Genomic DNA, 115510 nt, shown 5'->3' on the forward strand with positions numbered 1-115510 from the left:
TTGTTGGTACAACCCCCTCCACTCTACACGGCCTGCCATCTAGCGTGCCCACAGAGAAGCAAATCGGCAACGTAGTTGGGTGCACTGCCAATAGGTGTCGCTAGTTTCGCCCGTGACGTATTAAGACCACAAATTTTAACATTGAATTAAAAAGTCTCTCCTACTAGTTTGTCTATGGGCCCACCCCCATTAATAAGGCAGCCGAGTCTGCTTAAACGCACGTGTCAGCAGTGAGAATAAGCGTCAAATTTGCTGCTGCCACGTAATTCGTCTGCTAAGAGGATGTTTCTAATCTTAAGCACAGATTGAGACGAGAGGAATGCAAGTTTATGATTAGTGGGAATGAATGTGCAGGTAATTTAAAACATTTTTCTTTAGAATGCATTTAGCGATATTATGTTAATGCTAACAGAACCTAACCTAGCTACGAGAGCATTTAGGTTTATATTAGAAGAATGCTAAGGGACATAATCTTAAAACATATTTTGTGAAAGTAATCGCTACAACTTCACAGTATGTGTTACAGACGTAATTGCATACATAGCATGATGAAATCACGATAAGACAAAGACCGAATCTGATGCCACGCGCATCTTTTTTGAGGTTCCAGCAGAAAAAGAACGTGACAGCAGACACTATGGAAGTAGAGGACATTTTGTAAATCACTCAATCAGGCTAGCAAGAGGGGATGTGTGTATATTTCCTGTACCATACCAAACACAAAACACAGATTACATAAAAGGCTTTATATCGCTGAAGGAACGAGGAATACATTTGTTTTGTGAGTTGATTCAAATAACGACTGAATCATAAACAGAGGTCTTCTGTACTGTATGTTGGATGATATTTGCTAGTTATATGGTGAGTTTTGTCGAGTTTATATTGGTACGCTTTATGCACAGAAGGGCTAATCGTGGTAATGGTTCCGATTGTTTTTAATTCTCCTATAGTCGTTTTCACGTTCAGAAGACACAATGGGCTCTTATGGGCAATGCTTTTCTTATGGGAAATACGAGCGCGCTGTTGTCAAATTTCTGGATTTACAAATTTAGCTTAAGTAAAATCGGTACCTGCAGTTTTGCAGGAAATTTTGTAGAGAATACGATGGTGAACACAAAAAACTGGTAACTTGCTTACATAATTTTAGATAAATTAAAAACGCAAATTTTCTGTGATAACACAATTTTTACATTGTTTTCATTCCTAACGTTGAAACATGCCGTAAAATTGAAGCATTCATTATTAAAAAAATTGACACTGTTTTTTAATTGTCATAGGTGACGGTGGTACTCAGAATTTATCAATACTTTAAAGCATATTTGCATTAAAAAATATTCAAATAAAGTATGTGGAGATTTTTTATATTCGTGCAGTAGAAAATGTCGTCGCTGGCCATTTTTTGTTCTGTAATTCCAAGTAAAAACTTCCAGCGACAAAGTTGTGGAGAAAATAATGAAATTATTTTTTATAACCACTCAAAGGTTCCCAGAAATATTACTTCCATGCATTTGAAGTTTCTTTTTAACCCGAACCGCGCGCGAAGTAAGGAGACGTTGTCTGGCCATCTTGAGCTGACTCACCGCATCATTCCGGCTAATCACCACCAAGTTTTCCAGTTCTTATTTTATTTCCATTCAGTAAAAATATTAACTTCATGCAGTTTGTTATAATAGAATTGAAATTACTTAAATTTAATAATTGACAATTATTTCTAATGCTGCTGTTGTGAGCAACATTAGTGCTGTCGCAAATACACGTTGTTTTCGTTTACATTACTGTCGACATTAATGCTGAATTGAAGATCACCTTTCACATAAATTAATAGACACCATATTAACCTTTGAAAGGCTTTCCAACACGTGACAAAATATGGGGCTTCAAGATAGAAATATGACATGCCTTGCTTGAGTCATTCACGTCATCAGTTCACGTGGGCCATAACTCATTTGTTTGTTTGGATTGCAACTTGAATCTAACCCATGTGCCAGGGTCCCCTTACTTGAGTGAGAGATCTGCTTTGGTCTGTTTAGACTTTTTCCCTCTCCCGAAAAAGTGTTTTCAGTTGTGTGAGCTCTCAGTGATTTTTACTTTTTTAAGTGATTTCTGAAGTGTCATATTCGTGCATTACACTCGCGTGTGTAGTGATCGCAATGGATCATAGTAAAAAGGGTAACTAACGTTCACAGTATAATATTAATGTTAATAATTACATATAATTATCATTATATATACAAAATATGTAACACCTTCATTGTGAAGGAAGGTCATCATTTCCCGGCGACATGAGCTAGCGCTGTATTGGCAACACTGTGCGGTTTCTCCATAAGCCCCGTTGTCTCTTCTGAACGTGAAAACGACTCTAGCAGGAAGACTAATTGTTGTAGAATTTTGGCAATCATTGTCACACGAAATTTGAACCTTCCTTAAAGTAATGAGCACTGTTTGGATTCCGAAAAAAAGTTACTTATATTTGAAAAGAAAAAACAATAACTTGCAAATTTCAGCCGTTTGTCCGATACGAGAAATTTACCGGGCTAACCGTAAATGGTTCGTGGGGCTATTTATGAATGGTTCGTGGGGCTATCCGTCAATAGTTCGTGAGGGTTAACCGTGAATGGTTCATGGGGCTATCCGTGAATGTTTCGTGGGGCTATCCGTAAATGGTTCGTGGGGCTATCCGTGAATTGTTTGTGGGGCTATCCGTAAATGGTTCGTGGGGCTATCCATCAATAGTTCGTGGGGCTATCCGTGAATGGTTCATGGGGCTATTTATGAATGGTTCGTGGGGCTATCCTTGAATGGTTTGTGGGGCTATTTATGAATGGTTCGTGGGGCTATTCATGCATGGTTCGTGGGGTTTTCGAACCCGAAAAAAAATTCTAATTTTGAAAAACAAATTTAAGTATGTTTGCCTAACCTAACAAAACCTAACCTAACCTTGCTGAGCATGGTTCGTGGGGCTATTTATGAATAGTTCATGGGGCTATCCGTGAATGCTTCGTGGGGCTATTTATGAATGGTTCGTGGGGCTATCCGTGAATGTTTCGTGGGGCTATCTGTGAATGGTTCGTGGGGTTATCCGTGAATGTTTCGTGGGGCTATCCATTAATGGTTCGTGGGGCTATTTATGAATGGTTCATGGGGTTTTCTTTCCCGAAATTTTTTTTTCTAATTTTAAAAAACAAATTTAACTATGTTTGCCTAACCTAACCTTGCCGTGCATGGTTCGTGGGGATATTTTTCAATCGTTCGTGGGGTTATCCGTGCATGGTTCGTGCGTTTTTCGAATCTGGAAAGAAATACAAAATCAGTAACACCAAAGTAGGTATTTTTCTATGAAGAAGGTTACAACACTGCATAACCACTATCATGGACAATGCTAGTCAAGATTTCTCCGCCATATCGCATGTAATGCAAGCGAAAGCGAACAATATAAAAATACTCGATATTTCTAAAATTGACATTATTTGCGTGGAAAAAAACGAAACGCGAACTTGAAGAATCCTTAGGAATGCAGAATACGTATCTATCCATGTGAAAAATATGAAAATAAGGGAATTAGAGACGTTTGGTGGTTACTGAAATTTTAATTTATTTTAATGCTAGGAGAGCCAAACTTAACCTACGTAACCTAACTTTGAAAGCATATATTGAACATGATCGTAAGTAATCGTTAAGGCCAGCCACACACCGGTTTGGACATGACGCGACGCAACAGGATGGAACTGAAAGTTACGCGACTGGACAAGTTACTTTGCTTCTGACAGTGCTTTTTTCTGGAAAGAAAGTTTTCAGTACTCTACAAGTTAGTTTATTGATATTGGTAACAGTTAGATATAGCGAAAACACATTTCTTCAAATCTACAGGAGAAATGACGGGAAAGTACTTACGGAATTGAGTTCCTGTGGACTTTTGGAAGCTGGGAATAGTGTTTTTTCCATTCGTTCAACTTATTCGGCCGGTAAATAATGTAATTTTCGACATTCATGTATCTCCGTTGCTCGATAGGTGGTACCACCATTACCGTCGATCAAGTGAATCAAGTGTTCCGTGTGTTCGATTATGTAACCCCTGTCAGTGTAGCAACCACGCCGTAGCTTTACAAGATGACGTGTGAGTGTTTTTTTTTTTCTAATTTAATTTTCTATGTTTGCCTAACCTAACCTTCCGTGACTGGTTTGTGGATAAATTTTCGCTTAAAAACCTTTTGTGAATAGTTCGTGCGGCATTTATCGGTTCATAAGTTTGGTAACACTGCATATCAGCTGACGACACTGCATATCAGCAGACGGTACTGCATATCAGCTGACGATAGACAACGTGCGTCAAGATTCCGCCGCCAATTAGCAATGACCAATAAATACTTATAATGTTAAAAATAACACTTTTTTTTATTTAAAAAGAAGTAATCCCAAGTTGAAAAATGTTCCGCTATGCATATGATATAAGTACAAATGAAATTAATTTGAAAATAAAACGAGGTAAATGTGTTTTCGCTATATCTAAGTACTACCTTGATATTATTTGTTATTGTGTTCATCATAAGAACTGCTCTAAATATTGTGGTATATAAATGGTCGGTAAAAATGTCATATGTGGGAAATGGATTTCTTCAAATTTACAGGAGAAAGTACTTACGAAATTGAGTTTCTGTGTTTTCTTGCTTGCATTTCCATCCATCTTCTTGAACCCGATGTTGCGAGCATCTGATGACCTAATCCCCGGCAAGTGTTTCCAAACGCACAGTTTTTTCACTATATTGCCCAACCTAAAGCAACCTAACCTAACCTTACCGTGATGTTGTGTGGGGTTGTGGGTCTAATCGTGGATGATTATACGATCCAGAATGGTTTTTGGAGCTATGCGTGAGTGGTTTTTGGCTATGCGGGAATGGTTTTTGGGGCTATACGTGGATGGTCATACTATCCCGAATTGTTTTTGGGGCTATGCGGGAATGGTTTTCGGGGCTATGCGGGAATTTTTCTGTTAAGAAGGTTGAAACACAGCTCCACCGTTTGAAAATCAAAGCTAGTCAAGAATTGCCTGCCCGTTTGCTTGTTCAGGAAGCGAGAAAGGAACAAACAATAGTTATTCGATATGTCAACAATAGATACAAATTTTGCTAAAAAAAAGCAAAATCTCTTGTTAAACAATGTTTTGCAATGCAGAATAAGTAAGTACGAATGTAAAAAAATTAGAGAATGAACGAGTTAGAGCGATTTCCCGTATATGATAGTTTTGCCAAATGATCATGTACACATGCATGCGCACACACACACACATACTTGTTTCGTTAAAATAAAATTCTTTAGTTTCATTCTCACATATAAAAGGTTACCAGTATGTTGTGCTCTTGCGTACCACCTGAAAAAAAACACAGATATTTATTATTATTGAATCCAAAGTAAATGTATAAACACAAGATCTATCACATCTGTCATTTGCAGGAAATTACGTAGGTTCTCATTTGCATCTTAAACGAATGGCACTCACTGCAATATATTATTTTCTTTTTACATTTCTGGTTGGTCAACTGAAAGGAGACAAATTTAGTAAAATAACTTTCTATTATCCCTTTCATCTATTCTTTACAAGTATTAATGTAACAAAAAATGGACTCTTTTGTATGGAGCATTAAATAAATAAAATGGATGCCCAATGTCGCAGCAGGAAGCGAGTTTTGCCAGAGTGAAGCTCTGCTGCATTCCAGCTCACTTTAAGGTGCTGACCCCTCCAGAGAAGGAAAAAGTTTAATTCGCATACTGCAACCACATAGTTATTCGAGCAATAAATATCAAACGGGCCTGAAGATTGTTTCTCTTGTACAATTTACAATATGTTTTGTACATTACAAGATAATTTTTATTAAGCCTATTTTTTTAACGTAATGTAATTCATCTCCTGCGCAACTTCATTCAATAGCACATCAATTTTGTTCTTATTGGGGCTTAGTCCATGAATATTTGTACGGCAGAGGCCTCGCTTGAACAAGAACGATTAGCTGCTCTGGATCAAGCTCTATTTTTAATCTTGACTGTGCTGTTAAACAATACGGTGATGAGTCACATGCAGATGGTGCGCTGAGAAGAAAGGATTTGCACACGTGCAGGGCATTTTGTTGCTTCGCGCTTCTTCGAGACCAAATTCCCAGGACCTTCACTGTTTTGTCGCAAACTGTCACATCGTGACTCAAGGTGACTTGAGTCAAATGTTTCATCTGGTGTTCGGCAGCTCATAAGAGCCCCATGCTAAACGTTCCCCCTAGTCAGTTTGCAACAAAAATGACTCGTCGTGGCAGATCCGGTGTGCGGCTGGCCTAAAACTCCATAGTATGTGTTAACACGTAAATCAACACAAGCATGTTTGCATTCGTAGCATGATGAAATTACAATAAAAGAAAAGTAACTTGGGCCGTACAATTTCTGTTCATGTCTAATCACATAGTTTGGAGTTTTAGCGATTAATGCATGTTTGCTTTAGAATAGTTTTTCCTTCCATACACTACTATATGATTAGTTTTTTGTTTTTTTTGTTGTTTTTTTTGTTATGGACTGTTGCTGCCATCTGGGTCACTTGTGTGTAGAGTGAAGGGATTTCATAGGTTAGGTGGGTCTGGTTTTTCACTTTTTACATTCAAATAGTGTCCCTATATGTTCTGATAGTTACATTAAGCTTGTCAGATTTGGCTCTTTTGAGACTTGTATCAATATTTTTTTTTCGCCAGGCACTATAATTGTGCCAGGCAGTCTCATAACTTCTCACTAATGGACAGAGAAAGGACACACATGTGAAGTAAGTATTTTTTACTTTAAAGTTATCTTGATCTAACAATGATTTTCCCACTGCTTCCTGCAACAAATTCTAAAGCAAAGGATACTTTAAAGTATTGGCCTAAAGTGTAAATCACCAACCCTGAGACCTTCTGTAATCAAACCATCTCACCGATTCGATGTGTCACTCTGCGTCAGCCGATTCATGACCGCCGACTACCGCAGTCTTCTGCTGTTTGCCACACCTATTCATTTTATATAAGAGCCAAAATGGATGTCTAAGAGAAATGTTCTTGAAATAAATATTTTTAAATCTTATTTTCTACTGTTTTATAATAACCTGTCCCATGTGTATATTTACTAACAAAAACATAGTATGCTAAATTTTCCTTTCTTACCAGTGACAAAGCAAAGACAATCGTAAGCATATTTAAACTATACTTTAGTTGAGTATTTCACTCACACCAAAAGATTTCTCAATATTGTTGACGTGCAGAGTATTGTATTCTGGTGGCAGAACGAAAAGATCGCTACTTTTTCAATCAGACTCAAATCAAAGGGAAGCCAAGAAAAATGAAATGTTGATTCTTCCTCTTCACTTTACATTTCGTAAGTCACGACAATACCCAAAGTGTTGAGACAGGGGGAAAATGTGTATTTTTAATTCAATGGAAGGGGTTCACTTACTGCCAAATCTTCGTCACAGCTGTCTTCGGATTCACTTTCCCTGTCGCTGACTTGGATAACAAATCTTTCAAAAGTTCTCAGTTAAATTGTCCACATCCCACAGTTTTCTCTCTTCTTTTTCAATAACGTGTCAAACTGCATCTACCCAGTTGATAGCTGAAATTTGACCAATGCCACTTTCAGTCAGTCTCTTTACTTCTTCAAGCTTGAATGTTTTGTTGTTCCTGGCAATGTACCCTTTGACTTGAGCCCATATCAGTTCAATGGGATTGAGGTTACAGTGGTAAGGAGGCAAGCGCAACACACTGTGCTCCGCTATTCTTGCCATTTCATGTATCACGTAACTATCGTAGCTTGGCTTCAAGTGGGAAACGTGATCCAAAAGTTTTCAACTTTAATGAATCAGCTGAAAGTATGACACCTTTACCACGTAGCCATTCTAAAATATAACCTTTCCTCCAAGCAGTGATCAGTAATTTTTCTCATTTCATGCTATGGTAGGGAGCATTGTCGAGCACAATAACACTGTCCACATTAAGTTAGGAAGGACAGACGAAAACCACTCTTTAAAAACATAACCGTTCATGTCTTCATGGTAATCGCCAGTCGTCTTGGACACAGAAATAAGTTCCGTACCTTCAACAAAGCCATTTTCACTTCCAATGTGAGTGATAATGAGGCTTTTGCCTTTTCCTGATGGTTGTTTAAGTCCAGTTGATAGTCCTTCGAGGAAAGCTTGCTTCTTTGAGGTTATAGAGCTATCATGCCACACCTTGGTTACAGTGTGCCTGCATTCACCCACGTTTCATCCAAGTAATAGATTTTCTTAACCTTGGTTTCGTAGTTCCCTAATGGATCGGAGGTATTTTCGCCACCAAACATGAAACAACAATATCATCCCTATGAATGAGTGCTGCTTGTCGGTTGCTCTTTCCAAAAACAAACCCAACATCCAGCAAGAGGCGGTTTAATGTAGACACACTGAAACTTGGAAGATCTTCATCATTATTAACTTCTGTTAATACCTTTTTCAAAGTAGGCAGTTCTTGGTTTAAAAATAAAGAATGCACTTTGCCCCTTATTGCACTTACAACCTTAGTGACAATGAAGTTCGACCAGTCACAAATATAGGAGTGCGTTGTGAAAGAAGGAGAACACATGCATATGCTGAACATATTTTATTCAGCAGGCTACATGGAACAAAGGAAATCATAAATTTACGCTGCAACGCAGCAATGTATGGTGTCCACAAAAAATAAAACATTTTCGTCCATCTACACGTGACATTGAAGTTCGACCACTGTTAGAGGGGATCCTGTTTACCATGGTGTGATGCCGCCCCGTCGGCGAATAACTGTGGCAATGCGTCGGGGCATGCTGCGGACGAGTCATTCAAGGTATTCCACATCGATGCGGTGCCATTCCTCCTGCAGGCAGGCAATAAGAGCAGCCACTGTCGTCGGTCCCATCTGTTGCACACGTCGCTTAAGAACACACCACACATTCTCAATGGGCGAGAGGTTCGGACTCGATGGTGGCCATGGCAGAGTTCGCACGTGATGGCGAGTCAACCATTCTCTTGTCAGCCACGCTGTATGAGGCCTGGCATTGTCATGTTGAAAGATGAGACGCCGCCTGTGGAACAGGTGCCTTCGCACTGTGGGAAGATGCCGCTCCAGTATGTGTGTATAGGCGTGTGCATTCACAATGCCCTCACAGACGTGTAGTGGGCCAACCCCAAATGTCGTCATGCATCCCCATACCATCACTGACGCAGGTTTCTGTACCCGACGTGCATAACATTTTGCTTCATTCTGTTCCTCCTTCCGACAAATGACTGTTTTCCGTATTTTCCCGTACACAACATTGATAATGGATTCGTCCGTCCACAAAACCCTGTTCCACTGCCGAAATGTCCATCCCCGGTACATTCGTGCCCACCGTAGTCGATTGCGTTTGTTCAACATGGAAAGGAAGGGTTTACGTTTCGCCTTGTACACTCGGTAACCGCATCGCTGTAGGTAACGGCGAATGGTTCTGGTTGACACTTCAATGTAAAAGCGTTCTCGAGTCCACAGTCGTAATTCGGCCACAGAAACATGATTGTTGGTCTTTATATAGCACCTAAATATCCGTAGGTCACGCACGCTCAGCAGGCGTTTTCGACCAGGGGCCTTACCTGGCTCTGTAGTACCCGTATTTTGGTGGTGTTTGATGATGCAGTGGACGGTTGACTTGGGTAAGTTCAGTTGGCGCCCCATTTCCCGTTCACTGAGTCCATCCCGTTGCAACTCCACCACTCTTCTCCTCACGGTGTTGTCAATAGGTTTGCCCCTGGCCATGGTGATGATGCACTGCGGTTTCTCTGTGCACAGCACGCGCTTATATACGGCGGACTCCCATATCATGTCCGTGACGTCATGCTTCCGTCGAATGCGCCACTATCTGGAATTTACCGTATGGGTCTGGTGCCTGGTCGAAGTTCAATGTCACGCGTATTGTTCCCCGTTTTCGTTCCTTACGTGACCTTGATTGCAACATGCTGGGATCACGATTCTTGCCTGCTCACACGCCTCCTCTTACACACATGCGTCACTTCTGTGGGTCACCCATTCCACCACCTATGCCTCTGTGCATTTAATCACGTATTCCTTTCTGGTCGAACTTCATTGTCACCAAGGTTGTATTTCGAAATTGTCATACTTATTAGCACGAGACACAGTTTTTTTTTGTTTTTTTTTTATCGAGAGACAACTTTCCTGGTCATTTTTCTCTCTTTCATAACCCTTAAAAGTGCAGACACTGACACACCACTGCACTAGGATACCAACTTAACCACTTCTTTTACTGGTTTCTCAGGATACCACTGACAAAACATTACCTAAATATTGAGTAGAATCTGTTTCTTGCCCCTTTTCAAAGACTGTCCTTCTGGTGCTTTGAAAACAAACTTGGAGAACACGGAGACCTTCCCGCATGCATAGAACTCGCCATGTTGAAAGTGGCACTACTTCCTTCCTGTTCACATGATTATTTTTAGAAAATAATCAATGTTATAAAATATCATTATGTACACAAATCTCTAAGCTCATTGAAAGTTACAATGCATATTCCTACAAAATGTTCACCCTTATCTTGCCTTGCCATGTCACCCAAGTTATTTTCGAAGTGCACTATATTTGGCGGAACAAAAATCGTTATTAGGATGCTTGTCAAAGTTTCCAACTGCAATAAATTTACAAACTTTCTTTGTCTTGTTTCGATCATCATCATCAATATATTTATTGGACTTACAGCATTGCATATGGCTGTTTATGCCCATTGTATATTTTATTTACATAAGATACAATTTACATAAAATCTACAAACAAATTTCAAATACACTCCGATCTATATCAAACCTTAGAAATATAGGCAAATTTCTCGTATCGGACAAACGGATTTCTTCAAATTTACAGGAGAAGTTACTTACCGAATGCAGTTTCTTGATACTTGTGAAAGTTCGGGGAAGTGTTTTCTCACATCGTTCATTGAATTTTTGCGGTAAATCATCTATTTTTCGATATAAATGTGTCACCAATGTATGAAAGCTCTTGCATCCATTTACTTCCAGGTGGATGTAGCCTGTGTGTGATGATGTAATCCCAGTCAGTGTTTCCAGACAAGTGTTTTTGTAACTGAAGAATGTACGTTTCCGCAAGTGGTTTGTGGGGCTATGTGTCAATGGTTTGTGGGGCTATGTGTCAATGGTTCATGGGGCTATGCGAGAATGATGTGTGGGGCTACGCATATTTTTTCTAAATCAATTTTTAACTATTGTAACCTAAACGTGACCCTATCTAACCTAACCTTACCGGAAATGGTTCGTGGGGCTATGTGTCAATGGTTTGTGGGGCTACATAGGTATTTTTGGGTGCAGTGGGGTGGAAACACTGCATGCCGAGTACAGTAGTGAAACTGTGACCGTCATTTTGCGTGTTACAGAAGGCAAAAAAGAATGAAGAAAACTTACTCGATATGTCGCAAATAGAGCTTCTTTCCGTGAAATAAGTGAAATGCCACCTTCAGCAATGTTTCTCAATGCAGAATATGTAAGTACGAATATTCAAATTAAATGAACTAGCGAATTTCAGCCGTTTGTCCGATATGAGAAATTTACCGAAATATACATTATCATGTTATATCATTTTGTTTAAAAAAATGCAAGTAAAATATATTCAATTCGCATGCAAGAAAGAAGCCAAATTTATGGGAAATGATTACTGGTGAAAAGAGTTAATCATAAAGGTGAAGCAATAAGTACAAAAGAAAGAGCATTGGGTTCATTTGCGGCAGCGTATCCCATACTACATATTGGATGTTGTTTTGCCTTACATAATGAATCCTGTAACAACGCTGGATTTTCGTGTGTATGAGTTTGCAATGCTTTCTGCGTGCATGTGGTTTTGTTTACAGAATGTCTCAGGTTTGGTGATTTGAACTGTAGCATCAATTTTTTGGAACCAGGGTGTCTATTTTTCCTTAGAATTTCTAATCTTATTCATTTCTGTGTATTTAGGGGTTAAATAGCCAGCTCCAGACTTCTGCAATTTTTCGGCATTCTGGATCACTGCAATGGTCTGAACATTAACACCTCAGAAATGTATAATTTATAATACATTGATGGTATCAGTAAAGTTGAAATAAACTGTAAAATTTCAGATTTAGGGGCCATAGGTTCAAGTGAGGGACATGTAAGATTATAACCGGACAGTGAACACAGAGGACATGTAATTGGAAACTGGACATGTGTCCAAATCAATCATATGCATTGTAGCACGATACAGAAAGATTATACACAGAATACAGGGTGTCCTTAAAGGTAAATACTTTACAACTTTGATGTCAAACATGAAAACTTGTAATCAACATAAAGAAACATACACTATGTTGCCATTCGTCACCAGACACCCCACGAAAAGTGCTCGGAATCGTCTGTAAACATCATACAACCTATAAAAGGCATTGCCGGTTGAGAATACACTCATACCAGCTACAGCAGTCAATATGGACAAACAACATGAACTGAGTGAGACCGAAAGAGGGATTATCACTGGAGCCCACACATTTGGACATTCGACCCGTGATATTTCTATCAAATTTCAGATACCCTGGTCGATAGTGAGTGATGTTATCGTGAAGTGGAAGCAAGAGGGGGTCATGACATGCTGACCCAGACCCAGTAAACTGAAGATATTAATAGATCGTGACTGTTGATGCTTGAAACGTGTGGTGATGTCAAACCAGAAGGCGTCGTTACAGATGGTGGCACAGGAGTTTCGATCGGCTTCCAGTAGTGCTGCAAGTGATCGTACTGTCTACCGGGAGATCGTTGCACTTGGTTTTCATGGTTCATGGTTTCAGCAGTTCACAAGCTGCATATCACAGCCCGCAATGCGACCCGTCGGTTACAGTGGTGCAAAGAACGCCGCCATTGGACTCTCGAACAATGGAAATCCGTTCTATGGAGTGATGAATTGCGCTACCAGATGTGGTGGTTTGATGGATGTGTGTGAGTGTGGCGTATGCCCAGTGAACACTGTTTACAGGACTGTATCTTACTCACAGTGAATTTCGGCGGAGGTGGCATCATGGTGTGGTCCTGCTTTTCGTGGTATGGTCTTGGTCCTCTTGTTTTAGTTCGGGGATACATGAATGCCGATGCATACCAAAACGTTCTGGACAATTCTGCGCTATAAACATGGTGGGAACAATTCGGTATTGGCCCATACCTGTTTCAGCATGACAATGCTCCATGTCATACGGAATGCATTATCAACAAGTGGTTCGATGACATGGGTGTGCAAAAACTTGATTGGCCAGCCCAAAGTAAAGATATCAACCCCACTGAACACCTTTGGGACGAGTTGGAGCACCGCTTGAGAGCCAGGCCATGCTGCCCAAAAAACACCACTGAGCTGTTTGCTAATTTTGCAGGAGGAATGGGGTAAGATTCCCGTCGACACGTATCACAAATTGGTGGAAAGTCTTCCTCGAAGGGTTGCGGACGTCATTGCAATGAAAGTTGGCCCTACACAATACTGATGTGGTGCTGCGACTGGATTAACGTACTGGTATGGGGTGTCCGGTGACGAATGGCAACATAGTGTAGAGTAGTTCCGGAAAATCCACCAGATGGCATATCGGAAAATTTTAATCGAAAATCGTGCTGATAGAGAAAAGGACCCATTCCAAACTGTCGCCACAGTGTGGGTAACATGCTAATGTACAAAATGTCCTTATAAACACCACTGTCCCTGTTGCCATTGATTAAACCTGGCAAAACAGCCCCTGACCATGACACTACCGCCACGTTCACTTGGGTGTCCGGTGACGTTTGGCTATGTAGTGTACCATGTCCCATTTGATTTACTACCAACACATGAAGTTTTATTGTGCATTAGTCTACTTCAACATATGCACTTCTTGTGGGGGGTACAACATCTAATTGAAATGTTAACTTTATCCATGCCTTCTGTAGCATTCCTGTCTACTGTGGCAATGGCAGCTCTCATGCTGGCCTTCAAATCATCAAGATCAATGACAGGAGTCCTGTACACTCTGCCTTTGGCATAGCCTCACAAAAAGAAGTCCAGGTGCGTAATGTCAGGGGATCTAAGAGACCAGGCAATTGGATCATCTCTTCCAATCCAACATGCTGGAAATGTCCTGTCGAGGGCGTATCTCACCTCTAAGGCCCAGTGTGGTGGTGCACGATCTAATTCAATACCCGACAAGAAAACGTCAGGCATTGGTCAATCACCTACAACAAAGTATATTCCTCTGTGTCAATTACAAGTTGTGCTGCATGACTTTGAAGTTGTAAAGTACCTTTTGGGACACGGTGTATATCTATTTATGTTTTTTCTTCTTCTAGGCATGAAAGCAAAACTTGCACCAATACCTTGATCGAGGCCCGTAGCCAGGATTTTATTTTGGGAGGGACTCATCCCTTATCTGCAGCTGCTATCTAAAAGTGAAAAAGGAAAGGCTTAAAAGCCCTGATGATGAATTTCTGAGTATATTACAAATTATTATACAAAATGTTTATTACTGATAATGAAGTAAAATTAATTATCACTGCACATTATTTAAATTAGATATTTGTAGGAGGGAATTCAGTCTCCTTAGCTCTCCCCCTCGCTACATGCCTGCCTGGACTATATCAAAGGAGTCCTTAGTTTTTTACCTATTGACTTTCAAGAAAAAAGAAAGTTGAAATCTTTGGGAGATATAAATTATTTACCTAGAGATCTCAGATTTGTGTCATTCTCTTCTGTTTCTAATGAGCTTTAATTTGAAATGCAGGGTGGCACAGGGAAACAAGATGATTTAAAGAATGATGTAACACAGTAAGTAAAAAGAGTTCATCTTGATTTATGTGCTAGCCTTACAGCCATATGTATACCATTATTATTGTAAAAATAATAATAAATATGATTTACACCAACATTAAGTATTGAAAATAACATATTTCAATAATGAAAGCATGACTTCATGATGTCTGAAGTGGCAGCTAGTGAGGAGTGGAATTCCCATCACCTTCCTCCCAGGACCCCACCATGTGATGGAAAACAAGAACAAAACAACAAAAGCAGATTTTTTTCTTACCCAGAAAAGATAATTTTAGCGACAGACTCCAGCAGTGTGTTGACCAAAATTGCAACATGAGATGTTATTTTCTGCACTTAATGTTGGTGTAAATCATATTTATTATTTTTGAAATACAATTGAATGCCAATGGTTTCCTATGGAAAATCATTTTTATATATTATTTGTGAAATTGCCTAAATTTGTTGACTTTATAAGTTGAGTGGTTGATATTAAAATCTCTTATTACAGAGTGATTCAAAAGTCCACAAACTCTGATTTCAAAAATTCTTTTTCATGGAAATAGTGAAGGACAGCTTAAATATTTTTATAGTGTGATCCATAACTTTCAAATTCGTGCTTACATATAACAAGACAATATTTACAGAAGTTGCTGGAAATGTCCTCCATTTTCTCGAATACACAAATTTATGTGACAACACATGTTGGATGCAACTATTTTCAATGTTTTGCTTGGGATGTCCCTCACGCTCCTGATTATATTGTTCTGCAGATCTTGCAGCATATCCCTACAAATACAAATCTGGAGGACTGAAATCTCGTGAGCAAGGTAGCCACAATTTTTTTCGAAATCAGACGACCTGGGTGGCAGGTTGCACCATCTTGGCAGAATCAACTATAATGTTGCTCTTCTTCAAGCATTGTATGGAATTATGGATGTCTGCATACACAGCTGAATTAACAGTTGTTTAATAATAATTGGTCCCACAATTCGCTGCCTAGAAATTGCACACCACACTCCAACTTTTTGAGAGTGTAGTGGAACTTCATGTAATGCATGTGGATTTTCTGAGCCCAAATGCAAGTGTTCTGACTGTTAACAAACTCGTCCATATGAAACCAGGCTTCATCACTGAAGAAAGTATTGTTAAGCTGCTTAATCACATTGTTGCTCTTCATTCTCTTGAACCATTGGAAGTAGTCATCTCACTTTGCAAATTCCAAAGGACATAGCTCTTGCACTACATGAACCCTGTATGCACATAACTTCAGATGCTTAGTAGCCCTCAGACAGGAGGAAGATGATGTTCTGACCTGCTGTAACAACTGCCAAAATAATTTCCGAGGAGGCTGCTGTAGCTTAAGCTAAACTTCGTCCATGAAAGCAGGCATCATGATGCAGGGTTGGCTGCTTCTAGGCTTACCTTGAGCACTACCTGTATTGCGAAACTGCTTCACTAGATCATAAACTGTTGCTTTTCGTGGTACAGGAATATCAGGGAACCTCAGAAGAAAGATCTGGATGGAACTTTCGTAAGATTTACAGATAAATAAGCTTCCAACATAGCAACTCTCTCCTTGCACGAGACTTATGGTGCATGTGATTTTACTTCTTCCCAATTTTTGGTGCCATAATATACGAGGGCCACTATTTATATTTTGAGCCTTGGCAACACTGATTGAAGTTAGGCACGATTTGACGTTTGCACGGAATCGTCTGGCATTATTGACCATAACGTGAATGCTTTGCTTTATACTGAAGGAGACTGTGTCACTTGCCATCTGTGACTTCAGTCTGAAAGCTCCTTCAGTGGGACACATTGTGTCGAGGCGAGGTCTTGTTTGCGCATGTGTGTTGGATGCATGCTTACAGACTGAAGGGCCCAAGTCACTTGGCACTTCATTCAATGTAACACCCCCTACTGTCATGTGTTGCTTCAGACTGAATGTTCTCTATACTTAACAAGATTGTTAGTTACTTCATCAGAGATTAAGATTTAATTTAGCCTGTAAATTACAGAAAACAAATTGCAAGTACTGTCTGAAAAAATCCTGGCGTTTTGATAGAAGGTTCCGTTCTTAATCATGAATGGTCCTGTGGAGTGGCATAAAGTAATGCTGTTGACTTGTAATAAGAAGGGGTCTGAGGTTCAATCCTAAGTGGAGGCCCAGTCCAGATTTTTTAAATATATTTATTTTTGCCATTTGCGGCCAGTCTTATATGCTTCTGCTTCAGTTTTAGTGTCAGTGTTTTTCAACAGCCACTCTGCAAAAGGTCCATTGCACCCAGGGGTTCACTACTAATTTTAATCTAATTTTATATTTGACAGCAAGTCTATACATAATTGAACTATGATTATACCATATTTGATATATTAATAGTAATTAAGGATGGATATTAATTTCCATGTAAACTTTAAAGATCAGAAATGTATTTATGAGTGAAATTGTTGGGATCAGAGCGTTGATTAGTAAGATATAAATTTACTGGGCTGTGGTCTCTCAAAAGGTTGAGAACCACTGCAACAAACACCCAAAATACATCAGTAGTTGGTCCGTGGCCAGGTTTAGCGGCCATTTAACCAAATTATACATGATATACTGGAAAGCCAGAATACAAATATATTTTACTAAACACAAAATTTAATGTAAAGAGATTTGATACTGGAGCAGTATTTTTTTTATGTGTTAGTATAACAAATTCAAACATTGAAAATCATATCATATACTATTCCGTTCTATTAAAAACACATACAAAACTACTCTAGTTATGTGAATATGTTTATACTACATAGATATATTTAATAAGCCTACCGAAATATGAATATAACACTCAGAAAGAACCTCCCATTCAAAAAAAACAAAAAGAAACAAAACACTTTTTATGTCTAGCTACGAATTTCATATTGTAAATTGTATTTTATATTTAGAAATTAGTGTCTATTTTACAGTAGAGAGATAAACGAAAACCATGGAACTGGAAAAATACTGTCAACTCAACTCAACTGTATTTTCATTGATTTGAAACACTTTTGTAAAAAAATGTCCAAAAAAACCGTGGAAAAAAACTGTTTTTTTTTTGCCTAAAAAGCTGGGGTTTTCCCCGACCACTTCCAACTCTAGTATCATAGCATAATAGTACTAGACACTATAATTTTAGTTACACTTTCTCTTACAAATAGTGAGAAACATTTGATCATAATCTTTACATTTCTAGAGTAACCCATGGGCCCAGGAAGACGAGTAACAATATTTTGAGAGCAGGTTCTCACATTCAGAGGTTGGGGAGGGTATTTCTTTCACTTGTAGCCATTACACACTTAGTAATATTGCCTGGCTTGTCCTTAGAAAAATACATATCTGCTAAAAGAATGTCATCTTCATCAGATGAATATGCGCCTCATTCTGTTCTTCATGTTGATCACTTGCAGGTCCTGTGCTATCAACCACTTCCACTGTATCTACTAATTGCAGTTCCTCTTCCACAATGCCTTCCTCACCATCATCACTGCCCTTTTCCTGAAAATCATCTTCATCCGAATTATTACACTCTAGCAATTCTACGCAAACAGCATTTTGAACCACTCATAACGAGTTGACTCATGCGGTCTACAGCTGTAGCCCAACAAAATTTGAAACGAAAATGTGCAGTCACCCTTTCCTTGCGAGTGCAAACACACACTCACTAAGTAAAAGTGCAACTGATTTGAAGGTACTCAAACTCAGCCCACTGCCACTACACAGGTGGTGGCACTATTAAGCAAATAATGACATATGGGCTACAACTGTAGCCTGTGCGTGTACACGAGGGTTAACCAGCACGTCACCGCAGACAACCTTACCTGCCAACATCACCCTCCAGTGCCACCAAATGACAGAAATCAAGACAACTAACAACTGAGAGTGCAGCAGGCAACTCAATACATAAAAAACTAAATACATTTTCTGTCCATAATGTATGCAACCCCCACACTACTGAAAATTTTGTCTACCGTTTTCAGTAGATCAATGGGTGTTTTGAAACATCTACTGTTTTCAGTAGCTTGCTACTGTCTTCTACTGTTTTTAGTAGCCCAGCTGTGTGTAATGTTTTCAGTAGCTGAAATGTATTGCTAATGTTTTACACTGTTTTTGGTAGTCCAACTGTTTCTCCTATCTTAAGTAGTTGAACTGTACTCTTAATGTTTTCAGTAATATAATTGTACATCTAACATATTTTATTGGGTTCAGTATATTGCTGGCTGAAAACAGCACTCTTGTCAATAATGAAAATTTTCCTATACAACTGAAAATTCAATGGAAAAATTGTATAATCAACTAAAATACGAGGGCGATTCAATAATTATTGTCCCCGGCATACTTAAATTATATGAATTGCAATGAATGATGGGGATATTGTAGCCTAATGTCTTAGATGCCTATATGCAAAATTTCAGAACCGTAGGTGCTATAGTAAATTTGTTTGAAAAATGGAGAAAACCGAACAACGAGCTGTCATCAAGTACCTCCAGAAAAAGGGGCTAAGCCCAAAGGAGATTCATGAGGACATGGTCAGTGTGTTGGGTGATGGGGCTCCTACCTACCAGGTGGTAAAAAACTGGTGCCGCGATTTCCGTTGCAGCAGGGAAAGCTGTCAACAGGCCCCTGGTGCTGGTCCTCTAACAACAACATCCACCCCAGAAAACATTGATGCTGTGCATGACATGATTATGGCTGACAGAAGAATCACGGTGCAACAGTTAGCAGACATCATGCACATCTCTGTAGGCTCAGTGGAAACCATTGTGCATGAACACTTGGGATTCAGAAAGGTGTCAGCGCGATGGGTCCCCAAAATGTTATCCCGTGAACAACAGAAAGACAGAGTTCAATGTTCAAGGGCTGGTTTGGAGCTGATGGGGGCAGACCTGAAGCAGTTCTGTGATAGATTTGTGACAGTGGATGAGACATAGCTCGACCACTATGATCCCGAGTCCAAACGACAGAGTATGGAGTGGCGGCACAGCAATTCACCTCCCCCCCGCAAACTCAGGGTGCAAGCATCAGCACGCAAGGTTATGGCCACAATTTTTTGGGATGCGAAGGGTGTGGTCCTTATTGACTACCTGGTGGGACACAGTGTTACTGGGGACTATTATGCAGCCCTAATCCCTAAGTTACGCGAAGCAATCAAGGAGAAACGGCGTGGGATGTTGCGGCGAAAAGTGCTGTTTCACCACGATAATGCTCCAGCACACAGAAGCCATGTTACTGGTGCCGCAATCCATGCTGCTGGTTTCCATGTGTTGGAACACCCTCCCTATTCACCCGACCTCGCCCCTAGTGACTTTCATTTGTTCCCGAAGTTGAAGGAGCACCTCAAGGGGACGCATTTTCCTTCAAATGCTGCTGTTATGGACGCTGCGGAAGAATGGCTCACGGCTCAGCCACAGACATTCTTTGAAACTGGCATAGTGGCTTTACAGCATAGGTGGAAGAAGTGCATTACTGTGAAGGGGGACTTTGTGGAAAAATAATACTGCTTATATGTCAGGGACAATAATTATTGAACCACCCTCGTAAATGTATGATAAATCATGTGTAACTTTGCTACTTAGGAGTGCATTTCAGACAACAAAGAAATCAAATATAGTGAACACGTTTTTAAGTGTGTAGCTTCATTGTGGTTAACACACTTGTAGAAAATTGGAAAACATACATAAATTATTCATAAATCAGGGTGGCGACAGACCTGGAAAGTCAGGGAATTTGAGAGTTCAAGAAAAGTCAGGGAATTTGAGAGTTCAAGAAAAGTCAGGGAATTTTGTCTTGATTGATTTTTTTTTCGATTGAATGAATTTGCCATGAATTTTCTTTGAAAGATGTTATGAAGCACTGCATGGGAGCAGTAAAGCTTGTTGCTAAATCCTGGTGGCTACTTTTAGGCCCCTTTTCTGTGCAATACAAACACAATGCTAGTAACCAGTGATAAGGGGGGGGGGGGGGGGGAGAAATTTCTGGAGGAGAATAAACATTTGATAAGCCTCTAAATAGTAAATGGGAAATGCTATGAATTATCATTTTTTCGTGTCTGTATGGGAGTAGTAAGGGGACAGAGCTGTCATCAGATGAGGGGAAGGGGTGCACCACTATCCGATAGTTGTTGGAAGTTGTAGTACGACATTTTGTTGGGCATTCTGAAGAAACATGGAAGCAAATAAGGATGCTATGCAACTCTATAATTTGTTGAATGTCGTGGTACAGCACTTGTTGAACAAAAATTTAGGCTTTATTGGTGCATGTGATTTTTGTCCTACATTATCTTTCGACTAATGTCAAACTGTGACAAAATGTCTCGCTAGACGATGCAACAAAAATTGCATGCATGGCACTCTTATGGAATTATTTTTTGTTGCATGTCTACAGACTGCGACATCTGACAAAAATCACATGCATAAACAGAGCCTTGTACAGTCAGAGAGTTCTGTGTAGTAACGATTCCATTGAAATTCAATGGGATAGTTACATCCTTGAAGTGTTCACGACTGTTCATCAGAGTTACTCGGGTGTGGTACCACAGTTCATTTTATGCATGCGATTTTTGTCGGAGATAGCAGTTCGGTATTTGTTCCCTGTTCCACAGACTACCCAGCCAATTCCATAATTTAACAAACCAAATAGACATCTTTTGAAAATCAGGCACGTTTTAGAATGCTGTTGAGTAAAAATATGTAAGTTACTTTATCACATGTAATATTATATACTTTGTTATTATTTTTCTTTGTTATTTTCTGTTGTTAGTTCCTTCCAGTGTAAAATGGCTAATGCTGTATTTGGAATTTTCTGTTAAATGAATAAATAAATTTGTCATCTGCAACATCCGACAAAAATTGCATGTTATACTCTCTTATTAATTTGATGTCCCAGTATGACCTCTTTTTTTTGTCATCTTTGTTTACGTTTGTCGGATGCAACATCTAACAAAAGTCACATTCATAAATGGAATGTTAGACTACTGCAAATATGCCACTAGAATTTTATTACTCTTGTGGCTCACTTAACCTTATTTAATGTAGCAAAGCATGTAAATGTTTTCTTTCATCCCCCGGCATAATACTGGTTTTGCAGAGATTAACATACATTTACAGTGACATTAAACTGTTATTCGATGTTATAAAGAATCCAACAAATCCGGATATATCTATTAAATAATACCACAACAAAGTGAAACATTCTGTATTTGTAAACATTATAAAAAATTGACAAGTGCAGCCTTATCCAAACCTCCCAATCTCAGTTTTCTGCTACATTCACATTGCAATTCCCCCCTCCCCTCTTGGCCCTCTGCCCTGTTCATTTAAATCTATGAGAGATGATTGTTAATCTACAACTGAGTAAAGTTAATGTCCAGTGCTTTGAAATAAAATAATAATAGGTAAATATTTTAATATAATTATTACTTGAAACATTCAATCCTAAAAGTGTATCACTTTCTTCAGTAACAGACATTTCTCTGCCAGCCCAGCTAATTGTTGACGTTTCTTCTATTGATTTATACCAAGGGAGTCCAGAAGGTAAGTTCCGATTAATTGGGAACTTTGTTTTTTAGCAAACGTGATAGCACTGAAAAATGTTAATTGCTGCAAAGTAGTGTCTGTGAATCTGCAGTAATATCTGGACACGTTTTTCACCCATCCGAAATAGCGATATAATGCGAGTTTGGCATAAAATATTTATTGTTGCATTTTCCACAAATTAAAAAAAATGTTCTTGAACATTCTTGTTTTTTTTTTTGCTTAAAAAACAAAATATGCCATATTTGTGCATGTAGAATGTACAGGTTTTCCAACATTTTAACCAAGAGAAAACTATAATACATGTTATACATGGAATAATTCTGACTGCTACATGAAACCCTGTGCTTCCCACGATTTTTCAACTTCTGTCCGAATCATTTGCATCACAGATTAAATTGGTGAGGTTCTGACAGGAGATCGAGTGCTCATCTACTGCCACACTGGAGCCATAACATCAGTATTTGTCCACTGGGAAATAATGGAAAATTATTTCCTCAAATGTTGGTACCAACATATCAAACTCTCATGAACAGGTGTAGGCCATGTGACATACAATTTAGAACACTAGTTTCAAAAGATCATGAAGGTATAATTTTAGGTATATTTGTCAGAAAATGCACTAAAATGAGAATGCAAACTCTAAGAAAAATAACACCTAATAGTAAAATAAGAATAACACCAATTTGAAACAAAAAATACTAAAGGCCCTAAATTTTGTATGACCATGGCATATGTGTCTGACACGAAAGACTGGAACAGATTAACTGTCAAAACGTTCTCATGCCATCAACCTCGTCAGCTGAGTATCGAGATGAAAGTCTGTACTTGCAAGATCGAGAGTGTATAGATAGTTGTCCGAGATCTCACTTGAAGTGATGCAATAGTGTTGTAATGCACTCAGCTGTGTGGGGTAGTGCACATTGGATCGGCCTTCTGTGAATTGTCTGCACCATCGTATGAGCATATTGTTGCTCATGATTTCCGGTCTATACACTACACCTCAGTCGATTGCTGGTGCCTCTACGCCGGCTTCTGAGCATGCAAAAATCTGATTACCGTACGTACCTCGCAGTTGGTGGAGACTATGAGAGCTGCCATCTTCCTCCTAGCACTGTCCTAAAGCAACTCTACCAGATTACAGCCACATGCCTCCTCTTCCTGCCTGCATGTGAGTGTCACTCTCTGACCGCTAGCGCTGCATACAGAGGCCATCGGAACTTATTTTCTTGACGCCCCTTGTATATAAACTTTCAGAAGCAGTTATCAACAGTGTGTTCTTGTTTTAATATTTGATTAGCTAAATCAGGGACCTGTACAATACAGTGGATTCCCTCTATAAATTTCTTGTCTTAAAATTTTAATACGTAATATATACACTTTTTGTCAGCAATAATGGCACAGGACTTGAATATACTGTAAATATTTGTACTGAAGGAGAAGCTTCATTAATAATGTAAGGGAATATGACACTTTGTTTTGTATAATTCCATTGTGTCACTTTCATAACATTTGCTACTGAGAATCAGGTTTAAGAGATTTTAGGGGTATTGGTGCCAAGCAGACGCTATGTGTTACCATGGGTGCATCGAATAAGCTGTGAATTGCTTGTGATTTGTAATAATTTTCCAAATTTAATATTTTGTAGTTGGAATTCAAATCATAGAAAAATGAAGTCAATTCCTCTGAAGATATAGTACTTACCACAATCCATGGATTTAGTTTATGATTGTTAGGGAAAAATATAAATTTTGTCCTAGAAAAGTTGGAGAATTTAATTTCTGCTTGTCTGTAGCCACCCTGATAAATTTACACATTGTTCTTCCTATATTCACACGAAAACAGCAAAAAATTAGTTTTAACTAAGACCTGACCCTCAATGTTTGAAAAACCAAAACAAACAAACACTGTTGACTACGTTGATCAAAGATGGCTCCTTTCTGCAATTACATTACACAGATATAATAATAACCATGGAAATTCCATGCAGATATAAAAATCAACTGATATGATCATGTATTCAAACTACTAGCTGCTGTATTTCCAGTGGAAATAATAAATGTCATTTGTCATTTTGTTGCATGCATTCTGGTTTGAAAATACCATTGTATGAGAATTCGTAGCATCCAAACAAACAAAAAACACCAAAATTGTTTTTTAAGTGCACTTTATGCTCGGAAAGACTAATCGGGATTTAAATCTGTACATTTGTGATTCCACTGGGTATCACACCTGGGACCCTTTGAGGCAAAAAGGTTACCACTACGACAATGAGGTGGCCCAAAATGAGCTAAACGTCATTGAGCAAAATTGTTCATCTTCATGTTCCATACACCCTCTGAAAGTTTTGTGCATGTGGTGACATTGCATCTGAAGAAACAAAACAAAAAAGACAAAACTTGTTATTTAAGTCCACTTTATGCTTAGATAGGCTAATCGAGGCTGGGTTATTCTGTGTCAAATTGACCAATAAAAATATTTTTATTCAGATCTATAATATTTTTTTTTATTCATTGTACCTATCAAATGGACAAAAATTACAAAACTTCAGATTTTTTGGGCTATTAGTTTTTTAGCTTTTGACTTACCAAAAAGCAAAATTTGCAAAAAGTTTGCAATGTTTTGTAATATTTTAAGTATTTGACCTAGAGACCTTAAATTGGTGTCATTCTCTTCTGTTTTAATGAACTTAATTTGAAATGTGGTATTTTAATTCTGTAATTTTTCAAAAAATTGATTTTTTTTCCAAGATTCAAAACAGGTCATTAATTTTTTTTAATTACTTGTTTTGACAATTTGAGTACCAAGTGACATAGAAAATTTTCTAAATTTGTTGACTTCCACATTACAACCATAACCATAAGATGAATGGTTGATGTTGGAATTTTCAAAGAATAATATCCTGGATGCATAGTTTAGTTTGATTTTTTTCCTGTCCTGATCTGAAATCTGAAGATAAAATTATATTGAATGTAGATGATTAAGCCATATCAATTCATGAATGTGGTGCATCATTCTACAACTGAAAGTTGGATTATTCTTAATGCTACAATGACACAAACAACATAAACTTGTACTTCATTGAAATATCATCTGTTTCTTTGCCAATTGATGTACAGGGTGTCCATAAATTATCTTTACAACTTTAGACTTTAATAACATGAAAACTATACTAGATAATGACAAACTGTTTTCAAAATGTGACAAGAAAACTCATAAAGGTTTTTTTTATTTTCCAGGTGACGCAGATTTGACGAAAAATGTGGATGCCACAGGAAAAAGCTTAGTGTGTAGCCTGGTTTATAGAGACGAAGTCCGATACCCAAGTGCCTGAAGCAGCTGCACCTTGTAGGCATACAGACATAACCTCTTATGCAAGACTTTGTGCACTGTTTCTCGTGCCATTGCCAACTCTCTGGCCGCTGTATGCACTGATTTTGTCGGACTCCTTGCAACGCCTGCCACATCCTGTCCATGTTGGCATCTGACACAGATGGCCGACCCGCCCCCCTGTTTATGGAGAACACTACCCGTTTCCATGAATGCCGTATGCCAAGTCCGAATGGTCGGTCGGGATGGTGGTTCCTTCCATACTGTGTCCGAAAGTTTTGTTGCACTTGGGTATCGGACTTCGTCTCTATAAATAAGGCTATACACTGAGCATTTTTCTGTGGCATCTACATGTTTCATCAAATCTCCGTCACCTGGAAAATAAAAGAAAACTTTATGAGTTTTCTTGCCACATGTTGAAAACCGTTTGTCATTATCTAGTATAGTTTTCAAGTTATTCAAGTCTAAAGTTGTAAAGCTAAGTTATGGACACCCTATTATCTTTGAAATACAAGTACAATTAAACTTGAGTTTTTAGTATGGCAATGTTTAGAGAAAATTGTATGTATAACTTTGAACTACTTACAAATTAGATTCAGATACCATATCATTATTAAAATACTGTAATTGCATTTATTTTGAAGAACAAGATATATGTAATACAGGCTATTTCTGTCATAAAGTGGTAAATTAACAGACCTAAAGGTTCAATTCTGAAGTTTTATGTGGATTAGCACCCACTTTGCGTATAATTTTTACATTCTGATCAAGCATGTAGCTTTTTCTCTGTCTGTTCTCCTTGGCCGACCAGTAGCAACTGAAAACATTCACTGAAGGAACCTCTGTTTTTATTATTATGGTATCTATTGTCATCTTTTTGCCATGTTTCCATATTGCAATTACATACAAGAGAAAATGCATCTCATGCTCTGAACAACTGTGGCAAGTCTTTCTCCTCTTAATTTCATGCTGCCTCTCTGACACTGCCCTGCCACACTCATCTTCCTTGCAACTCGAGACTGACAGCTGCCATGCCCGCCTATCATATTTCGTATTTCAAAGTCGCCTTGTATTTTTGTAATGACAAGAAATGTATATTTGTGTGACATTGTTGTAGCATATAAGTGCATTACGTATAGGGCTAAGCCGATACCACTTTGAACCAATACTGATACCCACCGATAACAATACTTCAAAATTGCAATGTGTAAAAGGTGTTGAAAATATTGATAAATAATAGTGTGTAAAATGTTCTTATTTTCTTTAGCATATTCAAAACTTACATCAGAATATGAAAATATGTGATGTGATCATAAAATCTCATTTTCATTCAAAATTGCTTCAAAATATAAAAAAGAAAGTTTGAATGTTGCATAATTTCCACACTAATTAGACTCCGAAAAGTGTTGAGTTGCATTTTTCTGGACCCCATGAAAGACCAATATGCAGGAAAAATATCGGCTGTTATCAGTAAATGAATTCCAACCAATGCTTTCTGATACCACTAATATCAGCTGATACCAATACATCGGCAAATGTTACATACACATAAGGTTTACGTATGAAACAGAATGAATTACGCAGAACTGAGTTACGGATAAAGCAGTCTCAACTTTATATATATTTTCTAATTTTCTATCAATTTCAGCACAATCTGAAGTTCATGTGTAAAATGTATTTGCAGATTTCAAGTGCCTGACCCTCATCAACACAGATGGAGTTTGATGAGCACCCTTCGTTCCCTCAAGTGAAGGTAGAGCCTGGCATCATGAGTTCCTCAGAGGATAGTGAACCTAAACCTCTTTCTTATCACGAAGAGTCAGTTGAAAAAACTTTGGAGCCAACATCATTATCATCATCAGTCGTTAAATCCGAGTCCAAGGAGGGAAAAGTGAAAACGGAACAGCAAGAGGATGTTAGTGGCAGCACCATTCACATATACTTGAACTCTTGTCCTGGGACGAATGAGTTTTTAGAGGAGGATAGTAAATATTTGGATACAAGTGATAACATTGCACACTCCAGTGCTGTTGAATTAAAAAATACTGAGATTGACAGTGTTAAAGTAGAACCTGAAGATGTGAAAAAGAGTGAAGTAAGAATTGAAGATGAAGGCTCAGCTTCAGCCACAGAAAGGTGAGTGCATGAAGTATTTTCAAATGAATGAAAATGAGAACCCAGGGTGGCTACTCACCAGGAATTCCTTGAATTTTGTGTGAATTATTGGCTGCGGGAATTGTGCATGAATTTTTTTCCATAGACGTTGCAGCTTTTAGTATTCCAAATCCCATTAAATTTATACATATTTATAAATGCTCTGGGGCAAGTTTTTCATAGTTTAGCTTTTATTTTTGTCAAGGAAGGAAATGAAAGGTGTGCGAAAAATGAAACAGAATTCAATCTAATTAGCTGTTTCGAGCAAACAGAAATTCTGTCTTAAACAGAAACAATCCATTTACTTTGTTACTATTCTTTGCAAGACAATCTATCTGACAGATGGAAGATTATTGCAAGATAAGATATCTTGAAGTTGATTTTGTAAATTTGAGTTTGAAATTCTTGTAGAATGATCATTTTTTTCGTAGATTAGTGTATCCCGTAATATATGTGACTTTTCTTCATACATATGTAAATGTAAACTCCACACCTTATTAAATTAAATGTTAGGATACCATTTAATTCAATTGAATTTGGATTTTTGGACATTTTGAATCACATACCCTTTATATTGTTAATATGTCTGTATGTGTGGTGACTTGCAGTAATAGGTAAGGTTGAAAGAAAGGAAGCATATGCTTGTGCCTTGAGTTTTTGGGAAGTTCGCCTTGAAACTTGGGAATTATACTTGAATTTTATGATAATCCTAGAGTAGCCACCTGGTACCACTTACTGGATGGCCACAATTAAAGTTTTTCAGTGAAATATTTCGATCTGGTGGTGAAAATTTGAAGTTTTTTTTTTCTTCTCAACAGTATTCGCTTTCCCATGGACTCCATCGCCTCTATACCAAGTTTCAGTGCAATCCGTTGCCTCAAATGGGCTCCAGAGGGCTCTTGAGTAGAGCATGTTTAATTGTGGCCATCCACTGCTATGACTATATTTTCTGAACTTGAATATTTAGTTGTATTCAAAATGCTTCTTACATATGAGTAGATGCATTGATTTTCTTAAGTCACAATCAAGTGTGGATTTCAAGCCCCCTCTCCCCTTCTCCTCCCACCTTTAGGAAAAAAGTCATGGAAGTTTTGCATTAAGTGGCTGGTGACCATCCACAAGAAAGTGAAAACTGTTGCAAGGTTAGGCAAAATGTTTAGAAATTAAGCAGAGAATTGAGCAACTATTGGCATTAAACTTCCACTGTAATCAGTCAGGTCTTGATTCTTACAAGCGAGGACCAAAAAGAAACCAGAGTCGTTCTCTGGTGTAATATATCCTTCCTCTGCTATACTGCCGCAAAATTAGTTTGGTATTGACGCTTGGGAAGCACATGTTGAAATCGGGTCTACGTCACTGCAGGAGTGTGGGTTGCTGGCATGCGAGCCAATCAAAATCTTCCCAGTGCTTCACCCAAGCCCTGATTACCTAGCAACAGAAAACGTTTATCTCGGTGTTGCCGCTTATCGAGCGATTCTTCCTGCGATCAGTTTTCATGTTGTTGGGAGAGGACGTGTTGTTTGTTTGTTGCGTTGCGTTGCTGTGATATTTTAACCGGTCCGTTTGTTTAGTGTTTATTGAATTTAGAGTATTCTTTGTTGTATATAGCGTGTTGTTTTAGTGTGTTATTTTTTGTACATAATTTTCTGTGTTCTGCTTGAGTGTGTTGTGAGCTTGTGTGAAGAATGTCAAGCACAGGAGGCAATACTCGAGATGACAATGTACCAAAGAGGCCGTGCACTAAAAGAAAAAGGAATTCTTCTCAAAGGACAAACGCGGGAGATGGTTTGTTCTGAGCGCAAATAATTTGAGCAAGAGAAAAACAATGGGGGTCCAACCATTTCTGTAAATAAAGTTCTGGACAGGACTGCTGCTGTAGTCGGCGTGTCTAAGAACACCATAGGGAAAGAAAAATATAATGTGGTAGAAATAAATAAATAAATAAATAAATGTGAGGCTTCAAAATTGGAAACCCCAGGAAATACGAGGAATATCAGTAAACGCGTGACAAATTTAGATACATTTCAACAAGATGCTATTCGTTGCCATATTTACTCTTATTATAGGAGGAAAGATCATCCCACTGTTGGCAAACTGCGCGTTTCGTTGAAAGATTCGGCATTTTTTCAAGGTGGGGAAACATCTTTAAGGACAGTCATAAAATATCTGGGATTCTCATACAAAAAAAAAAATAATGGATGCAAAATAAAGTAAAGTATGGAGGCATATGGGGATGTGGAGGTAGAGCTCCACACATTCTCGACCTCGACCTACGCCATATTATGGAGGTGATGCGGTGATGTGCTTCACCAACCGCCTTTACCGCAGGTTTGCCCCAGGTACTCACTTGTGTTGAGTCGACTCCGGAGCCGCTCGGGATATTTGGAAAAGTTCCACAAACCACCGCGGGTCTCACGTGTGAAAGTCAGACGCCCCACCAACTGGACTTTGTGCAATTCAGTTGCAGTATAATTGAAAGACGGGCAGACTTCAACGGTAACTTCGGAAAGAAATTATTATTGAAAAGGTAACCTGTAAACAATGCTCGTTTCGTTAATTCGTTCATGTTGTAAGGGAAATGGAAATTAAGAAAGGAAACAATTCATCATTGTTATTCCGTTTTCCTTGATAAACAATAACACATGTCATCATTGTTGTTCCTTTTCATAACACGTTTTCCTCGACACAGCATCAGACGGCTGCACTGCGTACCGTACCGCATGATATGGCAACACCGTGACGCGTGTTCCTTCAGCTGTCAATACCAAACTAATTTTGCAGCAGGTATAGATGCCTCTTGAATCACTGTGCTGACAGGTGTCATTGAGTGAAGTAAATTTTTTTGTTAGCGTCTCTTGCTTCTTATGTTGATGTTTGTGATGGCTGAAAAGTTGGAATAATGTGCTGCTGTGAAATTCTGTTTACTGTTAGGAAAAATGGCATGGGAAACAGTTGTAATGATTGAAACAGCTTACAAGGAAACTGCTTTTGGGAAAACATAAGTTCACGAATGCTGAATTGTCACTTGAAGACCAACCTCGCTCAGGGTGACATGTCAGGACAGTGCTGATTTTTTTTTGATGCAAATGGCATTGTTCACTCAGGATTAGTTCTTAATTGCCAAACTGTTAACCAGGCATTTTACCCACAAGTTCTGAAACGTTTGTGTGACACAGTGAGATAAAAACGCTACGAATTGTGGCAAAGTGGAAAGTGGTGGCATCACCACAACAGTATACCAGTGCTCAAAGCCTTGAATGTGAAACAATTTTTAATCCAAAACCGCATGACCCAGTTTATCCACTCACTATATTCACCGGATCTCACTCTGTGCAACTTCTTTTTATTCGCCCAAATGAAAAAAGTCTTCAAAGGAAAATGTTTTGTGGACATGAAAGAGGTGAAGAAAAAACAAACGATGGAGGCATTATAAGGCATCAGTTTGCAAGAGTATCCGGACTGTTTGGAAAAGTGGAAAACATTTAGTCCAGTGTGTTGCATCAAACGGAAAGGACCAACACCAACTGACCCAAGCACTAGTAGCTTGCAGTTATTTTCAGTGAGACAAATCTAGTGGTCAAGTTGCAAACTATGCTGAAGAGAAATTGCCATGTTCATTTTTAATCAGTAATGATATGTGCATTTTAACTAACAATTTTTTGCTGACCAGTAATATTCACACACACACACACACACACACAAACATCATACACTATACCACAAAACCATTAAACATTTTGTTCCTTAGAATCGTAACTCCTATTTTCGTTTATGGTATCCACTAATTGTGGTCCCATTCCTTATGGGTAATTACAATTGGGGACACTGGAGTTACATAGCTGTGTGTACTTCAGGTTTTTCTACAAAATTGTATCCTACAATTTTATATTGAGTAAGGCATGAATGCCCATGCAATATTTTGATATAAAAACTGGGCATATTTCAGTATCAAGAACTGTATATAAAGTGACATTTGGGTGTTAAAATGGTGAAAAGAAACCTATATTTGGTTCAGAAACTACTAATTACTAGGGCTGAGTCGGTACCAATACCGATGCTCTCACTCATACCCACCAATACCAATGCCAATACCAATACTTGTAAAATTCTTGTTTGAAATAACAAAGTTTAGTTAGTGAGTCGTACTAGCTCATCCCACCACATTCTTTTAATGGGTAATTCTATGTCAAATCAACTAAGAAAAAATAAATTTTGGAATTTGATGTCATGGATTTGACTAATTTTTGGTATACACGTTTGTTGTCATCTGAAATGCAGAAAATATTTTATTTTGATTTTTCATATTGCCGATTTTTGAGTTATTGAATTTTGAAAATTGACAAAATTGTCCAAAAACCACTCACCACTGAAACTTTTAAATACAATTTGAAAGACCTGTTTCAACTTCAGGGCTGGGCATGGTCTCATTTTAAAGCTTAGGGCTTTCATTTGATATACAACATGCTTTGTTTTTTTGCAAAAAAAAAAAAAAATGTTGAAAGTTTTTTCAAAATTTTATTTTACAATTTCACAAAAAACAGATGTTTCAAAAAATTTGCACATATTGGTACACATCTACTGAAGTTTCAGTCAAAAATTCAAGGTGGTATGTCTCTTGGTATCATATGAAAAGTGAATTCCTTTCAAGACCATGTGATGATTTAAGTTAACATATTTTACATACTTAACCTTCTACCAGTGGCTGTTCCAGGGTCCACTTTGCAAAGGACTGAGTGTCTTGGGATTTTAAGAACATCTGGTTGCCTTGGATAACTAAATGACTGTGCTGGACCACAAGGATGCAAGAGAGACACCTGCACTTCATGTTCTACATCATCTTTCGAAAGGACACATCCCACCCACCCACTAATTGGCATCCTACACACATGCTACAAAACCTGTGATGTGTTCAAAGGGTACAGTTTCAACATCTGCATTAACTTTAAAACAATGTACCAAAGTTTCTTCAGATGCAGAAAACACTTTAGTTTCCACTTTTTCTGTGCTTACTAGTATGAATGCATGAAACCTCTGAGTCCCTGTTACAGCAACAGCTTCATCAAACCCTGTGTGTAAAAGTCTCTCTTCTTCCAAATATTCATCATTTGTCACATAAAAGAAAGTAATTGATGCAATGTTCTCCTTTCCCCATTCAAATAGCTGGAGTGGTTCATGATTTGGTTCGAAAGAGAATTCTGGAGACGCTTTGGTTGCCAGCCTCTTTACTGTTCCTCCAACAACACCACACACTCCGTTACCATGTGCTGTTGCATAAAAATGCCACTCAGCTGCAATGCTATCGAAATCTCTATGATGGTTGCACAAGTTTGCAAAGTTTTTGCGGTTCTTATATTGCGCTGCTGAAGCATCAGAGAAGTAATATACTTTCTGTAAGTTTGGCAGACAATCAATTTTCAATATATCTGAAAGCTTTCTTTGGAAAGCATGGACAAGAACTGTGTTGTGAATCAAGCAGTCTGAAATGAAGACATAACACTTTTGTTTTAGAATGTTGAACAAACTCCTCTGTGGATTTAGTAATTGTCTCAAAAGAACAGCGATATACTGATATCCACTGCTTGTAGGTTATATTTTCAACCATCTCTTCCTCACGGCTTGTTAGCAAGGCTTCCTTGAAATCAATTACGCTGGGACAGAAATCACACTACTCTAGAAAACACTTCTGTTGTGGTACCCTACACATTATATTTGAAATACAATCTTGGTATGTTTTTAATGGGTTTTCTTGTGGTGGGAGAGTCATCTTATTTAAGTGAGCTCCAGCTATCATTAGTTTAACATTTTGATACCCATACAGTGTGAGTATCACTGGCTCCTGCTATTATGCAACTCTTTGGTCTTAATTCTACAAATTTTGAAAACCCAATCTTAAGTAGCAGGTATTTAGATTTAAAAAGTTTTGAATATTTCTCTCAGATTTGCCAGGACCAATATTTTTAGAATGTGGATACGTTTACCATCTGTGACCCTCATGGAAACATAGTCTTTCTTGCCAGACATTTGCCGGCTAACTTCATCACTGCAGTAAAAATCTTTAATTCATGAGGCTGTTTCTTCTGGTAAAGTTTTCCAGGTCTGGTGTCAGGTGAGGACAAAATTCTCTTCTCTTCGACGAGTTTTTTTTTGCTTTCTTTGCTATGTAATTACTAACACCAAACTCCTTTTTAATTTTTCCACATGACCAACTTTTGGGCAAAATAGACAAAATCATGAACCTTTCACTTTTATTTGCAGTTTTAAATCTGTCTTTAAGTTGCTCAAAAATTTCTGATTCTGCATGAAAAAGGGATTGGGTATAAGTATTTCTTATTTTCTTTATCTTTTCTCTGCAATACCTTTTCGAACTCTTCAGTTTCTTCTTACTCACTGGAGACACCAAGAGAGATCAAAGAGGCACCACGCCATGGAGGCATATAGGGGTTGTGGGGGTAACGCCCCACACTTTCTTGATCTGGTCGTGAGTGGGGGTGATGTGATCAGCATCACATCCCTGACTGCCTTTACCCCTCAGGGTTTCCCCCAGGTACCCATGGATCGAACCCAGGACCTATAGCATGGTAGTCAGACGCGTTACCGACTGACCCACCGTGGCCACTGAGTTCAGTGACTTCTATTTATTAGGATCTAGAAGTTGATTTTGAATGGGATTTTATTAGATAGTAAAATTAATCTCGAGTTATAATGACAGTCGTGATCGCATTCTAAGAATCTAAAATGCAATCTTCATTAGTATACACCTTTATGACGTTCCTTCATTTCAGAAATCATTGGAATACCAAAGTTAATGAAAACCCACTGGTTTTTAAAATGTTTTTTTTTTTTCAAGTGAGGCCCAATCCGAAAAACCCAGGTTGTGCTCACCTTGGTGAACCCTGGATGACTCTCCCTTGAACTTTCTCTCTCTCACTCACGATACCAAAGAGATACCACCTTGAAATTTTGACTGAACCTTCAGTAGGTGTGTACCAATATGTGTAAGATTTTTGAAATTTTTGGAAAATTTCGTTTTTTGAAAATTATAAAATAAAATTTTGAAAAACTTTCCATTTTTTTGTTGCGAAAAACCAAGCATGTTGTATATCAAATGAAAGCCCTCTTCATAAGCTATAAAATGAGACCATGCCCAGCCCTGTAGTTGAAACAGGTCTCTTTCAAATTGTAGCTATTTAAAGTTTCAGCGATGAGCAGTTTTTTGGCAATTTTGTCAATTTTCAAAATTCAGTAACTCAAAAACCAGCAACATGAAAAATCAAAGAAAAATACTTTTTCTATATTTCAGATACCAAGATACCATGTACGAGGGGCGATCAGGTTGCTCTGACCCTAACATAGAAAAAGTGGCTATAGGGTTTCAATTTTTTAATTATTTTTCAACATACTCCCCTGCAACTCCAATGCACTTTACCCATCGGTGCTCCAACGCCTGGATAGCTTGCAAAAAAAAATCTTCCGGCTGGTCCTCCAACCACGAGTCCACAGCCCTTATCACCTCAGAATCATCAGAAAATTTTTGCCCATGAATGTCATTCTTCAAATGTTTGAACAAATGGAAATCACTGGGGGTCAAATCTGGGGAATACGATGGGTGGGGCAACAATTCGAACGATGCATCTGCGATATTGGACCTCGCAATGCATGAGGTGTGGACAGATGCATTGTCCTGGTGAAGGTGCACTCCATGAGTCAACATCCCGCGCCTCTTTTTCTTGATGGAATCACGTAATTTCTTGATTAGGTCACTGTAGTATGTGCCAGTGATGGTTTGGCCTCTTTGTAGATAGTCCACAAGAAGGACACCCTTGCAGTCCCAGAAAATTGAGTCTATCACCTTCTTGGCTGACGTGTGCACCTTGAACTTCTTCTTTGGTGGAGAATGTGGGTGTTTCCTCTCCATACTTTGTGATTTTGTTTCTGGGTCGAAGTGATGGACCCATGTTTCATCCATAGTTACAAATCGGGCAAGGAAATCGTCTATATCAGCACGAAACTTGTCAAGACGTTCTTGACTGATGAGCACTCGGGTGCACTTCTGATCTGGGGTCAGGTTTCGAGGACCCATCTTGCAGCAATTTTTTTCATTTACAATTCCCGGGTAATTATGTTTTGCACAGTGCCATATGACAGGCCACACATCTCAGCAACATGACGGATAGTGACTCTACGATCCTTCAGCACGATATCGTGGACTTTGTTAATGTTTTCGGTCGTCATGACAGTTTTTGGTGCTCCACCTGCATGTTCATCCTCACACGACTCTCTCCCACAATTAAACTCACGACACCATCTCTTCACCATACTGTATGAAGGAGCAGTGTCCCGTAGTGTATCCACCAAGTCCTCATGAATTTTGGATACCGTCCACTTCTTCTTCACAAAATATGTAATCACCGCTCTCACCTCAGTTTTCTCCATTCTGGCACATTGACACAACTTCACTCAGTTAAACCTCTGTAAAAAGAAAACTGTAAGCTACTCAGACTTGCAATTCAGAATGAAAGCATATAAAGGATCACTAAACAATAACAAAATAAAAAATCAATCATAACGTCATTCCTTCTACGTTAGGGTCGGAGCAACCTGATCGCCCCTCGTATACATGTATACCAAAATTTAGCCAAATCCATGACATCAAAGGTTTATGCACTGGTTGATTTGACCCTACAGCCTTGCAAATCTTTGTTTTGTCCATATTATCATATGCCTTTTTCTATACTAATGTCCAAAATTAAAGCAACAAACGGAAATTCTTTCCCGTGTGTCCATTTGACCACATAATACGATTAGGTGATAGTAATATTTATGATGTCATAGACAACTGGTTTAAGATAGAAAATAAACTAACCTTAATGTGCCAGGATTCAGGGGTGCCCATCCCCCCCAAGGCCAATGCCGCATCCCCTCCAAAATCATGTCATGCGTTTCCCCCAAATCATATCATTCGCACCCTTAAACCATATCGTAATCCTCACAAAATATTTAATTATGACAGCGTGTCTACCGAAAGTAACTTTTTTCTTAGCTTTACTGAACATTATAATTGATCTGCTCCTCCTCCCTAAACAGGGGTGCCATCACTCAAGACCACCCCTAAAATCGTTCATCATAATGGAGAATATCGCGTGGATCCCACTTTAAACTGTAAGTTCAGTCCCGATTAGCCTTAGAGTGCATAAAGTGGACTTAAAAGAACCAAATCAATCAATCGAGAATATCGCTTGCCTTGTAATGCAGCTTTAGTATAAAAACTTCATATTCATCTCATTAAAGCGCCAAACACACATCGTAGCAACAAATTATTGCGAGCAAGAAAATTTTTACATTCATTTTGCAGACTTTGAAGAGTATTAATTTAATGGGGTGTCAAAACTTTCTTAAAATCCCGAGATATTTAGTCTTTTCCTTTTCCTGCTTTTCCTTTGGCACATTCGGGGTCGAAAACGTGTGGATGTCTTATCGCTAAATACAGTCTCCAAAATGTAATGTTCGAACTCTCTCTCCACTACAGAAATCGCTTGACAATCTAAGATTTAACACTTTATCAAGAGCTTTCTATCTCCCCCTTTAAATTTCATACTCAATCCTACCACCAAAATTTCCATGCCAATTTTAGACTTACTGTTAATATTGAAGAGTAGATATTGCCTCTTCCAAAAAATTAATTCTCAGTCTCCACACCAGAATTTCCGCAACAGTCAAAAATACAGCACCTTGAATAACGTAGTGTGGAAAACGACCCAAGAAACTGGTTCCCCGAGACGATGACAAGTAGATGGCAGTGCGATCGACCCAGGTGCTAATTTTGTTATGAAAGTAATGCGGCTTATTTAGTTTTTGGAATATATTGTGTAGATTTGTTTCTCTAGAAAGGCGGTAAGTGAATTGATGGAAACAGTTATATTTGTGGAGTGATTTGCAGTCACGAAATGGCATTAATTTAAAAAGAAAAGTAAAATAAAATTAATAAATAAATAGCATGCGTAACACAAGAAGAAACATCGCAATCTGATTCCGGACGTCAGGTCTTGGACTGTGTATTAGAGTTTATTTTTCTATGTTATTAGAATATAAAGAGTGTCCTGAGAGATATTTCATACCGAGGCGACAAACCACAATTGTCGCTTGAAAGCGAGCAGTCGGAAATCAATGCAGCCTTTCGAACCGTAGGGACACAAGCTCTGACTGCACCGTTTCCTCAAGGAAAATTTACACCAAAGCGACACGCGACAAACGATACGAGGATTTCACACCAAAGCGACACGGGTCCTTCGGTCCAAGGCAACTTTCACACCGAAGCGGCATGATGGGAAGCACAGGCCAGCGTTCGGTTGGTGAAATCCTTAAGCGATAAGTGTCGCATGCCGCTTGTCGCTTTGGTGCACAATCTCACTAAAGCAAGACACTCATTGCATCGCGCATGTGCGAACAACAAACCACGGCAACATGTTGCAAGCTATTGAGGAAATGGCCCAGTTTGAGCGACGCAGAAGCGACAAAGCGACACGTGTTGCTTATCGTGTCGCCTAGATCTGTAGTTGTAATGTGCGGTTTATCGTGTCGCCTATCTGTTGTTCGCAAGCAACACTTGCTAATAGACTGAAGGCACCATGTCGCTTGTCACTTAGTTGGGAACTCTCACTGTAGCGCGTCGCTTTGGTCTCAGCACCCTTCCTTTAAGGAGCTTTCCGACCGAAGTAACAAGTAGCACGCGAATACGCCATATGAACGTGTCGTTTGCTGTTTGGACCCTCATGTGCAATGAATGCTATTTTACAGTCTGGAAGTGTGTGTCACTAGTGTGACAGTGTGAACATCCCGTGTCGCTTGTCCCATTGGTTTGAAAGTTGCCTTACAATCATGTTGATGGCACTAAGAAAGTTTTGTGGGGTTCCCCTTGTCGTTTCATGCAATCATCATTATCATCATCGCTGCGATTAGTTTAAATCGGAAGAAAAGAGAAGTAAATATCCAAAATAAAAATGCTTCAGTGTGTATATCTTTAAAAGAAATGATGATGATAATAATAACGAACCTAATTCATACACAAAAATTTAGTTGCCAAGAGCATTTCACGCGTATTTTTTCTCCCGTATTATTAACGAAAGTATGACAATAACAGGACGTGGTCGACTGTCTAGAATGTTCGTTAATATCTTCGCGACCACATTACCAAATATAGCAATTATCACATTCATAGAAATGCTTCATGTAAAAGAATCAGACGTTGCAGCGAAAACTCCATTTACTTCCATTATAAGCAGTTGAACACCAAGCACCGGGGTCAACACCAGCACCTCTAGCGGATCATTTTCGAGTGGAACCATCCAGAGAGCGCAGAAGCATGCCGTTTTCCACACTACGTTATTCTAGGCTCTGTAGTCTAAAACAATAGTAATACACAAGAATTGGATATCCCCTTCAATTTAATGCTCAATCCCCCTCTAACTAAAGTACTCGCCATAATCTAAGACCTAGAGTTGGATACTGTCCCCCCCAAAGTTTAATTCAGAATCCCCCTCAGAACCCACGTGTCAGTTAAGGCCTAATATATAGGAGTTTGATACACCCCCCCCCCCCTTTCGATAATGCCCTAAATACTTTATTTTCTTCATCTAATGGATTAAATGTGATGCATTTAAGGTGTAAAATTTTTACATATATTTTGTAAAAGATATAAATGTTGAATTTTATATTATTTGTAGGGAAAAATCCCCCCCAAAAAATCTCGAAGGCGCAACCTGCACCATAAAACCTTTCTGTGGGCACCCCTTCCAGAATTTATCAACAAAAAAATCACGATAGCAACAGGTTAAACTTGGCAAATTTATCACCAAAAAATCACACTAGGAAAGGATTTCTGTTTGTTGCTTTAATTTTGGACACTAGTGTATATTTAGGAATGCCATAATCAAATCATTTCTTGTAATGCAGGGGCGGCACGTGCCTTTTCAGGCAGGCAGGGCACATTTTTCTTTTGGGTGGGGAGGGGCAGTTAACCTCTATATTCCTCTTTAAGGTTTTTGAGAGGAGTTCCTTGACATGGAGTAAGTAAATTGTTCGAACAATGGGTCACTAGCATTAAATACTCACTACATAGGAATATGAAAAAGCAGCAACATATGGAACAAATTACATGAATAAAAAAAACTCTAATACTGACGTTGTAACCCTATGCGCTTGCAGTAAATAAACTTTGGGTAGATACTGGAATGGAAAATGTTGCACTGTTAACTCTGCTATAAAGGGCATGAGAAAGAAAGCAATAATGCCAAAAGTACTTTCAACAACGGCGGTAAAATCTGTGATATGGTTAGCACCCCTCACTGCTGATCAATAACAAAATATAATGAAGAAGTGAAGATACTAATGACAGAAATAAGAGAAAATAAAATACCTTTCTTTCCATTTATAATGATGGAAGAGCTTCTCCAGTTTCTGCGATGAATATTTTCCTTCGTATGATGAACTGTGATGACAATGATGGTGACTGAAGCCTATATGCATGATCTGTCTCCAAGCGAGCGGCTGATCCTCATCTTTTAATAGAGCGAAGGGGCATGGACTTCGATTCCACACAAAGTTATATAGTGCAGAGTAGTTGATTCACTATAATATGTCAAAATTTCACACATTCACACTTTTAACACTGCAGGGAGGGGATCTTGCTCCTCATCCTTTCTGCACCTCACCATGCCAATAATGTAAACTAATATTAATGTGTTATGTCTTTGTATAAGAAGTCCATTCTGCGGTTCTTCAAACATGCAAACTTCTCCATTAGTCTTTTGTTGAAGTCAGGAATTTCACAAACAAATTCTTTTTTCAATAGATAGCATGACCAATGCATTTAATCTCTTCTCTTTCATGGTGTTGCGCATAAAAGTTTTAATGAGCTTTAGCGTAGAGAAGCACCTTTCTGAGTCCACAGTGTTCATGGGAGTGGTTACAATAACACGTAACAGCTTCACAATTTCAGCGGATACCCCTTCTAAGTTGTTATGAAGGTTATGAAGGAAAAACTGAAGGAGGGAGGTTGCTCCACCACTGATTCTGAAATCTTTTGTCGTGTACAACGTAGTTGTTCAGTTTTCAGCCGTGGCTTATTTAGAAAGGGGTATGCATCAACAGCAGCGTTTACCTCACATTCAGGAAATTTTAGAGCATATGTCTCAAACTTATTTGAGCTAAAAAGTGTTGAAGCCACAAGATGCCCTGTGAATGAGAAACGCTCACGGGCTTGCGTTGTTATGGTATCGCAAACTTCTAGAGATGCAGATAGCTTCCCTGTTGCCGAGTTCGATTCACGCTGTCGTTTTGGATCACTTCCTTCCTTGGATGAACGTTCTCTTCCGAATATGATTTCTCACGTCCGTGACTGCATTTTCGAATTTGTTTATAGCAGCATGCACTTGTACTGGGTCCGCGTTCGTTTTCTGAACTTCGGCGTACAAGTGGTCAACATGCGGCATGATTTTATGAAAGAGTGATAGCCAATACATAAAAGTGTTGTTTTTCAATTGATAACATAAACCAGCTGCCTCTCGAATTGTCACACCATCGAATTCGTCACTCTGTTATATTTTTTCAAGACATTCAATAATTTCCGTCCTGTATTCAAATACTGTGTTCACCAGTCTGCTATTGAAATTCCACTGTGTAGGAATTGCTCTGGGCAATCACTTTGATGCAACTGATTTTAAAACACTAAATCTCTGAGGTGACCTCGAAAAGAATAATGTAGAGCCAGCTAGATGCATGAAGAATGTCCTGACCCCACTTATATGCAGAGTAGCCTGTTGCATGGTGAGATTTAATTGATGGGCATAGCAATGAATAAAATATGCATATTCATAATGCTTCCTAATAAGTGTTTGAACACCTGCATGTTGCCCACTCATTACAGCTGCCCCATCGAAGCACTGAGCAATTAATTTATATGGCTTATCTTTTAAGAACTGACCTATTTCGGATAACAATATTTCTGCTATATCGTTTGCTCTGGCACGAGCAGGATTAAAAAATCCCCAGAATCATTCGTAAACTTTTCCAGATCTCTCATAGCAGAAAATGAAAAAAAGTTGTAGCTGTGAAGAAGGATCTGTAGTTTCATCAGCCTGAATTGCAACAAAATGAGCATTTTCTATCTGAATGCTTATTTCTTCTGTGCATACTTCCAAAATGCAGTCCAAAATTTCATTTTGAACCGTGCTTGAGGTTCCCTTAAATACACTAGCAGACTCAAGATGTTCTTTCAATGATGAATCAAGTTCTGCCACAAAATTTACAAGGGCAAGAATTATTCCTCTGTTAAGTGAATCTGCAGATTCAACATGACCTCTCAATGCACACTCAAATACACCACAAAATTTAATGCAGTCTATAATAGTTGATAGAATTTTCCTCTTCTTGTTAACCATATCATTGTGCCATTTCACTGCTATTCGATAAGAGGGGTCCAGTTGTTTAGCAATACTTACACGACCCAGTAATGCAAGATCCGTACATGCAATTTGGAAGATTCGTGGCTTTTTATCTTTTCGGACAAATGTTTCATGTCCTTAATATCTGTACGTGTCCAAGCAAAGTCGCCCCCAAACAAAATACAAGGAAAGCAAAATAAAGCGCTGCATTTATCGCAATCACAAAGCCACACTTTTCGTTGATACCAGGCCATGTTAAAATTCCGATTTACTTGCTTTCCCTAACATGTTGAATGCTGAATTGAAATATTTGGTCGATGTGGTCCTAGTCGCTTTATGTGCAATTTCTCTTCCATTGTCAATGAATTGAAAGGCGTAGATATTAAAGTTTCTACATGATTCAATGTCATTTTAGCATGGACTAGTGTCGCAAAATGTCTTCCAAAATAATGAAAAGAAATATTCTATATTCACCAAGTATCCACTAATATCAATGACTAACTAGGAAGACGATGCACCGTTAAGTTCAGTTACAACACTTTACATTAGGCATGTACCCCCAAAAAGTTTGTTTATACTTATGAAGATATTTTGCATGTCAAGTTGCTGGAACACAGACACAATCACACAAATAAATAAACACGTACAGTAACTATAAACTTGAGAAAAAACTAATTATTTCATAAGCGACCAATACGCACAGACGGAACACAACGCAAACTCACACACTAACTCAAATCCAAATCCGTATTACAATGGGAAGAAAGTAGGATCTTTTTGAAAATACAAGGGACTAGTTTGTGCAATAAAAAGTGTTGTCAACTTTTCAAGCCGCCGGAACAAGCGTGAAGAAAAGCATTCGAGGATTTTTTTTCTATCTTATTGCTGCAGGCTGGAAGAACGAATGAACTGCCTGCCAAGCGTTGGAAACACTAACGGTGAACGAGGCAAACATGAATGGGAAGGGCACCTCGTTCACTGCCCAAAGACTGCTACAAATTTTGCGCTTTTCCATTGTGAGGGGATACCGTCCCTTTCCTATGCTGTAAATGTTTGATCAGTCAGTGACGTCACGTCTCAAGGGAGAGCTGAGATTGGACTCTCTCCAACAGGATGGAGAAATATATTAGCGTCCCACAGGGTGCACACCCTATAAGTCTGGTTGCAGCAACGTAGGAGTTGAGGGAAAACAAAAATTTTAGTTATATACCGATCGTCTTTTCAGATGAACTTTTTATGTTAAAATTGTTGTGGGTCAGTGCCCTAGTTGCCCTTTATGTAGCATCGCCACTGTTGTAATGTGTTTCCTGTAATTGCCTTATGGTGAATATCAGCTCTACTGTTGATCTGCCTCTTCTAAATCTATACTGTTCCTCTCTCATGTTCAGCTCTGTTACTTCTATTATTCTTTTCTCTAATATTTTCTCATACACCTTTGTTGAGGGGCACATTAGTGTTATTCGTTTGTAGGTTTTACTTTCCTTTCTGTCACCCTTCTTGAATATGAGAACGATTAGTCCCTTTGTCCAATCTCTTGGCACTTCTCTCTCTTGCCACATATATGTGAAAACCAAAGGTTCGTTCGTATATTACTTTTTTTGCCCAGGCACTAAATCTGTCATTTATGTCCAGTTTTTTTTCTACTTCCACTATCATTTAGCTCTATTATCCCACTTGCAAAGGAAACCTGTATTTAGCACGTTTAAGTCACAACAAATGTTCCATACTTGACTTTGTAGCAGAAGGGGAGGGGCTGTGTGTCTAAAATCGCAATATTTTTTTTCAACATCACAGAAGGAAAAGGTTATTTTACCGAATAAAATAACCTGAAAATCCCAATAATAGGGATTTCGCAGAAGGGAGAAAAAATACACTGGCCTGATTTCTGCCAAAATAAGAATGAGATAAATGTTCACTGGGAGACATATACCAATGACTTGTGTTTGTTGTAAACTCACTACCTTAGAGTACATGACAAACACATAATGGTGACTCACTGTTCATTGTGTATTCATATTTTTGTAATTTATTGCTTCTTTACTGCAACCTTTAGATTATGAAAACAGTGAGCATGAATTATTATTAGATGAAATAGAAAAATTGCCACACAAGGAACACCCATGCACTGACTATGACTAGATTTGATTGATTGAATTGTTGTTTTAAGTCCTCCTTATGCACAGTATGGCTAATTGGGACAGAAGTGGGATCCAAACCACTATGTGCCTCCACCGGGTATCAAACCCGGGACCCCTTGATTACAAGGCAACAACGCTACCACTGCACCATCGGGGAGGCCGACTATGACTAGACTAGAGAGCAACTGGGAAGGCGGTCGTCTGCTACCTTCGCGCAGAGCGTTGCCACATCCGCGGCCGAGTGGATATGCGATGTATTTCGCACGCACCGCAATGAAACGATGAACAAGATCTTTGAGCCAAAATTAAAAAAAAAGAAATTTCGTTTGACATTAAGCGAACAAATCGAAGCATTTTTGTCTCCATAGATACTACAATTATAAACATACAAATGAAATCGCAAAACAGAAATGAATAGGATATGAATGCGGCAACTGAACATACATACCTGCAATTTTACTCAGATTCAGAAGATTCATTTTCACCCTCAGTGTCTTCGGAGTCGGAGTCCTGGAGGTTGATAACGAAGGGCTCCATGATGCTGTCTCGAGAGATTTCACGGTGATAATCCTCTTCTTGCAGACGTTCTGCATGTTGCACACATTTATCCCAAGCAGAAACCGACACGTTCGCTACAGCCTCGTGCGTCAACTTTTCGACATCAGCCATTTTAAAAGTGCTGTTCTTTTCTGCAACGTAAGATTTCACTTGCGCCCAGATTAATTCGATGGGGTTGTATTGGCAATGGTACGGGGGCAGACGCACAACTTGGTGGCCGAATCCTCTGGCAAGTGTATCCACTTCGTATGATTTCGACGTCGGCTTGTGATTCCTGACCAAAAGTAACAGCTCTGCTCTGGTTTGCGAAGATGCGTGGGGAATATTGTGTTTTTCCAGCCACGATATTATTTCTGCTTTCCTGGTATTTGTTGTTGGGGCCTTATTTAACTCTACAGAGTGTACGCTGGCATTATCCATAACTATAGTGGAATTTGGAGGAAGGTTCGGAATTAATTTTTCTTCAAACCACTGCTTAAAAACAGCACCAGTCATTTCGTTGTGGTAATCTGTAGATGTGCTTTTCGATTTTGCTCTGAAAATCAATTTGCAATCGGGAAGGAAGCCGGTGTTTGCAGAGCCAACGTGGCAAACAATCAGACGCCCCCCCCCCCCTTTCCTACAGGAACTTTTAGGCCACCCGTACCATCGTTCATTTGCCAACATGTTTTTCGTGTGTGGTTCTGGTTAACCCACGTTTCATCGAGGTAGAAAACAGGTGATTTTCCTTCTTGTTTGATGCAATGAATCTTTCGCAAGAATGCAGCTCTCGCAGCTACGATGTCCGTCCTTTCCATTAACATCTTCCGTCCATCATTGCATTTTCTATATTTAAACCCCATGCTCTTTAGAATACGCAGCATAGACCATCGGCTGCCAACAAATTTACATTCCACCTTCATTTTCTTTGCAAGTTTCAATGATGTAGGAAATTCACCATTTCTGTACATGTTCAAAACTTCCCTGCGTAATATGCTCTTATCGAAATCATCAATATCGGTAACAGGCTTTTCGCGGCGAGGATTTTTGCCTGGTGATCGAAATACAGCACTCCCACTTGCACGAACAGATTTTTTCCCCTCGCTCACAATTCTCTGCACTGAACGCAAACTTACCCCGCACGCCGCGGCAGTCCTTTCTTGAGGTCTGGCAACATGGCACTCAGCTTCGCCCTCCACAATCGTTTTCTGCTCGGCCTCGATTTTAAAGTAATTGTACACGTTGTACACGATCTCACGTGCTTGCTTGTGTAAAACACAACGCTTCCTATTCTCAGCTTCCATTGTGCACACGGATATACCAAATATTGCTACTCCAATAGCCACAACCAAAACAGTAAATCACAGCGTTCAAAACTCCGCGCGCGGAAAGACAGTTGCAGATTCGACCGTACTGGCTCCAAGTCAGCGTTGCCAGCCTCGCACGGGAAACAAACGCTTCTCACTGAATTTATTCTGTAGGCTACTGGAAAGGGTAGTAGAATTTCACGCTTATCAGACATTTTATTATTTGCGTTTGTAATAATAATAATAATAACAAAATAAGGAATAATAACACCAAACACTTATTTCGCTGTTATGGTTCTGTTTACCAGAAAATATTTAGGTCGAAATGAATTCTTGGACTGTTACACGTATATTATTTTCTAGTAAGTGCTGTAACTTTCCAGTTCTTCGTTGTACGGTTGTACTTTCCATTTTTAATTCAGTACATTACAGAATTACTGGGAACGATTTCTTTGGTTAGCGTTCTTATTACGCGTATGGATGACTATGGCAATAGGTATGGCAATAACACTAATATAATACAGATACATTGTTATTGTTACCCGTATTGATATAGCAATTTTACATATATAATAATACGTACAACAATAACTCAAACATAACTGTATGACATGATGGTTGCCGTTATAAAACATTGCATAAGATCGTGGTGGCTTGAACCCAATCTATTCAGTATCAACTTTAAATATTTTGTTTTTTGATTTTATGTTTTCAGTCCACTTTATGCACAGTAAGGCTAATCGGGACTGGACCTACAGTTTAAAGTGGGTTCCGAACCACTGTGTCATGAACCTCAACCGGGTATCGAACCCGGGACCACTTGATTGCAAGGCAACGACGCTACCACTCCGCCATGGGCGAGGCCCTTTAGATATTGTGTTTGCCTCACGGACCAGATAAAAGGCAAAACGTTCTCTGCAATTATCTCTGCAGGTTTTCACGCGTTTTACTCTCCGTTCCAATTACCCACACCTTTTCCTATTTCGATACAAACAGCTGTCCCTTGCCTCACCGACAATGAAGACTTTGAATTTGCACTATTTATTTGTTTGTAATGAGTTGCAAGGGAATAGGTACATAATGCTTGGAATGCTGTCCCTAGTTGTGGTGGTTACATTTTACGGATGGTTTCAGTACTTATAGCTAGGGTTGGCAACGCTGCCTTTTCTTGCTACTGTGCACCCACTTTCCACCCGCCTTCCAAGATGCTCTCAAGTCTAGAACCCTTGACATTCTGTGGAAGATCAAAGTCACTTGCTTAGCGCTCTCAGTCACCATTCACTACCATGTTTTCCACCGAAGTAAGCTCAATAATGCTTTTTTGTAAACATGCAACATTTCTTCGTTATTTATGCAGCACGTAATTACCATGCATGTGCCAAATAAATAAGAACTATTCACAAACCAACATGGGTCAGATGCAGCTTTGAAAAAGAGAAACCCTCCACCATTTGACTTGAGAGAAAACCCTGAATAATTATTCCACGTTAAATTATGTCAGAAAAGTTTAGTTTAAATTATTGACTTGTTATTAAGAACACTGGAAACTTTCACTTGGTTTAATTCTGATTTTTGAAAAGCCATATCCCATTGAAGCAAAACAAAGACTGGGGCCTCCCCGATGGTGCAGTGGTAGCGTCGTCACCGTGCAATCAAGGGTTCGATACCTGGTGAAGACACTTAGTGGTTCGAATCAGGGGCGTTTCCAGAAATAAAATTGGGGGGGGGTCCAGCTAGGGGTGCCCATTCCCCAATGCATGTCATAAGCCCCATAAAGTTTTAAATTATGACAGTCTTATAACAGTGATATATTAATAATACTATCTTATTAAATATTAATAATAATAATAATTACTAGACATGCACACACTGACAAATATATTTTTTTTATTGCCTGCTACATAATGCAATATATTGTTTCTAGTATTTCACCACTGTATGTATTATTCTGACAAAAAAGAACTTTACTTATTGTACCAAAACAGTTTCTCATGACATGGCTGAAGGTAGTGCTACATTTACCGTTAGACTGGCAGAGTGCGTACACATTCCTTTTGGGTATTGTTGATTTATTCGTGATTGCACACCATTAAATCTGCCACTCACATCATAACCTTGACTCATGAATTTTTTCATGTCAAGACCAAGTTTGTGACTTTGTTGAAGAAGAACTCATGTCAGATTTTTAGCTGAAATATCACTACCCAGTGTGATACACAGGGGTGCCCATCAACCCCCCCCCCCCAAAGGCCAATGGCACATCCCCCCAAAAATCATGTAATGAGTCCTGTCCCCCCAAATCATATAATTTGCACCCTCAAACTATATCGTAATCCCTACGAAGTATTTAATTAAGGCAGTGTGACTGCCGTAAGTAACTTTTTTCTTAGCTTTGTGTTCCAAATGATGCACCTCCTTTAAATTAAGCAGTATACCAACATAAGCATTATATTTCAAGAAGTCATATTATTAATTAATATCAAGAATATCACTTATGTCTTGTAATGCAGCTAGAGTATAAAACTTCACATTCACCTCAGTAAAGCACCAAACACGCATTCTCGCAACACAACATTGCGAGCAAGAAATTTTTTTCATCCATTTCTTTGCAGGCTTTCAATACTTTCTTAGAATCCCGAGATATTTAGTCTTTTCCAGCTTCTCTTTTGGCATATTGAGGGTTGAAAACATGTGGATACCATATCGCTAAGTAGAGTCTCCAAAATTTAATGGTGGAACTCTCTCTCTTCACTACAGAAATCCCTTGACAATCTAAGATTTAACACTTTATCAAGAGCTTCATATCTCTCCATTTAAATTTAATACTCAATCCTACCACCAAAATTTCCATGCCATAATCTAAGACCTAGAGTTGGATACTGTACCCCCCCCCCAACTGTTAATTCACCATCCCCTCCAGAACCCACATATCAATTAAGGCGTAATATGTAAGAGTTGGATATTTCTCCCCCCTTCCCCTTCGATAGTGCCCTTAAACACTTTCTTTTCTTTATCTAATGGATTAAATATGGTGCATTTAAGGTATAAAATTTTTACATATATTTTTGAAAAGTATATAAATGTTGAATTTTACATTATTTGAAGGGAAAAAATCCCCCCCCCCCAAATCTTGATGGCGCAGCCCTACACCATAATCATTTCCTGTGGGCACCCCTGGTGATACATAAGAACTCTAAGTGGGTATTATTTTCAGAATCCACAAACCATACACAGAAAGAATTGGTATTATGAATCAAAAATAGTATTTTCAAAATTTTTGGGGGGTCCGGACCCCCTGGACCCAACCTCTGGATACGCCCTTGGTTTGGATCCCACTTTAAACTGTAGGTCCAGTCCTGATTAGCCTTACTGTGAATAAAGTGAACTTATAACACCAAATCAATCAATCAAAATAAATAACAGGTAGGGAATCAGAAAATACAAACAGTTTTCAGTCAGCAAGAGCCATGTATGCAGGATCCGTGTATCCGTGATTATCCATGTATCCGGATAATCTAAATACCACCCTGTTATTTTCATGTCCACTGTCCTGATCAGAACAAAAAGTTAAAGATATTATTAATAAAATATTAACATTGGCTTCAACTGAAGGAACATGTTCCTTTTGGAAAATATAGCAGATTATTAATTAGTATATCTCAATACATGAAATTATTTTGTGTTTGACAGATAGCATTTTTATTTTAGAATTATTGTTGATAGGTCTTTATTGTGTCATAGTTGGTATTAGGCAATATTTATTGAGAAAACAATGGAATGTTATGTATATCAGGGAATGTTACGCAAATCTGAGTGATAGTACTGTATCTTTTCTGAAACATCCTGTTGATAAATTGCCTTTAATTACTTTTATCTTTTTCTAGGTTATCACTGCATTACACATTGATTAGAGGTGACTTTCAACATGAATACACACATAGTGATATGCATTCAGAAAAGTATTTTGTTTGTTCATCTTGTAACAAATCATTTGCTCGGAAAGATGCTCTTAGAAGACATTTAATAATTCATACTGAAGAAAGGCCTTATACATGTTCGAAGTGTAAGAAATCATATGCAGAGCACAAATATCTTAGAAATCATTTGAGAATTCATACTGGAGAGAAGCCATATGTGTGTGCAACTTGCAACAAATCATTTACTTGGCAAGAAGCTCTTAGAAGACATTTAAGAATTCATACAGGAGAAAAGCCCTATTCATGTTCGAAGTGTAACAAATCATATGCAGAGAACAAAGATCTTAGAAAACATTTCAGAATTCATACTGTAGAGAAGCCATATGTGTGTGCAAAGTGTAACAAAGCATTTCCACAGAAGCGTAATCTCACAATACATACAAGAACTCATATTGGTGAGAAGCCATATGTGTGTTCAACGTGTAACAAATCATTTACATGCAAGAAACTTCTCATAAGACATTTAAGAAATCATACTGGAGAGAAACCATATGTGTGTGCAACTTGCAACAAATCATTTATATGCAAGGCAGGTCTTAGAACTCATGTAAAAATTCATTCTGGAGAGAAACCCTTTCTGTGTCCAACATGCGGCAAGTCTTTTGGGCAGTTGGGAAGGCTTAAAAGACATAATTTAAGTATTCATAGTGTTGAGAAACGGCCTTTTAAGTGTGCAATATGTAACAAATCATGTGTACAGAAGTGTGATCTGGACAGACATTTAAGGATTCATACTGGGGAGAAGCCCTATGTGTGTTCAAAGTGTAACAAATCATTTGCAGAGAAGTCTCATCTCACAGAACATTTAAGAATTCATACTGGGGAGAAGCCCCATTTATGTTTAACATGTAACAAATCATTTGCACATCGAGGATCTCTTGTAGTACATATAAGAACTCACACTGGAGAGAAGCCCTATGTGTGTTCAAAGTGTAACAAATCATTTGCACGCAAGTGTCATCTCACAGAACATTTAAAAATTCGTACTGGTAAGAAGCCATATGTGTGTTCAACTTGAAACCTATCATTACATGCAAGGAACTTCTCATAAGACATTCAAGAATTCATAGTGGAGAGAGACCTTTTCTGAGCCCAATATGCAGCTAGTCATTTCATGAGTTGAGATATCTTAAAGAACATTCAAAAATTCACAGTGTTGAGGGAAAGCCTTTTGTGTGTTCAATGTGTAAGAAATCTTTTACACAGAAGTATGCCCTTAGAAGACATTCAAGAATTCTTAGTGAAGAGACCGTTTGTGTGTTCAACGTGATCAAAATATGTACATAGTTTCTGAACATTCAACAGTTCATAGTTTTTGAAAAAGCCTTTTGTGTGTTTTTAATGTGTAACAATCATCTTCACAGGAGGTAGTTATTAGAGAGGATTTAAGAAGTAACCCCTATGGTGTTCAAGATGTAACAAAAATTTTACATGCAAGATGTTCTCCAAGGATATTCAAGAATTTTCGGTGCAGAGAAACCTTTTCTGTGTCCAACATGAAACAGATCATGTAGAGATATGTTACAGTGTTTCCAGCTACCTGGAGAACCTGGACAACCGTTAAAAGTGAGGGAATTTAGTTGATGTTAGGCATATTGAGTTATGAGCACCTGGTGGGTTTATTTTGAATTGTATAATAATTTGCTGAACCCTGTTTTAAGAATTCTCACAATCTGGATTTATGGTTGTGATGAATGTTGGCTGAAAGTCAGAGAAATACACTGAGAGTGGGGAGAAATCTTGAGGTGATAATAGAAAAGGTACATCAGATGTCAGTCATATAATGAGAGACATCTTGCACCTGGAGCAGGTGGTTGCTGAATTCCATATTAAAATCGTTTCTGTGTCCCCAACAAGTAGATTTTTTAAAATTGCTTTATAGTCTTTTAACAATTTTTAGATACTAGTTTGTTTTAAAGCTTATAATAGGTTTCGTTTTCTTTGCATTTTGCATTGATAATTTTAGAATCATATGCACAAATCCATAACAAATGCAAATTGCTACAATGCCAGGGGTCCCGGGTTCAAATCCTGGCCTGGGCATGGATATTTGTGAGTGTACATTCATCAATTTCATCATATCAATACTCATCCCCATCTTTGCAAATTAACCAAATGTAGCATAAGAAGCGAAGTAAAATAAAGCAAGTCAACAACAGGTCAAGTTTGCAGCAACTTTTCACACATATATACCCTTACTCATTAGGTTACAACTGCTGTGCTTTTCAGATAGATCACTTCAAAAGAAACTGATGTAATCATCACCCAGTGTTTCAAACAGAAACACTTTCCATGTGACATACATTTTTCTTTTCACTAAATGTCAGCTTGGAGTGCGATGCACAGAAATGCACATTACAATGCACACACGTGAATTCTTGAACTTCAGAATAGGCCATTCTCACAGGATGTGTTGAGACAGGTTTTATCTGGAATTTCAGTTCCCATATTTTTCTTTCTATGCCAAGTTAAAAATAAAAAATAATTTGAAAAAATATTTGTTTAAATTCTTCAAAATTGGAAATTTCACAGCTAACCACTGAGTCTCATGATCTTATTGAGACCATACAACACTCTTGAGGAAGCCCCCAAACCCAGCAACGTCACAAAATACCCCTCCTACCCACATCATTTTCCCAAAAATATCCAACATTCAAAATTCACTTTCCAACAGTATTTTGCGGGTCCCAGTCGGTAACGCTAGGAATGGCAAAGTGTCCAAAAATAACTTTCCAACTGCTGATAGATCTTTATCTGCAAACTTGCGAACTACTTAAATGAAGTAAATTAGTTGATTTGTAACGATTAAGTAACTCAGTGATTTTGTGAGCACCCTGTATGAATACTAGATACAGTGAGAGATAAGCTGTCAGAGCCTTCCCACTTTAGGCGATGTCGATATTCATTGTCAACTTAAGGCAAAACAATTCCAGAAATTTGCTACTAGATTTGCCCCTTGGTAGCGTATTTATGCCAACAGAGCAACACCCAATTTTGATCATAAAGACATCAACCCAAACAAAATAACATCATTACCATCTAATGAACTTTATGGAAACTACGCCGGACCCTGTGGCTGAGACGCCAAGGGTGGTTGCTGAATTCCACATTAAAATCCTTTCTGTGTCCCACGGCAAGGGTCCCGGGTTCGAATCCTGCTCGGGCTTGGTTGTTTGTGAATGTTCACTCATCCCCATCTTCGGAAATTAGCCAAAAGGCACAAAATGCAAAGTAAAATAAAATAAATCAAATCAAATTAAATCACCGTGTATGTGATGTGGCTGTGGTGGCTCAGTCGGTAACGCATCTGACTACCATGCTAAAGGTCCCAGGTTCGATCCCCGGCCGGTTCAAATCAAATCCGGGAACTTTTCTAACATTGGAAGCGGCCCCCGTGCCCACCCAGCTTCGAATAACATGGGTACCTGGGGGAAACCCTGGGAGGTAAAGGCGGTCAGGGGCGTGATGCTGATCACATCACCCCCACTCACGACCGGATCAAGAAAGTGTGGGGCATTACCCCCGCACCCCCTATACGCCTTCATGGCATGGTGCTAAGCACAGGGGAGCACTTTATTTTTTTTACAAATCAAATCAAATTTATGGCAACCTCAGAATTCATTTTTCCGGTTAGGTGCGACTTACTCACTTGATAAACAATAAATAAAATATTGGGATTCCATTACAGCTGACCTGTTCTATTACTAAAAAAAACACTATATAAAATTTCCCCCTATTAAAATCTATTAAAACCCCACTGTTACACTTATTAAAAGAGAATCCCTCCGGCCATTTGGCGCTCACATGTTAACAGTCAATGTCTTCCTTGCGAATGTTAAGATTTTAATAGGGGGAAATTTTTTATAGTGTTTTTTTAAAAATAGAACCTAATCCTTGCCATTGTTATTGACGAAGCTTCATGGGCAACCATGAAGCCGATAAACCGGCCTGAAGAAGGGGACAGTGGTCCCTGAAACGGTATCAATTACTCAACATATACTCACTGAACATAAGTAAAAATAAATATTTTATTTTATTTATTGTCTCCAACAGAACTGATGACAAACTTTATTTATTAATTTTGCCCTCAAATGTCAGTAATATACCTAGTGTGCACACGAAAATCCCTCCTGAAAGAGAATTTTACAGTTAGTGCACAAATAGACAATAGTGACACTGTGAGTGATGTAATCAAAGTAATGGTTAATTATGAACACGAGTGTACAACCAATTTAGAAGTTTATTTTATACTACTCATATCCAACAAAAAAAAGATAACAGCTTTACTCACGTAGAATGATTGTTTCGAAAGTTACAAAGATCAACCTTTAACTACAAAATAAATTTCGTAATATACTAAAATTTTCTTGTATGAAACCATGCGATCTCTGATCATGAATTTATATCAAAAGGCCACATACGTACCGGTCAAAATGTAACAACATTTGACACATTCAGTACCAGCAACATTAAAAGTTACATAAAGATATTTACAGTTTTTTTTATTTCGTAAATCTTTTAAGAAAAATGTATGTACTCGAGGGTACAAACATTCAATCTTGCATTGATATAATTTTACAGAAAGGCCACCAATATATCGACCTACACACACAACCTTTTGACAAGATTTGTGTTGTTAGTGGTATTCAAGCATTCATTTGAATACAATTACAATGTTTATAATTATTTGCTTACTTTTGACAATGTTATGAAATATGCAAATTGAAAGAAGTAGTTCGTAATGCACCCTTATTTCACTTGTGTAACTTCGTAAGTTTATGCAAGCATCGTAGATGTGCCATAGCATACAAACAGTACTGTGAACGACGTTACAATTTGTGTATGTTGATGCGATGAAAACTCTTCAGTAATACAGAAATTATTTTTCATGAATGGGCGTAATATATACGTATGAATTCACCTTCGCCATGTTGACATTCACAACCATAACCAAACTCAATGCAAAATATACTTTCCGCAAGATGACGTCACTTAGCCATTGTGAGAATCCAAGCAAGCAGGTATCCCACACAGGTATAAGTTTTTTCCTCACGAAAATATTAAAACATTTCCACTTGAATTTCTCTTGCAGATGTTCAAATTACAATCCGATTCACGGATGTGCATTCAGTGTTATGTTTCCTCGTCACAAAATAGGTAGGATAATATTTCTTACCTCCAGATACTGGGATACAGCAAACATGAAGTCACCTTGTGGTCGACATCTTTCTTCCCAATAACGTGGTGTCTATGACCTACCTTGGTGGAATTTATCATAAGTGCTTTCTTTATACTCCCAATTGTCGGGGTGTACTTGTGTATTCCAACCAAACACACTAGTAATTGTCAGGAAACCAAACAAAGGGAGCTGCCATGAATTCACAGATCTTGCTCATCCATCAACAATGATCATTTTCTTCTTCTTCTTCCTGCCTTTTCTCCAGGTCCGATGAAATGTCCCCGAACGTAGGTTGATTTCACTCGAACTTCACTCGATTTTGGGAAGCCATAAATTGTGATTTACATAACCAACAATGCGTTAGTACAAGGACAAAAGTACAGCGCCTTGAATAACGTAGTGTGGAAAACGACCCAAGGAACTGGTTCACCAGACGGATGAGAAATAGATGGCAGTGCGATCAATGTCGGTGCTAATTTTCTTATAAAAGTAATGCGGCTTTGCTAGTTTTTGGAATATATTATGTAGATTTGTTTGTCTTGAAAGGCGGTATGTGAATTGATGGAAACAGTTATATTTGTGGAGTGATTTGCAGTCACGAAATGACATTAATTTGGAAAGATAAGTAAAATAAAATTAATAAATAAATAGCATGCGTAACACAAGAAGAAACATCGCAAAGTGATTACTGATGTCAGGTACTGGATTGTGTACTAGAGTTTTATTTTTCTATGTTATTAGAATATAAATAGTATCCTGAGAGATATTTCATACCGAGGCGACAAACCACAAGTGTTGCTTGGAAGCGAGCAGTCCGTAATCAATGCAGCCTTTCGAAACGTAGAAACATAAGCTCTGACTGCACCGTTTCCTCAAGGAGATTCATACACAAAAATTTAGTTGCCAAGAACATTCCACGCGTGTTTTTTCTCCCGTATTATTAACGAAAGTATGACGATAAAAGGACGTGGTCGACTGTCTAGAATGTTCGTTAATATTTTCGCGACCACTGTCCCAAATATTATAGCAATTATCACATTCATAGAAATGCTTCATGTAAAAGAATCAGACGTTGCAGCGAAAACTCCATTTACTTCCATTATAAGCAGACGAATACGAAGCACCGGGTTCAACACCAGCGCCTCTAGCGGATCATTTTCGAGTGGAACCAGCCAGAGCTCGCAGAACTGTGCCGTTTTCCACACTACGTTATTCAAGGTGCTGTAAGAAAAGTATGTTACATTGTCTGATTCAAAATTCATTCACATAACATTTATTAAAATTAAGAATTCCGAAAATCTAGCTGTAACTAGAGACACCTAGCAGGATTTTTAACAATTAGGTGAGATTGAAGCTCGGGCAGTACACTGTAACTATATCCCATCTAGCGACATTATTTAACACTAATAGGACTTTACATACGTCATAGTGTATTATGCTCTCTCACCACACAAGTGAGAAAAATCCATGTGACCGGAAATTCATGAATACATGTGTCAAAGGGAGGTAATGCGAGATTTTCCACCTAAGGAGCCTTCTTTTTCCATAACATAACACCTCCTTTTACATGTAGTACCATAAAAATTTGCATTGTGGGTCCCCATCTAGTTTTCCTTGTTGACTGATCACACTCGCAACACCTTCCCTGTCTCTTGTAAGTAGTACCTAATATTGCAATACAAAAGTGATATTCATGCACATCATTTTCCACATATTATAGATTTGCTGTTCTCATGTTATTAACATAATGCTGTTCAATCTACAAAAAACAGTTACAATGGTAATTTGAATACTGTAATGCCCCATTCTCCTCCCCGAAAGCACAGTGGTAACATTGTTGCCTTGTGATCAAAGGGTCCCAGGTTCGATACCCAGTGGAGTCACATGACACAGTGGATCGGATTCCACACTAGAGTGTAAGTCCAGTCCAGATTGGCTTTTCTATGTATAAAGTGGATTTAGAACACCAATTGAATCCAATCTAATGCCCCTTTCTAAAATATCCTCCATGGGACGAGCTAGTTATAGTCCCGAGACCCAATCAACTAAAATTTGTTAATTGCTGGATGATTAGCAATTGTTAAAGAACACCACTGAATATATCATATTTTGGTCATTTTCTACCTTATAATCGTGAAAATGACTTTGATTTTTTAGTTCCATGTCCACTTTTATGCACCGACTGACTAGCCAGGATTGGACGTAGAGTTTAAAAGTTGAATGTGAACGTGTCGAACACTAGACTCCTTGATTACAAGATGACGACATTACCACTTCACCATCAGGGAGACCTCAGGCGAAAGATGAATAGATGAAATAGATGAAGGAAGGTGCATAATGAAACATGAATGTCTAATGCATAATTTAAAATTCAAGATTATTTGCTTCGTAGGTGCATTAATTAATTACACTAACTGCTCTATCAAGTATGGTGGTGGTTATGTCAAATGTGTATGTGGAGTATGGAAACAAAACTACAACAGAAAGTGATGATTCTCCTTCTGGAAATAGCAATGGGAAATAATGCTCTCATAAGAGCTACATGTTACATGTTATACAATTTACAACCAAATAGTTATAAAAATGAGACAAAAAGATATGAAAAATTGCTGTTGGAATATACTTCATAATCATTTGATATCTTCAGGAATTAAAATATTTACCTAGTAAAGTATGTACAATATGGAAGTTTTTATGCACTACAACTCTTATTGCAATACAGACAGTGGCGAGCTCAAAGGGGTGGCGATCATACCCCCCCCCCCCCCCCCCCCGTTGGCCCTGTAAAAAGAATGTCAAAGGCAGGGAAAGATAGCAAGAAGATGTCTGGCTACTTATAAAATTTAAGGTAAAATTTAAGGTCCTTGGTACGCCACTGTACATAGAGCTTGGTAGAGCTTTTTTGTTTGTAAGCCCATTTTATGCACATGAAGGCTAATTGGGACTGGGGACTTGCAGTTTAAAGTGGGATCCAAACAACTTGTATCTCAACCTTGTATCAATCCCAGGACCCCTTGATTACAAGGGGATGACGTTACTACTATGCTTTCGATGAAAGAGAGAAAAATGAAAACTGTCCCACAACTTGTCAAGATCTGGACTATTCCATTTGGAACATAGAAAGGGAGGAGAAAGGGCTGTTCCACTTTCTGATAGAGGAGGAAGTGTGTTATTTTGCAATGACATTTCCTAACATTTTAATTTATTTTTTTTTCTCGGAAATTAGGCTAGGCCCCGAAGTTTTTTCATTCCCATGTGTTAGAACATGCTATTTTCAGCTACAAGGTGGCATACTTGGTTTATTTTTTTGCTTGATGCTGTTTTGAGGTAAGCCTAATTCTGAAATTGCATCTTTTGCAATTTCTTAGTATTGAAAGGGTTATATCTGCTAAGAGCTTCAATATCCAAGTAACGTGCTATAGCAGGTAGCTTGTCCTAATTGTGAGCTTCAATGCGCAGTAATGTTGCTTAATAGTCCGGGTGCCAAATGCCAAAAAATTGGCATAACCTTGATTTGACGTATGTGAATGGACGGTTTTTTCCCCATAAAAATTTTGGCTTTTTACCAATTAGAGCTAACCTATTTCACTTGAAGTTACTGTTATGAGTTTACAGGTTTGTAGTTACATATTTTACAACTAGCTAAAATAAATTTACATGATGTAGCAGCCAAAAGACAGATATTGGCCAATCCCAGTAGACACATAATGCATAACTGTTCAGATACAATTTTAACCCTAGCTTACTGAGAGGGAAGGGAGAGGGGCTTGCAGGCCCACCACCTCTATTTTTTTAGATTTTTCAACAGTTTGAAAATAAATTACATTGTTTCCTAGGATGTTCCCAATATTTCATTATTACTTTTGTTCATAGAAACAAATTTAATGTAATTAGGAGGCAAAATGCACTTGGTGTGCATACCAGGTGCCATCTTTGAATGTGTCTCATTTGAGACGCTTGTGACAGTGTACAATTGGTTGGTAATGATGGTAACTATTGTAATTATTATATTTAATAAACAACTACACTTATACAAACTAAAGAGCATTAATAACAAAATATTATGAATTTTGTGAGTTTTTGTGAATGATAAAATATATGTGAGGCACTCATGCAATAATTGGTTATTATTTTTTATTAATGATAGTAATCCTTTTAATTATTATAATTAATAAATAACTGCACATATACAGGGTATACACAAATGAATGGTGGGGTTATAAATGTCAATAAAAATTTTATTTTTCAACTTACGTTGCAGCAAAACACTGTTAGAGGCGGAAACTGTCAGAGTTTTTGATATGTGAGTTAAAATTACAATCTCTTTGATACGCTGATTCGAAATATGACCTCATCATGTAAGGACTTTCCACAAAAAAATCACATTCTCCCTTGCCCTTTCGTTTCCTGGATCTTAGGCTGTGAGATTTCTTTCTATTTAGGTTTATTAAAGACAGGGTTTTTGCACAACCAATGCCAACTTCCATCCAGCAATTTCGTGATCGGATAATGCATGCAGGGCAGGACATTACAGTGGACATGTTACACCGTGTCTGGATATAGAGTTTGATTACCACATTGTGTGTAGTGTGACCAGAAGAGCCCACATTGAAGGATTGTAATTTTAACTCGCATATCAAATACTGGGATAGTTTCCGCCTCTAACTGTTTTCTGCAACCACCTAACTTGAAAAAACAATTTTTTTATTGTCATTTATAACTGCACCATTAATTTGTGTATACCCTGTATAATCAACAAATGAAGCAGTGATTCAATAATAAAAAGTTTTCTTGAATTTTAGTGATAAAATTATGTGTGGGCTTGTGAGCCGCATTCCGGTACGTAAGTTTCTCGTATGAAGAATGCATAACAAATCCAATTGGTATTATAAGATATTTTACTTTTTTTTTATCTTGTGGACAGATTGCCTCATTACCTTACAGTGAAAATAACATACTCTTAAGCCCAACTACAGGTAAAGTTTGCAGCAACCTTTCACGTATATAGTCCCAAATGTAAGAGCAGAATACAGTTCAACTACGTTACTGCTAATCAGCCTGTAATAGAAACACCTTGGCACTTGAGCTAAGACTGGCACGGGAGATGCTGAGCGCCAGTCTCACGTTGATTAACACATATAGGTAATATCTGCTGAAAACTTACTCTGTTGCGTGGTTTAGTAGAAAAATGGTACCGAACAGAGATTTGATCTACATGTAGCAGTAGTATAAAGAACCCATAAGTGTGTAATTATCACACCATATTTAATTGAGGATATCACATAATTGAAGCTTGTGATTCTTTTGAATAATTCAGAGGCAAATGTGCATTGTGACTTGACTGGGGACATACTGATTACAAGGTGTATAACAAAACTTTGAAGAACACTTGCAAATAATATTTGAAAACCATGATGATCGCTTATTGTGTGGTTCTAGTCGCCAGAGCCTCGTTAGGTCAGAACTGCTGTGGTTTTCAGATGGATCACCACAAGCAGAACTGATGTAGTCGTCACCCATTGAACCGACACGGAAGTTCAAACAGAAGCAAATTTTTGATATTCTTCGACATTTGGTGTAGAAGATACAAGGCTGTAAAGTTTTTCAAAACACTTATCTGACATAAAATTGGAATCATGCATCCATTATTTCAATACCTCATTACTACTATATGATCGGAATTTTTGAAAATTTTCATGTGTCTTAAGAAATAAGTGAACTTGCTTGGCAAACAAAATTTTAAGAAATTTCGATTCCTCAAGTTTGTTTTAGGGCTAAAGACATTTCCACAAATTTAGGTCTTGGTTTGAAACTAGATTTTCACCATGAGCCCCACTTTTAAAGTGGATAAGTTTTCATAACTATTGATGAAGTGTCACATCACACTATATACACAGATAGGCTAATCGGGACTGGACCTACAGTTTAAAGTCGAACCCAATTCACTATGTGCCCCTACTGACACCGGACCCAAAGACATCACATGTTTTACAATTCATTATCTGCTGCACACTATTTTTTTTTTTAAAAGTTCATTTGATTGCCTCAGAATTTTGTACAATAATGAAAACATTGTCTTGCCAATAAAAAAATGTGCAATAACTAAGGTTATATATTTGCATATCTGAGGATGGTGAAGGCCAGATAATAATTTTAGAAAATGAAATCCCACTTTTAGCATGAGAATTTATTGATATGATGTACGAGGTTTGTTCAAAAAGTATCAAACTTTTACAAGGGTTGGATAAAAAGTAATGGCAACACTGGTATAATTGGTACTTGACTGTATTGGCAGAGGAGCATGTGTTACATTCCTTCAAAGTAATCGCCCCTCATCTCTACGACCTTCTGTCACACGTATGGAAGGCATCGTACACCGTCAGCGCGTCCATCTCTGTCGATGTCCCGCAGTGACCGCCCTATAGCACGTATGATGGCTTCGCGTGTGTCGTAGTGCTTCCCGCCCAGTGGTTCCTTCATTTTGACAAAACGGTCGTAATCACACGGTCTCATACCGGTATACCGGTGAATACGGCAGATGTTCCAGTACCTCCCACTACCAGTTATGCAGGAGCGCCGTCACATTGTCCGCAGTATAATGGAACCACATGCAAAAGAACCTGCGCAGACTCACAACTCGTGCCTCATACTAATGTGTGAAGGGGAGGTGTAAGAGTGAAGTAGGCTTCCTTATGGCCTGTGGAAAATTGAAGCATATTGGATTGAAAACCACATATTTCTAACAACTTTCCCCTCTCTTCATTTTTATTGCCTGTACTAATAATAGAGTTGTCCTGTGGTGTTGAACTTTTTGACTCATCCTAGATATTTGTTTTAATTTGTGTTCAACGAAATCATTTATTCTATTTATAAAAGGATACTTTTTGAACAAACCTCGTAAATAAAGACAGCAGTAAATGTTCAATATTTGCTCATTTGGTTGTTATTTTGGCCAATGAAAGCAGTAGTTTTGACCATATGACTAGTTTCCATGCCTGCTAAAGTGACATCAAATTTTGTGTTTTAACAGTTTACTCCTTTTATGTACAAATTTACACATAGGCGCCGACTCCATGGGGCTTAGGGGGGCTCGAACCCCCCCAATGTTAATGATGTGGGGGCAGAGCCCCCCAAATAATTTTGCTTAAGAGGATCTAATGTATTATTTTTCTTCTCTTGTAAAGTTTACTCTGAACTGTGCCACATGAACTTAACTTTAAATACACATTTGAAATGTTCTAGACCATCAAATTTGGGGGCTGACACCGCTAAACCATCAACTTTGGGGAGGGGCCAGCAAAACAGCAAAACACATGACTTATTCCTATATACTAAGTATATAATTATTATTTACTATTATACATATATTAATCAGATACATAATGAATTTAACCGATGACTTGTTAAAGACTGTTTGGGAATCTCCTAAAAGAATGCAAATATTTAGGAATATTATTGATGTGAATGAAAAGGCTGGCCATACTGGACTGCGACCACTTTGCTCTCGTCTGTGGACGTTGAGAGCCTCCAGTATGCAAAAGATCTTAAGGAACTATGAAAACCTTCTCAATTATCTTGAGAAATTTTCTGAAGAAGATTCTACTGACTCCGCATCAAAATGTGCTGGATACCTGAAGACAATGCTTCACTTCAAGACATTTTTCTTTCTCTCCCTCTACTACCATGTGATGGGTCCAATAGAAGAGGTAAACTGTAAGATTCAGTCTCCACGCATTGGTGCTACAGAAGTGGAATCAAAACTAAAATACTTGACTGACATCTTTCAAGAAAAGCGAATGTGTTTTGAGCAGTTCTGGCTGAAATGCACAGAGGGCAAACCGAGCCTCGTTGATGAGCCAGAATTGCCCCAACAACGTCACGTCCCTAAGAGACTTGAAAATCCTGATGCTGCCAAACATCACAAGTTATGTACTCCAAAATAGTATTATAAATCAATATGCACTGACGTGTGTGACACAGCAAAATCATGTGTTAAACAAGGACATGAATCTACAGGACTACAAAAAGTAACAGCCGTAGAGAAACAGTGCATCTCAGCTGTGAACAGTTGCACAACAAACTTTCAGCAAACTCGAGAATTCTTTCACCAAGATTTGGATGCTGATAGGCTCTCCTTACACATGTCCATGCTTGGTGATATCGCAAACAGAAGAAAGTGATTCTAACTACCATTCGTGACATAAGGAAGTTTCTTTTGGAACACAGCACCCTCCAGGAGCCAAATTCATGATGGTCCTCCACACTGTGCCAGTGACGACAGCCACAGCCGAAAGGTCATTCAGTGCTATTAGCCAACTAAAGACATATTTGAGATCTACAATGAGGCAGAAGAGACTAAGCAGCTTGGCGGTACTCCACATACATCAAACTGTGCTTGATAATTTGGACCTGAGACCGCTCGTTAATGAGTTCATAAAAAAATAACCCACTGCGTAGAGCAAATTTCGCTTTATTTTTAAATCATGTTCATATGTTTTTGTTGTGTATGTCACTTTATATCTTAGTGTACATGCTATTTTTTTTATTATTGCAAAATTAAATTTAAAAAGTAAAATATTGTAGCAAGAACAAGAAAGTAAAACTATTTTCCTGCAACTTGTGTTAGCATTTATGTAAATAATTAAATAAAACTGTTAAATATTGTAAATATTCGTTATTTTATGGGTTATTTGCAACCCATAACATGTCTGTTGCGGACATTAAAACACACCCATGCCCTCGCTGGGACTCGAACCTGAGACCCCTGGATCAAAGCAAGTTGAGTCGACCACCCAACACGCTCGGCTACAGAGGCCGGCATAAAACTGTTAGGTTGGTCTCTTAATGTAAATACATACTTTTTAATAAAAATGTTAATTGTTATCTAAAAAAAAATGAGCAGACACAAAAGACATAAAGAGACTTTGAAACTTTTTCTAAACGTTTTTCATGTTACATTTCATTTGCATGAGGAATATAATAGCTGCTTAAAAACTGCTATACGAAGACGTAATTTTTATTTTTAAAAAGGGAGGGAGTTCATTCATTTATTTCAGTGATCAGAGCCCCCCAAATAATTTTGACAAGTCGGCGCCCCTGAATGTACATAACAATATCATCGTCTTCCTCTTGTCAAGGAAGATCTTCACCATCCGGCTTTGGTATTAAATGTGCATTTTAAAATATCAACAAATGTGTTGAAACCAAATCCAGTCGAAATATTAGATTTTAAGAGGGCAAACTTTTTAACGAAATGTTACGAGACATAAACTGGGCTCTCATTAATAGCATGGGTGAAGTGGAAGAGACTGTAAACTATTTTTATGAAAATGTGAACTCTGTATTTCATAACACTGTACCTAAGAAGAAGGTTCACAGAAAATACAAATACCCTCAGTGGTTTACTGGAGAAATTATTAAAACTTTAGAAAGAAATCCATGTGCATAAGCTGTGGTTAATTTTTAACTACTACATATGGTGCAAATATATATGAACAGAACTAGTACTAGCAGAGACGATTCCATACATGTAAAACAGCAGCAGCGAAAAATCAAGCGAAAATGGTAGCTCAGTAGTAGAGAAATGGCACGGTATGCCAGAGACCCGGGTTTTAGTCCTGGTCAAGCCTGCATTCTTCACTGAAAATTTCTACGTAGTACATCTCCTGTGTGTGGCTAATCTTCAGATAATTATCATCTCTATGCTGGGAGCAACCAGGCAACGTCAAAGTCTACAGTGTTTCAAAGGCAACAGATTCTGTTGCGGTACCACTAGCAGAGATGATTCCATACAGGTAAAACAGCGGCAGCGAAAAATCAGGCGAAGCCAGGCTGGCTTGGTACCTCAGAAGTAGAGCAATGGCATAGTATGTCAGAGACTCAGGTTCGAGTCCTGGTCGAGCCTGCAATTATCGCTGAAAATTTCTATGTAGTTCATTCCCTGTTTGTGCCTAATCTTCAAAGAATAAAAAATGTGTGAGTTTATAACTTTTTCCGAAACCCTGAGAGTGGTTGGATGGGAGAGAATTGGCTTCTCTTCTCTTCTGAATGTGATGTGGATGTGTTCACATGTGGTGTTTAGATTCGGAGTAGATGTTCGTGTGTAACTGTTTCCTCTTTTAAGCTGTGATTGACAGTTTAACACCAGGTGAACATTTATTTAAATAATGTCGAAATGTGCCGTGAACTGCTACTGAAGGAAACGAGATAGGTAAAAATGAGTGTGAACATCTTCCCGTATTTGAAGTGGAAGGCAACTTTAACTTAAGTCTAATCAAATGGACATTTTGACACTCCAAACCACAAATGAAATTTTTAGCCTGTTCTGTTTATGTACATATGTTTTCCTTCACCATCAGAAGTTTATTATTCCTAAAAGAACAAATAAAATAATAATCTCTTAAGTGTAATGCTTTGTAATGTAATGTAATGTAATGTTATGTTTTCTCCCCTGCTATGAAATTCCAGCAGACAGACCTCTCTTTTCCCAGCTTGCCATGAGGGAAGGTCAGTGGTGGATGAGCAGTTTTGGGTTTCACAGCTGGCTGGATGTGGAAACTGTCCCTCGTAGCCTTAAGTCCTTTGTTATCCCAATTGACGAGAGGGGCACATGCCTTCCACAAAAGCAATAACAAAACCTGAAAGGGGTAATTTCGTGAATGTACAAGGAACAAAAAAGTTCGAGTAACATAATATAAAAATACTTCGATAATATCCTTTTCGCACCTGGCAAAGAATAAAAAATAATAATAATAACATAATAAGCAAATTGCTACTGGATCTATTTGAAATTCTGAACATCTTGATTGCTCTTTTCTCTAAAACAAATCATTTGTCCCTTTGTCTCTGTTGTGCTCATGGCTGTGAAATCAAAACAAGCCATTTCTTGATGCATTTCTTGCACATTTTAGCACAAGACGAGGCTACATTAGTCATTATTGTTTAAGTACAACTGTAAATTAACAGTTGATATCTTACTCTTGACGTAGAAAAGTGATGGAACTTACTTTTTCCTCGATTATTTTTTTTTTTTTAAAAAAAAAAACATGCTTTAACTCAAATTTCACATATATTCTGGCTGCAACTGAGAACCACGAATAACAAATCGTGCATTCTCTCTGAATTACAGTATGATTGGCATCTCACCTGAAATTGCTCTAAACACATTGTGTGTGTTTGTATTAGCATTTATTCAGAAAACAACTTCTCCCATTCAAACAACATCCCATCTGAATCCTGTTTTCCATCAGATGGAAACCAAAAGGGAAAATTCTCCCTTGTCTCACTTCAAATACTACCCCAATAATAATGATGCAACTAGCCATCAAAATATTTTATGTAAAGACTAGAGGACAGTTGCTCAGGAAGTCGCTCATGTAACTTTTATTCATTAGAAAATAAGTTTAGTAATTATCTTTAAGTCCAGAAATATGGTTTATCAACTTTGTCACCTAAGGAGCAGCCGCTGCTGGTTAATTAGAACGTGATAAAAGGTATTCTTTGCATCATGCATGGAGGGAAGAAACTGCTGTCATTCTTTTCTCACACTGTAGTATGAAAGTTCCTTATTGATGAAGACTTTTTTTTTTGCTTTGAATTCAAATAAACAATTCCTTTTAATTTTCTTCTGTTCTGTAACAGTTCTTCCCCTTTTTGCAAAGAAATCGACTTACTATTGGGACTGGTTCTTCTTGAGATCCTTGTTCTTTTCTGTGCCATCATTGGATATCATCTTGTAAACGGATTGCCAATTTTATTTCAATCAGATCTCAACTTTTTCTCTGTTGATCTCCAGTTCTCTCTCGTGTCCTCCTGGATGATTCCAATAAATGCTTCTGTTATCTTGATCATCCACGCAATTCAACTACTTGCAGTTACCTTTGAGTTCTGTAACATCAGTAACAGGATTATCAGTGTACTTCTCGATGTGAAAGACTTTTGTCAACCAGTTAACTCAGCACTCTACAATTCCAGAGGTCCCAGGTTCAAATCCCAATCACCAGTCGTGATTAGCCTTACTGTGCATAAAGTGGACTTAAACACCAAATCAATCAAATCCCAATCTGGACATGGGTGTGCTTTCATCACATGGTCACTCATCTTCATAGTTGCAATTAGCCAAGTATGGGAGAACACGACACTTAATAACATATCAATTTGAAGCAAATATACAGATGAAAGTAATAGTTATTAGCGTTTTCTAAAAGGTCCCTGAAAAAAATTCTAGGAAAGTGTTTTGAACATTATGCACATTTTTTATCTCATGTGAAAGTATGATGTATCTTCTCCACCATACTCTGATATTAATGTTATGCTAAAGCACATTTTTCTTCTCTAGTCGCAATCGCTGTCTGGAAAATGTGTGGTTGTCCTCATCAATATCTAAGAGGAGAAGATGCCATTATAAGGGATGTACATTCTCTGAAGATCTAGATCAAGGAGTGAAATTCTTCACCTTTCCTGCAACGAACAAACAAAGGTTAGTACAAAGTGGTCATTTAGTTGAGTAATAAAGGCCTCAGGCCATATTATTTATTTTTCTTAGTGGCACAAGGAGTTAAAAGGAATATGAAAATATTAAACATATTTTGTCACAGTTTGTGTGGTAACTAGACAAGTTTCACTCCATTGTTTTAAGGCAGAATCACACGGAACTGGATTTCCAGTAGGAATGCCGTAGCTGGCTCTGGACTAGCTGCCAAGCTGGCTGCTGGACTTGTTGACAACTAGACCATCTTCTAATTGCAGCTGACTTTCTCTGCTAGATTCTAGAACAGCCAATCAGAGTGAATGTTTGGTCATGTGGAGGATAATCTGTGAACTTGGATTTTTTTTCCGTGATCCGTTATTGTGCTGCGAATAAGGGGAAACCCAAATAAGCAGTACCGGAGAACAAGGCTCTCAGTGTGTGGAGGGTGTCCAGTGGAATCGACATATCCAGCAAATACCACAGATACCCACTGACAGCCTTGTGCCATGGGAAATAAACACTGCCATAAAAGTGTTTGCCCCCAATGCCTTGTGGGCCTGGAGGTATCCAGAAAAGCTAAGGGAGTTGAAACCCTGACAGAAAACAAGGGAGTACCTGAGAAACCACAGGTGGCAGCACCACCACCCAGGTGAAGGCTGTGACAGGCCCAATTAGTTGACAGCGGTGGAAATGTCCATTACACTATTATTTATTTATAATACAGCGATCTTTTTTTACATGCCTTGTGCTGCCATCTCTGTTTCAACTTAGCAACTATTTACAAGTATTAGGCCTATTGAGTACGTAACACCACTTCTGAATAATCCAACCACACATCAACTGCCCTCTTCAGTCCCTGCCCAGTACAGTTTATAGTCTTTCTTCAATTTCATTTCTCCTCTTCCTTTCCATTTCATTTTGCTCATTCCAAAGATGTTGATCCCTCTTCTCGCATGTTTCTATCTGCTTCCAGTCCTGAAAAAAAGAATAGGTGTTATAACTTGTATGCACCTCGTATATGGAATCCACCTCTATATGCATAAGCTTTCTTAAAATCGAAGGTATTGACAATTTGATTTTTGTATATAGATAATATTTAAGGTTGGATAGATTTCTTATAGTTCTTATTTCCTCCACTCGCTTACACTAGCGTTGCCGAACCTTTGTAAACACGAGAGCTTGGCTAGCAACTCAGTACGACTCTGCCTATGGGCAAGAGAAAGACACTCCACATTAGAGTGAGAGAAACCTACTCCACTTTCAGGTGAGAGAATTTCAGATAAACCCCGTCTCTTGAATGCCAGGAGATTATGGTGAAACCCCATCCCACGTGGAACCCCATTGCTCTGATGTTGGAAAAGACCACATTTCCATGGTTACACCAAACTTTCTCTTTTGGTGACTTTATCCTAAATATATGTGATTGCCATCTAAAAGTAGAGATTTATTTCCAACTGGGGATATTAAGTATCATATAGTAAAAGGTTATTTTTCTTTGTAGGTCATATATTGCACATACAAATACTGTTCTCGAACTGTCTTGGTATTTAGGTAACTGTATCCTGAAAGTTAAAGTCTGTAGTTCAAGGACCGAAGGTTAAAAAGTTTGTAAACTGTGGAGACTTCCATACATGTAACCGTAAACACATTGTTTTAGTGTATCATCCTACTGTAATGGGTTCAAGCTTTGTTCTTGTCTTAATTTTGTGTTGAATAAACTTTATATGTAAAAGTCCTTCTTAGAGTTTTTACAGTATCTTGCTGACAAGAATTTCTTTGGTCTTTAGTGCGTGCACTTAACACCCGAACCCTGAGTGTAACAGATTCTCATGCCGCCGCTGGAGCAAAGGCTAGCATTATGGGTAAACTATGCAAGTAGGTATCTCCGCGGTTGAGGCTCGGCGTGTCCAGCTCGGCAAGATGTACAGAATGTTGAAACTTTCGCCGCTCAACCTTTTGGTTCCCGAGGATGTTGCATACGTTGTTGGCACTTGGTACCCCAATACATTGCAAGCAATAATGAAAGGTTCTTGGATATATTTTAGACTACGAATTTTCAAGAGACTAGAACTATAGAACCAGGATCCTTAGGCCACAAGAACTGCAGCATGTACCTAAATTCAATGGAAACATATCTGATAAATGTCCTAGAACATTCATAAGGGAACTAACATCAAACTCATGAGAATTATCCTGAATGTTATAGAAACATGTTTCAAGCAGTCTGCAGCCGGATGGTGTCAACTGATTCAGCACAATTTCAGAAATTACAAAGAATTTAGCAGAAAATTCCTGAATTATTACTGCAGTGAGGACATAAAAGAAAGGCAGTTTGAAACTCTAAAAGGAAATATTCAATTCAGTTTTCCTTTATTAAAGGGCAAGGTTCAGCCTGCAGCTGTTCTACCACCTAACCCCGATGGATACATATACATACTAAATACATTCTACCTACTAAATGTTTGTACAATAACAAACAAAGAAGAAAGAGAGAAATATAAAGAAGACACAGAAAGAACAAATACAAAATTGAGAACAAAGGCTCGTCTACACACTAATAATAATAATAAAAAAAAGATTGAAAACAAATACACAAGGATACACAAATTAATTGACACAATTGTGCTTGGTGTGATATGGTTGAGAATAATACAAATTAATATTAATGTTATGTGTAAAAACATATAAATGTTCTTGATATGCGAGAAAGGACAAAATATCGTAAAGGGTTGGCAACATGTAAGGGGAAAAGTAAACAAGCAAAATGAAGATGAAAATACTTGTTATTAGGAAGTTGGTTCAGAAATGAGAGCTATTATTCGTGAGTGCTGGAACACAGATATTGTTCATTTAAGAATAGAGTTTTTAGTTTGTCTTTGAAGTTGTTGCGATTAGTGAGGGACGTCATGGAAGGAGAAAGTTTATTCCACGCTCTTGCAGCTGAATACGTAAATGATGATTCGAAAAGCACTGGTGTGTGCTTTGGAAGTTCAAGTTTCGATTTTCCCCTTGTTTTGTAATCATGTATTTCCCTTCTGAATTTTAATTTCTGGAATAGGTTTCTAGGTGTTTTGGTTTGTAAAAGATTATGAATGAAACAACACAGATGTAATTTTCGGCGTCTGGTCATGTTCAACATTTTGTTTGCTTTTAGGGTTGGGAGGATATGATCGTATTTTCTTATATAGTACACGAAACGGAAACATGAATTTTGGACTTTCTGGATTTTGGTTTTGTTTCGAACGGATAGATTTGGTCGGAAAATTACGTCACAGGAGTCCTGTAAAATAAAGATTAGTCTAATTTTAATCTCTGTTTTTAGGCATTCTTTAAAGCTGTACAGCGATCTTAGCACGGCGTAAGCTTTTTTAAATTGTTCTTGCACATGAATATCCCAGTTAAGGTGTTCATCGAAAATGACGCCTAGATTTTTCACATTTGTTGAATAAGGGATTATAGATGTGTCTAGTTTGATGCATATCTCGTTAGGATTTATCATAGAGAGATTATTTCGGGAACCAATAAGAGAGAAAGTTGATTTTTGTGGGTTTATTTTTAGACCGTTACTTTTACACGTTTACACTATTTATGTTGGATAAATCATCATTGAGCAAAGCTAAGGCTGCATCTGGCGATTTCGGTGGAAAAGGAATTTGTAGTTGAGTGTCATCTGCATAAAAATTAACTTTACTGTGATTGATTACAGTAGGTATGTCGGCTGTAAAAATGGTATAAAGGAGAGGGGCTAGAATGGATCCCTATGGGACACCGGTTTCCAATGGCAGGGTGCGAGAGAGAGGGGGCGTGGCAGCGTTTATGAATACTCTCTGTTGTCTGTTTTTTAGATACGATCTAAACCATCGGAGAGCAGGAGGTGAAAAATCGTAGTATTTTAATTTGCTCAAGAGCAGGTCATGATGGACACTGTCAAAAGCTTTAGTCAGATCCAGTAATACTAATGCTACTGCCATTCTCTTGTCGATTGATCGTAATAAATCATCAGTTACATTAAGTAAAGCCGTTGCCGTGCTGTATGAGGGACGGAAACCGGATTGACATTTTGAAACAGATCTAGGTCATTAACGTGTTTGCGAGTTTGCTTGTAAACAATTTTTTCAGTGATTTTGGAAAATATAGGTAAGAGACTTATTGGTCGAAGGTCATTCAGGGACGATATTACTTTTTTCTTTGGTATCGGAACAACACGTGCTGTCTTCCAGCTAGGCGGGGATTGTCCAGTCTGGAACGAGAAATTTTGGATGTGCGTCAGGGGACGTAAGATGTGCAGTTGTAACAGTTTAATCATTTTTATAGATATTCCATCATTACCAGATGCATTGGATGATATTTCGTTTATAGCTTTCATTGTTTCGGCTTCGTTTATTTCTTGCAGGTGGAAAGTTTGAGTGCTTTCGTTAAAAGTGTTGACATCAAAGAACTCTCGAGTTTTGTTAACATCATCTTCTGAGACATTCGCTTTGCTGCATACGCTAGAAAAATGTCGGTTAATTGAATCTATGTTTCTCAGGTCGGAAGGTATCTCGTTGTTCATATTTTTACTATATACACCCCACGTTTTTATTTTTCTCCACAACTCTTTGCTGTTATTGTTGCAGCGGAGGTGATGATTAAAATAGGCTTTCTTTTCCTGCCGTTGGACCGAGGTGGTGAAGTTTCTCAGTTCTTTGTACTAGTCCCAGTTTGCCTGGGATTTTGTGCACTTATATTTTATTAGGGCATTGTCACGGAGTTTCATGAGCAGTTTTGTATTTTCGGATATCCACGGAGAGTTTTTTGATTTTATTTAGTTTCAAGGGGTGCATGCTTGTCGAAGAGATTTATTACGTTTTGAGTAGCAAAGTGTACTTTATCATCGATGTTGTCGAAGCTATCAATTTGCATCCATTCAATTGTTGCAGCATCCCTATCGAATATCTCTTTGTCGAGGGTAGAGAAGTTTCGAGATTTGATAAACTGTTTAATTAATTTTGGTTTTTCGATGGCAAGTGTCGCGTTTACTAGACAGTGCTCGGACGTTCCGACAGGAGCGGTTATGTTAAATGAGTGTACAAGATCCGGGTCATCCATTATTACCACATCGAGGAGTGATTGGCTGGTTGCCGTTATGTAGATTTGTCCAAAGTTGTTAGCCTAGAAGAACATACATGGAAGATGTTAAGAAGTTTAAAATCTGAAGGAAGGTTGCAGCAAAGAAGAATTAATTAAACAAGTTGTCCAAGCATTGCCTTTGAGTATTCAGAGAGCTATAGCAGTGGTTAAAATAAAAGTAGTAGATGATTTGATTAAGTATTTAAGAACAGACGACGTACTAAGTAAAACTCAAAATTCATGGAACGATGAGGAAGGAAGATTCTATGGAAAGAGGCAACATTCAGAGGAAGAGAGCCATTCAAAACCAAAGTTCTGGAGATAGGAATTCGATGTAAGAATAATAGACATAAGAAACCAGAGGACAGATGTAGAAAGATGAGATGCAGGAAGAGATATTGGAAGATATGAGAGAAATAGGGACTTTGCGAAGAAGGGAGATAAATTACGGTAGATACCGAGAAGCTTGGAGAAATTATAGAGATCGAAATAATTCCTGAAGATATGGAAGAGGAGGAAATCAGCGATGGAGAAATACATATACTGTGGAATTATGCCCAATGAAGAGATAGAAAGAAGAAATGCTCCTCCCAATGTAGAAAGAGATGAAGCAATAGAATTAGCCAGAAATCACTGCAACATCGTAAGGAGATTCTAAGAGGGAATGAGAAGAAATGAAGGTCCAAGAAATGTAGAAGAGAATAGAGGATCAAACATATAATGCTCTTGCAGCATCTCCCAGGTGTGAGAGCGAAACCAGAAGAGACAAGGCAGGGAGAGATTGTAAATAGTGAAAGAGAAAGTCTAGAATTATATTTAATAGAAGAGCCCAATCTCGAGGAACTAAAACCAGGGAGAACTTTTTATGTAAAGGCCAAAATTATACATTTAGAAGTAAAGTGTCTTGTAGATGGTGGTAGTGTGGTAGAAGTAATGAGCTACGAATGCTGGAAGAGGATAAAAGGGAGATATCCACAAGCTCGTCTAGATGCATAAGAAAAGGATAAAAGAAGATTGGTCATGGCAGTAGGAAAAGAAGAATATAGAATACAAGGAACAGTTGATGTAATGATGAACCTCCAAGGGTTGACTTTTCCTATTAGATTCCTCATAGTGAAGGGCTTAAGAAGCAATATGATACTAGGAATACCATGTTTGTAAAAATGTGATGGTCATATTTATATTAAAGATAGAAGATTGAATCTAGAGTCATTGTAAGAAGAGATACTAGATGTTCCTATGGAAACTGTAAGCAGTGAAATGGAGAGAGAAAAATGCATTGGCAACCTAAGTTTAATATGCGGACAGGTGAAAGCGGTGTAAAATGATATTTGTAAAGAAATTAAAAGTGAAATGAAGAAAGAAGATGATAAATATACCACATCTGTTGAAGATGTAAAGAGTAAGGCTGATGAATGTGAAGATATCTCCAAAGAAGAGAGAAAAGAATAGAGAGAAGTTTTATTAAAACAGAGGAATCTATTTAGTCAAAAACCAGAACTCTCAAGAGTGTATTCCTACGAAATAGAGGTAGATACTGAAAGACCCATAGTATCGAAACAGTATCCGATACCTATCGCTAAAAGAAAAGCTATGAACAACTCGTGGAGAATTCTCTGACACCTTACGAGAAAATTGGATGAGAATTCAACATTCATAGTTGTGTTTTGCTGTTAGTGATTTTTACTATTCAAGGGATCTATTCCAGTAAGGAAAAGATAATTTCTTCTGCACAATAGAAGAACATTCTTGCCGATAATTCACTAATCATATATTTCAAGCCCGCCCACAAGATTTTTCCTCATGTGGGGGGGGGGGGGGGAGGAGCCTTGGGGGTAGCAGTGGTATGGCTGAATGTAGAGCACATTGTGGAGCAATGCGACTTATACAGGAGTGATGCTTACCCCCAGGTAAGTGAATTCTCATAAAGCATCCAAGCACTAGAATAAATTGCATAGACACTTACCAGGTGTGCCGGTTAATAATTCTTAATTGTATCTGGGGAGAAAGGTAACAAATGTTTTATTCAAAGTATGCACCATCGCTAGCTATACATTGTGTCCATTTGTCCATCAAATTGTGGATGCCCTTCCAGAAAAATCATTCACATTTTGAGGTGATCCAGTCAGCAAGCCATTGTTCGACATCTTCGTAATTGTTGAAGTGTTGCTGGGAAAGTGAGTGAGTCATCGATGAAAACAAGTGTTAGTCCGAAGGGGCTAAGTGTAGTGAGTATGGCGGGTAAGGCAAGAATTCCCAGCCAAGTGCAGAAATGGTGTGTCTGACTCCTTTCGCTGTGTGTAATGAGGCATTGTCGTGCTGCAAAATCACTTTTCCTGTGTCTTGTAGCCCAATCTTGGCAGTTTTTGATCAATGCATGGTTCAAATTGATGAGTTGTTGACTGTAGCGAATGGCATTCAATGTTTCACCTGGTTTCAGAAGCTCATGGTACACCACACCCTTCTGATCCCACCAAATGCACAGCATTGTCTTCCTTCCGAAGCGATTCGGTTTTGCGGTCGATGTTGAAGGTTGTCCTGGTTCAACCCATGACTTTTTACATTTTGGGTTCTCAAAGTAGATCCATCTTTTGTCCCCAGTCACTATCCGATGCAAGGAAGACTTTCTTTCATTCCGAGAAAGCAACACTTCACACACCGTTTTTCGCTTTTCCATTTGTCTGTCGTTCAGATGATGTGGTACCTATTTTCCTGAATTCTGGATCTTTTCCATGGCATGAAGACGATCAGATATGGTTTGGCAACCAACATTTAACTTCTCTGCCAGTTGTTGTTGCGTTTGCGTATCGTCTTCGTCCAACAGTGCTTGTAATTTGGCATCTTGGAATTTTTTTCAGCTGGCCCGGGCGATCTTAGTCTTTCAAGTCAAATCACCACTTTTGAATCGTCGAAACCAACGCACACACTCGTCTTGCGTTAGGACATTATCACTGTACGTTTCCACAAGGATACGATGGCTTTCACTCGTGTTTTTCTTTTGATTGAAGAAGAAAAGCAGGACGTGCCACACATGCTCCTTATTTGGTTTGAAGGTCAACATGTTTCCCACTCAAACCCAATATCACGCTCACTTGCACTTGGTTGCACATCCACGACGTTTTGACAGGTACTGTCCTGGCAACCCACTGACGTAACAGTTGAGACTGTGCACCAACCCTTGCTTCCAGCGCCATCCAGCGACAAAATTAAGAATTATTAACCGACACACCTGGTAATCTGTTGCCTTTCACAGCACCTTTGGGCCATATTTTCATACTATAATTTCAGTATTTGAGTTGTATTAAGCCTTCTCAGATATCTCTAGGTCTAGGGGAAAAAGTAAATGCCCGCTTGCCCCTCTGCAGGTGCTCTTGATATATTTATTAAGTTGTGCTCACATTGCTTGTGATTAATTGTTATGTAACATAAATTCTACCTATCTTGAAAATAATTGCAAATGCATTGCTTATAGGTGATATAGATTATGCCATAACTTTAAATTGAGAAGTAAGACACATCTACTTTTCTTTCTGTAACAGAAAAATGTGAAAATTTGTAGAACAGTGTATGTAGGAATTTATCCAAAGCAATGAGATTAGTACACGACAGATGTGATTAACCTATAATGAAAACCTAATTATTACGATTGTATTAAATAATTAACATTTACTTCAAGAAAATATTCTTTATGTATGAATGCTGTGAATCTCATGTATGAATATCATATCTGAGTTAACTAAAAAGCTTGTTGAGTATACCTTGATTACCATATTTTCTTTTGAGCCAATTTTTAGCCTATGCTTTTCTTTTAAATAATTTTAAATAATGGCATCAGTATCTATTCTCCTATGACTTTCTTTTAAGCCTGTCTGTTCTGCACAATGCCTTGTGGGAACAGAAGTATACCAACAACTACCGTAACGAGTATCAGTTGAAGCAAAAACTAGCAGGTGAGCAAGTGCTACACAACTAGTCCAAATCTAACTGGAAAATCCAGAAGGAAATGTAGCATCGTGTGATTCAGGCATGATAGTGCGGTAGATAATAGGATAACATTTCTTTGTAAATTTGATTTGATTTTTGTATATTATTCTGACTGTTAAGACTATGCTTCTAACAAGAGATTCACAACTCCATTGATTGGACTGTATAGTTTGTTTGAGAGGAAAATAGTGACAAAATTGTTTCTAAAAAGATATACATATTTTTATCTCATTTCAGATGCAGGGAGTGGTGTTTAAGAAGTGGGAGAGATGATTTCCTGGAACTTTCGGAGAAGCAGTTGCGAAATAGAAGAATCTGTGCTAAACACTTTGACAATTCAGCATTCATGAATACATTGCAAAATTCTTTGATGCACACAGCAGTGCCAATGGATCACACTAACTGCAATGTGCCACAGCCACTGCCTGAAAACCAACATAACTGTATTCTGGAAGCGGAACGAGAAACTTCGTTGGTAGAAGAAAACTCTGCTGTTGTGGGTTGTACAACAGTCGATGAAGCTATAGATAATATTGAGTACACAGTGGGAAGAGAGCCGCAAGATGAACACGTAGAGACTGAAGATTGCAATTTACATATTGAAAAAGTGCACAGCATGCATGCATGTGACACAAGCAATATTGACATAAACATCCCATCTGCAGTACCAGTACTACAAACATACACGGAGACTCTGGTAGATTTAAATGACTGCTATGGAATAGAAACACTCAAAAGAAAAATAAGAATGAAGAATATTCTGTTGTCAAGAAAGACAGCTGAAATTTCACGGCTTAAGAAGAGGCTGAAAAACCATAAACACTCAAAATTTTACCTTTTGACAGAATTGTCAAAGTACATTGAAGGTGCACCTTTTACGTTTCTAAGAATGCAGCTCATGCATAAAGAATGCGGTCCTTGGAGAGAAGATGAGAAAGAACTGTCTCTGGCAATGTATTTCAGGGCTCCAAAACTGTATAGTTTCCTAATTAAGAAAGGATTTAAGCTACCCAAAGTCTGTACAATTAGGAAGTGGGTGAGTAAAATAGAATTAAATGTTGGTGTGAAATACATTTCATAAAATACAAAGGTTAATACAATGACAGAAAGCGAGAGAAAATGTACAATCCTACTAGATGAAATGAAATGAAGCAAGTGGGTGGAATATGATAGGAAGAGTGACTTAGTGGAAGGATTTGAAGCTCCCAAGTCTTCAGATGCATGGGGCATAGCAGGAAGATTGCAACATATGCTTTGGTATTCATGGCATGTGGGTATTTGCTAAGCAGAATGTTCCTGTATGATATTCCCTGTCTTACAGTTCAGTGAATGCACAAAACCTTGACCTTGCCTTGCCATGGCGAAGGGGCTTACTAGGGAGGTTTCTCATAATTTCATTTCATTCATCTCCATCTCCATTGACTTCCCTGTAACTAAGGGTCCTACTAGAGGAGACAATCTCCATAAAAAAACTATCCCATGGTATTACTTTCACTTGCTGATTGGACATTGTTGGCTGCAGTGGTAGTTGCAGTCGCGAATGTGGTCAGATTCTAGAGAATTCCGTGAGATGTCGGAGTTAACAATTGAGATGATATGCCAGTGGTAAGGTCACCCCCAAACCCACAAGTGTCATAAGAAACCCCAACCATTAACATCATTGTCCTAAAATTTCCTTAATTACTAAACCTTCCTATTTAGCGGTTCCTTATGTGTCTCACCTGGTAATGCCAGTAGTGATGGCTGGAGGGTTACAGGATAACAAAACACTTGATAAATAAATTCAACAACAAAATATGTATAACCAGCTCCTATTTACAAAGTTCAACTTCAACTCGAACACTCAAGCGACAATCTTTTCGAATCAATTCACCGACATTTGCAATGATTGACTCAGTTTTTGACATACAAGGCTGTCCAGGACACAAGTTGTCCACGATCACTTCTCGTCCCTCTTTGAACCTTTGAAACCACTGAAACACTTGCGTGCATGATAAAACATTCATCTCCGTATACTTCCTTCAACAAACCATAAGTTTCTGTGGCGGATTTTCTGAGTGTCATAAGAAACTTCAAATTAATATGCTGTTCCACTTTCACACTTAACATTTTTCCAACGGAGGACAGATGTATGGTTCACTTCGTCCACAAGCTACAGTGGAACTGATCACCATGCAATGCACCCTGGGAAATTACACAGTCGATAGGCAGGATATCACATTATACATTCATTCACTGCTTGACCTTGACGTGCTTGCCATTTGTCGACAGCAACATCAATCCGTTTTTTTTCTAGCCACACCTCGTATGTCGGCCCTTGTATCATAAGCAATGAAGGGCATCGACGAGTAGACAATGTAGACTCTGTACATGGAATAAATTCAACGTGGCGTTCAAATCTTGTCTAAAGGGGGTGTTTTAGAAGGGTAATGACATTGTCTCTCGTTACAACTTGTTGAATAGGTATAGATATTTTTTTTTTATTGGTAGATAAAGTCATCTTGGAAAGTATGACACATAACATTTGAAATATTATTGTCATTACTGGAAGCAGACGTTTGTCATATGAAGTGGTATCAGCTCAGCCCTAGAAATTAACATTGTTTGTCTATGTTAAACAATCACTTTTTCAACGTTACATAATTATAGAATCCCTAACACTCAACGAAAACTAGTGGTATTGGCAGTACAAGCATGGACTAATTGAACTGAGATTATCATTGCCCACCCTGGGAATGCACACCACCCAGCATGATTCTCGCAAACTACTTTGACAAATTAGTTCATGAACAAATGTTGAGTTTTTAAAACTATTAATAGCATCGAAATTCTTGCTTTGTAATGGATATCACGGTAAACGTATAATAATGTTCCATTTCTTGAACATTTTCATGAATTACAGACAAACCTTATGGCATAATCACAAGTATGTCATACAATCCTGAACTATGGTGCTCCCACATACTTCAGCCCATCTTCTGGGACATATTCTACACTGGACCTGTCGTTTTGCAGTCCCAGTCTAGCTCCAACTCTTTTCTGGAGCATCCATAGAATCTTTGTGGGAGTGATCATTTTTCTTTACATATCGTTTTTGACCGTCTTAAGAGATCAACAGAACACTTTCCTCACCGGCATCTCAGTCAAGCTGACTGGGGTGTTTTCGAGCGAGCAGTGCAAGTTGATATCAATCTTGTGTCGACTTTTCCACCTATCGATGGCCTGGACCACTGTTTCCTGTGTCCTTGATGCTGCATATACTTAGATTCCACATCCCAATGAACCTGCGAGGCATTGCCCAGTCCCCTGGTGGTCTGCGGAGATCAGTGTAACCATCAAGGCCCGCAATCAGGCTCTTAATCGATTCAACAGACACCACACTGCCATGAACCCAGATGATCAGTTCCGCCTCAAGTGTGCCCATTCCTGTCAGCTCATTTGACAAGTAAAAAGGCATGTTGGATCTAATATGTATCTTCTCTGATGATGCAGGCTTCGTCGAAGGCTGTTTGGATGACTACTCCACTGAGTGCACTACAATATGATGGCACGATAGTTACGGATTGAGGAGACATCGCAAATATTTTGGCCACAGAGTTCTCCAATGTGTCCAGCTCTGATAATTACCAGCCACATTTTCACCATGGGAAGGAATGACGAATGATTTAAACTTGTTTTCTGAAGCACTAACAACGAGTGCTACAATTCTTCATTCATCGAATGGGAGTTCGATAACACACTTCGGAATTCAAAGAATTCAGCTCCTCGGGTGGAGAGGATCCATTATGAGAGGCTTCGTCATATGCCTAAGGCAACTTCATTCTCATTCAACAGGTTTTGGTTGGAGGATTATTTTCCCTCATCCTGGAAAGAGGCTATTATTGTTTCCATCCTGATGCCAGGTAAAGATTGCACCACAGTTACAGGCCCATTGCCTTAACAAGGTGTGTGTGCAAGTTGATGGATCACATGGTCAACAAGCGCCTCACCTGGTTCTTGGAGGAGAACTCCTTGATTAGTAATTTTCAATGTGGGTTTCGCTCCAACCGCTCCACGCTGGATTACCTGGTTCTGTTGGAAACAGATATTCAGGATACATTCCTCAACAAGGAAAATTTAGTTGCTGTTTTCTTCAACCTCCAGAAGACCTATGACACAACATGGCGATTTACTATCCAAAAGCAGCTCCACTCTTGGAATGTCGATGGCCATATGGCATTCTTGGTTCAGAACTTCCTGTCAGACCAATATTTCCGCATATGTGTTGGAAACTCATTTTTGGGGCTTCATCTACAGGAGAATGGTGTCCCCCAGGGCAGCATACTAATTGTGACTCTTTTTGCCATAGCAGTGTACAGCGTTATGGCAAATATTTTTGCCCCATTACATGGTCTTCTCTATGCAGACGACCTCACGATCTTTTGTTGCTCACGGAATCTCACGTCAACTTCTCGTCAACTCCAACTGATGATAAACCGTTTAGTTCAGCGGTCCTCCCACCTTGTATTGACTTGCCTCTTACTGCCCTCCCAAAGGCAGAAATGCCAATGATAGAATACCAGCAGAGGTATTTAGAGCTTCGAAATCAGCACCTTAATTTTTGTGTGTTTTACACAGGTGGATCCAAATCTGCGAAATCAGTGGGATGTGCCTTTGTTGTAGACTCTCAAAGTTACAGTTTTGTTACAGATATGTTAATAGGCAGATATTCACTACAGGTAGCAAACCAGCTTCATCAAAACTTCAATGCCCTCAAGAAACTGAGCTATTCTCCGATAGGAGGCGCCAATGGCATTTTGCTAGTGCCAGTGACGCCTCATAGCGGTAACAGTAAGAACTTCTTGCAGCTTGCTACATTACAAACCCAGATATGCTTCAACTACACTGGGGAACAAAATTGACCTTTTTTTCCCCCTGGTACATGAGGGAAAATAGCTAATCCTAATAGTACTTTTTGCGTTGAATTCAAATGTGTAAGTAGTTTTTCTCCATCACCCACAGTTTCTTGTGACATCCAGGTTAAGTGTGAAATATGTTTGTGCATCTTTACATACATATGACACTATACAACTTAGCTAATATGTGATAGTTGTTGATTTTCCTCTGCATTTTGCACCTGGAATATCCCTCTTCAGCATCCAACAGTAATCAGTAAGCATTCTAGCCCTCTATTGTCCTTGGTACCTCTTTTCCATGAGGGAGAAGTCTTGGTGGAAGTGCTCCCCGTGTTCGTCACTTGATGGCACCAAGATTGTCAGGGAAGGAATCCAGGTGAGAGTCAAAGAAATGTATTTTGAGGGAGATATTACACCCCATATCTTTGTATGACTGTAACAGTTCACACACAATATAACGTTAGTTCGGAACTTTTCGATTTCCTAAAACGATTATACACAACAATTTTAAATTAACTCCACACTGACCTTTCAATTTCGCTAAACACACTCTTCAAATATTGTATTCGAAGCTCAGAAGAAAAGCACTGTAGTACAGAGAAAATTCAGTAAATATCTTCTTTCTCTCTTCATTCTCCAACCACTCAAACCACTCCTGTAGCGTAACAGAAGAACTTCCCTTAGGTACAGAGGATTTTCCTTTCAGAAGTCTTACTTCTGCTGCCAACTCGTCGCCTGACAATTCGAATGTTCTAGCTAAGACGGCTATTTCTTCATCCTTTACATTCAAGTCAACCAGATTTCTCATGGCACTGATGACCCCAACAGTTTCTTGACGAAATCTCTCATCAGTACCACAAACAACTGAGTCTAGAATAGGATAACAACAAGAAATTCTCATCTCCTCTTCCTTTGTTTCGTACAAATATTGCGAGCTGACTGATTCGTCAAGATTCTTGGCAATTTTGTGTCTCTTCACTGGAGGGATTGAAATCTCCAGACTACCACAGACCTTAATAGCTTCGTTGAAGAGATCCATGAATTGAGATGAATTTCTCGTGGATTGCACAGCAATCTATCTGGACTTTGGAGTAACTTGCTAACCTTCACGATCATTTGTAGGACTGGATGCAGCATTGTGAGACAAAAGACAAACTCAAACGATCTGACTTGTTGAAACATCACCCTGATGACTGTTTTGAGTGATTTCTTCCAAAGCCAAAATAATTGCAGAGTAGTTCCTTTTCACTGCAGAAACAGCTTCAGCACGGCACGCCCATCTTGTTGTTGACAAAGACTTCAGTGTTCTTAAACTTAGACCAATTTCCTGGCATACACTTTCAAAAACTGCATGCCTTGACGAACTACCTTCAATGAGAGATTAAAGGAATTGAATTGTTCTGAAAAAATCTGAAACACGTCTATTTTCGGGTCGCGAGTTACATGAGTCCACAAGTACAAGATTCAAACAATGAGCATAGCAGTGAACGTACATTATTGAACTGTTCTTTTCTTTGCACTATGTTTGCAACCCTGATAGTGTCCCAGACATTGTTGAGGCTCCATCAAAGCAAACTGAAAGAACATTTTGCCAATCAACACCAAACTGACACTACTAGTGCTAACGTACTAAAAATTGTCTGTGCATCTACAGAAGATAGATTACGAAGAGCCACTAAATGCTAACAGGTAACTGTTTAATGACATCAAAAAAATCGAAAAACTATAGACATCTGTTCATGACTACAATCACTCGTTTCATCAGCGATAATGCACACGTTTGTACAGTGTCTCTCAAAAGTTTTAGGACAACAACATTTTAAACTAGGCAACCCAATTTACATAAGGCGTTGGTGGGTTGTGTGTAGAGTTAGGCTCAATTTCAGGGTTGCCACATGCACAATAGATATTTATAAAATACGCGAAAGAAAGAAAAACAAGTAATATTGTATAAAACTATTAAAAATATCACTATTATATCGCAAGTGACAAATTTCTTTCTGAAAGTAAAAAAAAAATTGGTTTTCTAGTATTTCATCGCTGATGAGTCTACAGAAAGGAAAGGAGGTGAGACAAAACGAAAGGTGACAAAGGAGAGGAGAAAGAGAAAGCGAAAGGAGAAGAGAAAAAGTAGAGGAGAGAAGAAAGAGAGGATAGACGAGGAGAGGAGATGTAGTGAGGAGAATGAAAAAAGATTCTAGGAGAGATGAGGAAAATGGAGCAAAGAAGAGGAGAAGAGGTTACGAGAAGAGGGGAGTGGAGAGTAAAGTAAAGGAGAGAAAAAGAGAAGAACAAAAAGAAGAGGAGAAGAGTGCAGTGGAGTCGGAAATCTAAGACAGGAGATACGAGGAGTGGAGATGAGTGGGATGGAGATAAGATGCGAGAAAAGTAGGGAAGGCGATATGAGATAAAATCAGAGCGAGCAGAAGGAGGGGAGAGGAGAAGGAGAAGAGAAGAACAGAAGGGACTGAAGAGAAGAGGTAGTTGCAGAAAATATCGTCTCAGCGTCAAGAATTGATGCATTGGTCAAATTATCGACATGAAACATTGAATAACATTTTGAAATGTATTGGAGAATGTATTAGATCGGTTCGAAATGCCCTTTGGCTTAGTTCAGAGCAAGGTAAAATCTTCCATGTAAGATCTTTGATTTTACCTGCGATTATACCACTAAAAACATGAATGTAATTTAAATATTTATAAGAATTATCCAATTTTTGTCCACTTCTTGGTTCGTTGAAATGGAGATTTTGTAATTTAACATTTCCCCTCCCCCCATCGTTAATTCCAAACTGAATCATTCCGTTTCACACGGCGTGGACAATGAACACAATGGGATAGGTCTAAAACTTACGAAAATTTTCTGCCACCGGAAGGGTTTGAACCTACGACCTTCAAATCGATTGGGGGATCGAGCTGGGCAGCCATCATGCTGATAAATCATGTCACATCTTGTAGCTAGAGGCACATGCTCCAACAACATTGTCATCCCGTTTCTCAAGAAATGTTCGTAAGTGACGCCTTTTAAGATTTGGGGCAGGAAAAATGGCTCGATCAAATTATTGTTGATTACGCCCATCAATACTTCTGCCTGGGCGTGCAACAGTGGCTGGATGAAAATTATCCAAAGAAATGGATTGGCCGAGGCAGCTCGATTCCCTGGCCGGCTCGATCCCCCGATTTGAAGCCTTGCGACTTTTACATTTGGAGCCACATGACAAGACACCGGTAAACTCGTAAGAAGAGCTCAGGGAGAGGATCTTTACAGCTGGTCAACACATCAAGGACACCATCACATCACGAGTTAAGAGAACAAATGTCTGTAACAACCCGCGTGCCTGCATTTGTAACAGAGGTGCCCACTGTGAGCAAGACGTGTAATGTTCTCTAATTGTATTGGTCATTGATTTCATTCACATGAAGATGAATGAAGTATTATTTCTTGTACACAAATGTGAATGTCAGCAACATTTGTAGCTTGTTGGATAGCAGATGTCACAAGGAAGTAATTTAAGTAATTTGTACGCTTCATGTCATACCATTTTTGTTATTAATACGTTGCCAAGTAAATTAAGAGTGCAATTTTTTATCATCACTTGTAAGTTTAGACCCACCCGTTACTTACATGTGATTGTTATTTGGGAAAAACTTTTTTTTCAACGAACCACTTAATAGTTAGCTATCAGAAAATGCTGAAACAAGTTCCATGCAATGAGCAGTTTTTCCTCAATTCATCTTTTTATGTGGAAAATTGTCATTTTTTTAAAAAAACAATTGAAATTCGATTATCTCGAAAACTACTAATTTTCGGACGGGGTATCATATGGTCAAATTTATTGCAAATTGTCTGTACTTTAACCCCTTTCAGGGAATACATCTAATTACCAGTCACCCTGTATATAAGAGAGAGAGAGAGAGAGAGAGAGATGTTACAAACTAGTTCAAATAAAACCATTAAGCCTTGTTTCCATGATTATGAAAAACTAAATATGCTGACCAAGGCAGTAATTTATTTTATTAAAAACATAAACTAAACGTAACGTTTCAACCTTCTAGCAAGGTCTTCTTCAGACTCTGTATCAAGTACAAAAGCAAAAGATACAAAAACAGGGTATTATATATACACAAACATTACTCCCTCCAGACTATTTAGAAAGTTTTTTGGAACTTTCTAGCAGGTGACTTTCACTTGCCAATTTTACTTTCACCTAAAAGGCTAAACACAATTACTTCCATATAGAATGTGGTTGGACTTTTTAATCTCACACTCTTTTCCCTTCATTTTTCTTCCTTCTCCTCTCCTCTTTCTCTCTTGTCCTTTCCACTCTTTCTAACATCTTCTTCCATTCTTTGTTTAACTTCAGTCCCCCATTCCAGTTCATTGTGTCTTCTTCACCTTTCTTCTCTATTTCCTTGGCTTCCTTCCATTTTCTCACTAGCATTCTCTTCTCCCTTCCTATCTGCTTAGCCTCATCCCACTCTATGTCATGTCCTGTTTCTCTCGTGTTTAAAGATTGCATTTCTCTCTCTTTTAAGTCGTACATCATCCCTAAATCCAACATGAGTCAGCTCAAGATGGCCAGACAACGTCTCCTTACTTCGCGCACGGTTCGGGTTAAAAAGAAACTCCAAATGCATGGAAGTAATATTTCTGGAAACTTTTGAGTGGTTATAAAAAATAATTTCATTATTTTCTCCACAACTTTGTCGCTGGAAGTTTTTGCTTGGAATTACAGAACAAAAAATGGCCAGCGACGACATTTTCTACTGCACGAATATAAAAAATCTCCACATACTTTATTTGAATATTTTTTAATGCAAATATGCTTTAAAGTATTGATAAATTCTGAGCACCACCATCACCTATGACAATTAAAAAACAGCTTCAGTTTTACTTCATGTTTCAACGTTAGGAATAAAAACAATGTAAAAATTTTGCATGTTACTTCTCTCTTCATAAACTTTTGTCTTCTCGTTTAATATCTAAGAAACTAAAAGTTAAAATATACAAAACAGTAATTTTGCCTGTAGTATTATATGGATGTGAAACTTGGTCCCTTACATTGAAAGAGGAACATAAATTGAGAGTATTTGAAAATAAGATCCTTAGAAAAATATTTGGACCTAAAAGGGATGAGGAGACAGGTGAGTGGAGAAGGTTACATAATTTAGAACTACATAATTTGTATTCATGTCCAGATATTATTAGAATAACTAAATCAAGAAGACTTAGGTGGGCAGGCCATGTGGCATGAATGGGAGAGGAAAGAGGAGTTTACAGGAGTCTTCTTGGGAAACCTGATGGTAAGAGACCTGTAGGAAGACGAAGATGGAGGGACAACGTTGAGATGGACCTAAGGGAAATCGGTAGGGATGGAAAAGAGTATATAGAACTTGCTCAAGATAGGAACAGATGGAAGGCCTGTGTTGCTGCAGCCATGAACCTTCAGGTTTAAGAAGGCTAGGGAGTTAGTTAGTTAGTTAGTAAAAATTTTGTTTTCACAGAAAATTTGAGTTTTTAATTTATCTAAAAATATGTAAGCAAGTTACCAGTTTTTTGTGTTCACCATTGTATTCTCTACAAAATTTCCTGCAAAACTGCAGGTACCGATTTTACTTAAGCTAAATTTGTAAATCCAGAAATTTCACAACAGCGCGCTCGTATTTTCCCATAAGAAAAGCATTGTCCATAAGAGCCCATTGTGTCTTCTGAACGTGAAACGACTATAGGGAAAACGACCAGGTTTGGTTGGTATGGTCCTAATTTCACCTTTACATCACATTCTGTTCTGTTATGTGGTATTGCATTCACAGGGTCACAAGGATCTACTGATATGTCAATAGGCTTACCTGGTGTTTGATCAGCGTCAGGAGCATCGAAACAGAATGATTTGATATTTACAAGATCACCAATACCACTATAACTTGCACTATCACAGGCACTACCACTTGAACTTTCAACTGCCTGCTTTCGATCGGGACCACCTTTGTTTCTTTTCAGTCTTATGACAAAACGATCCATCTTCTTTTAGAGCATAAACTCACTATTTAAAAAAAGTACGGTAAGTTTACACGAATGAAATATCACGTCCACAAGCAGCAATTTCCATCAAATAATGGCTCTTTCAATCATTCAGAGAGACGAATTTGCAACAGAATCTGAAAAAGCAAGTACAACGACATTTACAACGAAATAAACTAGTCGGTTCAGGAAAGAGAATTAAATACCAGCCACCAGCGACATTGAGAAATAAACTTCCAACAATATAGTTGCATTGTCAAAATGTTTACTGATAAGCTTTCTGCCCCACAGAAAGCATACAATAATTAGTTGATTGTGAGAATGGAGGGGAAGGCGATTGTTGGCAGCAAATATGTTACTGTGACATTGTTCTTATTGTTATACATATTGTTTCCCTGTATTGTATCAGTTTCTAATTTCGAGCGTTCAGTAAAGGAAAGAACCTGTTTCCACATTTCCACAAATATAGGTAAGTTTTATACCAATATTGAGGAAGGGGGTGGGATTCGGGGATAAATTCAGCGAGTTCAGTATTTTAAATAATTTTATTCTGGAAAAAGAAAGATGTTTATTGAAATAGCTGTCCTTAATTCTCTTTGATAAAGCAGCCCATTAGGGCCGGCACATCTCGTAGCTATGCCTATGTAATACACTTTCATCTTCTCTGGAATTAAATTATTCAAACTCCCTTATTGTTGGTTACGAAAGAAACACACTTTGGTGTCTTTATGAAAGAGATTCCAGCCTTTCAGCCTACAGTAAATACCAACAGTTTGGCCTATTTTTCCCAATTTCAAATCCCGAACAGGGTTCTTTAATTCACCTTGTGTTAGCAGATGAGGTTCACAGGAAGAGGCTTTGAAAGTAGAATGATCTTGCTTTCCATTTTGAACTTTGGTAGCTGCCTCATGTTCCCATCCATCCACTACAGTTAGATGTGTACTGGGCTCACAGCAGATGGCAAATTTGGTTACTTTACTGTTTTTTGCATTTACTACTTATTCCTTTTACCTTTGTGAAACAGAAATAACAATCTGATGAATAATCTCGTGGTTCAAGCTACAACATTTCATTTCCATTGGTCACATCAAATATGAGGTTTGCAAGCTACAACATTTCATTTCCATAGAAGTCTTATCAAATACGAGTTTCGCCCCCCTTCAATGTGATTCAGCCCTCCCCCAAAATAAATTGCATGTGTCATTATGCGTTCATAAAGGTTAAATTGTGCCCACCTTCTGTTTGAAATCATTTAAAATATTGTTTTACACACATTACTTATCACAGAGAAAATACCTAAAATTCCGAAAAAGCAATACTTAAAAAATGTCATTGTACTAAAACTGTGTGTGATAGAAAATTTATGAGTGCATATTTGAATTCGGCGTAAAATTTTACATTAGAAACACACTATACGTTTAATGTGCCAAAAACTGTGTTCCCCAGTGCTAGCGAAGTGTGACGTCAGAAGATCCAGTGTCCCGTTAGATGAGGTAAAGGTTCTTCGAATCCTAGTCTTCCACCCTCCGGGAAAATTCTTCGCAATCCTTGACTCAGATGTATGTTTACAAACAAACTGTCCCGAGTGCTTTGGCATTGAAACAACCATCGCTAAGGCGTGACTGATTACAGTGATTAGCAGTTAGGAAACAAAAGGATTATGAAAGTTTCTAATATGTTACGAGGTGTTGCTAGAAAGAAACCGGACTGTTGCTATAAAATCTTTTATTGGTTATTTTGTACAATACAAACATTATCCTTTTCGAAGTACTCCCCTGAACTATCGATACACCGCTCCATACGAATCTTCCATTGCTGAAAGCAGTGCTGGAAATAATTTTCTGAAACCATGTTCGTGACCTCCGTCGTTTTTGTTTTCACAGATTCTACAGTCGTAAATCTGGTTCCTTTCAGTGCTGATTTGACTTTTGGAAATAAAAAAAGTAGCAGGGAGTGATATCCGGTGAATAGGGTGAAGGTTCTAACACTGGGATCCCATGCTTGGCCAAAAATGCCTTGACTGACAATGTCGTGTGGACAGAAGCATTGTCCTGATGAAGAATCCATTACTTGCTTTTCCACAAATCAGGTCGTCATCATCTTAGTCGCTCAAAAAGAGTCGTCAGCACTGTAATGTAATAATGTTGGTTGTTTTACAATAGCTCGAATACTCAAGCGACAATCTTTTTGAATCAATTCACCGACATTTGCAATGTTTGACTCCGTTTTTGACGTGCAAGGCTGTCCAGGATGCAAGTCGTCTACTATCACTTCTCGTCCCTCTTTAAACCACTGAAACACTTGTGTGCGTGATAAATACTCATCTCCGTATACTTCCTTCAACAAACCATAAGTTTCTGTGGCGGATTTTTCGAGTGGCATAAGAAACTTCAAATTAATATGCTGTTCCACTTTCACACTTAACATTTTTCCGACGGAGCACAGATGTACGGTTCACTTCGTCCACAAGCTACAGCGGAACTGATCGCCGTGCACCCTGGGAAATCACACAGTCGATATGCAGGATATCACGTTATACACTCATTCACCACTTTACCTTGATGCGCTTGCCATTTGTCGACATCAACATCAATCCATTTTTTTTCTAGCCACACCTCGTATGTTGGTCCTTGTATAATAAGCAATGAAGGGCTTCGACGAGTAGACAATGTAGATTCTGTACATGGAATAAATTCAACGTGGTGTTCAAACCTTGTCTAAAGGGGGTGTTTTAGAAGGGTAATGACATTATTTCTTGTTGTAACTTGTTGAATAGGTATATATATTTTTTTCATTGGCAGATAAGGTCATCTTGGAAAGTATGACACATAACATTTGAAATATTATTGTCATTACTGGAAGCAGACGTTTGTCATATGAATGCAACCTGTTTTTCTTCATGTATCAATGGCAATTTGAAAACTGGCTCTTTCTAGGATGATAATGATGGATATTCAGATTTTCTGAATATCCAAGTTGTGTAGTGGGTATTTAGTTTAATTGCTCAGCTACCATCTTTTTGTGGCAATTACTTACTTATTATTACCCCCACACCCCCTATACGCCTTCATGGCGTGGTGCTATGCACAGGGGTACACTTTTCCTTTACTTATAAGCGAAGCTATACTTTTTTGTAATGATGACTATAACCTTTTACACTTAGATAGCCTCCTTATGTAGTGAGTGTATGAATGATCCAAACCTTTGTAAATAAAGTACATAATTTTTTAATGTAACCAGCAATCTTCAAACATCATCTACCCTCAATTCGGAATCGCCTTATACGTCTTCTATCATTCCTTCTGTATTGGTACGAGTACCTTTTTATCCCACTTACTTTGTAACATACAATACTAGAACTTATTATAGTAAGCGAGCAGTCTTGTTGATTCCGCTATTAAGTATCAAATAATTAGCCAAATATTCTTAAAGCAAGATTACTATCAAATCTTGGTCATCAATATACGTACTTGATATTACAAGATTACTACTATGCATGACATACCTGTAAAAAGGAAGCTATGATTGCATGACGTCATACGTGTTATTTGTGGAAGCGATTCATCAAGACTACTACTACTACACTCATTTTTCTGTATGCCCACTAATTACCCATATCGAGACCGCTGCCAGGGTCGTTTTCACCTTCCAGTTAAAAGAACCCAATTTGTATCGAATGAATGCTCCGGTAGTAACGTAAACTTATCGGAAATATGGGGGAATCGTCTAGTTCCGCCCTTCCAATGAATTTACTTAACTCCACAAGAAAAGGCAATTTAATCCTTTCAATCCAGTCCTCTATTCTACGTTCTAAGTTATGTTGAGCTTCTATTTTGTACCCTGAAAAGTTCATATTTTAACTCAAAAGAAAAAAGGATACAACGTTAACTGACTTTTATTTTAACTGTCAACTTGGACAAGATGCATATATGGAACAATAATAAATAGAATTTCTTTACATCAGTTCCTTTGAACCCGATAGGTTCATTCTATGTCCAATTAACTTCGTCCAAATAGTTTACAAAGTATACTGATTGACGATAACAGTGAATGCAATTTCAACATACAATTTCTAGGTCAATATTTCCAACAAGAACAGGATTACTAATTAGTAAAAAAATGACCATGCCAAGAATATTTAATTACTGTCCGCAATATGCAAATTATTCCCTATTTTCTTATTCTAGACTTGTTTGTAAGTTGCCTGCAAGAACTAGACAAATATATATAAATATATCGTGACTCAATTGCTATTATTTCACAACCAGCTTTCACGCACTCATTTATTCTACTTTTCTCGCACAAGGGCCACAACATTAAAGATACAATATGTACATAATTGCAGAAAAGACATTCAAGTATACTTACACTCATTCATTCTCATGTCATATAAAAAGTCACCAGAAAATATACAGTGTTAGTAGATCATTGAAATAAGTGCCTTCGGAGTACATGCAAAAATCTACAGTATTCTGAAATTCTAAATAAATCTCAAATGCAATGAAAAGAAACTAATTTACTTCTTTTTTGACCAAACCCATGCTAACTGTGTTCCATCCCCTGTTACATAATACGGCAAATTCCATTCAAGTTGGAAAACATGATGTAATCTCAAGTGAAAGCAATCGCTAGCCAATTTTGTGTATTTTGCCTCTTACGCAACAGTAGGGGAGAGAGCACACGGTCTGGAACTCCGAGTGCTTCGTCGATAAGTTGATTCAGCAGGCTCGAGTCTCGTTCTATTTTCTCTCTTGCAAGGACAGCTCAGTCGTGCAAGATAAACACGTGCATGCGTAACCAGGCATGTTGCCATGAGGAGAACCTCTACCGGCAATTCTTACTACTGAAAGGCGAACATTACGTGACTAAGTTCTTACGTGCTTTATGATCACTTAATACACTTCAATCTCACCATATTTGGAGAGAGAGAAGCTGTGGCGGGTAGATTGATTTAATATACTATTATCTAGTCGCCACAGTAGTTATAACTGATATCCAGATATCCACCATTAAGATAAAATAATTCTGCAAAATAAAATTTTGACAAAAAAATTATGTGCAACGATTTTAAAAAGTATACCATAGAAAAATGAGCCCTGCATATCGTCGTATTTCTGTGCGGTCAATTTAAGGCGTAAACAAGACTTCCAAAGTTGTGATGTTGATACATTAGGCCCATGATTGTTGTGGTCTGCTCTTCAAGAATCCATTTTAATCTCGAGCCTACGAAAAGACAACGTGTGATGCAATTTTACCATCTGTACATATTTAAATAATGAAATAATGTAAGAAGGTGCAATAGTGTGAGGGAAAGCTATATTTTATAATGATAATTCTTGTAATTGATGTTCCTGCTTCTCAAGTGTAAGAAGATTAAAAAAACGGATCTTACACACGTACACTTACATTCCTAGCAAGTCAGAACATGCCAAAAGAACAAAACACAACATCTTTCTTAACTTATTCATCCGGGGAATACAATTATGCAGTCAAAAGAATGAAAGGGAAAAAGAAGAATGGATCTATAGGATGGGAATAAGGAATGGATACAAAGAGGAAAACCTGAATAGGATACGCAGGAAAGCGCACAAGATATGTAAAAAGATAGGGAAGAGGGGGGAGAAATGAACAGTGACAGAGGAGGAAAGACACAGGAAAACAAAATTGACTTGGATAATAGAAAATACAAATGCATTGGCATTCCATATTTCAAAGGAATTTCAGAAAAGATGGAAAGAGTAGCCAAAGAATACGGCATTAAATGCGGGATGAGGGCACCACAAACGGTAAAGAAACATTTCACACAATATAAAAAGGATGGGAAAGAAAAGGAGAATAAAATGGAAGATGAAGAAGGGGTTTACAGTATAACATGTTCTTGTAATAAAGTGTATATAGGTCAAACAGGCCGGAGTATGAAAGTTAGGTGGGGGGAACATGACAAAGATGTAAAAGAAGGAACCCCAAGGACCGGACTATCAGATTGAGGAAGAGCATGACATTCAGAAGCGAGAAATAATGAGAGTTGATCATAAACCATCAAGTAGGAATGTATACGAGGCAGCGTATATCTACAAAGGGAGGGATAATAAACTAAACAGAGAACACGGGAACATTGACGAAAATTGGATCAAAATGTTCAAAAGGTGGGATACAACAAGAGGAAAAATTTGCTTCCAGATCAGCACGTCTCGCGAAGTAATAGATTTCGAGCTAGATATGACGTAACCCAACGGAAGTAGGAGGAAGGATAGGGAGTAAGATGGGAATGTACCGCACAACTTCCGGCATTCCGTGAGAGGCCTCCTCAGACAAGGTCCACTGAGCCACTTCTGGAAAAGTGGTTTTTAACGTGTTTTGAGTGCAATTGTTTTAGTGGTTTTATAGATGCTTACATCAGGATTCTAACGCAATGGTAGGAATAAGGCACCTACACACGTTCAGCTGCCTTAAATCACATTTTAACCTTTTTATCCATTTTTACCATACCTCTTGATCCGATGTCTTGTTTGACGCAGCCAATGTCATAATTAAATTGGCATAGCTTATCTACCTGATAAAAGGAGTAGTTACATCCCAAAACGTAGTTTCACGGAAATCATTTACTCACCAACGTAAGTACTTTTAGGTATTTTATAAAAGATTTTTCTTTTTATATTGTACTGATAATTTATTATCTATGCCATTGCCTCTTCAATAAACAGAAGTTCCAGGTGGGAGCGAGGTTCAAGAACATTTTAAATTTTATGTAAGATTAGAAAGTGCATATTCTACCTTAATGTTTGAAATTACGAATTGAGAAAAGGCGATATATATAAAATTTTATTCTGTATTCGAAACACTCCAAATTCATAAAGAATTATCATAGTTCATATGTAATTGCTATTTAATTGCTGTATTATAACAACTTACTGTCCGAGCTCTGTATGCAAGACAATTTTGTAAATGTTTATGTACAGGAGGATGAGGAAAGAGCTTGTAACATGGCAGTATATAAGGGGAGGGTTTAATGCATCCATAATTTGAAAATTTTGCAAATACAAATCTCATTGTACATAATGAAAAATATTGTAATTGTTAATATAATTAGTGCACGTCTATATGTTCAATGAGATGTTTAGAAATATTAATTGAAAACTGTTTAAATTTAATAATGTAATTATCAACCAGTTTACTATTAGTGAATAACATCCATGATCAATAGTTATTAGTTATAATACAGGTATTTTAATTTTACTATCCTTGGACTTATGAAAGCTGATCCCTTCCCATTATCTTCATATGAATATGGCCGTGGCTTGTAAGTTTGAACTTCTGAATTAAATAAACTTTTCAACTTTGGAAACGCAATACCCGTGTGTCCTTTGAATTAATTTTTAATTTTCGAGAAATCTGGTAAATATTTGGCTGCACAAGTTTTAAAAAAATCATATTTCGTATTTAAATATTTGTGTACGCACATGTGCGGTCGAAGAGAGAAAGTGTATAAATACTAATGCAACTAGCATAAACTACTCGAAAAACCTGGATGCTAAGAACACCAAACTTGAATGACCTAACCAACTAATTCAAACCCATGAGATGGGATTTACAATCATATAGAAAATGAAACACGCTGAGAATATTATTGAAAGTAACTCACTTTAATTACAAAATCCAAAGCAAGAAAGCAAGAGAACACAGTAGGTCTCATGCACTATATGGAGAATATTGTTAGAGGAATTTTTATTCTAAAATCCTCATAATTTTCAAAAACTCAATATGCTGACCAAGGCAAAATTTATTTTATTTTAAAACATAAAACCAAACGTTATGTTTCAACCTTCTAGCAAGGTCTTCTTCAGACTCTGTACCAAATACAAATGAAATAAGGTACAAAACAGGAAGATATATATATATATATATATATATATATATATATATATACACACACACAAGATAATTAGAAATTTGTTTATCTGGAACATTCCATTCCAGGTGTTCCAGCAGGTGGCCTCCTGTCAACTGTTGTTTCATCTGACAGGTGATTTAAATAAACATTTCCTTTGGATAAACATTTCCTTTCATCTGGAATGTGGTTGGACTCCTTATCTCATGCTCTTTTTCCTTATCCTTTTTCTCTTCATTCCTCTTTCTTCTTCTCTCCTCCTTCACTCTTGTACTTTCCACTCTTTCTACCACCTTCTTCCATTCTTTGTTTATCTTCAGTCCCCCATCCAGTTCATTGTGTCTTCTACCCCTTTCTTCTCTTGGCGTCCTTCCAAAAAGAATGAATCTAAACTTGGGCCAGATTACGAACTCTAGAGAACCTATATAGAACTTTAAATTCACTTACATAAATTTATAATTTTATTTTCCCCTTGTACTTGTGAAATTTAGAACAGGCTGAGATAATATCTCGCTCTCCTACTTTTTCATACGGAACATAAATAAAAATAAATCAAATAAGTTACTGATCTGTGCAAAGGCACAAATTGTTATTCTTTAAATAGCACATTTTCACTTTATGAACTTATCTACAGAATTTATTTTTCCAGATATCTTAAATGCTGTTATGTGACACGAGTACACATTTTTTATAAGTTCAATAACTACATCACAATAATCATAAAGATCTTACTGTTTTTGACAGAAATATTCTACAAGGGGAAAATATAACATTCATTGTTCACACTGAGTACAAAGGTACAAAATTATCAACCATATATTTGTGAAATATGTTATTAAAATTGAACTAAGTTGAAAAATTTCATTGATGGACATTATATTTATTTCATGTCATGTTTATCATAGTGCACATGATGCTAGTAAACTGGAATGTAATGCATTATTGAAGAAGTAACTGAATATCCGTATGGCTAGAAAGTAGGGATGGGCCGATATGAAATTTTGGCTGATACCGATAAAGTACCGATATAAAATTTACCGATACCAATAACCGATATTCTACCGATCCGATATAAAATTAGAAATGGTCCTTGAAGAACCTGAAATGTTCACTGATCTCCTTAATAAATGTGTGTTTCGAGGTGACTGCAGAGCAAAAGAAGTTGAATATTTAGACTATTACTTTTTTAGAAAGTAGGACATCGAGATTATCCATAAAAATTACAACAAAATGGCTGAATTTTGCACTAAATTATGAGATATTTTTCGATATATCGGATCGGTAAAATAATCGGTAAATTTACCGATAAACCGATACCCGATACTGATAGAGTACTGATTAATCGGTCCCATCCCTACTAGGAAGTAAAAACTTTACACTTCAAACTGCACAATTTCTGACAACGTATGCACAATAATGCAGATATACAAATCACAATTAACATTTTTATTTTGTGTTAAGTAAAGGAACATTAGCAGTTACACGGTCAACATTCATATAATCAACATTACCAATCAGCTGAGTTTGCAAATTCTCGTATTTCGCGCTAATGAAACACAAACACTATCATGTAATTGAGACTAGTATTACACACGAACGCACAAATTTACGTGATTCTTACTTTGAAATAAATAAATTTACAGGATCTCTTTTTCGAACTCCTAGCTCATTCAGTAGGTGTATTTCCCCAAAACATAGGATCAGTCTCTCTTGATGTCATCACTTATCAGTGGGGGGGGGGGGGGGGCGTATTTTTGCATATTTGCATGTTTTTTCCTTAAGGAAAATTCATACGCTCTCAACGGATTTATCCATTTCACTTGATGTGAATTACTCTGGCAAAGTTTTTTAGTACATATAAATACATATTTGGGACGTTAGTGCATATTTTAGCTCTATGTGCATATCATCTGCATATATTGGGAGTAATTTTCATGTAATGGTTCGTTTCATGTTTGTCTGCTTCATTTTCCCCGTCAGCAATTAAAAATAGCCTACTTCGTCTGGTCATGGGCACTAGTTGGGTCAAGGATATTCCAAAACTCGTCTCATACCATTTCAGAGTCACATTTGCAAATTCCAGTGACAACACTGGGATCGCATTGTTTGAGGATTATTTGTTAATGTGACATTTAGATAAATCTGTAAGTATGTCTGTGTGCACTGCAGAAGTGACAATAAATGCCGAATGAGATAAGAAGTAACAGCTCTAAACATATAATACATTTCAGGCATTTAGAGTAGTTTTTGGCAGCTTAAATGGAAAATTGCCGAAATGCAAATTTACCATGCTCAAACAGAGCTTTCATTTTTAGCAACAGAAAACATTTGTTGCCTGCGTTGACCTGAACACTGTGATTTTTATAAAGTTATGTTAATTTTTTTTGGACAATCATTGTGTTGTTAATTTGAATAAAAATGCAGTTAATCTGAATCTTAAATGAAGTATTAAAAATATGATAAAATTTAGTTGATAGTTTTGAATAGACAAAGATTAGATTTCTTTCCATTCTTTGTCCATCCAATCTCTTTTCAATATCGCTCAAAAGAAAATAGTACCAGGAGAAATTGAGAAAACTAAATTGGAGGAAGAGTTAGCAACAGCTTCCAGAAACCCAGGTTTGCATTTTCCTGCAGGGGGAACCTGTCCAGGATTTGCCTGGGTATTTCACAACTGAAATTTATTTATTTGAAAATTGTGAATACAGAAAAATTCATTTTACATCAGGATATCAACACAAGAAATGAAATGAAAAAATACTGTCCAGTGGCATCTTGTGAAATGGAAAGAACATTTTCAAAATGCAAAGACTTATTATCTGACAATCGCAATAGTCTGCTATCTGAAAACATTGATAAATCACATCTAGTATATTGAAATGCTAATGTAAAAGAATAAGATATTGATTAATGCAACGAAAAGAGCATAGTGTTACCAACAAGATACATATATTATTATAATTGCAATATTGCAGTTTCTAGAGCAAGCCTCCAGACAAAGAAATGCATGTAATATAATCATTTTGTTACATGAAAATTAAAACATTTGTAAGTTAGTATGTTTGGTGATACTAAATAGCACAATTTATCACACCTTCATTTCTATAATTGCGTTCAGTGATTTGCTGATAAATTTACTTCCCATGTAAGTCATAAAGAACCTTAAAAGGGGTTGTTTTGAAAACTTTTAGTGCATATTTTGGCTTTTTTTAGTGCATATAAATCTGCTCCCTACTTATCAGCCTCTTTTGCATTGGAAATTGATGCCTGTTTTGAAGACCCTGCTCAGCAAGGTTCTTTTGTCTAAGAGAGAGAGAGAGCCATATTTTGGGTAAATGCCAAACTACGTACGTACGATGCTTCTCGAGCCCGATTGAGGCCTCTTGTCATATATGCTCTTTGCTTAACACACTGTAAGATGCACACAGCATGCTATCCATAAAATCAGCACTTGCATGATCCTGCTACCCTTGCATTGTAAAGAATAGGGCACATTGGAGAAACACTGCAGAACGATCTTGTGTGGGCCAACCTCAGAGTCTGCCATTTGTACAAAGCAACCAAAAAAATGTTTGTTCTATGTAACCTTTACATGTCCTGAAGAGTGAGCCTTCACCAGGCAGCAGAGGTTGGCTCTTGCTAAAAGCCCTGCAAAAGTTCATGCAAGATTAAGTAAATAATGAAAATTAGAAACCCTCTACCCTTGGACCTGAAATACAACTCTGAATCATTATCACATTAAATTATGTAAGGAAATTTTCTTTTAAATTATTTACTTGTTATTGAAGGACGTTAGAAATTAGTATTTGGTTTGATTCTGATTTCTGAAAAGTCCTAGCCCAATGGAGCAAGAAGAAAAAAAAAACTATATGAAAGGGGATTTGGGAAATATGAAATATTCATTCAGCAGAAATCATATATATAAGAGTAATATACTAAGTTGGATAGTCTAAATACCATACAATAATATTCATGAATCCTTTCCTTATCTCATCATTATCTGAAAGATATATTTAGTGCCTTCTACCAAAAGACCATATTTCCTTTTGGGAAAGTAAAGCAGATTATTATTAAGTATACCACAATATTTGATATTACTTTGTTTTGGAGAATGTATTAATCATTGATTCTTCTTTATGTCATAATTGCTAACTGCTAACATGGGTTGAGAAAGTATAGAAAGTTATTTAAAGCTGAGTGAGTTATTTGTGTACTTATTCTGAAATATCCTGTTTATAACTTGCCATTAATGACTTATATCTCCTTCCAGATTATCAAATGATGAGGCATTGATTAGAAGTACCTTTCATCAGAAATACGAGGATACTCATATACATTCACATCCCACAAGGACTTATTCTGTTTCAAATAAGAACTTCGGATTCAGATAACTACAAATTAGTTCTTTGTGCAGTTCAGTGCTTCCAACCACAACCTGTTCTGGGGCAATGAATAAAGAAGTTAATTTAGAATTTACAGGAAGGAGACAATTTAAAAAGTCTTCAAACTCAAAGGGTTGTGCTATTTCCAATGATGGTAGTGCTTTGTTTCATCCCAAATGTGAACTTGTGATTCACATGCAAAGTGATAACAGTCAAAGGTATTTTGCTTGTTCCACTTGTTACAAATTGTTTGCTCGGAAGGAGACTTTTACAACATATTCAAGAATTGATCCAATTTGTTCTACATCCAACAAATCATGTACAGAGTTGGGAAATGTTGCAGAACTTACAAGAATTCAGTGTGTTCAACAGCCTTTTGTGTGTTCAAAGTGTAACAAATCATTTGCACAGAGGAAATTTCTTACAAGACATTTAAGTGTTCATGCAGAAGAGATGTTCTATATGTGTCCAACATGTAACAAATCATTTGCACAGAAAGAATATCTTAGAAAACATTAAAGAATGCAGAGAAGTCCCATGTTTCTTCAACATGTAACAAATCATTTGCATGTAAGCATGACCTTGGTAAATGTTTAAGAATACATACTGGCGAGAAACCATATGTGTGTTCAACATGTAACGAATCTTTTGCATGCAAGAAAGTTCTTAAAACACATTCAGTAATTAGTATTGGAGAGGAATCTCTTGTGTCCAGCATGTGACAAATCCTCTGGAGAGAGAAGGCATACCTTAAAGAACATTCACAAATTCATATCTTTGAAAAGTTTTTTTCTCTTGTTCATAGTGTATCAAATAATTTGTACACCAGGAAGATTTTAGAAGATATTAAGAATTCCGACTGGACAGAAGCCCTGTGTGTGTTCAACGTGCATAACATCATTTGCATTAAAACATTTCAGAATTCACAAAGGAGAGAACCATATATTTGCTCAACGTGTAAAATAATTTGCACAACAAAATCTTGGTACATATTTAAGAACTCATGCAACAAATCATTTGGACACAAGAAGGAATATCTTAGAAAACATTCACAAATCCATAACTTGTGTCCAAATAAATTGTTGCATGAGTTCTTAAATGTGTACCAAGATTTTGTTATGCAAATGATTTGATACACTATGAACAAGAGAAAAAGCTTTTCACAGATATGAATTTGTGAATGTTCTTTAAGGTATGCCATCTCTCCAGAGGTTTTGTCACATGTTGGACACAAGAGATTCCTCTGAAATATGAATTACTGAATTCGTACTGGAGAGAAGCCCTATTTGTTCAATGTGTAACAAATCATTATCATGTAACGAAGTTCTTAGAAAACATTCAGGAATTCATAATGTTGAACGTGTAACAAATTATTTACACAGATGACAGAGGTTATGAGAGATTTAAAAATCCATGCTTGAGAAAACCACTATGTGCATTCAAGATGTAACAAATGATTTGCATGCAAAATATTCTTATTCGGCATTCAAGAATTCATAGTGGAGGGGGACATTTTCTGTGTCCTACATCCAACAGATCACGTTGAGATATGTAAAGGAACATTAAAAAATTCGTAGTGTTGTAGAGCTTTTCGTGAGTTCAATGTGTCACATATCAGTTGTACTGAAATAAATTTGCTGAGAAGTCGTTGAAGAATTGAACACAGAAAAAACCTGTTTCTGTTCTGTACATTTCAAAAATATGTGACCACCTTGTGAAATTTTTCATAGTCCTCAAATCATCAATGAGGCATTATACGAGGGCTGATCAACAAAGAATGAGATTATCCAATGATATACAGGGTTGGCATGTTAAAAACAAAAGTGTTTTAAACAACTTGTTTTAAACGTTTAAAACACACTGCTTTGGTTGTTTCACAAATGTTTAAAACAAAGTGTTTTAAACATGTTTTTTCAGACTTGTTTAAAACACATTTTGGTACTTTATGTTTGATAGTTTGTGGTTATTTGCGTGCTATTCTGTTTATTGGGTATAGAAATCTGTTCAGTTGCTGATTTAACAAAGAACCATACAGTGATGAATGTCCATGGTCACGTTTAAAACAACACCTGGCTATGTTTTTTTTGCAGGTGTTTAAAATATTTAAAAAAATGGATGAACCCATTTTGTTACTCACTTAACACACTGCAAAATGTGCACATTGTTGTTAATGTCAATATTTTGTTGCATTCACAATAAAATTTATTTAAAAAAGACAAAAACAGAGTAGCTACCATGTGGACTCAGTGGGGTCTGGCAACTGTGGATTAGTTGAAGCTTTTCGAACAGCCTGCATGGCAGATTTAAGACTAAAATAAATGTATATTTTAAGAAGTTAGTCAAGCATTTACTTTATAATATGAACACAGTCCTTCCTTGGATGATTAACAGATTCTCTATTATTCATTATTCTTTGAAAATAAGTCTTGTTGGCATTAAATTTGAAACGTTTTATTAATTTAAAACATGTTTTTTTCAGTTCTTGTTTAAAACACTGTTTAAAACATTTAAATCAAGTTTTAAACAAAAAAAAACCTTTTGTTTCTTAAAAAAAATCAAATTTTGCCAACCCTGGTTATATTGTATCATATAACATATTATATTTGATATTAAATGTGAGTACGATGCATGCATTACCTACTTCGATCAGCTGTTTCATTTTATTGCAATAGATATTTCGTTTTTTAAACATATTTCAGTTGAAAAAGCATATATCATGAATTTGCAAGCAGACATTAGCACATAATAAACAAACTAAACACCATCGAAAACACAACTTTCTCCAGTTTCTGTTGCCAGGTTATACGGCAAGCCGGAGAACATACCACCTTACAAGGCGGAGGATAAAAAAATGGTTGATACAACCACCTGTCGTTATTCAGCATTTGATAAGTGGCACTTTGAGTGTACATGGTGCAACCGCCCGAAGTGATTGTTTTACATTTTTTGAATAAAAATCAACAATTTCTGATAAGTTCCAGACACTTACAATGCAGAAAACCTCCAAATTAACAATATTTTAATATGACTATTCTGTATTTCCTGACTGCTCGGGATCCCAAAAGTCAGGATGTAATTTCCTAAAATCTGTATCGGGAGGTGAATATTTTTTTCCCGATGCCAGTCCTGACTTTTCGGGATCCTGCACACCTCCACATATATAGTAACACTAGAATGGCGAAGGATCTGATACCCCATAGAAAAGGGCAATTTTGATCCCTCATAAGAAATGCATTGAAAAATTGTAATTATTGTAGAATGGAAACATATTTTTAATTTATATTATTTTCTGTGCTTTATGTATTCTAATCAAAGTGTTTAGGTGGTTTGTGATACATTTTGATTACAAATAAAAATTATAATAATCACCAACTGAACACTCCAGAATACGCAACATTTCATCATGAGCAATTACTACTTGATGAGACATGTTCGGAGATGTCCTTCCCGGTCCAAGAACACTAACTATGCTGATATTGTAGTACACATAAATGAAACTTTACAGGAGCCAATCGACCACTCCAGCTGTTCTAGGGGTATGTCATGAAATTTTGCAGAAAGAAATTCTATTTTGTACATTTCAAAATACCATCTTAAAGAGTACAAATAAGAATGAAATCAATATAAGGGGGAGGGGAACTCCCAAAGAAAGCCCACCTCCACCAGCGTACTTTCAGAGCCAGGCACTTAATGTATTGGTGCCTTTAATCATAAACCAGGATGTCAGTTCCATTGAATGGTGGTTCCCCTGTTTATTTTCTTTGTGGAAACTTTATTGTTTCAAAATAATTTAAATACAATATTAATACAATAATAGTGAAACATGACTAAGCTTATTGTGGTTTCCAGGACAGGTTTGTTTTACTTAGTATTTTATTATTATTTTTACTGTTATTATTGGTTGGGTGGTACAAGAGTAATATGGAAAAGAAATGATAAATAGGTTGGTGAGGAAGTATTAATTATGATGAAGTGAATTTGAATTTGGAGTTTATAGATTTAAAGCTGAATCTGTATAATTAGATTTGATATGATGCTACTATTTGTCTACAAATTTCGTGATAAGACGCGTTTGTTACCGTTATGTTGTGGAATCAGAGGTTCTAGATGGAAAGTTTGATGTAGTGTGAGAGAAGGAATAAATTAAAAAGAAAAGGAAAATAATATGTGGGGTGATGTATTAAAAGAATATATACATATTTATATAATTACAAGATAAATAATAAATGTTAAAGCAAATTATATTAAATGGTTAATATGACATTATATTATTGACTTGTCTCATATATAATGGTAGAAATAACTACATTCCCTAAACCACAAGATAATAATATTATAATTTGCCTTCATTAGAATATATTTTATGTAGGAGAAGAAAAAAATGAAAAGTTATATTATTGTAATTATTCATGGAGTCTTGTTTATTTCCATCTTATTTTCTGTTTAAAACATTTTGGCAGGAGGAGAGTTAGTGAAGGAAGCCGAGTTGTGGGGGGGGGGGGGATGTTATGGTAGAGTGTGTTTGCTGGGAACCAGCTACAAGAGTATTCTACCGGAATGAGCTTCATTAGAAGTCCCTTTCTGGGATGCCTCAGAAGGTTTGAGAACACCCCCTGGTAACGTCAGGAAGGAAAAGGAAAGTTCAGAGATATGATTAGGGTTTAAGGATAAGTTTTCCTGTTGCTCTGTGTGTTGCCTCACTCTCTCCATTTACTTCTTGTGCTGCACTCCTTATTGTCGCGCTGTTATTATCCATCTTCTTTCTGTGGTCTCTTCACATCCTCCCGAAGCGGTGTAGTGTTTCTATCTGCTCACTCTTTTGTAGATTACAAGTGTTCTGGTCCACGAGTGGTTGGAATTCATTGCTCTGGGAGCAATGCTCTTAATCTTCTCGATGTTCTTGGTTTTTGCCATGGTTTCAGGTTGTGGCACACACTGTGTTTCTGGTGGTTGTTGCTGGCCAGGTTCCTCAGTCTGATATTTCTTCAGCTCGTCCTTTTAAGACTTCATCCGCTAATTTGTTCAGTGCTTTGAACTTATTATTTGGTAGGTATTATCATTTGGCAATTTGTGGCACAGTTAATTTATTGTTATGTTGGTTGTAGGTCTGGATAAATTTTATGTTCCGGGGTGTCTTCTGTATGTTTTTATATCTAATGCAGTGGGAGTGAACCTGCCTGGTGTGTTGATTAGCTGTTCTTCCTTTCCCTTTTTTTAACCATACCTCGCCGATTTGTGTTTTACCATATTATCTATGGACCAAAGACCTGTAACTGCCAACAAGGCTAAGGTCGAGGTGGTTCTAAATGCACCTGTAATTTTTAGAATAGATTTTTCTCTGGGATGTTCTCAGTTTATTTTTGTTATTTTCACGCTCCTAAACCAGAAAGGTTAGGAAACCCCGTAGGTTATTCTTGCATTATGGATCGTTTGTAAGTAGTCCCTTATGATTCTCATTGGTAATTTATATTTAGAGGTTCCTAGTGTTACCAATTTATGTATTACTGTTGCAGCTCTAGATCTAACCATTTCTATATGTTGTTTAGTACATATTTTCCTATTGTAGGTGTATCCCCAGATATTTTGCTGTTCCTTCGTTTTTGTGTTTTTCCCTTTTAATTTGATTTGAGGTGTTCTGTTTGCATTCAATTGCCCTTTAGGATTACGAAGTGTGATTTGCAATTTGGCAGACTCACACCACTCAGCAAAAGAGTTTAAAGTGTTTGTTGCTTTTACTTCTATTTGCCTTCTAGAATTTGCTTCCACCAATGTAATTATGTCGTCGGTGTATGCAATGTTTTTGTTTTTTTTCACTTCTGGGATGGTTGACATTTTCCACAGAGCTGGTTCTAGGTTTATGTTCCTAAGTTCTGGTCCTAAAATTTAACCCCCCCTGCGGACACCCTTTACACAATATCTTGGTTGTGTTACAATTTGGGCTCCTTAACTCTTTCGCTGCGGAATTCTCTGGTACACAATATCCCTTGGCTTCGTAATTAAATTTGAAAATATATTTTTTTTATAAACAAATAGTTTTCACAATTACATTGCATTATATATGAGAGAGAACTTACAAAAGTCATTCCTTGCACTGGAAAACAATTCTGTAGTCCCTGGTGGTATGATATTTTGAAAAATTTTGAAATTTTGAAAGAAAAACAACATTTTTTTAGAAAGAATAATTTTACACAATTACATAGCAAAATATGTTATAGGGAACTTACAAAAGTCATTCCTTGTGCTGGAAAACCATTCTGTAGTTCCTGGTGGTATGATATTTTGAAAAATTTTGAAATTTTTTTTAAAAAAAAACATTTTTTTAGAAAGAATAATTTTACAAAATTACATTGCAAAATATGTTATAGAGAACTTACAAAAGTCATTCCTTGCACTGGCAAACCATTCTGTAGTCCCTGATGGTATGGTATTTCTCAATACACGGGATGACGCAGAGTGGTGGCTCTCCTGGACATGCTGAACAGTAGAAAGATGTTTGCTTCCTCTTACAGTCTTTCTTTACCTTGAATTTGCACTGGGAGGGTCTCATGGAACAAACACAGCAGTCAGGTCTGTGTGACTTCTCTTCATATTGTTGGATGAAATGACGTTCCTTCAGTCGAGCTTCTGGTAACGTGTCAGATCTTCTTCCTCTCTTAGCAGGCGGTGCTCTGTTGTAATTCTCCAGGAGTCCCTCAATCACTGTATGGCGAAAATTTAGTGCCAGATATTTTCTTCCCTGTAGCCATGATGTAGGTGATACGCCCGTTGACAAGGGCCGTTTCAATTAGAAAATACCATAGAACATGATACCACTTGATATTTTTGTGTGTGTATCTATAGTTTGTTGACATCGGGTCAAATTTATCTACCCCATTCATATGTTTATTGTAGTGCCCTGCCAGTTTAGGTTTAGACAGAGTACGATATCCACTTTCACTTGTTTTAGACCGTACTTTCACTAATTCAGTGTCAGTATTGTGTACAGTAGACATAAGATTTACTCGCCCTGTATCTTGCCAAGTGCAGGTAATAATGTTCTTTTCAGCATTCACCCAAACCTTAGGACCATCACCTTTTTTCATTTTACAAAACTGTGGCTTCAATTCAACAGGTAGGCCTTTTCTGTTTATCCTCACAGTTTCACAGGCACCTATGCCCTTTTTACTTAGTTTGTGAAAAAGAGCAGGACTGGAGAAAAAGTTGTCACAATACAGGATATGGCCTTTATTCTCAAACCCACATGTGAGGTTCAAAACAATCCTATCTCCTAATGGTTCAATAATACCTACTGGACCCTTAGACTTTCCAGTATAGACATCAAATTTACAAAGAAATCCAGTTTTGCTGTCACACAAAGACCAAACTTTTACACACCACTTGGCAGAAGGTTTGGATGGCATATACTGCTTAAACCATAAACAGCCCTTGAAACGGAGCATAATTTCATCTACTGATATTTCTGACCCAGGATAGAAGTGTTCAAGATAAGTGTTCTCTACTATTTCTATGATATGTCTAATTTTGAAGAGTTGGTCATAACCAGGTTGTCCCTTTCCAACCTGTACTTCATTGTCATTGAAATGTAACAAAGAACGTAGGAGAAAGTATTTATCTCTTGACATGACATTTGCATAATTTGGGGTTATATTTAGCCAGTGAGAAGTATTAAAATATTCTTCAAGAGAATTCTTTTTGCTCATCCCCATTCCTATTTCCAGGGCAACCATTGCCTGAATGTCATCTGCATTGCAGCCATTCCAAGCATGAAATCTTGAGTGGCGTGGAAATTCGTAAGTAGTATCAAGATACTGATGTGTTCCAATACTGAGCAGGGAAATATTTGCTAAAACAAGAAAATGGTGTGCTAAATACTGTACTGTCACCAAGTAACTTAGCACTTGCCTGTGTCGAACTTTCTGCACCTAGATCAATGCTGTTTTGCACTCTGCTCCATGATGTTACGGACGGCGGTACAAATTCTTCATCAGACACTACACAATCACTGCCACCACTTGAAGTCTCATAAAAACTGTTGCTATTATCGTCACAACTTAATTCACCTTCTGATTCTGAGTCGGCAAATAACAGTTGAGTAACATCATTATCAGACAAGTGTTGACGACTTGACAAAGCCATGTTGTTTACATTCGAACATGCATTTGAAACTGACATGTCAGAGCACTCAACACTCGTATGTCAAAGAATTCTAAACAGAGGCATAATTAGCGACATCATATGGATAAAAACAAAACTACAAGTTCAAATAGTTCCAAATACTATCAACAGATGTCAGAAGGCTACTAAAAGCGACGTACTGCAGAAATGCAACACCCAGCGAGTGGAAGTATGAACTCGCAATAAAGCAACTTCCGCAGAGCAAGGCACCTGGCATGCTGTGCATAAATGCGACGACCGCAGTGAAAGAGTTAAGTTTACTTTCCTATTTGTGCGGTAATCAATAAGTATCTTGTAGATGGACCCTGTGTAATTTAAGTTCCACAAGGTTTCAAACAGGTGTGGCCACCATAGGTTGTCATAAGCTCCTGTGAAGTTGATTACGTATTTTGCTTCTGATTTCTCTACTGTTTCTGCCAAAGCGCACAGTGCATCATCTGCTGATCTACCCATGGCGAAACCATATTGGTCTTCTGTGATTTCATGTAGTCTCAAAATCTCTGTGATTCTTTTTTAAGTAGCTACTCCAGTAGCTTTGCAAGTGCTCCAAGTAGACAGATGGGTCGACATGACTTTGGCTGAGTGCCATCCCTGTTTGGGTCTTTCCATATTGGCGGAAACTTTTGTGGCGCTACACAATGGTTGAATAAGTGTGTAATGTAATGTAGAATCTTGGCCTTCACTAGTTTTAAGATCCCCACAGGTATATTGTCCAGTCGGGGGGCCTTTTTATTCTTCATTTTGTTCAGTTCCAGCTCTACTTCCTCTATTGTGAAAGGGAGGATCGGAGTGTTCAGGTAAGGTAGATTGAATGATCTTCTTGTTATCGAGTTTTGTGGTGTATCAGTTTCCAAGGTATCATCTGGGAGAAGCGTATTTAAGAGGTATGTTTGTGTTTCCTCTAATGTGTTTGTCATGGAGCCATCTTCTGTTTGTAGTGTTGTTAGTATTTGTGGCCACTTCATTTTGACTGTTACAATCGTGTAGGTGAGTCCCCATTTGTCTGTTTCTATATTTCTCTGTATGAAGTTTGTCCACTGTTGATGTTTTCATTCCATTAATTCTTTTTTAGTTTTCTCTCTTGATTGATATGTAAATGTTTAAATTTGTTGTTCTGTATTGGTTGGGGCTGTTCATTGCCAAACTTTTCTGCTAGAGGCACCACCCCTGTTGTGTCCCTAAAGAATTTTGTTCATCATCTGGTTGCCCTAAGCTTTACATTGGAGCACGATAGGATGGCTATTAAAACGTTATTTTCAACGAATTTGTAATTTGTGTAATTTGATAACAAAAATGTATCTAGCAAACCTTTAAGATTATGTAACAAGTCATACGTTTCCGAAAATTACATTCTCCTGAACCTAAGAATTAATATTAATGTGCAACAGCAGGGTAGCTCAGATGGGCTAAATATACATAGTATGTTTATGCACAAAGAGCACTAAATGTAAAGTAATTTTGGTCGTCCCTAGCTACCATGGGTCTATAATACAAAAACTTAGATTTTGACACTACGCTTTTATGTTTCCTCTTGTTACGACTTGTGAGTGTGTGTAATTCAACGGCGTGAGTAGGAATCAGAGAAACTCACCAAATTACAAAGAAAAATGTATTAAGTGAGTAAGCACTTGTTTATAATGTATTTGCGGATAATCGGTCCATTCTTCTATATTTGTCGAAAAGTTCTTATTTGAGGGATGTTTTGGGGGTTGGTGGTAGTCACCCTATATGGAAACAAGGGGGTGTTTCCTGGAAAGGCCAGTAGTTAGTTTCTTTGTATCACTATTTTCACATTTGAAAGTTCGACACAGTAATTTTTTTAAACACAGGTGTGATGTAGGGGTTGCTTAGTTCCACCCCATACAAGCATGGGGTGATGGTTGATATACATTATATAAATATCATCCCGCCACAGCTTCACTCTTCTCTGCACATACGAGAGTGAAATATGCCATCGAGCCAAATAAGTCACTGATTGTTACGTAATGTATCAAGTTGCGCAGCCTTCTCGAGAGAGGGCGCTCGCTGCCTCGGCACGTAACTTCACGCATGCGTAAAATATACTTGTCAACCGAGCAGCGGTGGGAACTGGGTGAACGAGAGAGACACAGTACAGTTCGGATAGACTCGAGACCAAGGACAGACCAGCATTAGACGCCAGCCGGAGCGGAGAGACTACAGGTATATCAACTAGTTCGCGTAACAGGTACCCGACCTTTTACCTCCCCTTCGTTGCGTATTTGGCATGGCATTTTAACTGACGTTATACGTTTGAGTTGCCATATCTTCCAAGCCATCTGGATTCTGCCATGTTGTGTAATGGGGAAGGAAGGAGGTCAGTATGGGGCTTTTGTATTGCAAGTTGTATTGACTTCCTTATTACAAAAAAAGAAATTAAGCAGTGATAAATATTTTTTTTGTCTCTCCACTCTGCAACCGGCTGGATTATTGCGTATACTTTTTTTTTAACTAATTCTATCAGTGACTTGTTTCGGCACCACCTCAATAGTGTATGCATGATTGTTGGGATGTGTTTCAAAATGGGTGTATCTATTTATATTTATTGGGTTTTAATATTTGGATGAAGAATTGGGAAGGGGATTGAATGCGTGTAAATATAGAAATTAAATTTGGGAAGAGCTCATTGCAGTATTATTATAGGCTGTTCAGAATAGGAACAAAAATAGGTAAACAACAAAAGTAAGAGATAGAGTGAATGCAAAATGGCATTCGAGGTCCGCTGGACATTAAATTATAAACATTATTGATTCTGTAAATTTTCATTGAATTGTTATATTCCGGGGAATTTAAGATACTGAACCTATTGTATTGGTCAAGTCGCTGTTCCATTTTTTTTTTTTTACAAACCAAAATTGTTCTTGAATAAAACCTTGTTAAAATTGAGTACAATTTTTAATCAATCAAAGACTATACTAAGTTGTTATTGTTCTGCAAATAAGCTGTCTATGTAGAATAATCTAGGTCTAAAGAGATCTTTTATCTGGGTTGTTTTGGGCGTATGTAATTTTCTTGGGAGGGGGAACTAGACGATTCCCCCATTTCTCAATAAGATTGCGTTAACCTGGATTGGTGCACTCAGCAATTGAGTTCTTTGTCTCCTGGAGCAAGCGGAAAATCAATCCACGAAGTGTAGTATTTTGGGCTGGGCGAAATTATACTAAGGTAGCAGCTTCCTAAACATCATACGCTTCAATATTGTATTTTGAGAATTTTGGTATCGGGTAGCAGTGGTATATGCAAAATTGAAGCGTAACAAAAAATATGATAGTATTCGCCACAATGGGAAGGGGGAGATTCCTAAAAGTTCACAAATCACCTGTTCACCAGTTTCAAATGGTTGGAATTAGTACCACAACACTTTTTCTTCTATCTAACCAATCGGATTGCTTAAAACTGGTGTGACAGCAGTCACTACCATTTCGAACACTCTGCTCTCCTTTTCTATTCTGTGCTCGAAAGTTCGACATACGATGAGTTATCACTGAATCGAAAGAGTAGTCATCTGGAAACAATGAGTCACTTCCACACTTCTGCCTATCTGCATTAATTCAAACTCGCCCATGTTGCTACCTCCGCTGTGCATGACTATTGTTTTAATTCACTTTACAACTTAGATTTTTAATAAGTTTGTAAATACTCACCCGATTGTAATGGTTGAGGTGTCGATTTATTTGTTAAACCTTCATTTTCCTGTTTTTATGATCTGCTTGCCGTTTCTTCTTCTCACTTTTTGGGCACTTTATCGGAACACCTACATTACGCGTCTGCTGTACCTTTATGAATGCAGTGTTGTATGAAAAGTCACAAAATTTCAAGGAAAAATAAGAGAAACAGAATAGTTCTGTTTATAATAATAGTTATTAAAGAAACGGTGATGCAGGAGCCATTTTGATAGATATAGAGAATAATAAAAATATTCTACAATCAGATTACACTGATGCATTTTCATGCAGTTTATTTTGCACAAAAAATGTTATGTAAGTGGTGAGGTGGAGTTTAGTCCACCCCACTCTGTATATGCAACAATATTTCACCGGACTGTTTACACAGGTCAACACAACCTCATCCTCGCACAGCTGCTAGAGAACTGACTGAAAGGTGCTCAGCATTCCAGGTATCAGATGTGATTAATATGTAAGTACAGTCACTTCAAATTATTCAAGGGGTAGCTCAAACCCCACCTCACCAGTTAAGGGTTAATTTTATTTACTAATTTTAGTTTTTTATAGGACCTATATATGAGTTTTTATCCGATGTTGGTTCCCTTCAACCCACTTTTACAGTTTTTCTTCAAAGGATTCAGCTCCCGATACGTGAGCACAGCACACTATGAAATCAGAGTTCTCAGGTTTGGACCCTAATCAGGCATGGTTGTCCCATTGCTCAGCAGTCCAGAATGAGTTTACCTTTGTGAGCCATATGTGCCACAGCGATGTGACAAGGGTAACTGCCTGTAGATATTTTCTATGGAACATACAGTGCTTGGACAAAATGATATAAACACCCAATTAGATCAGCCCCATTTTCGGAGTTGTGTGCTGGCTGCACTGGCATACACGGAACACGCCTTTTGTTTTCTCCTTGTCCTATGATCGTTCTGCTAGAGGTATGAGCTACCAGTAAGCCTGTGAACGGCTTCGTGTTGTGTTGCGCTACCATTATGTCCGACCTTACAGACAGACTTCCAACGAGGGCAAATTGTTGGTGCATCTGTAACAACGGTCGTAAAGTTAGTATCGCGAGCTACTGTATCTACCGTCATGACAGCATACAAAGTGCAGGGGAAAATGACGTCTGCGAAACAGAATAGTAGCAGAAAGATGAAACTGACAGAGAGAGAGACATGAGGGCATTAAGGAGGATTGTTGGCTCTCAGAGGAAGACCACCACAATCAAAGTGACTGCTGAGCTGAATATGCGTGTCGAGAATGCAGTGTCAATGAAAATAGTGTGCCAAGAACTGGATAAACAGAATATCCATGGCAGAGCCGCTATTGCCATACCCCTTGTAATGCAGGACAATGCCAAACGGAGACGTCAGTGGTGTCAGGACAACAAAACCTGGACTACCGACCAATGGAAACATGTCATGTGGTCTGACAAATCAACCTTCACACTATTCCCCACCAGTGGACGTGTTTACGTATGACAAACAGTGGCTGAAGCATACAATCCAGACTGTCTGGTGCCAACAGTGAAGCATGGTGGTGGTAGTGTAATGGTGTGGGCGGTCATTTCATGGCATTCATTGGGTCCTATTGTTACACTGAAAGTAAGGGTAAGGCATTGTTCCAGCAGGGGATAACGTCTTCCAGGATGATAATGCCCCCATTCATACTGCTGGCACTGTCCCAAGATTGGTTTGATGAGTACGATGACACACTTACACATCTTCCCTGGGCTGCAAAATCGCCTGATTTGAATATTATGGAGCCATTGTGGTCAGTATTGGAAACCAGAGTACGGGTCCGTTTCCCTCTGCCAGCCAACCTCAAGGAATTGGAGCAGTTTCTTATTGAGGAATGGTATAGCATCCCACAACTACCATCCAGGATTTGTATGCATCCATTTCCAGGAGGATTGAGGCTGTTCTCAAAGCCAAAGGAGTCCTACACCATATTAGGTGGGTGTTCATATTATTTTGTTCAACATCTGTATATCTTGTGTCCGTTACAAAATCCTTAAATTTCCAAAATTTCTTATTTAAAAAAAATATTTATAGCATATGAAACATGTTAAAACACAAAAGGTTTGTCACCTGCATGAATCCTTGAACATCTTGGACGAATTGTCTTGTGTCGAAATGCTGAACAGAAGTAGGCCTTGTCTCCTACATGAATTCATTAATGTCATCCAGGATCTGCCACCTTACAATAATCTGTTACATGTTAACCTTTTGCCGCCCAAGCATCTCGAACGAGATACCCAAATGTAACCCTCACTGTCCCAAGCGTCTCGATCGAGATGCTGTGTCAAGGTCGTAGTTTTTACGTTATAACTTTTCTATTTTTGGCTATAATTTCGATTTTATTTTTTTATATTGTTCCTAACACATGTATTTAACAGAAATGTTTTTTTGCATTTTTTTTGTCTTCATGAAAATGGAGGGGAAAAGGCGGGAAAAGGTACTTCTCTTTTGCGGCTCTTTTCAACGTCAAATTTTTGCCGATAAAGGAAGACGGGCTTTGTTGTTCTAAAGCAATGCTTTTCACTCCCGTCTGTTAACTGCATTCGAAGGAAACTTGTTTATCAGTATCCGATGTCAAAATGAAAGTTTTCCGTGAGGGTGCATGCAGGGGGTGCGGGGTGGGGGAGGGGGGAGACTGGTTGTTGAATCTGCATTGTGAGAATGGAATTTCGAAGCATGCTGAAGGAAACCTTTTATTTTTAGCACAAGTGTCCACAAGTTGCGACAGGGGTTACCCTGCATTGTCTAAAAAATAGAATTTCAAGCAGCTGCAAGAATCGCCGCTCATTTTTCACTGTGTTCTAGCTTTTCGTCCGTGAATGTTGTGCGTAGGTGTCATTTTGTGCCCAAGTGCGAGGACATTTTTTGGGTGAAGTGACAATTTTTTAAAATAATTTTTGGGGGTTTTCTCCCTTCCCCCTCCATATATACGCCAAATTTGCATAAATTTTGCATTTTGACCTTTTTTCGGGGGGGCGGGGGAAACACCTTTTTTTTTTAAAGAAAAGTATTTTTGAGGGGATTTCCCCCCTTTCCCCCTCCATATGTACGCCGAATGTGCATAAATTATATATCGTCTGAATCTGTGATTCATTCTGCGTACAACGGTATATCTTTCATATCTCTAGGGCATTTAGTTTCTGAGCTATAGTCATTTCAAGGTACCGCTGCATTTTGAAGCTTGAATCACTGGCGTGCCCACCATTCCTTTTGGGGGTACAACTCAAGTTACATTGGTCATACGACAATGATGCAAATATTTTTCTGTTTCTTATATTCCAGCGATAATTTCTATGTGCATTTTGAACTTTTCATATCCTTTTTTTCGGGGGGAGGGGCGAAACCCCATTTTTTAAAAGAAAAAGTATTTTCAGGGGATTTCCCCCTTTCCCCCTCCATATATACGCCGAATGTGCATAAATTATATATCGTCTG

The 115510-nt window shown here is 37.9% G+C and overlaps 1 protein-coding gene across 3 annotated transcripts; it reads left to right on the forward strand.

The window, feature by feature from the left end:
• The first annotated feature begins 290 nt into the window (after positions 1 to 290).
• On the forward strand, positions 291 to 100726 carry LOC146001741 (uncharacterized). 3 transcript variants are annotated; one of them, XM_083139447.1, is made up of 5 exons: positions 743 to 861; positions 27397 to 27848; positions 67780 to 67920; positions 77242 to 78040; positions 100080 to 100726. In XM_083139447.1, the coding sequence occupies exons 2-5, from the start codon at positions 27427 to 27429 to the stop codon at positions 100089 to 100091; spliced, it is 1374 nt and encodes a 457-aa protein (XP_082995573.1). In that variant the 5' UTR covers positions 743 to 861; positions 27397 to 27426; the 3' UTR covers positions 100092 to 100726. The 3 variants fall into 3 exon arrangements, with proteins under 3 accessions (XP_082995571.1, XP_082995573.1, XP_082995570.1); XM_083139445.1 differs by lacking the exons at positions 743 to 861; positions 67780 to 67920; positions 77242 to 78040; positions 100080 to 100726 and adding exons at positions 291 to 354; positions 50171 to 55305; XM_083139444.1 differs by lacking the exons at positions 67780 to 67920; positions 77242 to 78040; positions 100080 to 100726 and adding an exon at positions 50171 to 55305.
• The last annotated feature ends 14784 nt before the right edge of the window (positions 100727 to 115510 follow it).

The sequence above is a fragment of the Lepisma saccharinum genome, chromosome 17 (assembly GCF_977018435.1).
Source record: "Lepisma saccharinum chromosome 17, izLepSacc3.1, whole genome shotgun sequence".
NCBI classification, from domain to species: Eukaryota; Metazoa; Arthropoda; class Insecta; order Zygentoma; family Lepismatidae; genus Lepisma; species Lepisma saccharinum.

What these genes read in the sequence shown, in the direction of transcription:
- LOC146001741 (XM_083139445.1), top strand. Translation starts at nt 27,427, where the DNA reads ATGGAGTTTGATGAGCACCCTTCGTTCCCTCAAGTGAAGGTAGAGCCT. An exon ending in TCAGCTTCAGCCACAGAAAG is followed by an intron (nt 27,849 to 50,170) that starts GTGAGTGCATGA and finishes ATCTTTTTCTAG; the next exon opens with GTTATCACTGCATTACACAT.